Below are 144,179 nucleotides of genomic sequence, written 5' to 3' on the forward strand. Positions count from 1 at the left end.
ACATAAATATCTAAGGTAATAGAGCTGGGATTTGAACTAGGGGTAGGATTTGAACAAATATGAACAATGATAGTTTGGGTCCAGAGGTGGACACTTAGCTGCTGAATCATATTTCACACTTGCCAGCAGTGGCAACCAGCTTGTTGTTTCCCGTTTCCTATAACAGCTTTTCAAATTTGCTCACATAAGCAGAAAGAATCTGGTTACTTAAGTATACCTATTCACATTGGGCATTGGGGTGTTTTAATGATTCCATTTAGCTTCATGGGAGACAACACCTGAATTGCAGACTGGCCTTGCTGATTATCATGAAGACCAGCTGCCTGAATTTTGTTCGCTAATCATTGTTCAGTGCAGTTTATTATAAGATAAGCAAAACCTTGTGCTTGATGTTGCCAAGAAATAGAAGGTGAAAGTAATTCTGGCATTAAGATTTGAAAGAAGACTCATTCACTCCAGTTTGATAGTTATAACTTACTGTATAGTTTATTATATGCTGAGAAAAACGAACAGTGACACCAGTGTTCACTGTAGCTGACTGTGAGGAATGAAACAGGTGGGAGGAAGGTTTCTAATTTCTCTGTTATATGCTGGCATATCATTTGCAATTTTTATTCTAAGTATGCATTCTGGATGAGCTACTTTAAAAAGTTTTTAAACAGTGATTGAATTAACTATCCCTGCTTATGTTAAGGTTAGTCATTTTGCATTAATCACACATTGAAAAAACATGTACTGACTGTCTACTCAATGCCAGGTACTAGTACTGGAGATATATACAGGAATATATACAGGAATTAGTAGTCTATCTAGTGGGTCAGACAGACATATGAGTGAATAATTATGAAATGAGGTACGTACTCTAAAGTTGAAGGAACTTAGATTAGACCAGGGAAGAGTGCCCCAATTCTCCTTTTAGCTATGTGCCTTTGTTTAGTTGCTCAGTCATGTCCGACTTTTTGTGACCCCATGGATTGTAGCCCATCACGCTCCTCTGTCCATGGAATTTTCCAGGCAAGAATACTGGAGTGGATTGCCATTCCTACTCCAGGGATCTTTGTGACCCAGGGGTTGAACCTGCATCTCTTGTGTCTTCTGCAGAGGCAGATGGAATCTTTACCACTGAGCCACCTGGGAAGCCCCTATTAGTTACAGTAATCTACAGATTACTATATCATAGGTAGCGCTACATGACTTCCAGGTGGGGGTGGGCTGGGGAGTGCAAGGGAATGAGACATTTCTGAGTGACTTAGGATTCGACAGTCCTCTTATTTTATGAGTATTACTGGAAGCATACCCAGTACATGGAAGATATGGAGCTGATTCTGCATGTAAACATGACTTGCAAGACATCGTTTTTTTCCTAATCTTGGTTTCTCATACTAAAGTGGTTGGGGAATTCCCCGGTGGTCCAGTGGTTAGAACTCCATGCTTTCACTGCAGTGGACCTGGGTTCAATCCCTGATCAGGGAACTAAGATCCTGCAAGCCACAGGATATGGTCGAAAAAAGAAGAAAAAAAAGTGGTTGGCAGTTGCCAGAGAGCTAAATTGCAAGATTGTTATTTGAGTGCTTTTCTCTGTTCCATAGCTATGGAATGTATCCCTTATTTCAGTCGCTGTCTTCCTATTTTGTGAGAGGCAGAGTAAGTAGGGGAGCTGGTTTGAAAATTCTGCAAGCCAGCTTCAGCAATATGTGAACCGTGAACTTCCAGATGTTCAAGCAGGTTTTAGAAAAGGCAGAGGAACCAGAAATCAAATTGCCAACATCCGATGGATCATTGAAAAAGCAAGAGAGTTCCAGAAGGACATCTATTTCTACATTATTGACTATGCCAAAGCCTTTGACTGTGTGGATCACAATAAACTGTGGAAAATTCTGAAAGAGATGGGCATACCAGACCACCTGACCTGCCTCTTGAAAAACCTGTAAGCAGGTCAGTTAGAACTGGCCATGGAACAATAGACTGGTTCCAAATAGGAAAAGGAGTATGTCAAGGCTGTATATTGTCACCCTGCTTATTTAACTTATTTGCAGAGTACATCATGAGAAACACTGGGCTGGAGGAAGCACAAGCTGGAATCAAGATTGCCGGGAGAAATATCAATAACCTCAGATATGCAAATGACACCACCCTTATGGCAGAAAGTGAAGAAGAACTAAAGAGGCTATTGATGAAAGTTAAAGAGGAGAGTAAAAAAGGTGGCTTAAAACTCAACATTCAGAAAACTAAGATCATGGCATCTGGTCCCATCACTTCATGGCAAATAGGTGGGGAAACAGTGGAAACAGTGTCAGACTTTATTTTTTGGGGCTCCGAAATCACTGCAGATGCTGATTGCAGCCAGGAAATTAAAAGACGCTTACTCCTTGGAAGGAAAGTTATGACCAACCTAGATAGCATATATTTGTTTTTTTTCTCATGTGAAATTTGCTAAATTGTGTTTTAGGGAAAATAGTTTTTTGTTTTGAATAATCATTCTATTGATTTCTATGTCATAAGAAAAGATATAAAATTAAATATTATAGTAAATATAAATATAAAAAGCAGAGACATTACTTTGTCAACAAAGGTCCATCTAGTCAAGGCTATGGTTTTTCCAGTGGTCATGTATGGATGTGAGAGTTGAACTATAAAGAAAGCTGATCGCCAAAGAATTGATGCTTTTGAACTGTGTTGCTGGAGAAGACTCTTGAGAGTCCCTTGGACTGCAAGGAGATCCAATCAGTCCATCCTAAAAGAGATCAGTCCTGGGTGTTCATTGGAAGGACTGATGTTGAAGCTGAAACTCCAATACTTTGACCACCTGATGCAGAAAGCTGACACATTTGAAAAGACCCTGATCCTGGGAAAGATTGAGGGCAGGAGGAGAAGGGGACAACAGAGGATGAGATGGTTGGATGGCGTCCCTGACTCGATGGACGTGGGTTTGGGTGGACTCCAGGAGTTGGTGATGGTCAGGGAGACCTGGCGTGCTGCGGTTCATGGGGTCGCAAAGAGTCTGGGACATGAGTGAAAGACTAAACTGAACTATTGTTTACTTTCTAGAGTCTCTTGAAATAGAAATGCCAAGTGGCCCACTAATGACCAGGGTAGAAAGAACTCTCTCTATGTCTGGGGCAGTCACAGGGCCTTTGTCATATAAAGGAAAATACACTCATCATCATGAACGCCTTTTGTCTTTAGAGTCAGAAGAATGGACAATGGCACACTTTTCTTCCTGCTTTAGTTTAAATGAAAAGTTGTTTTTATTAACAGATTGTAAACCATGGCACAAGGGGTAAATAATCCACCTGCCAATACAGGAGATGCAAGAGATGCTTTACTCCCTGAGTTGGAAAGACCCCCTGGAGAAGGAAATGGCAACCCACTCCAGTATTCTTACTTGGAAAATTCCATGGACAGAGGAGCCTGGTGGGCTACAGTCCATGGGGTCGCAAGAGACACAACTGAGCACAAATGCATGCACACACGCACACACACACAGGTTGTAAAAAAGGTAAGGGTTTTTTTTTAGGACAATTAGCACCATATGGTGCACCTGTGCCAAGCACGTCTTCTTTAATCCTGTGCTCCTGCCTCTTTAAAATGTGAATGATTGCTTCTGCTTCCCCTGCTCCAGTACATTCATTGTAGTTTAATCCTTTCTGGAACACTGTTGTCCTTCAATACCTTCTTTATAATCATTCGTGATTTTGGAATTGTTCTGTAATTGGAAGTCAGCCTCACTGGGCATGTGCATGTCTTAAGCTCTTCACAATGGCCTACCAGCCTAATTAAACTACAGAAACATGAAAACAATTCGGAGAAGGCAATGGCACCCCACTCCAGTACTCTTGCCTGGGAAATCCTATGGACGGAGAAGCCTGGTAGGCTACAGTCCATGGGGTCGCTAGGAGTCGGACACGACTGAGCGAATTCACTTTCACTTTTCACTTTCATGCTTTGGAGAAGGAAATGGCAACCCACTCCAGTGTTCTTGCCTGGAGAATCCCAGGGACAGAGGAGCCTGGTGGGCTGCCGTCTATGGGATCACACAGAGTCGGACACGACTGACGCGACTTAGCAGCAGCAGCGTTTGCAAGATGAGTGCATGTTAGTAATCTGTGTAGTTACAGAGACCTCACTCAGACCTAACTGCTTGGATGTGCTGATTTTATCAATGGAAAGAAAAATCAAGGAAAAATTCCCATATTTCATGATTCCAATCTATTCTTAGCTGTGACCCTAAGGCTTCTGTGGTGTCAGAGAATTTGTTTGTAATCACAGCTTCTGGATTGGAGAGAGAAATGCCACTTCTGACCCCTTCTCTGTTTGCAAATCAATGGAAAATAATAAGGAGAATAAGAAGCAGTAAATGTCCCTCTTTATTGAGATTAGGAAACATTCATATCTGGACTCATAATACTGTATTTGAAAAAGGACTTTCAGGTTAATGAAAACTGTATCAGTGTGAAGATAGACTCAGAAAGAAGGGTGGAGACTTCGGATTCCAGGCACAGATAAGACAGAATGCAGAATTCCTCATTTCACAGCCTTGGCTTGAAACAAGGTCAGGGTGCACAGACTGACAGCAACATTCTGTGAGCACTGGGTGACCTTAGGTGACAGCCAAGGAAACACACAGGAAACACAGAGACACTCCATCTTTGCCATTTCCAAAGACTATGGTTGGGTGGAGGATATACTATGAGGAATAAATAGCCCTCTAGTATCTACGTTTGCCAAAGAAGAGTGAAGACATCACTGTCTACCAAAACCTTCAACAGAGTAGCTTTACTGGGAAGAGGGAAACTTCCACCTAGCCCAGAGCCACTCACAAAGTTCACAGAGTATTGATAAGATTTCTGGAGGCAGCAAGCCTCAAGTGCTCACCAGCTCATTTGTCTGATCCTTACCCCCTTAGTATCTATTCTCATCACATGACTCAGAAATAATATCTCCCTCCCTCAGTACTGGTCCATTCACAATAATTTCCGAGTGTGGTACTGGAAAGCGACTGGCATGAATAGGATGGAGAGAAAGGGGTATGTGTGTAATAGTGCCACTTTTTATTAAAAAATGAATATCAATTTTTGAATTTGAAAAGGGGAAAACTTTAACTCTCAGAAATAAAACAGAGCAGAAAAATGCAAAGAGTTAAAAAGAGAAAAAAGAGCGAGAGAGAAAAAATAGAGTAAACAGAGGAGAACCAACATATGAATAACTGGCATCCCTCACACACTGTGCCATAGGATTTTATGAAGGCTGACACTAGAACATAAAGAACAGAGGGAAAGGACATGTAAATACCACTGATATTCCCACTTCATCACCACCACACACACACACACACACACAACACATACAAATCAACTATTTACACATGGATTTAAAAAATTACTCATACATGGACACAAAGGAAAACACAAATAAATTACTTAAGGTATTCCAAAACCTTTCTCACATTCTTTCTTTTGGGTGAAGCCCCTTTAATCCAGTCATAAGTGTTGTGTTTCCTCATATAATGTGGTCTTTATGCCATTAAGATCACTGGTGATGAACATTTCACTAAAAAGCATCTTTGCATCATCTCCAGAATCTCCTTCTGAGGATCGGAAACATTTTTGGAGACAACATGTCACTTTGGGACACCAAAATGAGTAATTCTCAGTAGTGGGGAGGAGAAGAAAGGGGAGGAGGAAGATGCTATAGATCTGAAGCATTTACTCCTGTTTTCCTTCTGAAAACAGCTGAAACTCCATGACAGAAGTATCGATCTGTGGAAATAGCTTGTTTCTCCCCGCCTCTCCTCAAAGCAGAAAATTCAGCATCTGTACTTAGAGTTCTGTTGGAGGAGTGGCTGGACTCAAAGTACATTAGGAATCCAACTGCAGTTCAATGTTGGTGGATTCATCAAGTTGCAGCAGTTCTTCAAAGAATATAGGCTATGGTTTCCGGTTGGGATGACCTCACCAGGACCCTTGAGAACAGTGCTGGAGCAAAGGAGAATAAAACAGTTAGTTGAGACTTCAAAGACAGAAATAGAAGATGAACAGCCGATGACACGTGAGAAACAGCACAGGGTAGGAAGCTGATTTCTTCCCTCACATTCCAGTTAGTGTTCATCACTCAGCCATGTCTGACTCTGTAACCCTATGGACTGTGGCCCACCAGGCTCCTCTGTCTATGGAGTTCTGCAGGCAAGAATACTGGAGTGAATTGCAATGCCCTGTTCCAGGAAATCTTTCCAACCCAGGGATCGAACCTGGGTCTGCCATATTGCAAGCAGATTCTTTACTATTTGAGCCACCAGGGAAGCCTAACATTCTGGTTAAGGAGGGTTAAGGACAAAGTAGTTTTGACTCTTAAATCCTGTTTGGCCTGAAAGACTCCGCTTACTTCCTCCAGAGTAAACAAATAAAGGGTAGAATCAATCTTTATAAAACACTTGCTCATGGGGCTTCCCTGGTGGCTCAGTGGAAAGCAATCCTCCTGCCAATGCAGGAGACATAGGTTTGATCCCTGGGTTCGGAGAATCCTGCATGCTGTGGACCAACTAACCCCATACACCACAACTACTGAATCTGTGCTCTAGAGCCTGGGAGCCTCAACTACTGAAGCCCACGTGCCCTAGAGTTGATGCTCTGCAATAAGAGAGGCCACTGAAATGAGAAGCCCATGCACTGCAACTGGAAAGTCGCCCCTGCTCACTGCAACTAGAGAAAGGCCCAGCCACAGCCAAATTCCAGCACAGCCAAAAATAAATAAATAAAATTATATTTTTTAAAAAACCCAAAACTTACACCTTAAGAAGGGCAGATGGAGTGGTGATACTGACTTTGAAGATAGAAACTGTACAGGATCGGGGGGCTGGCATGAGTCACTGATGGCCCCTCATCCACCGAGGCTCATCACTATCATGCTGTCAGGGTAGCCTGCATTGCTCGATACTCTTGAAAGGGAGGCAGTACCTAGTAACTAGTACTAGGCTCTTAGATAAGGGTCTGGGCTCTGTGGGCAGAAAGACTCAAATTTTCTTGGCCCTTTCTATCTTACTCTGGCTTTCACTAATTTTGCTTCAGTAAGTGACATAGTTTCTCCAAGCCCTGATTTTATCTAATGCTTAAAAAAGCAATAGTGCCCAACTTATACACTGGTTGCAAGGTTTAACTGAGCTAATTCATACAAAGTACCTAATACACAGCTGGGGGCATATTAAAATGTTTGAGCAGCATTGGTTAGTGTTATGGTTTCTAGTCTTAGTTGAGAAAAGTCAAGATGAAAGGTGTTTTGGGATCCCCTGGTGGTCCAGTGGTTTAGAATCCACCTACCAATGTAAGGGACATGGGTTCGGTCCCTAGTCCAGGAAGATTCCACATGCTGTGGAGCAACTACGCTTGTATGCCACAACTACGGAGCCTGCACTCCAGAATCTAGTGTGTCTCAACTACAGAAACCTAGGTCCCTAAAGCCCATGATCCACAGTGAGAAGTCACTGCAGTGAGAAGCCCATGCACCACAATGCCACAACAGTAGCCCCTGCTGGCTTCACCTGGAGAAGCCCACACTCAGCAACAAAGAACCAGTATAGTCATAAATAAATAAAAAGATGAAAGGTGGCTAGAACTGCCACACAAGGTCTTATATTAAGAGTTATGAAGTTATAATTAGTGGATGGTCTTTTTTTATTGTTAATGATGACCTTAAAGAAGTTATCCTCAAAAGTACAATACCTGCTCAGTAGACCCTGGCAACAAGATACGACATTGGTTGCATTTCTGACTAAGCTGGAGTTGAAGGCACTCTCCAAAATGTGGTGGCAGTTGATGTCTACAGGAGTGTTGGTAAGTATGCCTAGAAGTGGAACAGAGTGCCATTTATTTAATTAATGATGTCACTGAACTCTTCTTCTATTCTTGACTTCTCCACCATGCTCCACACATGTCGCGTCACAGTATGCTTAAGAGCAGCTCTGCCTCTCAGCTCTCTACAGCAGCATATGCTGTGTATGTAGGTGGTGGGCACTGTCCCCCCCCAAGTTGCCATCCTGTGAGTGCAGGGAGATAGGACACAAACAACATAATATAATACCTGCGATGCAGGCCGTCAGGAAGCAGGCAATGGTCCCAGCAATCAGAGCTCTCATTGCTCCTGCGGTGATGTCACGCTTTCTTGAAGGAGCCATGGAAGCTGGGAATGTGCAAGAAAGTATGAAAGGTTAATGTTGAGGATATTGATTTAAATTCCAAATTCCCTGCCTCTGAGAGTTCCAGGGCTGGAGTCTCAGGTCAGCTGACTTTTCTTTTCCTTTTTTAACCTGAGTGGGAAAATTCAAGATTCAAGAGCTAAGTGATGAGCTCCACACCCAGAGAAGTTTCTCTGGTGTAGGAGACCTCACAGTGTGTTGAGGGGATGGCAAGGCAAATGGGTTGCAAGGAGGGATCCCAAATATCTGCAACTCATCTCTCACCATCCCCTTCTTTGCCTATGGTGGCACTGACTTAATTAATCACAGCATTTTCCCACTGAACTTCCACTGGCCCTCAGAATCCTTCTCCAGGTGGTCATTAAAAATCTATTGGAATTACCATGCAAAGTGAAATGTGTTTGTCATCTTTGAGTGGGGTAATAATATCTGTACATTTGAGCAAATTCTTCCTGATGTTAGCCAGGACGCACATAGGAAAACTACATTGCAGAGAGGGGGAAAAAATAGACCCCAAAGAATTTACTGCTGTTGCAGTATTCCTTTTATTACACAAATAATGTTACAGAGCAACATGGAGATCAGAAGCATGTTTACACTATATCTGTTGGTGAAGAATATTCTCACTTACTGAGTCCACCGATCACTATCCCCAGGGAACCAAAATTGGCAAAGCCACAGAGAGCATAAGTGGAGATTGCCTCAGAACGCATCTGGAAATAAGCATAAACACACAGGTGTATACATGATGTGACCTAGTTTAGTAAATCTGATATCCTAACTGGGCTTCCAATTCTGACTATGAAATCACTATTGACAGATAAATGTACAGTGTATGGTGTCAAACACCTGTTGTTTTTTCCATTTCCCTTTGAATTTTGAGGAAGGAAAAGGGGCTGTGTGGGTTCAGAGACTTCATGAAGTTCTTAGATTGGTAGTCTTGGCCTCTACAAATGCTATTTTCTGCTCAATGATAACTTTTATATTGTGTCAGGCAAAGTATTAGCTGCTGATGATATAAAATTGGTTCTAGAAAACACTCACATTACATTTATTTGACAGAGGACTTATTCAGAATGTATAAAGAAATGCTATAACTCATTAAGAAGACAAGCATCCAATAAAAAAACAGATAAAAAGATTTCATGAAAGATATGCAAGTGGCCAAAATAAGCACACGAGAAGATGTTTGACATCAGTTGTCACCAGGAAGATGAAAATTAAATGAAAACAATAAACTATCACTACGCATCCATTAAAATAGCAAAAAAAGATGGACAACACGAAGTGTTGGCAAGGATGTGGAGCAATTGGAATTCTTATACACTGTCAGTGGGAATGTAAAGTGACACAGCCTGTTCGTAAAGTATGAACATACCTAGCAGTTTTTTTTTGTAATCGAATTAACATAACAGCCTGTATGATCACTAATACCACTCCTAGGAATGTTCCCAAGAGAAATAAAAATGGATGCCTACAAGGAGATTGTACATGAGTATTTAAAGCAGCTTTATTCACAATAGCCCTGTGCTGGAAACAACTCAAATGTCCTTCAATAGCCAAATGGATAAATAATGTGTGGATATCCATAAATAGGATACTACTCTGCAATAGAAAGGAAAAAACTAACACATGCAACAACATGAATCCTGAATCCATTTATATGAAATTATAGAACAAGCAAAAACGATCTATAGTGAGAGAAAGATCACTGGTTTCCTAGGACTGGGTTGGGGTGGGATGAGGTGTTGTTGACAACTGGCCAAGGGAAGTTTTCTAGGTGTGGTGGAAATATTCATTATCTTGATTGTGGGTGTGGTTACAAAGGTGACAGATTTATCAAAATATAGGCCTTTTTTGGTATGTAAATTATACTTCAGTGAAAAGGAATTATCTGAGTAAAAAGGAAGTTCACAGATAGCAGAGAGGCTCCTTTCAGCTGTCTGTGGTGTGTGCTTGCCGTTTTTTCCTCAGCTCTGACCAGATCATAGGAATACTAGGTACCAGGAGAGTGAATAGTCTTTTCACAGGGAAGGATGAGAAGATGGCAGGCGGATTCTTGGAAGCATGAGCATGACCCTCCTCCTCTGTTCCAATGGACAAGACATGCTGCTCAGTCCAGATAATCTTCCTCGGGTTGAGGAGCTGACTGTGGGAGGCTTGGAAGATTCAGTGGGCTCAGTTGTTCGCCAGAGGCACAGCCAATCTGGCAAAGGCACCCACATGACCAAGGCAATAATTTTCTTTACCAAAATCCTGAAAAATTTATGATTTGGTTTGAAGAACAAACCAGGTTAATGCTTTATCAAAAGTAGCGGTGCCTTTTTTTTTCACTAACTGAATTTTTAAAAGCTCACATTCAAGGTTCAAGTGGTAATGTAAGTTTTTTTTTGTTGATTATAAAGCTCCTCTTCTCTTTCACAATTTCTGAGAACTCCTTTGTTGATATTCTCCATCATCATGCAGACAGGAAAAAAAAAATATTTCAAGTATTTGGGCAGTCCATTGTTTGTGGAAAAGCTCATTCTTGTCCCCTGCTCAGTCTGCTTTTTCATTTAGTTCAATTGGCTTTAAAAATAGGGAAGCTTGTTAAGAGACCATGGGGAAGGAGATGGCAAAAAGTGCTTAAGATTCCCTTCTCATTTCTGAGGATCTAGGGGAAGAAGGGACACAGATGTGGCCATGTCGGGTCTTATAATAAGAGGAAAAGGAGGCTGGGATGATTCCACTTAGTCTTTGCCCAAGGGTTATGTGATAGAAAGAGCTGCACTGTACTAGGAAATTAATAATACTTCTTTCAGCTCTCCTTGTACTGGATCAAAGATGCCACAGGTACAAAGAAAGTCATTGTAGCATTCCTTCTAATAGCTAAAAATTGTAATAGTGTTCATCAACAGGGACTGGTTAAAATAAGTTATGATGTGCTCATATTGTGTCACAGGCATCCAAGATACTTTACCAAGGGCAAAGAGCATTGCCAACAATAGACAGCACGATGTGAAATGTGGAGAGGAGCAGAATGGTAGAGAAATAGGGAGGATGACGTCCTTTTCTCTGTACACCTCGTGCACCTTTTGAGTTCTGTACCATGGTACGTTTTATGTGTAAACAAACAAACATGCAAAGTATTATCTTTATTCTAAGGAAAAGAAGACGGTGAAAATGATGGAGTAATAAAGAGCTCATTCTGGGGGTAACATGCTACATATGCATTCCTCTTTTTAAAAAAAAAACCTGAAGTATATTTGATTTACACTGTTTTGCTAGTTTCTCCTGCTCAGCAAAATGATTCAGATATATAGATATATATATTTATTATATACAGATATGTATTCTTTTCCATTATGGTTTATTACAGGGTATAAGTTTAGTTTGCTGGTCTGTACAGTAGGACCTTATTGTTTATCTACTTTATGTATAGTAGTTTTACCCTGCCAATATCAAACCTAATTTATCCCTTCTTTTCTCTTTCCCCTCTTGTAACTTTAAGTTTGTTTTCCATGTCTATGAGTCTGTGTCTGCTTCATAAATAATTTCATTTGTGTTATATTTTAGATTTCACTTAGATATAGGTGATATTATACGGTATTTGTCTTTCTCTTTCTGACTTTACTTAGTATGGGGGGCTTCTCTGGTAGCTCAGATGGTAAAAGCGTCTGCCTACAATGCAGGAGACCTGGGTTCAATCCCTGGGTCCGGAAGATCCCCTGGAGAAGGAAATGGCAACCCACTCCAGTACTCTTGCCTGGACAATCCCATGGACCAAGGAGCCTGGTAGGCTATAGTCCATGGGGTCGCAAAGAGTCGGACACGACCGAGCGACTTCACTTCACTTACTTAGTATGATAATATCTAGGTTCATCCATGTTGCTGCAAATGACATTATTTTATTATTTTTTATGGCTAAGTAGTATTCTGTTGTGTATATGTACCATATCTTCTTTACGCATTCATTCATTGATGGACATTTAGATTGCTTCCATGTCTTGGCTATTGTAAATAGTGCTGCTATGAACACTGGGGTGCATGTATCTTTTCATATTACACTTTTCCCTGAGTATATTCCCAGGAGTGGGATTTTAGGATCATATGGTCACTCTTGTTTTAGTTTTTTGAGGAAAAGTGAAAGTGAAAGTCTCTCAGTCATGTCTGACTCTTTATGACCCCATGGACTATACAGTCCATGGAATTCTCCAGGCCAGAATACTCGAGTGGGTAGCCTCTCCCTTCTCCAGAGGATTTTCCCAACCTAGGGATCGAACCCAGGTCTCCTGCATTGCAGGTGGATTCTTTATCAGCTGAGCCACAAGGGAAGCCCAAGAATACTGGAGTGGGTAACCTATCCCTTCTCCAGCAGATCTTCCTGATCCAGCAACCAAACTGGGGTCTCCTGCATTGCAGGTGGATTCTTTACCAACTGAGCTATTGAGGAACCTCTATACTATTTTCCATAGTGACTGTTACCAATTTACATTCCAGCCAATGGTGTAGGAGGGCTCCCTTTTCTCCATACCCTCTCCAGCACTTGTTATTTGTAGACGTTTTAATGATGGTCCTTCTGACTGGTGTGCGGTTATGATTTTCATTTCTCTATTAGTTAGTGATGGGCATCTTTCCATGTGTCAGTTGGCCATCTGTACACATGCACTCTGAACACTTAGATGAAGGTCATCAGTGTGTGTAATTCAATGGATAACACTGGGGTTTTGCCTTATGGAGCCAGGTTGAATGCATTAGTCACATTGTACCTTTTCCAGGAGATGGTGGGACACTCCCACCACTTGTTGGTTGGTAAACAGAAATTGTAAGAACTCGTCCCCATTTGGTTGACTGGAAATAAGACATTTGGAAAAACAAAATGCTTTCCCCTTTGTGACTCAGCAATAGCAAAAGCCATTGAGTTCCTATCTCCAAATATCCTCCTGTGAGTCTGCCCCTGATTGGGCTCACTCCCAACCCACATCAGCTCTATTGTTCTATTTCTATCCTCTTAATAACCTGTTCACAAACCTGCTTGTATAGCCAGAACTGAGAGCTCACTTTGCTTAATAACAAAACTACTTTTTCCAGGCAACCGGCAGTAGGGGATGGAAAACATTTCACTTAATTTAGCCTATTCTTTACTTTTGGCAGGGAAGCCAGCTAGTTTGTGGCAGCATCCAAATGATGAGGACTTTTGGCCAAGCTCCATTGCGTGGTCAGCTGAAGAATGAACATTTGAGAAACAGGAGACCTGCAGAGCTATTGTTCATCTCAGATGTGTGGGTCAAAATGCCCTGACCATAAATACAAATCAATACTCCCCTGGAGTATGCTGTTATATTTGTGTAACATGTGGGAGTAATCTGCGTGTTTGGTGTTTGGCAGGCTGGTAGAGATGGTCAGAGGTGGGCAGTCTCAGAACCTTTAACAGCATGCTTTTCCTTCCCTTCCCCTTTAAAGTCAAATATGTGCCTAGGACATTAATTCCAAGCAGATTGTTTTGATGAGTAATGGTGGTGGTAGGAAATGTTCGCCATTTCCCTCAGAGTTTCCATGTGTGACAATTCTGTTCTTCAGAAAAGTAGAGGCTAGAGACTCAGCTGCAAATATGGCTGAAATAACAGCCTCACCCACATTCCCTCATTCCATTCAAGGCCAAGTAGACATGAGCATCTCCTTGCAGGCTACGGACCTGAAATCGTGACATAATTATAGGGCCTGAGCTTTTTTTCTTCCCTCATTCACTTGGAGGATAGTTGTGTCTCACTGCCTCTTTAACATGTCCAGGCACTAGGCGGCACTTAGGCAGTTTCTCAGAGATCAAACAGTTTCTTAAACAGGAAGAAAGAGAACTTCAAGATCATTAGATGATGAGTCCCATGAGAACAGAGGCTTTATCACTCATTTAACACTGTGGCAGCCATTCATAGCACAGTGCTCAAAGAAGACATTTTATGAATACCTGATGTGAAAGTGAAGTGAAAGTGAAAGTCACTCAGTTGTGTCTGACTCTTTGAGACCCCATGGACTATATAATCTATGGAATTTTCCAGGCCAGAATACTGGAGTGGGTAGCCATTCCCTTTTCCCAGGGGATCTTCCAAGCCAGGGATCAAACTCAGGTCTCCTGCATTTCAGGCAGATTCTTTGCCAGCTGAGCCACCAGGGAAGTCCAAGAATACTGGAGTGGGTCACCTATCCCTTCTTCAGCAGATCTTCCCAACCCAGGAATCGAACCGGGGTCTCCTGCATTGCAGATGGATTCTTTACCAGTTGAGCTATTGCTTCTAATCCCAGCTCATGGATTTGTACTGTTAGTGGCTCAAAAGTAAATGATCACAGTGGTAAAGATTAGCTGTGTTTCTTTCTACACACAACCACATACACACATGTGCACAGGCATACCCTGTGATTAACTCAACATAACCCGATTGTGAAGTCAAAGATTTGGGGCCTGTTTTTTCCTCTGATGTACCCCAAATACCTGGCATGGTACCTGACACACAGAGGCACCAGCAGCTATTTGATGAATGTATGTACGTGTTGAAGTATATTGGGAAGGAAATGTACTCACCGACATATATTGCTGCACGCCATCCACAAATTTGGGTCCACCCACTTGCCTTAAATGGATCAATTTTGAGAGTTGCTGATAAGCCACAAATTCATTGAAGAATGTCTTATAACCTATGAGTTTGGCAACCATAAAGCTATCTTGCCAGTCTACTCCCATCATGAAGGCAAAGGGCATGAAGATGTAGGAGCATATTACCTACAAAAAAAAAAAAAAAGAAGACCTCATTAGAGCAGTGATTTGCTTCCAGTTCTTGGGCCTCATGCCTGTGACCAGACTGTTCCCATTCCCTCTGTGTACTTAGGCACAGAAATCCCTGTGCCTCCTCTAGCCTCTCTTTATTCTTTAGGAGTAAAGGTTCAAACTGGTCATTTGAAGTAAAGAAGGATTTGGGGGAAGGAATCAGGAATGAATGATTCTGTGTTGGGGGAAGGAGGAGAGAGGGGTGGGAAGTTGGGGGGTTCCTGGTAAGTCTGTACCAAGAAGAGTGCACTACAGCCAGTTATAGTATATTATAGACAGTTCATAAACCAGTTTTATTCTTAACAAAGATTGGCAGAAACGAAAAGGAGGAGGAATATGATAGAATTGTACCTCAAAACTCAGTTGTGGGTAGTCAAACATGTTTCCCAACCAGGACAGGGCTGAATTCATAAAAGATAGCAGGGCTAGGAAGGCAATCAAATTCACGGCGATGTTCGCCACCAGGGAAATGGATGAGGATGCTCCCTGTGTTGCAGCTTCTAGGAGATTCCTTGAATCACTTTATCAAAAAATAGCAATTCCAGAATTACTAAAGGATTGTCAGTGGATGGACATCATAGGTGCAGAAATGGCATAATTGGAGCTCATTCAAATGGAGAGACAAACTCTCAGACCCATGTCCTGGCTGAAATACTCACCTGAATTCCATGAAATCACGAAAGGATTTAGTTTTTGAGTGTAGGTAATGGGCATATGTGGAGAAGGCAATGGCAAGCCACTCCAGTACTCTTGCCTAGAAAATCCCATGGATGGAGGAGCCTGGTGGGCTGCAGTCCGTGGGGTCGCTAAGGGTTGGACACAACTGAGCGACTTCACTTTCACTTTTCACTTTCACATATTGGAGAAGGAAATGGCAACCCATTCCAGTGTTCTTGCCTGGAGAATCCCAGGGACGGGGGAGCCTGGTGGGCTTCCGTCTATGGGGTCACACAGAGTCGGACACGACTGAAGTGACTTAGCAGCAGCAGCAGCAGCAATGGGCATATGAGTGTCTAAGTGTTACACCACGCTTTTAATTTGGGTAAATAATTTATAATAAAAAATTGGGAAAGAGTAAAATATTATAGGTTTAAACAATTATATTTGATGGCTTCCAGAGAATATTTGTAAAATATTCACAGTATAAGAACTAACAATTCAAGGAAGGTCTGTGTATGCATCCATCATCTCATTTAAGAAATGGAATGTCACATCAGCTTTGAGCACTCCCTCGTTAATCACATCTTCTCTCTAATCTCAGAGGTACTTGGCCCACTAGGATTTGCTTAAGATTCCCTTTCCTTTTAATTTTCTTTACCCCTGAATAATATATTGTGTTAGTTGACACATTTGCTAGCTTTATAAGTGAAATCCACATATTCCATATATATACTTTGGCAACTTGCTTTTCCACTCATGGTTATGATTCTCTATATACAAACAATGAATGAATCTCAGAAACATATTGGTTGATAAATTCTATTATATAATGACATACTTTTGAATACCCTAAATTCCTTATTTTTTTCCACCCCTTTCTCTTTCTTTCAAAAAGAGCAAAAAGTAAATGAACCTAAGAGGGGTTAGGAACACTAATATCACATATCATCATCCCTATTATATAAGAAACTTCTGGAAATGGTGATCCTATGATTTTTCCAACAGTCTTAAATCATGGCCCAATGAAGCCTATGTGTGGATTCAGTTGCTCAGTTGTGTCTGACTCTTTGTGACCCTGTGAACTGCAGCCTGCCAGGCTCCTCTGTCCATGGGATTTTCCTGGCAAGAATACTGGGGTGGGTTGCCGTTTCTTTCTCCAGAGGATCTTCCTGACCCAGAGATCAAACCCATGTTTCCCGTGTCTCCTGCATTGTAGGTGGATTCTTTACCGCTGAGCTACCAGGGGAGTCACAATGAACTCTATATGATATTTAAAATTAACTATCTATTCACCTGAACCTAATATAATATCACAAACCAACTATACTTCAATCTAAAAAAAAGTTAATTAAATGAAATACCTACACTGAACAGTCAAGGAAATGTATTGACATTTAGGTACTGTTAGTTAGAAGAGATTTCCTTGAGTGTTGAAAGAAGATATTTTCGATGAAGTCTACATAGTTATGGGAAATTAAATTCACTTTAATTCACTGTGTTCTCTGATAATAAAATTTTTGCTGCACTTTGAATTTGGACTGGAGCAAAACTCTCCTCCCCCACCCCCAGCCTCCTACTTGGGTAGTAATTAACTATTAACTAGGTGAACTTGTCCCACTTACCCATTTTCCATTTTCATGGCATTCTTGAGGTTTACTTTAGGTGTTTCTGTCTCAGGCCAAAAAAGTTTAGAAATAGCCAATGCCGCAGGTGCAGACATAACTGAAGCAGTTAACAAGTGAGAGGATGAAACCTGTGATTTCAAGAGAAAGACCAGTTTAAGGTTTCGCTTTTCTGTTGTGTTTAGAATGAATGATCCAAATGCCTTACAAGGGAGGCGATGGGCAGGCATTGATTCTGTGCCAGAAATCAGTGTTTCTTTGGAGGCTTGGAAAAGCTCAATTAGTCATATCCTGGGCATCAACTTGAGAGAAGGGAGGATGTGGCATCAATTGACCACATCCTCTTGGAGAAGCACAAACCAAAATTTGACCATTTCAGAAGAGAATTAATCCTGTGTTTAGGAACGTTCAAAGAAGATAACTCTGCATCTCTGTTGTTTTTTCGAATGTTCAAATAACCCCTAAAGCTATTTCATTATGTCATCAATTTAGGTGATGGGTATCTGGGGTGAAGGCGGGTATACACCCCTCTCCATCTCCCTTTTGCTTTCCTGATGTCCTTTGTGCCTCTACATAATATCCGTTTATTCAGAGTCCCTTTAATCTGTAAGTTGTTTTTGTTTTCCTCACTGCAGTCCTGCTTCAATTCTTTCCCCTTCCCTCCCACAACCTCATGTTGTTTCTGGATTCTCTTCCCTGTGTTTCCCGAATTATAGAATCTGCTCCTCCCTCCCCACTCCCATTCCATCCAGCACGGTTTTGTAGGCAGAATTCCTACAGCGATCCATCTGGGGCATGAGTCAAACTGCTGTTCCTGAGGCCTCTGTCTCTGCCCTTTTTGTCTTTCCTCTTCCCACTGATTGGCTTTGTAAGATCTGGATGAAGTCCTGGATTGAAACTTGCCTATCTTATGAGAATTCTTCACCAGCTGGGCCATGCAACTGCTATGTTATTCTATTTCTCCACTGGAGGCTGTAAGCTCTGTGCTCGAGGCATGTGCACCAGTTACCAGAACATTCTTCAGCCCCATCACATAGACCAACTGCTCTCAAACTGGGCTATACAATGAAATCTGAGGACTGAAAAATAATATTGATGCCTGGGTCTCATCCCAAGAGATTCTGGATGAATTGTCAGGGGTATGGACTTGGGCATTATGGCTTTTAAAAGCTTTAAAAAAATCCCAGGTGATTCTAATGTGAAGTAGGTTTTGAGAACCTCTGCTGTAAGCCAGGAGTCAGAAAAAGCTTTTTGTAAAGGGTAAACAGTTTTGGCTTTTGGGGCCACAACTACAACTCTGTATCATAAAAGCTGCTTAGATAATGAACAGGAATAGCTGGCTTCCAATTAAACTGTAGTTATTAAAAAAATAAATAAAGTGATCTAAATTTGCCCCTGGGCCACAGTTTGCTAATCCCTGACCTAGATGGCCTTTAACTAGTGTCTGCAATAGTTAAATTTTTTTTAACATATTTAAATTTTCACCCGAAGTAACCTCATAATATGAGGTTATGATTGAAATATCAGATTTCATTCTGGTATGGTTGGATATAGTTCATGTTTAGGTGGCTGGGATATGAAAGTGAAACACCAAAGCTCCTTGGGGTCACTCTATTCAAATGCCAAAAGAACTGTGACCATCTATACAGCAAAAAGGGATACTCTTTTTGTCTCCTTATCTGGCAGCAGTAGTAAAGGAAAGAACTGAAATAACAATAGAAAAGAAAAAAAAGATTGAATTTTTTCATAACTTAAGCCCGAAACATTCTTACCCCAAAAGAGATGTATGCACCTAAGACACTTCCAGCAATGGTAGAGAACCCAGCGGTCATGATAGCGTGGAGTTCAGACTTGGTGACATATGGTAAATATGGTCGGACCAGCAGAGGAGACTCAGTCTGGAAATACAAAGTGACCAGATTAAACGTTCCCTGAGGAGGAGAGGCTACTACTCAAAATTCCATTCTCTACAGCAGTATTTCTAAGAGTGGACTTCAGGCCAGTTCCATCAGCTTGACCCAGGAACTTGTCAGACCCACAAATTCTCAGAATTACTTAACGGAAAACTCTAGGGCTGGGTCCAGTAGCAGTGTTTTAACAAACTTGCTGGTGGTTCTGATGAGTGTTCATGTTTAAGAACCTATCCTATCAATATCTGGGTCTTTTGGACTCTAGGGGTCTGTATATACAGAGTCATGTGTGAAGTTTGCAAGGCCAGTTTATGTAAGGCTCCTGCCTACCCTAGGATTGGACTCTGATGACTTGGCATTCTTTTCTAAGGTTGGACAACCATGGGCCAAGTAACTCTATCCAGTGGCCTGGCCTTGGGAACTATGATTTCCAAACCTCTGTGACTTCCTATCTCCCAGCTTCATCTCAACATACCCTAACCTCTTTGCTAATACCATATGTAAACAAAGACACAAGTATTAAAAAATACCAGCAACAACAAGGACAGGTGCCCATGGACCCTTTCCTAATTGAAAATCAGAGAACCACCCCTACTTGCATGGAAAGGCATTGATTATAGTTGTAAAGGCTTGAGTTCCATTAAGGAGGGCAGGTGACCTATGGTGTGCGACTCTCCATAAATAATAGCTGTACTTTTAGCATATTAAGCACATATTAAGTATCAAATTGAGCACCACAGGACCATGTGTGCAATTTTACAATTTTCCCCTCATTATTTCTAATTGTTCTATAAGATTGAGTGTGTTGAGCTTCGATTTATGGACTAAATAGAAACTCAGTACATGAGCCCTCTTACCCTGCAGGTAGGAGTAATCAACACAAGATGGTGCCCTAATTAGTCCTGAGGGATTTTATGGTTATAATTATAATAATTTCAACTACTAGGGAAAGAAGTATGAACTTAAAGACTCTGCTCTAGGCTAGTAAGCTAGGCTTACCAATCAGAAGGCTCAGTTGCCTGGAGCAATTGTAAGCCTTTTAATTTGGGGCCATGTGTTTTTTGGGGTGCCTTGATTTTTGCTTCAAATTCAGTTTCCTTGCACAGCCATGCTAGCAAGTATTCATACCTGGTTTCCTTGGTGTGTGATTCCATTCTACCTGAAGTTATGTATCCTAAGTGATGAGGATTTCTTACTTATATATCCCTTAGGAATGCTGCCATTTTGAGAGATGCCCTTTGGCACCATATTTCTTTCCTTAAATGGACTTCGGGCAAAAATGCGTGTGATGGATAAGGAAGGTGAAAATGCTTTTGCTTATCAGCATTTTTCTTTAGGCTCAGCAAAGAGACTGTTGGATGGTTCAGATAAATAGAGAATGAGCTTAAGTACTGATATGGCTGCATGATTCTTGGGGGAAAGCCTTTCATTGCCACAAGCTTTATATTAGTACTAGAGAATGTGAGGCTGCCTGTTACATATTTGCAGCTTCAAGACGAATGGTGAACTCCATCTGAGTAGATGAGCTGCTAGCCTTTGACGGGTGGGTCAGAAACCTCAACAACTCAGTTAATTCAGAAAAGATTTGTTGAGAATCTATATATGAGAATCCCTATGCTTTGATAAAACGATTCAGTTTTTCTTCCTCTCCATAAACTTCCAAGAACCCAAACTCCACACTAGGACATGGACTCTCTTAGAAGAGCTCTCTCTGTCTCTCTCTCTCTACCTTTGGAGTATGCACATAATTAATACTGAGGGTTCCTTATATTGATAGCTTCCTCCTACAGTAAAGGAAATAACACTGTTGTTTACAAATTTTTTTTTTTCTCTTTCTGGAAAGAGTATCCATTTTAGCAGATGTTTTGTTTTTTGATATTACAACTTACCTGTCCAATAAATATATTGCCAGAAGCAACTACAGATTCAACAGGAGATGTTCCCATAGTCACTAGCATTACCCATCCAACCTAAAAGGCAAAAAAGGATACAGACAGTAAAGAACTGTTTGTATACACAGAACTTCAAAGTAGGGATAAAAATCTTTAAAATGGAGGAAAATACTGAGGACTTCAACAATTGTACTAAACTTGAATATATATACCTTATTGATAGGGACAGAAGAAAGGGACAAAGTAGGTGATTAAATAGTAAATCACACTAAGGGATTGCAAATAGAAAAAAAAAAAATGGGAGACTCCTGTAAGTTAATGATTACTCAAGAAAGCAGATTTGCTTAAGCATAAAACCAAGCAAGCTTGCTTAGCAACAAACCCTGCAACAGAAGTCTAAGATATACCCCCAAACAATAAAACAATGGTGGCATGAGACCCACATCCTGCCCAGCAAGTTCAGTAACATGCTCTCTGCACACATATGAACAGTAATTTATGAAAAGGTGACACTTCAAAGTGAAAGACCCTAATTATACTGAGATCTGAAATAATTTTCCTTAGTGCCATGACAGACTTGGCTTGACCCTTTGCCAAGCATGGAGGAGGAGCTGATGATGGAAGCATGGTGTCTACTCAAGAATGAGGAAGAACATGGTCTTTTCCCTCTCCGCACTTTTCCTTTGCTTATAAGACTGTAGCCCACTAGTTTCTCAGGGTGTGGCGCCTTCTTGCCTGTCTGCTTGTAAAACTCATAAGCGTCCTATTCTAATAAATCATGCCTTTCATTGAATTCTTTCTGCACTGAAAAAGGACTGGAGCTCCTTGGAGTCCCTCAAAATGCCACCTAGCGTTTTCATTATATAGTGCATAAAGCAGGCTGATCAAATGTTATTTGAATGGTAAGTCTGAGTCAATATGCCAACAAATTTGAAAACTCAGCAGTGGCCACAGGACTGGAAAAGGTCAGTTTTCATTCCAATTCCAAAGAAAGGCAATGCCAAAGAATGTTCCAACTACTGCACAATTGCACTCATCTCACACTCTAGCAAAGTCATGTTCAAAATTCTCCAAACCAGGCTTCAATAGTACATGAACCGTGAACATCCAAATGCTCAAGCTGGATTTAGAAAAGGCAGAGAAACCAGAGATCAGATTGCCAACATCCATTGGATCATTGAAATAGCAAGAGAGTTCCAGAAGCATCTACTTCTGCTTTATTGACTACTCCATAGCCTTTGATTGTGTGGACCACAATAAACTGGAAAATTCTTCAAGAGATGGGAATACCAAACCTCCTGACCTGCCTCCTGAGAAATCTGTATGCAGGTCAAGAAGCAACAGTTAGAACTAGATATGGAACAACAGACTGGTTCCAAATTGGGAAAGGAGTATGTCAAGGCTGTATGTTGTCATCTTGCTTATTTAACTTATATCCAGAATACATCATGCGAAATACGAGGCTGGATGAAACACAAGCTGGAATCAAGATTGCTGGGAGAAATATCAATAACCTCAAATGTGCAGATGACACCACACTTATGGCAGAAAGCAAAGAACTAAAGAGCCTCTTGATGAAAGTGAAAGAGGAGAGTGAAAAAGTTGGCTTAAAACTCAATATTCAGAAAATTAAGATCATGGCATCCAGTCCCATCACTTCAAGGTAAATAGATGGGGAAACAATGGAAACAGTGACAGACTTTCTTTATTGGGCTCCAAAATCACTGTAGATTGGGACTGCAGCCATGAAATTACGAGACACTTGCTCCTTGGAAGGAAAGTTATGACCAACCTAGACAGCATATTAAAAAGAAGAGACATTACTTTGCCAACAAAATCCATCTAGACAAAGCTATGGTTTTTCCAGTATGGATGTGAAAGTTGGACCATAAAGAAAGCTGAGCACCAAAGAACTGATGTTTTTAAACTGTGGTGTTGGAGAAGATCCTTGAGAGTCCCTTGGACTGCAAGATCAAACCAGTCAATCCTAAAGGAAATTAGTCCTGAATATTCATTGGAAGGAGTGATGCTGAAGCTGAAACTCCAATACTTTGGCCACCTGATGTGAAGAACCAACTCATTGGAAAAGACCCTGACACTGGGAAAGATTGAAGGCAGGAGGAGAAGGGGTTGACAAAGGATGACATATTTGGATGGCATCACTGACTTGATGGACATGAGTTTGAGCAAGCTCCAGGAGTTGGTGATGGGCAGGGAGGCCTGGGGTGCTGCAGTCCATGGGGTCTCAAAGAGTTGGACAAGACTGAGCGACTGAACTGAACTGAACTGAAGTCTGAGTCATTGTATATTCTTTGAACACTGTACAATGAATGTCTCTTGAAATGTCTATTTTGTATAAGTAATGTCTTAATATTTTTTTCAAGTAATAAGTTATAATATTTTCTAACAGTCATGTCAGTCTTCACAGCATTCCAAGGACTATTTTAAGCCCTTTTTAATTTTATTTTTAATTAATTAATTTATTTTACTTTACAATATTGTATTGGTTTTGCCATACATTGACTTGAATCTGCCATGAGTGTACATGTGTTCCCCATCCTGAGCCCCCTTCCCACCTCCCTCCCCATCCCATCCCTCTGGGTCATCCCAGTGCACCAGCCCTGAGCACCCTCTATCATGCATCAAACCTGAGCCCTTGTTCTAGTGATGAATTTAATCCTTATAATAACCCTCTCAGGAAGGTCCTATAGTTAGACACATTTTACAGAAGAGGAAACCAAGGCACAGAACAGTGGAATTGTTCTGTCAGAGATTGCTTAGTTAATAAGTAATGGGATTTAGTCTCAAATATGGTTGACAGTCCCACTTTTGTAGTGGTTCTTCCAAGCAGAGACTGTAGTGCCCACCTGAGAATGGGGACTTTCTGTTGAATCGTTTCTCCTTCCTTCCTGCTTCGACATGAAACACAGGAATACTAAGTGTTTAAATTGACAGTCAGAAAATTATGCACTCTGGCACTCTTGCTGAAACCTTTAATCCTGCTGGTATTCTGGCTCTCTCTCCATTTTATTTATTTTCAGGGTTCAAAGGAGGGTTGTGGCTGTTCCCAAAACCTCTATACGCTGCCTTGTTCTCAAATGCATTTAAACTAACTTACAACTTACTGAGTTTTGTGATATAACATGATGTAGGACTGACAGTTGTTGGGGCAGCAGGACTGAGATGAACTTTTTAGACCTAAAAAAAACAGTTTTGCATGCTGACAAAACCCCTCCATGAGAGAAGAGCAGCTTTCCTTTCTTCCTTTGATTCTCTAGCAACTCCTAGACAAGGAGGATCCATTTGGGTTATCATCTGAGGGTAAGCAGTGACTCTGTGTAAGGCATGGGTGGATAGTCAAGATGAAAAGACAATCTGGTCCTGACTTCTTGAAGTCAATTCTTTGGCTAAAGGAGCAACTGCTGAGGTTTCATGAAGATGTCCAGGGAGTCGCAAGTCACAGCGTTATTAGAAGTGCTGGAGATAAAATTCCCTCTGTAGATCCATGGAGGATTTTTGGGTTTGAATCTAATACCCTGGGGTAGGAGTGGATCTTGGTATGAAGGGAAAGGCACTTTGTTAAAATCCAGATAAAAGACATTCAAGACTTTGTCCCTGAGAAAATCAGCTCTACCCCTGTCACCCACTTCCTTCTAGTCCCAGTACCTTTCTAATGATCCACTGCATCAGTCCGAGGTAGTACAACATGGACATCACAGTACTGAAGAAAATCACAATGGGCAGGACCTGGGGGTGGGTGGAGGACAAGAGTGGCCACAGGTTAACTCTGATCCCAGCAGTGCTAGGAGGTTTCAGATCAATCTCCTTCTTTCTACCTCCTTTCTCCCCTCTGAAATGTCATCAAAATACTGGAAACTTCTCTTGAATAAACAACACTTTTATCAGGCAACTTCCTCATCTACATACAGTCTCTGATGAGCTTTCCTTACTTTAGTTTCTATTTTTTTATATTTTTTAATTTTTTATTTTATTTTTTTTTATTGGAGGCTCATTACTTTACAATATTATTTTGGTTGGTTTTGCCATACACTGACATGAACCTGCCCTGGGTGTACATGTGTTTCCCTTCCTGAAACCCCCTCCCACCACCCTCCTCCTTACCCTTACTTTAGTTTCTAGAGAAGCAATGATATTTTGGGGAGGAAACTTATAATAATTAGATCAAGAAACTGAAAACCACTAGCAGATATCCTTGTCATTCTGACATTCAACAGACACAGGATTCACTACTTATTATCCGAGCAACCTGGATCAAGGTTAACTGCGAGCAACCTCAGGTCTTCATTCATAGTAGTGACAGAGTAGGTACTTAAATAATGCCTCCTATAGAGCAAGAATTCATGCATTTAGTTTTTAGAATAATGAATATTTTACTTATAGATTTTTGAGTCATTATGCAAAGATTAGACTTTAGAACTAGTCTACTGCTGTGTTAATGAAGGTTGTCTGTTTCTAGATCTTCTTTTCCTGATGCTCTTTGGATGCCTTCCATGCAGCTTGCATTTCTACAGGAAGCGTTTCTACCCTGCATGGACCACACTGGGTTGTGGTCTGGATCCCTCACCACCCCTACTCCATTGTTCCCTTTCCCTCTGTTCCCAGCTAAATGGCCAGGAACAAGCTGCCACCAGAGACACAGAATGACTGAGGACAATTTGTACAGGATCTAATTTAGAAAAATCTATTAATAATATATAGTAAAAGACTTTTTGTGCCATTATTCAGAATGCACTCATTTATGTACTTTTATTGGCTTTAATGGGCTGGCAGAGCCTTCCTGAAAGCTTCAAGGAGTTAAAGGGGCTCATCTCACTAATGTTCCCACAGGGAATCTATTTTGGCAGAAAGGATGCCCTGGGGGAGAGGACAGGTGTTGTTCTTGTTGGTGGTGGTGGTGGGGAGGTCTGAAGACAGTGGTGTGGCCTGAACAGCATGTTCCTCCTTCTTTGTGATTTTATTTTTTGTAATTCTGGATTCAATTTATGATAGGAACATATTTCTATCTCAATTTGTAAACGCTGGATCTTTCAGAGATGGCTTAGTGATTTCAGCACCAAATATCAAATACCAAGTAACAAATCAGTAGTTTAAAAAAAGATTCAGCATAGCAGTTGGCCAAGGTAATTTGGAGGTAAATGGAGTCCATGAGTGAGAAAACAATAAAAAAAGTGTAGGAACAATAGCATGCCATAAAAAAGAAATCTGAAGAAAAAGCCAAATCCTTTTTCTGACTCATCAACAAGGATTTGTAGGGACTTCCCAAAGGAAGGTGAGCTTCCTAGGGCTGTGGGAGGCCTGGGAGAGAATTGATTAGGCCTGACCTTGGGGCCAAGTCGCCAAATTGCCTTTCCCCTGTAAAATAACATCCTTCCTGTGGTTGGGAGAAGGGCCAGCCTGCAGGCCTGCCAAGGTGAAGGCAGTGCTGAAGGAAAGAGGTGAAAGGTTTAGCACAGGGATGGTTCTGTAAGAACAGAGGTTGATGTGGGTGACCAGCTGTCCCAGTTTGTCTGGGATTAAGAAGTTTCCTGAGTGTAGAGCTGTCACTGAACCTGGACCAGGAAGGCATTAGCAGCCATATGTCTATTCATTGCCAGGTACCTCATGTTCTTTCCCCTGAAATCTCAGATCCTATTACCCCATATGAGCTTTCATAAGTATATCAGCAAATGTTAGGCGACTCCCCAAAGTACAAGCATAGCTTGTTTTGTTGTGCTTCACTTTATTGTGCTTCTTGCATGTTGTGTTTTTCACAGATTGAAGGATTGTGGCACTCCTTCAGTGAGCAAGTTTATCGGCGCCATTTTTCCAACAGCATTTGCTCACTTTGTGTCTTTGGGTCACATGTTGGCAATGCTTACAATATTTCAAGCTTTTTCATTATTACTATGTTTGCTATGGTGATCAGTGATTTTTGATGTTACTGTTGTGATTGTTTTGGTATTTTTTAGCAATAAAGTGATTTTAAATTAAGGTATGTATTTTTTTAGACATACTGCTATGTCACACTGAATAGATGACAGTAGAATTGTAAACATAATTTTTATGTGCATCGGGAAACCAAAAAATTTGTGTGATTGCTTTATTGTGATATTCACTTTACTGTGGTGGTCTGGAACTGAACTTGCAACATCTCTGAGCTCTGCCTATGTTTTGATATTTCTTTTCCTCTATGTGTTCTCTTTAATGTTTAAAAAATTATTTATTTATTTGGCTGCATTGTGGCTTAGCTGTGGCAGGCAGGATATTTGATTTTCATTGTGGCAAGCATAATCTTAGTTGTGACATGGGGGATCTAGCTCTCTGACGATTGAACCCAGGCCCCCTGCATTTGGAGCTCAGTGTCTTAGCCATTGGACCACTAGGGAAGTCTTCCTTAATGTTATAATAACAAAATAATATGTTTTCAGCCCATTGACTTCAGGTAAATTGTAAAGGAGAAAGGTTGTACTATGTTGTGCCCCTGTGACATGCCTGGGTTCTGGTCAGTTAGGGTCTATCTGAATATCTGCAGATGGAGAAGTCACTGAAAAGAAAATGTCTACACAGAAAAAAAGTGTTTGGTTTTACCTTGAATGCAAAAAAGTGGTCTGTATATTTCTCACCAAAGACGAATGAAGCACCAGCATCAGTGTACCCCAGGAACGTCTGAATTACAAAAAGGAAAAGAGTGGATCATTACAAACACTGCAACAGTAGTTACCATCCACAAGACCAACCAGGCTCTGCAGAGGGTGAGGACCCAGAAAACTTGCGGAGAGACTTGGAGAGTTAATTTTCTTAACTTTCCCCCTCCAGTAAGTAGATGGCCAGGAAGTCTATTTTAGGACTGTAGCTGCATACAGGTTTCCTGGCATTTCTGACATTCACTCTGACTCTAGGGTGCTAAAGAATAAGCTGGGTGTGATAATTTGCTCCAGAAGACATAGATGGTACGTGGGAGGTACTAGTTACTACTGGATGCATAGAAGTTTCTTTCTCTGTTTGGGGAAGTATCTTAGAAGAGTGGCCCCTGGGACAGGATGCAGGGGTCAAATGAGATAGAGAAGTGATGTCATGGGTACTTAGTCACTCAGTTGTGTCCGACTCTTTGCGACCCCATGGACTATAGCCTGCCAGGCTCCTTTGTCTATGGGGATTCTCCAGACTAGAACACTGGAGTGGGTTGCCATGCTCTCCTCCAGGGCATCTTCCCAGCCCAGGATCGAACCCAGGTCTCCCATGGGCAGAGAAGCCCATGATATGGGTAAGGGAAAACCAAAATAATAATGAACTTGGCAGATTAACATATTCCACATAAACAAAATTATTTGTCTAACTCATGCTATGGAATTAAAATTTGAATCAACCAAATAGGAAAAGGAGTACGTCAAGGCTGTATATCGTCACCCTGTTTATTTAACTTATATGCAGAGTACATCATGAGAAATGCTGGAGGAACCACAAGCTGGAATCAAGATTGCCGGGAGAAATATCAATAACCTGAGATATGCAGATGACACCACCTTATGGCAGAAAGTGAAGAGGAACTGAAAAGCCTCTTGATGAAAGTGAAAGAGGAGAGTGAAAAAGTTGGCTTTAAGCTCAACATTCCAGAAAACTAAGATCATGGCATCTGGTCCCATCACTTCATGACAAATAGATGGGGAAACAGTGGCTGACTTTATCTTTTGGGGTTCCAAAATCACTACAAATGGTGACTGCAGCCATGAAATTAAAAGATGCTTACTGCTTGGAAGGAAAGTTATGACCAACGTAGACAGCATATTGAAAAGCAGAGACATTACTTTGCCAACAAAGGTCCATCTAGTCAAGGCTATGGTTTTTCCAGTAGTCATGTATGGATGTGAGAGTTTGACTATATAGAAAGCTGAACACTTTCACAATCAAGAATTGATGATTTTGAACTGTGATGTTGGAGAAGACTCTTGAGAGTCCCTTGGACTGCAAGGAGATCCAACCAGTCCGTCCTAAAGGAAATCAGTCCTGAGTGTTCATTGGAAGGACTGATGTTGAAGCAGAAACTCCAATACTTTGGCCACCTGATGCAAAGAGCTGACTCATTGGAAAAGACCTTGATGCTGGGAAAGATTGAAGGTAGGAGGAGAAGGGGATGACAAAGGATGAGAAGGTTGGATGGCATCACTGACTCAATGGACATGAGTTGGGTAAACTCCAGGAGTTGGTGACGGACAGGGAGGCCTGGCGTGCTGCAGTCCATGGGCTCGTAAAGAGTTGGACATGACTGAGTGACTGAACTGAACTGAATGCAGATAAATAAATTTATTTCTGACATAGCTTAAGGATTATATTCAAATGTTAAAAGCACTATAAAAAACAAGGTAGTTCTTTGAACCGAACTTACCTGAACTTGTTTGCCCAACCAATCAAAAGCCATAAATCCAGGTTCTGTCCTTAGTATCAAAAGGCCAAGAAGAAACTGTAACCCAATTCCCCAAAAGACAGGCCTCCAGTAAACCTATACAAAAAGAAGAGACATCTTATTAGAAAATGAATGCTAAACTCAGCATAAATTACCAGAGGATCACAATTTTCTTGGAAGCTTCTCAGATATGGCTTGTGACCCACCTTCTTTCAGAGGCCAAAGCAGCTGTGAGCAAAGAATCCCTTCTTAGAATTATACTAAAAATCTCAGAATTGTACTGCTTCTTCTTAAACCCGAGTTTAAGCCTTCAGTCCTGGAAACGTATGTAACCATTTTGTCATGATAAAATCACTTAGACATGAAGAGTAGTTTTAGTAGAGTCATTGAAGGATGAAGGATCTGGTCTTCTGGTCATGTGGTAAATATTAGATACATATAATTATTTTCCCATCTGGAAAATGGAAAGGCTGAACATGACTTCTTTGTGTGTCCAAGGTTTGTTGATCTGACAATTTGTAAGTGAATTAAGTGAAATTCCACCCTGTGGAGGGGCTTTCATTTCACTGTAATTGCACAATTAACTCTAATGCAGTCCAAGGGAGTGCAGCATGTAAATGGACAATCAAGTGCTTTCATTTTTGGTGCAGAGATGAGTGCTCTGCAAAGAACTATGGGATTGGAGGCACAGAAAACAGTGGAGATGTTCACCTTAACAGGGAAAGCAATTTGGATCTTATCAAGTTGCTTTGTTCTTTGATTAATGCTCTTTTTTTTTGATCAATCACTCAGCCAGTAAAGTCATCAGACTTTCAGCTAGTAAAGTTTGCTGTTATGAATCATATGTGAAAGTTTTAATATCTCAAAATTCTTGCCGATTTAGTGGGTTCCAGAGTAAACAAAACTGCTTAAGGACAAATTTTTGGAGTAAAATAGCCTCAATGGCAAATAGAAATTTGATAAACTGCAGAATCCAATGGTTCAGTTCAGTTCAGTTCAGTTCAGTCACTCAGTCGTGTCCGACTCTCCGCGACCCCATGAATCACAGCACACCAGTTCTCCCTGTCCATCACCAACTCCCGGAGTTCACTCAAACTCATGTCCACAGAGTCAGTGATGTCATCCAGCCATCTCATTCTCGGTCTTCCCCTTGTTCTCCCGCCCCCAGCCTTTCACAGCATCCAATGGTAGAATGTTGTTATTTACTGGTCTGAAGAAATTTGGATCAAAATGGATGAGTGTTCTTTGTATGTGTGTTTAATGAGGGGATGCGGTACAGAAATAGAAACCAGACTTGACAGAAGAGAATATCTCACTGGTTGAACAACTGGAAAATTACTGAGAATGAACAATGTAGAGTAATAAGAACTATTAACATTCAGGAAAAGGGCACCTTAGCCATTTAAAATATCATAGAAAGGCAAGAAAAATATGGAATAGCAGTTCAATTCTTTCGTACTCATTACTTTGAGCAATTTACACTTTGAGGGAAAAAAAGGAGAAAAAAATGATTGATTTCATACTTACTTTGGTTGGGTGCTTGGAAAATAGAAATGTCAGGGAAGTGTACATTATGAGTCCTCCAAAAGACACGAGCTGCTGTTGGCCCAGTTTGGCAGTGTCAAAGACCAGCCAGAGAATAACTCCCAGGATCAGGCAGCCCCATATCACCCTAAGAAAACCAGGAAGGCTGCTTTGGCATCATTTGTTGTGCTAACTTGGAAATCTTAATCAGGCTTAAATGTACAAACAAAACATATTGACTAACGCATCCTGGCACTTGGAAATTATGCTTCTGGAAATTGCAAGAGACTCTCTTTGGGTGTAGCTAGAAAGGCACATAGTCAAAAAATGAAGCAATGTATCCCCAATACTCCACAACTCTTGGACTCTTTGCTGGTACAGTATTCATAAGGGGGTCAGAGAGGAGAAAGGATGCCTGGAGAAGAAGTCTGGTGATTTCTTCCTGAGAGCTGCTGGGAATTCTCTCCTCCATTTAGGGAGATGGGTGAAGCATTACCTTCTTCCTTTCAAGGAAGAACTTGAAATGTGTCCACTACACTGGGGGGCCCACCCAAGCCTCGGAGAGCTAAGTCAGACTTTAGACCTGGTTCTGACTCCCTGGAGAACCCAGTGGGCACAACAGGAGTGATTCAGTAGATGGCAGAGCTGGAGAGGATGCTCTATTGGGATTGTACAATCCTGGTCACTAGGCCAAGAATGTGTGAACTTTCTTGATAGATCCCTTGTTGGCCATACTGGGGAGAATGGGTTCTGGGTCCTATCCTGTAGGGCCACTTGGAGACAGGGGGGCTCCTAAAGAGACAGGCTGAAAGAAAAGCCCTGAGAAGTCACCTGCAGGACAGTGATCCTATAAGAGAGAGTTGATTTTACTAATTCACAGACCTTTCCTCCAAAAGAAGCCAGCTTCATGCCCAGAGAGAAATTCACCCCTTCAAGTCAGAACCATCCCAACTTTTGGACAACATTTTATCATTTAGTGGCACTTGAAATGAAGACAGTTTGTAGGGGCATTTGAGCACATCTTGCATGAATCACTGCCTGATCTAGGCCTTCATGTCCTGCTTGTAAAATGAAGGTTTAAATTTTTTTTTTAAATGGATTATTCCCTAGGTTGTTTTTAGCTTCAGTATACCATCAATGAGGAAGCAATTTCAGACTGAATCTATGGAACAGTGTTGGAAAAGACTAACATCCCTCTCAACCACAATAAAAGAACTGAGTGCATTTACCACTTCAGCCAGAACCAATGGCTGTCCAGTAGCCTTTGGCCTGGAGACAGGAACCTGGCTATCTGAGACTCATATTTGGCCATGAAGTGATCCCAGACCACAAAGAAGATGGCAACCACGGTGATCACGAAAAGAGGAAGGGCTCTGTGAAAGTTCATCACACAGGCTGCAATCACCAGGGCCAGGTAACCTGTGCAGGACGCAAACACAGACAGTGAACATCACCAGTCAGCTGGAGACCAGCCTCCAGCACTGATGTGGCTCAGCCGAGGGCAGGGTCCACCAGGAAACCGTTGAACACAGGGGTTCTCTTGTCATAGCTATTGGCCCTTCTGATGATAAGGATTGTATTGTAGGGTAAATTTCTTTATTTTTAAAAAAAAATAGTCTCTCCAAGAATGCTAGGAGCACAGGGTGCCAGGTTTTTTCTTAAGGAAACTTCTGAATTCCTGAATCTTGTTGCTTGATCACTGGGGCTCTTGCTTCGTGCGTGCATATTAAGTCACTTTAGTGCTAAGTCTAACTCTGTGTGACGCTATAGATTATAGCTCCCCAGCTTTTCTGTCCATGAAATTCTCCAGGCAAGAATACTGGAGTGGGCTGCCATGCCCTTCTCCAGGGGATCTTCCCAACCTATTGATTGAGCCTGGGTCTTCTGCACTGCAGGCAGATTCTTTACCATCTGAGCCACTAGGGAAGCCTCTTGCTTAGTATTGACTACTTTTTCTGATACCCAGACTCAGCAGATGAGCTTCTATAGAGAAAGGCCAGGCACCAAAGCAACCACTGGCAAAAATTATTGAGTCTCCTGGTTTGTGGCCCAGATTTGGCCTAAACTTGAGTAGGAAAATCTCTGAATGCCACAACACCAACACGCTACAGAATCTCTAAAGGAAAGAGGTGGGTGATGACCAGGCTGATAGCTTTAGAAGAGGAGATTCTGGGATAAGAACACAAGGTTTTCCATTAAAAGTTGGCAAACATGGCTTTGTTTGTGAGTTAAATTTGGCCTGCCACTTGTTTTTTTAGGTGGTAAGTACAGTTGTGTTTGGATATTTGTATTTGTAGTCTACAAATAAAGTTGCCTTGGCACATGGCCACACCATCTGCTTACTTTGTACTACAATGGTATAGCTGTGTGGTTTTGAGTATGGTCTGCAAAATACTATTTGGGCTCGTAGAAAGCAAGCAAGCAAGCTTTCAACCCTGATGCTCCCTGTTCTGGCAGTGTGAGACCGGAAAACCACTGACCTCTTGGGGTCAGCCATCTTGGACTAACGTCCATGGACTTGAGTGGGAGGGCTCACATTTTACAGAAATGTTCTTTGAAATGGGCACTGGAGCCATTGTTTAGAGGGAGTCAAAGCAGGATACCTGCTCATCTGTGAAGACACCCTGGTCCTGCTTTCAGGTAGGAGGAGAGGGTTTCGTGACCCTGTGCGCCTCCTTGTTTTGTGTTCATATAAAGAATTAATTGATCGGTTATATCATTCCTTCAATTAGGTTGCTGCCTTGTGATTATCACCATTTTTCCAGTTACCTGAATTTGCATTACCCAACCCTCAAATCCATACCACAATAACAAAGACCATGGGAGTAGGTGATCTAAAAAGTCAGCTGCTGGCTGCATAAACAGGACATGGGGCTTTCCCCTGGTGGCTCAGTGGCAAAGAATCTGCCTGCAGTGCAAGAGATCTGGCTTCGATCCCTGGGTTGGGAAGATGCCCTGGAGGAGGGCATGGCAACCCCCTCCAGAATTCTTGCCTGGAGAATCCCATGGACAGAGGAGCCTGGCAGGCTATATATAGGGTCTCAAGAGTCAGACACAACTGAAGTGACTTAACATGCAGAACAGTTATCTACATGGGCATTTCAAGCTGAGACCCACCACTCAGGGTCTTTTTGGTGAAATTCTCTCCTCTCTGGATGACTCAGAGATGATTCAGGGAAGGGAAGACTTATTTGTTTTCTACAGAAAACTGATATTTGAGAGAACCTGGAAAAGAGACACTAGTATCCCATATTCCCTTTTGCTATTTACCTGCTATTAAAATGCCCCAGATGATGTACCGAAGGGTTGTTTTGTGTTCCCTACAAAAATCAGACATCCTCCCACACATCCTTTCCAGGCACCTGTAACAACACAAAGGCAAGAAGTAGGCAGATGTAAACACCACATACACGACATATCCTGGCACGCTAAAGCTATAGTAGATTAGGCTTTGTAAGTCATCAGGCAAACATATTCATGAGGTATGTGTCCTACAAAATAGAAATAAGAAACTCATTTCATTTTTGACCAAAATCAGCCATGGTTTGGCTCAACCTTTGCTGAATGGATGTGCCAAGCTCTGAGGGGTTATGGAGATGCGGAAAATGTGCTCCCAGAAATAAAGCAGGGGACAGGATAACCAACCAAAAGCTGAGAATGAATCATAGGATGAGACTGTTACTCACTAGGCTAGATCACCCCCTCTCTAGCGGAAGGGTGATTGTCTTCACAAGATGCTTGAAAAGTGAAGTAGGATTTTGAGGATTGGAGGGCTGTCAACCAATGGGTTGTGATATAGCTTTCTCAGAAGGTTCTGGAATTGTTGATGTCTTTGTTTCTGCCCAGAGCTTTGTTACAGGGTGATGTGGCGTGTGCAAGCCATGTGTGCATCCGATCACTTCTTCCAAGGAAGATGGTGTACACCAGTAAGGGAGTCCGGAGAGGTCACAGGGTGGTACCCACAACAACTGTCCTTTCTTCTCCCGGGTGTTCCCAGTCCCCCTGTGCTTGCTTTGAACCCTGGCTTCCCTGCATACACCTCTTTCCTCAGTGTGCCTCCCAACGCAGGCCTCTTCTTTCCTGCTGCTGCTGCTGCTAGGTTGCGTCCAACTCTGTGTGACCCCATAGACGGCAGCCCAACAGGCTCCTCTGTCCCTGGGATTCTCCAGGCAAGAATACTGGAGTGGGTTGCCATCTCCTTCTCTAATGCATGAAAGTGAAAAGTGAAAGAGAAGTCGCTTAGTCGTGTCCGACTCTTAGCGACCCCATGGACTGCAGCCTACCAGGCTCCTTCATCCATGGGATTCTCCAGGCAAGAGTATTGGAGTGGGTTGCCATTGCCTTCTCCAGTCTCCTTTCCTGCTGCTGCTGCTAAGTCACTTCAGTCGTGTCCGACTCTTGTGACCCCATAGACGGAAGCCCACCAGGCTCCCCCGTCCCTGGGATTCTCCAGGCAAGAACACTGGAGTGGGTTGCCATTTCCTTCTCCAATGTGTGAAAGTGAAAAGTGAAAGTGAAGTCGCTCGGTCGTGTCCGACCCTTAGCGACCCCACAGACTGCAGCCTACCAGGCTCCTCCTTTCCTACTTGAGGCTAAATGGAAGGAATTTACTTGCACATTTAATCATGACCACTTTCAGGCCATTGGACAGGATTTCTAAAATAACCCTTTCTCCCATATAGAAGATCCACAGTCTCCAGAATCTCAAAGGACTCAGCCCCCAGCTGGGACCTCCCATCCCCTTGGTAAACATTCTCCAGTTCCCCTCCCTCCAGCAGTCATGCCCACGTGTCCATGTCACAGTCCCCTTCATGGTTCAGGGCACTGCTCAAGCCCTTCGCTTCTGCAAAGCCTTCTTGCATTTCCTCAGACAGGTAGTTCTCTGAGACCTATTCCTACTATCTCCTTTGATTATGTTTTGTTATGAACTTTGACTCACTGTAACTTCATGGCGAATAGATGTCTGAGCCCAACATCAGCAGCTTGGACACTGAGTGCTTGACAGGCCTTTGTTGAATTCTTAGATAAATGAAATGGGAGTTCTTATTGCTTTTCTGGAACAACATTTTACAGCTGTGGGTTGGGACCCATTCATGAGTTGTGAAGTCTGTCATACAGTGTGTGATAACTGTCCTTAAACAAAAGAATAGGACATCTCAGAGTATATCACACATAGTGATGACAGCATTATTTCATGAAAATTTTGCCTTATGTATGCATATGAATTGGTGTACTGAGAATTAGTGACATTGTTCGAGAACATGTTGAGGGAATATAAGTACAATAAAGACTAAATTTTCCATGGTCTAATTTAGGACAGGATGCTGATACATTGTCCTCAGTTGTGGATACAGTGCTATTAAGCAGCAGCGTCAGACAGCAACTTTCAATAGAGCACCTCCATCTACTCTAGGTCAAATTTATCAGATTGTTTAATTGCAGGGAGTGTGTATACTCCATTACAGCAACCTGACACTGCAAAGAAAGGAAGTGGCTGGAAACAGTCGCTTTGGCCATTTGGTTATCTAGGCTGAATGACTCCAAATCTCCTGGCGGTTGTTTTTCCATCCATTAACGCTGATGAAACCTGAGTACCTCTGACCACCCAAGACAATCTCTTGGCCCCAAGCGTCAGAGATTCTTGAACTAAAATGAGGATGAAACCAAATTCAGGTTTCCAATGTGGTAAAAATTCTTTTTAAAAATAAAATTTGTATTGGAGTATAAGCTGCTTTACAATGTTGTGTTAGTTTCTGCTGTACAGGAAAGCTAATCACCTATATGTATACATATAACCACTCTTTTTTGGATTTCCTTCCCATTTAGGTCACCACAGCGCACTAGGAGAGCTCCCTGTGCTATACAGTAGGTTCTCATGGTGGTAAAAATTCTTTATGACGTGTATGTGACAAGAACTTTCAGTCTGAATTTTGACCAGCTCTATCTTCTGATACACAAAACGTTCCTCAGAGACTCAGGAATTAACACCAAATTTAAATAGGAATTTATAAAATTTACAAACACTTTAGTGTTATGATAGAGACAGTCTTGGACTAGAAATCAGGAGCTGAAATTTAAATTAGCTTTTTCCAGCTGACAAACCCTTGGCTAAGTCTGAGTTTCATTTTTCTGATCCAAAAAATAAAAATAATAATTTGCCTTTCCTGCTAATGAGTGATAAGCACTTGGAATATTTTCATGATACCATGAGGGAAGAGCAAGTTTGTTGGGACTTAAAGTGAATTGGGTTTTGAGAAATCAATTGCTCATTGATTGAACATTGAGAAGATGAATTAACTGCTTTTGCATGGACTGGAGCAATTAGTTGGCAATTTACAGCTTTAATTAGAAGATTGTCCTGGATATTGGGTTCTTAGGACATCAGCAATTTGGTTTACCACATTGATTATACTAGAGTTTCATTAATTTTTCTGAAAATGCTGTTAGGTAGGTAGTAGGGAGGGGAGATTGGTGGTGACTATCTCTGATAAATCATAATTAATGTTAAAAATTAGATGAGAATAAAAATGTGGCAAAACCACTTTGCTTAGGAGGTGCTGTGCTGTGCTTAGTCACTTACTCCATGGACGGTAACCTGCCAGGCTCCTCTGTTCCTGGGGATTTTCCAGGCAAGAATACTAGTGTGGGTTGCCATGCCCTCTTCCAGGGCATCTTCCCAACCCAGAGATTGAATCCAGGTCTCCCGAATTGCAGGTGGATTCTTTACTGTCTGAGCCACCAGGGAAGCCCAAGAATATTTCTATGGTTTGAACCTGTACCCTTTTCGATGTGTTTCTTGATCATCCTCCTCTTCTTCATCCTTTCTTAGAGAATCCTGCTCGACGGTGATGTGTTCTTCTACCTGGAAATCAAACATGGGGACAGAGATGGAATGATGAGAATGCCGAGCATAATGGACTCTGGTCTCTTTTGCTCAGAATTTTGGCAAGGAAATTTTTTCAAATTATTTAAATTACTTTAAAATTATTACGCAAGATGATGTCTCCAATTATCAACTACTCAGAGATTTCTCTCCTTGTCACAAAAAAATCTAGGTTCATTTATCTCTCCCTTTACTTATAAGGAGCCATTAGTATTTTCTCCATTTCTTCAGCCAATGGGCTAATATCTCTGCTTTTAGTTCCTATCTCTACTGTAATCATTCAATTCCCGCTCTGTTTTCAGACAAGTGCTAAATGAAGTTAACACCAGAGGCTACATAAATCTCCCTTTATATTCTGTCAGCCCCAGTTTCCAGAAAACTGAGACTAAGGTTGTTTTTATTTTCCTGGCAGCCCAAGGCTTGGTCTTCTTATATGAACAGTAGCCCAGCATCTTCCAAAGCTGTTAAACTATCCTTGGGAACTAGGGTTCTTCTATCAATTGGGTTAAGGGGAAATATTTCTTCACTCAACTAATCCTTGCTCTAATTACTGAGTAATGTATATGCCTGGGCTTCCCTGGTGGCTCAGACAGTAAAGAATCTGCCTGCAACGCAGGAGACCCGGATTCAATCCCCAGATCAGGAAGGTCCCCTGGAGAAGGGAATGGCTGTCCACTCTAGTATTCTTGTCTGGATATTTCCATGGATAGAGGCGCCAGGTGGGCTACAGTCCTTGGGTCACAAAGAGTCAGACACGACTGAGCAACTTTCACCTTTTCTTTTTCGTACTTGCGCTGTCTTTTTCTTTGGGTCGGAGGGAGGGGGGTTGCAGCATGTGGGATCTTAGTTTCCCAACTAGGGATGGAACCCATGCCCCCTGCATTGGAAGCATAGAACCTTAACCACTGGACAGTCCTGCTGGGAAGTTCCAATCGGGGCTGTCTTTTATGGACAATCATCGCAAGTTCTGTTGGAGCTGTTAAGCATCCATGACCTATTCTATTTTTGTGGTGGTGGGAAGGATTTTCTGCCTCCCATCATCCTGTGATAATGTCTCAAACAGGTCCAGCTATTGTAAGCAAAGGCAAAGGAAGGTTGGGAGGGAGCAGGCAGCTGTTAAGCAGTTTTGAACATGCTCAAGAGGTATAATGCCAAATCTCAGACTTAGTTTGTTGTCAGATCCCATGAGGCTTTCATTTCTCTTTAACAATAACAACAAAACCCAAGGAAATTAGTTATTAGCATGTCTCTGAAAGGATCCTCAAAGATTATCTTGTCCTTTGAGGCCAAACTCCCATTATGCTCCTGATTTAGGCTGCTTCTATGTCATGCGCTGGGTCTCAGGCACAAGGATGGTTGTAATAGAGACCAGCTGAGTCCAGGCTGCAGCTGCAAAGGTCAGGGGTTCAGAGAAGCCCTTCTCATTTCCCCCCACCTAACACCAAGCTTGGCCAAGAGAAAAAGTTTGGTAAAAGTTTCACTTAAATGATCTTCATCATTATTTTTTTTGAGTAAAATTGTCCCAAGTTACCTACCATATAGAACGTCTAGCATTTCTTTGTTTGCTCTTTTGGTTTTTCCAACCCCTCTTCATCTTCGAAACAAGACAAAACAAAACAAAGCAACAAAACATTCCTGACCCCAGAGTCAGGGGACATCTACCCTCCCTCCTTCCCTTCACAGTCAAACCACTTGAAAGAACTGTCCTTATGTTCAGAGACACTCCATATCCTGTTCACTTCTCAACCCACTGTGACCAAACTTCTACTGAGATGGCTTCTGCTAAGGTCACTGCCAAGGTCATCTAAGGACCACTGTGACCAAACCAGTAGCTACTCCTCAGTCTTCATATTTCTATTTATAATAATACTTAATTTTTGTTTTTGACTTTTTTTGTGAAACAGTTTTTAAATCAAGACTTTTAAGAGCATATTTATTTAGGTTCATAGCAGAATTGAGAGGAAGGTCCAGTTTTCTCATATATTTTTGCCCCCTACTTCATGCAGCCTTTCCCATTATTGACTTCTCCACCAAAGTGGTACATTTGTTACCACTGATGGACCCATGAAGTCTGTAGTTTACATCAGGGCCCACTCTTGATGTTGTACATTCTATAGGCTTGGTCAAATGTTTAATAACAGGTATCAACCATTATAATATCATATACAGTATTTTCACCATCCTAAGAATCCCCTGTGCCTATTTGTCCTTCCCTCCCTTACATCTTCCCTCCCATCTTGGCAGCCAGTGATCCATTTACTGTTCCCACAGTTTGCCTTTTCCAGAATGTCATACAGTTGGAACTACAGTATGGAGTCTTCTCAGATGGCTTCTGTTAGTGATACACATGTGATGGTCCGCCATTTCTTTTGATGTCTTGATAGCTAATTTGCTTTTAGTGCTGAATAATATTTCATTGTCTGGATGGACCACCATTCATTTATCTGTTCACCTTCTGAAGGATACTTTGGTTGCTTTTAGGTTTTGGCGATTATGAATCAAGCTTGTATAATCATCCATGTGCAGGCTTTTGTCTGAAAAGAAGAATTGTCTTCTCTCTCTCTTTTTTTTTTTTTGGTTGAAGAACACTTACCGATATGAACACTTTAGAATATATTAAGTGAAATAGAAAATTACCAAATAATATGAAAGCACAATCCCAATATACCTGACATGCACATGGATGTATATGTAACTTGGATTGAAACAAGCTATATTTCAATATGTTAGACACTGATTTTTTTTTCTGGAATTACAGTTCATTATTTATCTTCCAAATTTTGCTGCAATAATATTTCAAATTTTCTACTTCAAATAAGCTATTTATTTATCATGAGCAAACTCCCCCTAAGATATGGCTCCCAAACAAAATTACTTTTTAAAGGATGATATACATGGGTAATTTGCTCCCTTTTTAGCAGCAGGTTTTTTTCAAATGAGATCCTTACACCTGTAGCTTATATAATACTGTACATCAACTATACTTCATAAAAATTTAATTAAAAAATCTATAATCAGTGAAAACATCCTTCAAAAATGAAGACATAATACAGATATTTTCAGGCAAACAAAATCCTACCCAGAATTCAATATATAAAAGAAATAAGAGGTTTTGTCACAGAGCACCCCAACTTGCTGTGTACACTTAGATGTCATTGAGAAGCCCTAGGGAGTCACAAGTTTTAGAATCGTGTCTTAGAACCTTCCTCTTGTCTGCTTCATTTACTTTAAAATTGAGATGTTTTTGTTGAAGCCAGCGCTTTCTGTCTTGGGATGGAATTTGGAATGTGCTATCACGAAGTGTCAGAGCAAGCCTGGGTACTCTCTCCGTCAGATAGAACAGATGTATAAACACAAAATCTTTGTGCACATGTGTTTTCCTCATGACCCTGCCATACCCACTCTAATTACCATTAAACTTGTTCCTCTGAGTGCCAGACTTTCAGTCCCCATAGCCGTTGCACGGCAGTTGCCATGGTGACAGATTCACTCACTGTTTTCCAGTCATACCTGCTTGCCATTTCCGTGCTGTCTGTTTTGCACAGCTCTGTTCCTTAGTGAGTGGTCATTTCCTGATGTGTTCTGGTTTTCAAAGCCATCTTCATCATTCTAAGAAAAAGTACAGGATTGCAAAAAAAAATTTTCAGAGCCAAAAAACAAATGTTCTTTCAACGAATGATGCCCAAAGACTTTTGAGGGATGGGACAACAAAGACGAAGTGTTTAGATGAGTCAGCTGATTAAAGAAAGAAACAATGAATCATAGTACTTAAAGAAATAAAAATGACTATTAAAAAATTTGAAAATTTACTGTCTGTAAAAGCCACATATGGAAAAAGACTATCTCAATCTAGAAATGTAAATCCTTTTGTTTTCTTTCCTTTTTTTTTGGGCTGTGAAATCTTAGTTCCCTGACCAGAGATTGAACCCAAGCCCTTTGCAATGGAAGCACGGAGCCCTAATTACTGGACAGCCAGGGAGTTCTCTAAATCCTTTTGTTTTCTAATATAATCTAATGGTACATATGGCTGCTGGTACTAAAAATATGTTTTAGTTAAAAATTTAGATGACTTATATTTCACATTTTTTTTCCTGAAAGACATGAAGGCTCTAAGTACAAGACTAACAAAAGCTTAAATGTTTTGCATTTTCCCACTTCTTTGATTATACATATTCCTGATCAGTTTCTCTGCTTTTAATCTTTCTTTCCTTCAGATCTGTATATAAATTCCTCCTATGCTACTCTTTCTATATAATAAGATGAGACTCCTGGCCTCTGGAGTCAATTGCATGCTCCTCGGCACAGTTCAGGGTTGCTCGATCCTGTTCATTGCTCCCTTTGCAGGCACCATAACACTCAGCCAAACAGAACTATGTGCCCTTCTCCAGGCCCAGATTAAGTTCTCCTGCCTTGTGTTTTCTATCCTGCAAAACATCCTATAAAATATTAGCAGTTCCTTCTAAACAAGATTTAAAGATAAAGCATGGTTCAACTATAAAAGATGATGATCTGAAAAATGCATGTGTTGTACTGAAAGTCATTACTTATATTTGAAATATGCATGACTTTTGTTGGTGCTGTTGTGATGGAAGAGATCGGTGTGGTCCAACTTGAAGAAGACAGAAGGAAGAAGGTTGCTGGACTAGGCTATGTAGCCTTCCAACAAGCAGAGCTGAGATGAGAGTGGAGCTTTCCAACCTCCTTTTCAACACTTCACACAGACTTTCAAATTATAAAACGAAACAAAATATAGTTAACTGTGGGCTGGATAATTTTATTCTTAGACGTTGGATTTGTGAGATGTTAAAATGTGTTTTGTTTGGTTTAAACCATTCTCCGGTAGTAATGAGCATGATAAAAAAAATGCCTTCTTCTGCGAGACCAATTTGGCTTTAACTTTTTCTGATTTTTCTTTTACAAACTGAGTAGGGTTTGCTCTTGGAGGTGTGTCTTGAGCCCTAGCTGTTTTTCCCAAATATGACAAACACTTGGCTCATTTTTCCTTTACCATTTTGGGATGGGTCCAATCTTTCTCCCATCTCTTCCCCAACTAGCCTTTTTAGATGGCACTTCATTCCAAGTAAGGCCCCAGATAGATAAACAGTGTCAGATAGGTGCTTTTATCTTTTCAAGAAATGTTTCCTGCTAGCCCTGTCAGTTATTGATTTGAAAAAGAAACAAGTGTATGAGTTTGATTATTATTTTTAGCCTTGAAGGGCACCATGTAGGATCTTCCACCAGGGATGGAACCCGTGCCCCACTGCACCACCAGGCAATCCCTCTGTTAGTTTCATTTTAACTTTAGATCTCTGGCTGGCCCCACAGAATTAGGGAAAAAAAGTACAATTCCAACTTGTAATGTATGTTCCAAACATGCAATTCCTGCTTGGAAGGCAGATTCTTTGCCTCTGAGCCATCTGGGAATCCCCTGTTGAAACACAGGACTGTATAAATGTGAATAAAGAGTAACTTCCAGCACCACCTGATTTAAGCATAAAAGTCTTGTGGCCAAACTGCTTTTTTTGTGTGTGTTACAAATGCTTACACCTTACTTTAGCCCAGCTCCTTGCTTTCATGAGTGCAGAAAATTTGCTTAATAAAAAGCTAAAAATAAAACCCAACAGGAGTTGGAAAAACAGGACCTAGGTAACTGAGGGGGTTTGGTCCTTTGGGTCCCTAAATACACAGGTGACACCAGGCAGGTCACATCATTCTACCATTCTGTCTATCCATCTACACGACAGTTTCGACTTGGTGTTCTCATTGTCCCTTTCCAATTCCCATCATTTTCTGGCTCCAAGAGCTTCTGCTTCTAGGTGCTGATTACTCCTGCCACCTAGTGGCAGAATTGGAGATTTCCTTGAGCGGCTCGGTGCAGGATGAAGCTGACCTTTATAGGGTTAATGCAAGAGGAGGGGGTGGGGGTGGCGGTGTAGGGGTGGAGTGAGGGGTAGAGTGGGCACCTCTGGACCTGAAATGGGGTTGCTTTACCCCCACCATAGTACATGCTTTGGCTTTTCAGCGTTGTTCAGAAGAACAATATCTCCCGGTTGGGGATTTCCAAAAGAAACAAAGGAGGTATTTATGGGTGTTAATTGGTGCCTGAAAAATGACCCTTAAAATACCCGTTTATCTGCTTCTTTTTAAATTGGAGTCCTATGGGCTATAATAGGTGGCCCATAATTACTTCTTAGGCCATTGTTTTTTTTCCCCCATCTATTTAGCAACTGGGATTGAAAGATATCAGTACACTGGACTCCTACAAACATGACTGTATTCTGAGGGCATACCTGCTCCCTGAATGGGTAACAACACTGTGGGTGTGGTGTATGAGTACTTCTAAGCAATTTGCAGCGCAGCACTTTTAACTTCTCTACTTAACCTTAGTGGCTGTGTGTCCTAAGGGGATGATCTTGGATTGGGCCCACGCTGGAGGGCAGATCCTGAGCCAGGAGTACTGGTGTTTGGGCTGGTTCCCCTGCCTTGTCTTTTTAATCTTGCATTTCCATGTGGTTCAAGCAACTATAGATCCACAGTCGGTGTTCCAGGGAGTACAGACAGAAGCCTTTTAAGTTAATTTCTTCCTTTCATTCAGTTTCTAAACCACACAACTTCTAGAACATAGTCCTGAAAACTGAAATCACCCTCCTCCCCCCTGGCATCTATTTGTGGGCTGGAGGGGTCTCCTATAGAATTCTAGTTGAACACATCGCCACCCAAAATAAAGGCGACGATTGCAAGCTTCCCTTTGAACTAGATTCTGGTCAATGAAATGCAAATAGAAGTGGAGCCCTGAGTTGGGCAACTCGGGAATGCTCCTTAAGAGATGGCTGGCAGGTCCTCTTTATTCCTTCTAGCCTCTCCTCTGTCCCGCTGCCTGGTGGTGGATGGTTCCAACTGGGTCATGAACATAAAGGTCCTATCCTTGTGATGTTAAAGTGGTGAACTAGAGGGGCCTTGAGCCGCTGGAAACCTTGAACTCCCACTCTGCCTCTGCACGACCCACCTCCTGACTTACCTGCAGGAAACACACTTCTCCCTTGTTACTTTTGGTTTTTGCTTTTATGTACACCTGAGCTTACATAGTATTCAGTGGGTTCAAGACACTGCATGAAAGCTTTACAGCATTTTGCATTTGATCTATAGAGGCCTGTGAGATGACTATTGGGATCACCCTTTTTACAGATGAGGAAACTAAGGCAAAGAAAGATAAGCAAATTCCCTGACTCAGGTTGTACAACCAGAAGTACAGGAGATGGAATCTGAGTTAAGATTTTCCAACCTCAGGCCCTAATGTACTCACAGAGTTTAGCCAGTGGGCCAAGGCCTTTTGGCCTTGGGAATGTCTAAAGACATAGTAGTATACCTACAGATTGAATTCCCTTCAATAAAGAAAGCCTGATTTGGACTCTATCTCTTAACATTAGATTAGAGTAGAAATGACAGAGATACTTAAGATTCCAGAAAGGCTGGGGTCACTTTTAAACTTGTTTTAGGTTCTGGTGGTTATTTCTTATGCCAGCATGATGGCCTTCCTGCCTTAGACAGATTCTGAGTCAACTTTGCCCTTTAAATAACATGAGTGAGCACTCCTGCATTTGTGGGCAGGTCATGTCTCCATGGGGGGCTTCCCTGGTGGCTCAGATGCTAAAAAATCTGCCTGCGATGTGGGAGACTAAGATTCAATCCCCAGGTCAGGAAGATTCCCCTGGAGAAGGAAATGGCAACCCACTCCAGTATTCTTGCCTGGAGAACTCCATGGACAGAGGAGCCTGGCGGGCTACAGTCCTTGGGTTCGCAAAGAGTCGGACATGACTGAGTGACTAAGCACAGCATAGCACATGTCTCCATGATGAGTGTAATATTCTTTCTTCTTTTAACCATGCCTGCTCCACTCACTTGGTCTCTCTCTCCCACTGTGGCCCTGATTGAACCAACATGGCTTCATTTCTCAGCTGCAATGTCTCCATCGAGACTCAGTATCACTGTGCCAGGAGGGCCTTTCTTTCCACTTTCCTTATACAAACTGCTCTGGCCTCACGTGCTCTGTTTGGGGCACTGGCCTTGCTGAGAGGGCACAGCTTGACTTTGAGACCTGGAGCAAGAACGGAAATCTTCCTCCAAGAAGACTTTGATCCTAATCTTTGGCTGGATGTAGAGCATATAGGTTTATCAAAGATGAGATTTCCCAGCAGGCAAAGTGATGTTGACAAGGACCTCTAGGAGTTGCTGTGAAGTTCCTTAATTTGTTCTAGGGCTTGGCATTACATAGCAAGTTTTAGGAGGTATTTGATAATAGACCTTGGGTGGAGGGTTTTATACTGCCCAAACAGATTGGTGATCTAGGTTGCTTATTTTGTTTTCCATGTATTTAGTATGTATATAAGAGTGTGGTGGTAGTAGTGGTTTAGTCGCTAAGTTGTGTCTGACTCTTATAACCCCATGGACTGTAACCCACCAGGTTCCTGTCCATGGAAATTTCCCAGGCAAGGATACTGGAGTGGGCTGCCATTTCTTTCTCCAATATGTGTGTATCTATTTCCAAATCTCTGTCCACCTTTAATGCAAACTTCCTCAAAGTGTCATTCATGCTATGCAGCCCAGGCCCTAGGCATAGAAACTGGTTTTTAGCTGTACAGGCTAGTTGTATTTTCTCAATAGGATACCACAAAGGCCCACAGCAAAACCAGATAGTGGACAAAGTAGACTGAGGGTCACCGCTTTCCTTGCTTTGATTTAATCCCTGTGTTTCCATACCAACACCTGAGAGCCAAAGGACATTTGCCTAATTTATCTCTGTGTTTGTTTCCAAAGTACCTGATGTTTGGCAGAGATGCTCTGCAGCTGTGCTGGGGGAGATAAATGCTTGGAGAGATACACAGTGGTCAGCCACCCAGAGCTGGCTCTGACGTGACCACAGGAAGGCACCTGTGAAAATGAAACCTGGAGATATCCAAGGGTTGCCTTTGCTTCATCACCCAAAGTGGGGATTTGTACTCTGCTAGGTGCAATTGGTGGAGAAGGAAATGGCAACCCACTCCAGTGTTCTTGCCTGGAGAATCCCAGGGACAGGGGAGCCTGGTGGGCTTCCGTCTATGGGGTCACACAGAGTCAGACATGACTGAAGTGACTTAGCAGCAGCAGCAGCAGGTGCAATTGGTGGAGAAGGAAATGGCAACCCACTCCAGTGTTCTTGCCTGGAGAATCCCAGGGACAGGGGAGCCTGGTGGACTGCCGTCCATGGGGTCGCACTGAGTTGGACACGAGTGAAGCGACTTAGCAGCAGCAACATAAGGTGCAATTGGTGCCGTGTGCAAAGGAGCGTGGAAGACTGAGCATGCCCTGGTTGCCCCTGGAAATCTCCACCCCTTTCCTAGAGCCCGATGACCTGTCTGCCTCTTGGTCCTGGGAATTCCCTGACTGCTCTCCCTCCGGGAGGAAGGTACCTTTAGAATGTGAGCTCCCCTTCTCTATTCTCTGGCAGTTGAATAAAAGCCTGTCTTGCTTGCACCAAACTCAGTTTCATTATTGGCAGCATAAACCTGGGCAGCAAAGAACTCCTTGACCAAGCCAGGAGTGCTTCAGTTTGACTAAAGCCCCAAGAGGGGTGGCCTTGTGTCTAATTTGTAACAGAAGCAACAACGTGGTAGGGACACCTTAAATATTGCCATGGATGTTGAAGTCCCAATGCCTGCAATGAAAATGGGAATGTGATGTCATTTGGACTTGGGACTGGGTAAATCTGTATTTTACCCACTGGACTCTGAGCTGAGAAGCCAGATACTCTGTTCTTTGTTCTCTGATCAGTACCAAGTGCCCAGCACAGTGCCAGGCACAGAAGTGCTCAATGACTGTTTTAGAATCTTACACTAACAGATAAAACAATGTCTCTACGAGTGGTAACCCACTTGAAGCAACTCAGATGGTAAAGAATCTGCCTGCAATGCAGGAGACCGGAGTTTCATCCCAGGGTCAAGAAGAGCCCCTGGAGAAGGGCATGGCAACCCACTCCAGTATTCTTGCCTGGAGAATCCCATGGACAGAGGAGCCTGGTGGGCTACAGTCCATGGGTTTGCAAAGAATTGGACACAACTGAGCAACTAACACTACCAGTGGTGGGGGCTAGCACAAGACTGCTCTCTCTCCTTCCTTAAGAAGGTCATCTTGTGTTCTGATATTCTTAGCCTTAAGTGTTTAAGTGAAGGTGTCAGTAATACAGCTCCAATTTTGGCTGCTTTTCTGAGTTTCTTCAAGTGATCTAACCTTTCTGTATCCATTTCTCTGAAAATGGGTTAGGACTAGACTAGAGCAACTACCTCAAATAGTAACTTAAAATTTCAAAATGCAATACAAATAGATCATAGGCAATGACTCAGCATAAATCTCAGGCAACTGCTTCTTGGGATATTGATAAATTATCTATATGAATTGTGGCTGAATTATGATTAAAAAGCTTGAGTTCCATAGTCACACTTGGGTTCAAATCCAGCCTTAATTTCTTGAGGCCTCATACTCTATTACATGGGGACGCAGCATTCTTAACCTAACTAGGGGGGATGTGTGACCAGTCTGGTGCCACTCATAGTAAGTACTTATTAACTTTCTTTTTTTTTTTTCATGTTAATTTTATGGTTTGGTTTGCTACTTGTTTGCTTGTTCTGGGGCATTTAGTCACTTTGTCCTCTTATCAAAATTTGGCTTGTAAAATCAGCATCTGTTTTATGAATCTAATTTCTTCAAATTACCATTATTACCCCCAACCCTACCACTTATTCATCCATCTATCATCTGTTTAAAAAATCTACAAATGTCAACTATTTTAAGACTATTCCTGGGACTTCCCTGGTGGACCAGTGGTTAACACACTGCCTTCCAAGGCCAGGGACATGGGTTTGATCCTGGGTTGGAGAGCTAAGATCCCATATGCTTTGAGGTTCAGCCAAAATAAAATAAAATTTTAAAAAGGCCATTACTTTCTAATATTTTCTTCCAAGTTGCATGAGCATTGCCTTGGAATGGTTGCATTTTCAAAGGCAGTATTCCAGAAGCCTCTGAACATTACCTACTGCTCCTGACCCTCTTGACTCATGCAACCTCTGGCTCAAGTCTTGGATTGACGTAATCCTTAATGTGAGGTGATGGGCACTGGCTAGACCGCACCTCTGTGAAACGTCTCTGTTTTTCCTGCCAAGCCTGTGTGCGTTGACAGATTGGGTGCAATATCGTGGGAGGAAAGCACCTGACCAGCCTGGGGCTCATTGTCACACTGCTCTGGCACAATCCTCTGTTACCTCTGAACGCTCTAATGGGAGCTCTGAGTTGGGTGCAAGGTGTCAGGGCACAGAACACTGATGACATTCTCCCCTCATGATATTTGTGAACCAGAGGCAAGGGGAGCCTCTAAGGATAGAAATACAAGGAAAAGTAGAAAGACACAGAGTTCTATACCTGGAGGAGAAAAACTAGAGGAATGTTTCATTTGTTGGATTAAAAAGAATACATTTAAAATGCAAATACTCATGGACTATGACTTCTATGAACTTTCTAAGAATTTTTTTTTGATGTGAACAATTTTTAACGTCTGTATTGAATGTATTACAAAATTGCTTCTGCTTTATGTGGGTTTAAAAAAATTTTTTTTTTGCTTTTTTAAAAAATTAATTTATTTTAGTTGGAGGCTAATTACTTTACAATATTGCGGTGGTTTTTGCCATTCATTGACATGAATTAGTTTTTTGGCCATGAGATATGTGGGATCTTAACTCCCTAGCGAGGGGACGAACTTATACCCAGTGCATGGAAGGCGAAGTCTTAACCACTGGACCACCAGGGAAGTCCCTGGTGAGCTTTGTTGAGGAAACTTCTCGAGGAAAAAATAGCCAGATGGAGAAATTTTGGCAAAATAAGTGATAGTATGTTTTGAATCTTTTTTTAATGAATCAAAATCCAAAACAATTTAGGGATTAAGATTCCAGAACAAATTATAAACATTATAACCCCTACTAATGTAGAAAAAATGATCAGAGCACCACTTGAGGGAGGAGGAAATAAAAAGATCAAGGGTAGACTAAGGCGGCCTGTTCCCTCAACTTTTAATTTCTGGAACTGGAAGAGATTTTAAGTAGAAGTGTTTAAAGTAGAAAGGTAAATGCTAAAACATATATAGTCAGCTAAAATCAAGTGATGGAAGAGAAGGAAATAAAATAATGGAAAGTAGAAAATATACAAATTTTGTGATCATTCACAATTTTAAGTTGGTTATAAAAGGAACCATTAAAATAAACAAATACATCTTCAGAAGAAACCAAACAAAAATAAAACAAACCAAACAATGAAAAGATTTAAAAAAAAAAATTACAACCTGAAAAATGATGAGAGGAGCTTTTTTTTTTTTCTGAAAGTCGCTCTGTTGTGTCCGACTCTTTGTGACAGTATACAGTCCATGGAATTCTCCAGGCCAGAATGCTGGAGTGGATAGCCTTTCCCTTCTCCAGGGCATCTTCTCAACCCAGGGATTGAACCCAGGTCTCCCACATTGCTGGCAGATTCTTTACCAGCTGAACCACAAGGGAAAACCAAGTATACTGGAGTGGGTAGCCCATCCCTTCTCCAGTGGATCTTCTCACCCAGGAATTGAACTGGGGTCTCCTGCATTGCAGGAGGATTTTTTACCAACTGAGCTATCAGGGAGAGGAGCTATTGCTGCTGCTGCTAAGTCACTTCGTCGTGTCCGACTCTGTGCGACCCCATAGATGGAAGCCCACCAGGCTCCCCCGTCCCTGGGATTCTCCAGGCAAGAACACTGGAGTGGGTTGCCATTTCCTTCTCCAATGTGTGAAAGTGAAAAGTGAAAGTGAAGTCACTTAGTCGTGTCTGACCCTTAGCGACCCCATGGACTGCAGCCCACCAGGCTCCTCCATCCATGGGATTTTCTAGGCAAGAGTACTGGAGTGGCTTGCCATTGCCTTCTCCGGGGAGAGGAGCTAAGAGCAAGCAAATCAGTTTGAGTCAGATAGAATAACAGAACACAGTTCAGTTCAGTTCAGTCGCTCAGTCGTGTCTGACTCTGTGAGACCCCATGAATCACAGCACGCCAGGCCTCCCTGTCCATCACCAACTGCCGGAGTTCACTCAAACTCATGTCCACAGAGTCGGTGATGCCATCCAGCCATCTCATTCTCTGTCGTCCCCTTCTCCTCCCGCCCCCAACCTTTCCCAGCATCAGAGTCTTTTCCAGTGAGTCAACTCATCGCATGAGGTGGGTGGCCAAAGTATTGCAGTTTCAGCTTTAGCATCAGTCCTTCCAATGAACACCCAGGATTGATCTCCTTTAGAATGGACTGGTTGGATCTCCTTGCAGTACAAGGGACTCTCAAGAGTCTTCTCCAACACCACAGTTGAAAAGCATCAATTACACAACCATATACTGAAAATGACTTAGTGGTCATCATCTTAATAAATCCAGGCTGAATAGAGCACAAAAAATTCAATGACTATATCCAAAAAAATACCAGTGGTCAGGGTACACTCACACACTTTAATGTGTGGCCATCTGTATACAAGTGGCATGGATTAATAAGCGAAACAGCGAGAAAAATTTAGACATGTTTAGAAAGAGGTTGAGAGAACTCTTTCAGTCTATGACAAATCAAATGGGAAAGTAAGGATAGAGGAAAACCAAAATAACAACAAAGAATAGAAATCTAACATCTCTTGAATTTCAATAAAAAAATATATTGTGGCTGAGATGGCTAGTTGTCTCCAAAATCTATTCTTCCCCATTTCCTTTAGAAATACAGCTCTGAATTTTAGCAGAACCTATGATTACCCAGAAAAGGGCATGTTTCCTAACCTCCGAGCAGTTATGATGAAGTCTGCCTTTGTGGTTGAAGCTATGTGCAACTTCTGGGAGCTATTCTAGGGCAGGACAGTGGGTGGAGCTGACAGAGCCATTTCAGAATGTTTTTAAAAACATAAAATTAAATATATAGGATTAAAAGGAAGCCAATTATATTGAAATACCAGTTATTAAAATATTGAAATTAATTTGTGATAGGATAACATATATGCATCTCTATTAACACATTATAAAACAAGGAAAAAAACCCAACAAGGTCCAGTGGCAAGTTCCAATAACCACATTAATTTCAATGCCATGAATGCAAATTATGCAACAGATACAAATTATTTTTTCTACTTATATTTATTAACTCAATGTAGTGAGGCTCCTGTCACATACATTTCAAACATGAGGTTCGACCTCCCCTTGGTCTATGGAGTGGAATGTACTCCTTTCTCACCAGGCCCATTGGGAAGGTTTCCCTGCCCACTCTCCAGCTGATGTATCTCTTAGTTATGAAGCCACCATAAATGAATACATCTGGGAGAATAAGGACCTTTTTTTTTTAAATCTTATTTGTCACTGGAGGTCCTGTTTTTATGTCTGATTCTATTCACATTAACATCCAGTGAATCTACCAGTGAGATAAATCACATAATGCCCAGGAATAAAGAACTTTGCATTTGATTCTTATAGATTCTTGAAATAAGGAGAAAATGAGTGATGGTTAAGCTTCCTGCTTAATTGTCTGAGGCTGACATCATACAATTTTTCTAATTGACTTTTTTTCTATCAGAAATCAACAGAGCCCTGGGTTATATTTAAGAGATGAAATGCAGATTATTTTCCAGTGTAATTCTGGAACCCGACCAGACCAAGCTCAGGTAGACTGGAGAGTGGTTGTTGCATGCAATGTCCACTTGGTGGTGCCACTCCCCTAATGCTGCTAGACAGAGGTGCCACGAAGGCCAACTCAAGGGCCCCCTCTGATTCTGGCAGTCTGGAAGCTGGAACCTGGTAAAAACCATTACCGTGACCTCATTTTTATATACTCTGAATGCTTACTTAATTTCCTGTCTAGGGTGATTATATCTAATAAATAAATCCAATCATTGGTAAAAAGCATTCTGAGATCACTCACCAAATCTGGGACAAACTGAATACCAAAAAGTAAAAAATATGAATAAAGTCTATAACTTACGTCAAAAAATAAGGTGGAATGACAGATGGATAAAGGACAGAATAGATGAAGAAATATGTGATAAATTGCAGTAAAATATAGATTGTAGGTGATGTGTTCACTACGAAACTCTCAACTTTTCTGTATGTTTGAAAATTTCATAATATAATGTTGATAATTATAAAATGATGACTAAAAAGGAATATTAGTCCACAGTGATATTCAAAAAGAGAGAAACATAAAAAAAGGGAATTTAATTCTTTTCAAAAGAAAAGAATAGGGTAAGGAATATTGATAAAATGAAAGTCAACATTTTGTAACTTCTAAGGTAATAATTGATTGAGGAAAAGGTCATCAATGGATGCAAAAACCATGGGGGTGAAATGTACTGGGGACCTGAAGAATCACTGCTCAGATCACTTACTAATTAGAGAGAGAAAAATGTAACTTCATAATGGAATAGTCTGCCAGGTTATCCCAATAGTGGGGTTAAATTTCTCTAGCACACATATGTGTATGTTTTCCTTTTTTCACATATGGTTTCTAGATTCTGGAACTAGCTAAAAGTCATATACGTGTAGAATTGTACTTTCCTAGACATCACTGCCCTTCTGCTGAGCTTTCACTCTTATCTTAGTTTTTGATAACTGTACTTGATTATGTGTGATTATTTCAGCCTGGTTCCAATTTCCTGTTATTGTTTCTTTTGCCTTTCTTTGACTTAAGTTGATTGTTTAAATATTTGAGGACACTCCCACAAGGACTCCTAAGATACACTTGAGAGGGAGAGGTCTCAAGACACACACAGAGAAGCTAATCCTAAGAACGATGTTACGACAACTTCTGTACTTCTTATTCTGGGTCAGGAACAGGGCTCTATGCTTTCCCATGAACTGCCATGTGTAGTTTGCCCTTGATTTTCTAACATTTGCATCTTCATTAATTTTTTTGTTATGTGAAGTCAAGAATTCTTCTCCCATTAAAAACCAGTTTTCTATCTGTACTTATTGGTTGCTATGGTCTGAATGCTCGCGTCGCCTCAAAACTCATTATGTTGAAATTCTAACCCCCAAAGATGATAGTATTAGGAAGTGGGGCCTTCAAGAGTTGCCTGAGTCATGAGGGTGGAGCTCTAATGATTGGGAATAATTAGTGCCCTTGTGAAGGTAAGCCCACAGAGACCCCTACCCTTTCCACTACATGAGGACACAGGGATGTCAAGGGTTGCTGCTAAGTCACTTCAGTCACGTCCGACTCTGTGTGACCCCATAGACGGAAGCCCACCAGGCTCCCCCCTCCCTGGGATTCTCCAGGCAAGAACACTGGAGTGGTTGCCATCAAGGGTGCTGACTATAAAACAGGAAGAAGGCTCACACTAGAACCATGACAATGCTGACGCCTTGATCTTGGGCTTCCAGTCTCCAGATATAAATTTCTGTTATCTTTAAGCTACTGAGTCTGTGGTATTTTGTTACAGCAGCCTGATTAGATAAGATACTGGTTCTTATTTTTTGCCTCATATTCATTCTTTAACCCATGCTGAACTGGCTTTCATTCCTACCATGCTAGAAATCACCTTTGCTAAAGTAAATCAGTGGTTTCCAATTCCCTAAGTCCAGTTTTCATTGTACACAATGGACCAGGTACTCTTTGAAATGTTCTTGTCCCTGACTTCTGTGATCACATTTTGTTAGTTCTCCCCTACCATCAGGGCGTCTTCTCTTGTACTGTATAAGCCTTTTCACTCAACGCTTAACTGTTATGTACAGTTCCTTGGGGCTCCCTCCCAAGCACTCTCTTTCACTCCTTTAACAAATACTTACACTTGGCTGTGTCTGAAATTCCAAAGATTAAATCCTTTTAATCATAGGGGGAACCAGAAATGCTCTTATAAGCAAAACATCTCACATTTGAGAAAAAATTAATAAATAAGAATAAAATCCTTTTGAATTTCTCAGTTGAAATTAAGGTTCTTCTTACTCTCCTTTCCTTCTCTGAAGTGTTTACTAGGTAAATCTCTAGTCTGTCTGAAGGGATCAAAATTTAGGTGGCGAGGTGGTTGCAGATTGTGTTTTGTTTATAAAAATGCTTCTACCTTATGCCACGAGGCCGCTGGTGGTCTTTCTGTAGGGCTCCTGATTGTCAAAGATGAAAAGATTAAGAGATGTTGGCTGTCTATATTTTGTTGCAACTTTTAAATGTACCTTGAACTTCCAAACCACTTCATTCCAGCCTGGTAGGACAAATATTCTTGGATCTTTGATCAAAACCTGGAATGATAGTTTTCATAGAAGGCAAAAAAATAAAATCACTTTCTCCTTATCCCAACTGTAACAAGACTGTGACTCCATCAAGAGTTCCATCAATGTTGAAGCCCAAGTGGTTGGTTGGTTCTGGTATTAGAACCCAAGTTGGAATTACATAATTCTTTGAAATTTGGGGTCTGTGTTATTTATTGCACGTGACTTAAAAACACTGTGCTGTCTCTGTTAGTACCTGTCGCCCATACTCCTAGGGTTTGTTGTTGTTGTTGCTCTTGTTATTTTTGTTGTTAACCTGTCCTCTCAGAGTTCTGGACCTTCTTGGTTCTCTCTTCTCCCTATCTAGACAGTTACAATTTTAGAATGGTTCACATTCTAAGAGGTAATTTGTTATACATCTCCTATGCCTTATGGCATCCAAACACCAAACAAAAGGATAAACACCCCCTCCCCCCTTTTATAAACAGAACCCACACAGATATCCACGCATAATAAAGCCCCACATATTCCGAGCTGTGGCTATTAATAAGGTGGCATTTTCAGTTGGTGACAAAGCTGATGTAAGGAGTAAGAGTGTCTCATTTAGTAACGACATCAGAACCTCTTCGTAAAATTTCGGGCTGTGTAAAGTACATTTTAAAAGGGTGCATAAGTCAGTATAGTAGAGGGGTCCTGTTCAGTTCAGTTCAGTCGCTCAGTCATGTCTGACTCTTTGCGATCCCATGAACCACAGCACGCCAGGCCTCCCTGTCCATCACCAACTCCCGGAGTCCACCCAAACCCATGTCCATTGAGTTGGTAATGACATCCAACCATCTCATCCTCTGTTGTCCCCTTCTCCTCCTGCCCTCAATCTTTCCCAGCATCTGGGTCTTTTCAAATGAGTCAGCTCTTCACATCAGGTGGCCAAAGTATTGGAGTTTCAGCTTCAACATCAGTCCTTCCAATGAACACCCAGGACTGATCTCCTGTAGAATGGACTAGTTGGATCTCCTTGCAGTCTAAGGGGCTCTCAAGAGTCTTCTCCAACACCACAGTTCAAAAGCATCAATCCTTCCGTGCTCAGCTTTCTTTATAGTCCAACTCTCACATCCATATATAACCACTGGAAAAATGTAAAGGCATCTAAACTTGCTATGAACGCTAACTGCCACTTGAAGCCATGGGTAGACAGTGGCTCTGCTCTAAACCACATTTTAGCAATTGCGTTTTTTTCCTTATTATATTTTTAACGTACTTTGATGTTTACGCTGATGAGCTTTTAATGTACTTTTGGAGATATTTCAGTCTTGTGTACTCTTCTGACGTCAGAAAAGTACCCCTGGTTGCTTGTAGTCTTATCGTATAATCAGCCTACCACAGGCTTTCATGTGCAACAAAGTAACTAATACTGTGCAAGTGTAAAGTACTTCTGCTATGAGTTTGAAAAATGGGAAATTATTTAAAATGGTTACAGAGTACAAGTTAATTTCCTTTCCCCACTTAAGTCTGCTTTACCAGCAAAAGGATCACTTACTTGTCATTGTGAAATTCTTAGAAAATGTGTTTAATCCTCTAAAATACATTAAGTACTAAAAAAAATCTGTATTTCTTATTTTGGTAAGTATGGTAAGTTCTGTTGGGTACAGAGTACAAAGTGCAATCAAAGTATGGTGAGGACCTTTACCACTGTATCTCTTGAGCTGTTTGATTTTTTTTCTCCAATGTTTTGTTTTACACAGGTTTTGAATTTCTTAACTTTTATTGTGTGTACTAAATACTGCATATGTACTATTCTGATTGTTTACTATCAATAAGAGACCTGTTAATCACACACAGAGAAAAATTAAAATTAAGTATGGTCTAATACTTATACACGTGACTAATTGACTCACTGGAAAAGACTCTGATGCTGGGAGGGACTGGGGGCGGGAGGAGAAGGGGACAACAGAGAATTAGATGACTGGATGGCATCACCGACTTGATGAACATGAATTTGAGTGAACTCCCGGAGTTGGTGATGGACAGGGAGGCCTGGCGTGCTGTGATTAATGGGGTCGCAAAGAGTCGGACACGACTGAGCGACTGAACTGAACTGAACTCATGGTCATTTATTTCTAAATATTATCCTTACTTAGAACTGCAGTATTTTATGCTTGTAGATAGCATATCATTGTGTAGTGGGCATTTGAATTTGCTCACAACTGGAAAAATTTTGGTTTTTGGCTTCCCTGGTAGCTCAGCTGGTAAAGAATCTGCCTGCAGTGCAGGAGACCTAGGTTCATTCCCTGGGTTGGGAATATCCCCTAGAGAAGGGAATGGCTACCTACTCCAGTATTCTGGCCTGGAGAATTCCATGGACTGTATAGTCCATGCGGCTGCAAAGAGTTGAACATGACTGAGCGACTTTCACTTCTCTTCACTTCAAAATTACCTTAGCCATTAAGCACTTTTTTCTACTTCTTTCTACAGAGTGCTAATTAAGTGCTAGAAACTTACAGTATACAAAAAATTTTAAAAAGAAATTCATTTGACTAAATAGAACATGAATATTTTCTATTCATGAAAATAGATATTTCTATTTTCTATTTTTTCCAACCAAAATATCTGTAGTGCTTGCACATGCTCAGTCATGTCCAACTCTTTGGACCCCATGGATTGAAGGCCCCCAGGCTCCTCCTGTCCATGAAATTTTCCAGGCAAGAATACTGGAGTGGGTTGCTATTTCCTACTCCAGGGGGATCTTCCTGACCCAGGGATCAAACTTGTTTCTTCTGCAACTCCTGCATTGCAGGCAGATACTCTACTGCTGAGCCACTGGTGAAGCCCCAGAATAAACCAAAATATTTGTAAAGCACTTTTTAAAGTGCTGTGAAGAGCCCCAGGTATTGAGAGCTGAGCTCTCCCACTGGGGACCTCAGGGACATAAGATTTTATGTTCAGTTGACATGGTAACAATTCAGATCTGCTTGCTGGCATCTCTTATAGTTTTTCCATGAGTGGATTCCAAGATTTGCTATAAGAAGAGACTAGAGTTCAAAATTTGGTTTCACATGCACCAAAATAAATGGTTTAAATAATAGTTGCTTGAGCATTAGTAATAAATACTTGAGCATTTGTTAGGTACCAGTGCTTTACATTTGGAGAAGGTAATGGCAACCCATTCCAGTATTCTTGCCTAGAGAATCCCAGGGACAGAGGAGCCTGGTGGGCTGTTGTCCATAGGGTTGCACAGAGTTGGACACAACTGAAGCGACTTAGCATGCATGTATGCATTGGAGAAGGAAATGGCAACCCACTCCAGTATTCTTGCCTGGAGAATCCCAGGGACAGAGGAGCCTGGTGGGCTGCCATCTATGGGGTCGCACAGAATCAGACACCATTGAAGTGACTTAACAGCAGCAGCAGTGCTTTACATTAATTTCACAAAAGCCTTATGATGCAGGGTATCAGTAACTATTTTTGGATGAGAAAATAGGTATAGAAGTTATGTAACTTGGGAGTTCCTTACTGGTCCTGTGGTTAAGAATCTGACTTCCAATGCAGGGGATGCAGGTTCAGTCTGTGGTTGGGGAACTAAGATCTCACATGTTGTGGGGCAATTAAATCCATGCACCTCAACTACTGGGCCCATGCTCTAAAGCCTGTGAGTAGCAACTAGAGAAGACTGAACACTGCAGTGAAGACCCAGTGCACCAAAAAAAAAAGAAAGAAAGAAGAAGAAGTTAGGTGTGTGTGCCCAAATCACAGAACTAATAGTCTACTTCTGAAGTTTCAATCCAAGGGGTTCTTCCCTCCTCAGAATAATTTAATATGTAGCTTTCAACCTCAGTATCTGTGTCGTGTTATCCTCACTTTCCCCAACCCCCAAAAAAGTCTGGCTTTTTTCAAGAGTTCACCCCCTTTCTCTCTCCTACTTCTTCCTTAATGAGAGGCCCTTTGCCATCTCCAGCCAAGGTCAAGGTCACATACACTATGGACAGTGCTTGGAACATTGCAGACTATTTCTTACTCCCACCTGTGCTTTTCTAAATTCTTCCTTCCCTACTCTTTTCTTCCCTCTTCCCTGAACTAAAGACCTTGTGCTCTGCAAGGGAACAAGGAAGTGGCCTTGTGGAGCAACAGAAAACCACAAATATGCGGTCTCCTGGAAACGTACTTTGTTGACTCTGCTCCTCCTTGCTGGATCCAACATACCCTGTTTCTAGACCTTTGCTTCTCTCCTGCTTTGCTGGCCTGCATCTGCCCCTCAATTAAGCAAATGCTTTGTTTCAAACCTCCCTGGCTGCACAAGTCAGACCAGTACTCTCTAACCAACTTCCTTGTAAATGTTCCTGAACCTTTAGTCTTGAGTGGATAAGAAACTCAGAATGCAATAACTAGAATTAGAAAAATAAAGAATTTTTTTAAAAGCTAGCAAAGTTATAAAATAATATGGATGACAGGGTAGGATGATGAGTACATTTCCAAAGCTGAGCAGGTCAGCAAAGTAAGGTAACAGTGTGGTCTAGAAGGGGAGCTGTTAATGCCTGTTCTGGCCCCTTTTAGACTATGACTGACACTTTCTCATGATGCAAAGAGCCTTGTCTCATATCAATGGGTTACTTTCTGATCATGTTTCATGGAGAAATATACATATATATTTAACTGATGTATAGTTGATTTATAACACATGTTAGTTTCAGGAGTACAGCAAATTGACTCATATATATTATTACAAGATTTTGACTATAGTTTCCTATGCTATACAGTAGGTCTTTGCTGTTTATCTATTTTGTATATAGTACTGCTCAAAATTCTCCAAGCCAGGCTTCAGCATTACGTGAACTGTGAACTTCCAGATGTTCAAGCTGGTTTTAGAAAAAGCAGAGGAACAAGAGATCAAATTGCCAACATCCGCTGGATCATGGAAAAAGCAAGAGAGTTCCAGAAAAACATCTATTTCTGCTTTATTGACTATGCCAAAGCCTTTGACTGTGTGGATCACAATAAACTGTGGAAAATTCCTCTTGAGAAACCTATATGCAGATCAGGAAGCAACAGTTAGAACTGGACATGGAAAAACAGACTGGTTCCAAATAGGAAAAGGAGTACGTCAGGGTTGTATATTGTCACCCTGATTATTTAACTTACATGCAGAGTACATCATGAGGAACGCTGGGCTGGAGGAAGCACAAGCTGGAATCAAGACTGTTGGGGGAAATAACCTCAGATATGCAGCTGACACCACCCTTATGACAGAAAGTGAAGAGGAACTAAAAAGCCTCTTGATGAAAGTGAAAGAGTAGAGTGAAAAAGTTGGCTTAAAGCTCAACATTCAGAAAACTAAGATCATGGCATCTGGTCCCATCACTTCATGGGAAATAGATGGGGAAACAGTGAAAACAGTGTCAGACTTCATTTTTTTGGGCTCCAAAATCACTGCAGATGTTGATTGCAGCCATGCAATTAAAAGACGCTTACTCCTTGGAAGGAAAGTTACGACCAACCTAGACAGCATATTAAAAAGCAGAGACATTACTTTGCTAACAAAGGTCCATCTAGTCAAGGCTATGGTTTTTCCAGTTCATGTATGGATGTGAGAGTTGGACTGTGAAGAAAGCTGAGCACCAAAGATTGATGCTTTTGAACTGTGGTGCTGGAGAAGACTCTTGAGAGACCCTTGGACTGCAAGGAGATCCAACCGGTCCATTCTAAAGGAGATCAGTCCGGGTGTTCATTGGAAGGACTGATGCTAAAGCTGAAACTCCAGTACTTTGGCCACCTCATGCGAAAAATTGACTCATTTGAAAAGACTCTGATGCTGGGAGGGATTGGGGGCAGGAGGAGAAAGGGGTGACAGAGGGTGAGATGGCTGGATGGCATCACCGACTCTATGGACATGAGTTTGAGTGAACTCCGGGAGTTGGTGATGGACAGGAAGGCCTTGGTGTGCTGCGGTTCATGGGGTCGCAAAGGGTCGGACACTACTGAGCGACTGAACTGAACTGAATTGAGTGTGTATAGTGAAAGTGAAAGTCGCTCAGTCATGTCCGACTCTTTGCGACCTCATGGACTTTGTTCATGAAATTCTCCAGGCCAGAATACTGGAGTGGGTAGCCTTTTCCTTCTCCAGGGAATCTTCCCAACCCAGGGACTGAACCCAGGTTTTCCACATTGCAGGTGGTTTTTTTTACCAGCTGAACCACAAGGGAAGCCCAGTAGTGTGTATATGTAATCCTAATTTATCCCTCCCTCTCATGGAGGAATTTGTACCATGACTTTAGTTGCAACCGCTTATAATCTGGCTGGCTAACTTATTCTAGAATGTTCCTAAGTCCACAGGGTATAGAAATTCAGGTTTAAATGTAAATGTATTGGTTTTAGATTCTTGGGACCAAGATTTTGAAATTAGCAAAGAGCCATGAGGTAAATAAAGAACTGTCCTCTATTCCTGTATGCCTCTCTTTACCACCCTCCCCATCTTCCTGTTCATGTCTCTCATATCTTTGCATTCAGGGCCTTGACTTCTCCGTATAATGTCATATGAGAAAAATAGTTCTTGACATGGTGGCCTGTGGAATTATACCCTTTGGGCCCTAATGAGCATTTTCCTTCCACTCAGCTCAAAGGTATGTGTAGTCAAAACTATGGTTTTTCCAGTAGTCATGTATGGATGTGAGCATTGGGCCATAAAGAAGGGTGAGCACCAAAGAATTGATGCTTTTGAATTGTGGTGCTGGAGAAGATGTGTGAGAATTCCTTGGACTGCAAGGAAATCAAACCAGTCAATCCTAAAGGAAATCAACCCTGAATATTCACTGAAAGGACTGATGCTGAAGCTGAAGCTCCATATACTTTGGCCTCCTGATGCAAAGAGCCAACTCATTGGAAAAGACCCTGATGCTGGGAAAGACTGAAGGCAGTAGCAGAAGAGGGCAACAGAAGATGAGTTGCTTGGATAGCATCATCGACTCAATGGACATGAGTTTGAGCAAACTCTGGGGGATAGTGAAAGACAGAGAAGCCTGGTGTCCATGGGTTGCAAAGGGTCAAACCCAACATAGTGACTGAACAACAAATATCAACAGCTCAGAGTAGGTGCTCAAAAGATATTTGTAGAATGAGTTAGTAAAGGAATGAAAGCCTGTAGATACTCCTTTTGAACATTTAGGAAATTTTCTCCAACTCCCGTCTAGGGGAGATCACTTCCTTACATCATGAATAGCACTTTTTACATGTGTTGTGCTACTTTGCCATTGTTACCTAATTTAACCTAACAGAAGCTCCCTATTTTCAGCTCCTAGTAAAATGTCTGGCACGAGGTCAGAACTCAATAAATTTTTGTTGAATCAATAAATGTTATGCTTTATGTTGAAAGAGTTTTGGCTCTTGGACGGAATGAAACAGACAAAGGCTTGAATTTATAAAACCAGGAGATTGGAAGGAACACCAAGATGTCTTCAGGTATATTTCTTGACAATCATTCCCAGTAATCATCTCCTTTGTTCCTGAAAACCCATGAGTTTTCTTAACCTTGTGACTCCCAGGAATTTCATAAGAAACTTCTATTTACTGTCAAAGGATACAAGACATTTTTACCTTCTCTTTCTTTCTGATTTTCAAAGGAAAAATAAAGTATGACCAGGCATGCCAAGACTATAAATGGCTTCTGGGCCAAAGGTCTTAGCCCATGTGTGGAGCGAATTTAGATGCCTCCAACTCCAGAGCCTGCCTTTAAGTGAAAATCACGCTGTTCTACGTCTGCCTAAATCTGCAATATGAAGACAAAATTCCAAATTTCTGTGGCATGATAGAGATTTGGGGTTTTTGCTCCCAATAATCAGTTCTATATAAAATTTCAAATTCTCCCACCTTTGATATTTTTTGACAAATAACAGTTCAGTTAGCATCCGGGGCTTAGTTTGTCATCAACATCAACAGTGTCTAGATAAAATGGGTCTGCAGGCACCACTGTCTTCCTTTTAAATTAAGAGCTTATGGAGTGGAAGTTTTATAATCAGTAGTAAAACAGAGAGAGAGAGAGAGAGAGAGAGAAAGCCTGGTAACCAGTCTTGGATCTGTCTTAACTGAGGTAAGAACATTTTCTTGAAAACCTCAGCAGCCCATACTTTAGAGGTCTGGAGGTTGGGGCTGTGTTGGCAGCACACAATTCTCTGTGAGCCAGTTTCAGTTGCTGTTCCCATGGCTGATCAAGGGCTTTCAGTCATCACTGACATGACATCTGCATGATACTCAGGACCAGAGATAGATAACAAATCAGGTTTTACTCCATGCAATCAACATGTAGAACCTCAAAAGAAGCCTCTTAGAATCAGAAGGGATATTCATGGTAAGAAAATAAAGCATTTAATCTCCCTCTTCTCCTTTCCTTTTCCTGAGACCATTGGATGCCTGAATTCGTCCCTAGTTTAGGCAGCCATGATGGCTGTAAGCCTCAGAACCTTAGTCCTTGCTGTACTCATGACTGGTCATCCGGTGCATTCCTCCCAAAGCTACTCTCACTCTCCTGACGCCTCAGATGTGGCTAGAACCATTCTTCATTTAATCATACACATACTCCTTTATGACATGTCTAACTCCTATTTAAATCTCAGGTTATTGGGCTTCCCTGGTGGGTCAGTGGTAAAGAGTCTGCCTGCTCATACAGGAGACACCGGTTCGATCCCTGATCTGGGAAGATCTCTTACACCTTGGAGCAGCTAGCACTGTGTGCCTCAGCTACTCAGCCTATGCTCCAGAGTCAGGAAGCTGCAACTAGAGAGTAGTCCCTGCTTGGCACAACTGGAGAAAAGGCCCACGCAGAAAAGAAGACCCCCCAAAATAAAAAAAAGTATTAAAAAACCCCTAAGGTTATTGGTACCATTGGCAGGAAAGATGGAGTAAGAACATCTCAAATTCCTCACCTTCATAAAGGCAACAAGAACACTGGCAAAATTGTCAAAATCACTTTTTCGGAGCTCTGGAATTAACCAAAGGCTTATGACAATCCAGAAAGTATTTTTTCCAAATAAAATGACTGAATCTCAGAACTGCAGGCTCTGTGGTGTCTGAACTCTCTAGTCCTATTCCACTCTCCCCAGAGTCACGATGACCTTGGAAAACAACTGAAATAGCAGTGAAAACTAAGCAGCCTAGCATCCTAAGGAAGAGGCAAAATGGTAATGTCACTGTTCCAAAGTCCAGTTTCAAAATCACAGCCCTTATTTGACCTGTCTTGCAGTTCCTTGGCAATTCCCACTCACAAGGCTTGTCTTTATTTAATCTGAGTCTGCGTTCGTGTATGTGTATGCATGCAAAGTCACTTCAGTCGTGTCCAACTCTTTGTGACCCTATGGACTGTAGCCCACCAGGCTCCTCTGTCCATGGGATTCTCCAGGCAAGAAAACTGGAGTGGGTTGCCATGCACTCCTCCAGCAGATCTTCCAACCCAGGGATCAAACCTGTGTCTCCTGAGTTCACCCAATACTATGTCCCTGAGGGCCATGCCTTAACATCGGAGGCAGCTGCCTGAGATGGTGATGACAGTTGGAGAAAACAGCAAGATAAACAAAAATTTAAGGGAAAAGAGAATGAGATATCCATATGGGAAACTAGAAGCCCAGGGATATGCTTGAGAAAGACCTGAGAAAAATAAAAATTCTCATCTCTGGCTGATGTGGAAACTCAACAGAAGCAGGGAGTCAAGTAAACATGGAATTAATTGGAGCTGGCCTGCTGGAGGACTGCGGATAATCTCCCCAGCAGTCACAGAGCCCCTAGCATGGACAGGGAGATTGATTGGTTTTAGGCACTTGGGAATTTATGTCAGATCCATAACTAATTATTAAACTCACTGAACAGAGCCTTTAGTGGATACACATGACAATAAATGCAGACTCCATAGAATTAGCTCAGTTAATTCAATGAACAAACCAATAGGAACAATGATGGCAACAGCAACAACCAGCAACAACAACAAACCCCGGAAAAGGGGGAGGTACTTGTTTTTCAGAATTACTACATTATTTTATTTTCTTAATTCGAAGTATAGTTGATTTACATAATGTTTTGGTAGTTTCAGGTGTACAGCAAAGTGATTCAATTCTGTCTATATATACTTTTCCAGATTATTTCATTGTAGGTTATTTCCAGATGTTGACTTAGAGTTCCCTATTTTATTTTGCTATCCTGAGGGAGGGAGGCAGTTGAACAGAATGTGCAGGATGGGACTGTCCGAGCTGAGGGATGACAATGTCCTGTTCCTTGACCTGTTTGGTATTTTTTAATACCTTGACCATCTGGTTTTATGTGTTTTTCTGCATGTTACATTTTACAATTATTGGAAAAACCCTGCCTACCACTCTGATCTTGCCTCTTCAGAGCCCACCTCTCTCCCCTTTGCCAGAGGAATGTCTTTTCTATCCTCATTTTCTCCAGGCACTTAACGCCTACTTACAACACAAATTGTCCCCGATCCCCACCCTGCCCCCAGTGACCAGTGATATCCAAGTTAGCAAATTAAATGAACTTGTCTCCTCCATGGAGGAGTCTTTGCCTTTGACCTTGCAGTTCTTTTTCCCTCAGCTTCCCCAGACCCTTCCCCCTCACCTGGTTCTGTCCTCTCTTCCTGTGACTTCCCAGTTCCTGAAACACTGGCGCTCCCCAGGTTCCCTTCCCATGGTCTCATCCATGTCCTTGCCCACCTCTCTGCTAACAGCCCCCTAAAGTATAGTGTCCCTTCTCTGGTGCAGGTGTGCATGAAGCAGGTTCATCTCCATCTTGATCTGAATGTTCGGTATCTGAATTTCAAACAACAGGCCTCAAAACGAAGTCATTCTCTTCCTTGCTCCAACCTGATTCCTAGATTTCCTATCTCTGTAAAGGGAATCGCTTCCAAGTTGACATCTCAAGCTAGAAATGTGGATGTGTCGTTCTCTTTAACCTGAGTAACAAGAGCTACTATTATTATGTTCACATTGTGCTAGGTACTTGCTATTTTATGCCTTGCTCCCCTTCCAGATTCCTGTTTTGAAAATATCATGCCCTGAGTGGTATGTTAGGAGATGGAAACTTTGGGAGGGGATTAACTCAAGGGGGCAGAGCCTTTGTGAATGGGATTAGTGTCTTTATAAAAAAAGACCTCAGAGAGCTCCCTGGTATTTTTGTCTTTGTGAGGATGAGTGCCTCACCAGATATTGAATCTGCTGATGCCTTTATCTTGGACCTCCTAGCCTCCAGAACTGTAAGAAATACATTTCTGTTTATAAGCCACCCAGTTTGAGATATGGGTTGGCCAAAAAGTTTGTTCGGAACTTTGTCAACAAAGGTGACATAGTCAAAGCTATGGTTTTTCCAGTAGTCATGAATGGATGTGAGAGTTTGACCATAAAGAAGGCTAAGCATAGAAGAAATGATGCTTTTGAACTGTGGTGCTGGAGAAGCCTCTTGAGAATCCTTTGGACTGCAAGGAAATCAAACCAGTCAATCCTAAAGGAAATCAACCCTGAATATTCATGGAAGGACCAAAGCTGAAGCTCCAATACTTTGGCCACCTGATGCAAAGAGCTGACTCACTGGAAAAGATCTTGATGCTGGGAGGGATTGAAGGCAGGGGAAGGGGGCAACAGAGGAGGAGTTGCTTGGATAGCATCATCGACTCAATGGAAATGAGTTTGAGCAAACTCCAGAAGATGGTGAAGGACAGGGAAGCCTGGCATGCTGCAGTCCATAGGGTTGCAAAAAATCAGACATGACTTAGCAGCTGAACAATAACAAGCCATCTAGTCCGAGATACTGGGTTGGCCAAAAAGTTTGTTTGAGTTTTCCTGTAAGATTTTATGGGAAAAGCCTGAATGAACTTTTTGGCCAACACAATATTTTGTTACAGCAGCCTGAGTGAATTAAGACAGTTTTTAAAGAAATGTATAGTACATACATCGTTTACATATATTACAGAGGAAGTCATGGAAATATTCACAGGCAGGGCAGCTCTTACTCCTCTCCCTTACTCCTGCCAATCCCACTGCAGGGGGGTCTCTAATTAGTATTAATACTGTCACCCAGCATCAGTTTCCATTGCCTATAACCTGGTTCTGAACATCAGACTAACTTAACTGGTATCTCAACCACACACAAATCTCTTCCAATTTCTGTTCACCTTTAAGTAATGCTGGAGTACTTTAATACTTTGATCATGTAAATTTTAATCATTTCCTTCTCAAACATCTGATGAGCACACGTGGAGGCCACATGGTCTAACACCAGTCTTCCCACTCCCTTCATCCCCCCCGCCCAGCTCTACATCCTTTCTACCCAGAGCACACAGGCACTTTCAGGTCCTGGGCCAGGGCACAGGCAGTTCTCTTTGTTTGAGATGCTCTGTTCACACCCTTCCCTGTTTATCTGGGAAATCCTTGCCTACCTTTAAGTGACACCTGATGTTCTCTGAACATCTATGACACAGAATAGTGTGTTATTCCCTCTTGAATTGGCTCCTCCCTAGTGGTGGCCATATCTAGGGGGCAGTTAACAACCGTGCTGAGTAAACAGATATCTCTGGAAATTCTTATTGAAGGTCTAGCACCGGACAGATAACCTGGTTAGTGCTTGAACAATCTGTATCACTGGAGGCAGAGATGGTGAGGAGACATCTCACAGGTATCTCAATCTTATCTTCCAGTAGTTACTGCCACATAGTTACTAGTCACTTCCCCATAATTTATTGACCCTAAAAGCCCAATCCCTCTTTCCTTTGTCTATTCACTTCTCCACAATTTATCATCCTTTTAAAAAAGGTATATCAGCCTCTGAGTCTTACTGCTTCATTGGGATTTTTACTTTCTTTCTGTGAAATTTATGTGTACAGAACACTAAAAATACTAATAAAATTTGTATGCCTTTCTCTTATTTAATCTCCCACTTGTCAGTTTAATTCACAGACTTCAGGAGCTGAATCTAAGACAGTAGAGGGAAAGATTTTCTCTCCCCTACACTTATAACCTGTGAGATGAGCATGACTGTAATAAATACACAGACGATTAAACTGAGGATCAGGGAGGTTATGAAAACTTGTGGAAGACTCAGGACAACTCAGGGTTGAGTCAAACCCTTTTACCTTCCTTGTTCCTTTCTTTGCTATTGCTTAAGCATTTGTTTTGTTTGTGTATTGAAGCTGAAGTCTAGGGGATTTCTGACATCTGTTCACATGGGCTTCCCAGGCTGAGTGTCAGCTTAGGGAAGGAAGCATACTTGGGAAGAGCCCTGAAAAATCCCTGTCCCAGACCCAGTCAGAAAGCCTGGTATTTTCTGGTGACAGTCTCCTGTGGCATATAGACCTGGGCCAAGCAGCATTACTCACTCAATGAGTTTTGGTTGATGACATAAGACAGTTTGCAAAACCCAGCTGTGTGGGGCAGGTACCCAGGCCTGATCTGACAGAGGATTTAATACCTGGTTTGAGAAAAAGGAACTCTGATCTGAATAGACATTTCTTCAAAGAGGACATACAGATGACCAACAGACACACAAAAAAGATGTTCAACACCGCTAGTTATTAGAGAAATGCCAATCAAAACTATGATGAGAAATCACCTCACACCAGTCATAATGGCGATCAGCAAAAAATCCACAAACAGCAAGTGCTGGAGGGGGTGTCGAGAGAAGGGAACCCTCCTACAGTGTTGGTGGAAATGTTTATTGGTACAGCCACTATGGAGAACAGTATGGAGGTTCTTTAAAAAACAAAAAATAGAGATACCATATGACCCTGCAGTCTCATTCCTGGGCATACATATTCACAAAAAAACATGATCCGAAAGTATCTATGCACCCCAGTGTTCATTGCAGCACTATTTATAATAGCCAAGAAATGGAAGCAACCTAAATGTCCATTGACAGAGGGATGGATAAAGAAGATGTTGTATATATACACAATGGAATAATACTTAGCCATTAAAAAGAATGAAATAATGCCATTTGCAGCAATAGAGATGAAACTAGAGAGTGCCATTCTGAGTGAAGTTAAGTCAGGCAGAGAAGGAGAAATATTGTATGACATCCCTTATATGTGGAATCTAAAAAGAAATGATACAAATGAACTTAGTTACAAAACAAAGAGACTCACAGACTTATAAAATGAGCTCATAGTTGCTGGGGGAAGGTATAGTTAGGGAGTTGGGGAAGGTCAAGTATACACTGCTATATTTAAAATGGATAAACACCAAGAACTGGAACTCTGCTCAATGTTATATGCCAGCTTGGGTGGGAGAAGGGGTTGAGGGAGAATGGATACATGTATATGTAAGGCTGAGTCCCTTTGCTGTTCACCTGAAACTACCACAACCTGGTTAATTTGCTACATCCCAATACAAAATAAAAAGTTTGAAGTTTGGTGGGGAAAAAAGAATACACATGTATACTTAAAGAAAGAGAGAGAGGAAGGGACTCTGAGGTGCTGACTACCTTCAGGATCTGGATTCTTCCCCCATTCTTCCCCACTCACCAGTTCTTTGGGAAACTGTCTGTAGGTAAATACTATATCCATGTCGTATGAGCCCTAAACACAAGCAGGAGAGGACAGTCTTGTTTTCAAGTGACAGGGCAGGTCAGGGATCAAAACAGGTTCAGTTAAGAGACTTTTCAGGTTTGTCAACCCAAGAAAGAAAGAATAATAGGCTTAAAGAGAATCGTTAAGAACCTTATTGCATTACAATAATCCCTCTGCTTTAGTGAAGAAGCTTGCCAGAAAGGCCAGGAAAGAACATTACTTACTTGGTCTTAAACATAAAACAAAAGACCTGCTTACCTGAAAGCCATTGTTGCTGCAACCCTGGTCTGGGAGGGCCGCCACCCTCTGCAGCTCCACAGAGTTTTTGCTGCTCATGGACTTGGGCTCCGGAGTCTTTTCAGATGTCTGGGCTGGAGATCCGCTGTATCTGTGAAATCAAACACAGCCTCTGCTGAAGTCAGAATGCCACCTGCTATCATAGGCACCAGGCCATCAATTCAGTTTGGGAACTTTGATCTAAATCTCCTGGTTGGGGTGGGGCAGGAGTGGTGAGGGGCGGGGTGGACGCTTTCAGGTCAGGTCCACCTACCTCATTAATCCTTCTCATTATCCCCATTCCTGCCGGTCCATTTTCACTCAGGGAAGAAGACTCCTGTGCCGCTCAAAACAGAAAAGGACATTTTCTCTACAGTCTTGAGTGAAAGAATCTAATTCCTGTGCTAGTGTTGGGCAATGGGAGTGGTGAGTGGCAGGAAACATAAAGGCTGGCTGTTACCTGTGCTAGGTCTGTGTTCCAGACATTACATATGGTGGTCTTGATTTATCTTGAAACAACGGAAAACTGAGGTGTCCATGAACATCACCTCAGTTAATCTCAGAGTAACAAAAGTTAATGGTTTGCTCAGGGCCACCTGGCTAATGAATGGACAGTGAAAAGTCAAATCTAGGTGGATTCCAAAGCCTTCTTACTCTATCCCTGCCAACAAACAGGGTTGCTTCAAAAAATCCAACTCCTAGAGGGACTTCCCTGGTGGTCTAGTGTTTAAGACTTCTAAGAGTTTAAAAATGGTCCAGATCAAAATATCTTAAAAATAAACCCAACTCCTAGAAATGCAAAGATGTAGCAGCTAAATGAAAAGTGACCAACTTAAAAGATTCTTTCCTCTATGAAAATTTTAGCTGTGGGATTTTTTTTTTTTCAAAACAGCAATTTCCCCTAGTACATTGAAAATGAACTATTGTGCATCTATTAATTATTATAATTGTGAGGCCTGTGTGGAAATGTGAAAAGTGTTTGTTAAGTGAAAAACTCAAATGTATAAATTGAATGCTGTGTACAGTATAGGAAGAATGGAAGAAGATATCAAATACTACTAGCGGTTATTTCTGGGTTTTTTTTTTTTTATCCTTTGTATACTTTATTTTATTTATTTATTGGGATTGCACTGGGTCTACATGGCTGCTTTCGGATTTTCTCTAATTGTGGTGAATGGGGGCTACTCTTCTTTGCTGAGCGTGGGCCTCTCATTGCAGTGGCTTCTCTTGTTGCAGAGCACAGGTTCTTGGGTGCGTGGGCTTCAGTAATTGCAGCATGTGGGCTCAGCAGTTGTGGCTCCCAGGCTCTAGAGCTGTCTCAGTAGTTATGGTGTATGGGCTTAGTTGTTCCATGGCACGTGGGATCTTCCTGGACAAGGGATCAAACATGTGACTCCTACATTGGCAGGCAGATTCTTATCCACTGTACCACCTCTACCAGGGGAGGCTTGGGTTATGGTTTTATGGGTGGTTGCTATTTTCTCTTTCATCCTTTGCTAAATTTTCTATAAAGAGTGTGGTTTCCTATCATTATCATCATATTGAATATATGTATACACACATATGTGTATATATGAACACATATACAGTATGATGATATGAACATATATATACACACATGTGTGTGTCTGTATGTTAAGAGCTCATTGGACCTATTTTGCCTGGGTTCAAATCCTGGCTCTGCTACTCACTACAGTGAACTACAACTTAGCTCAAGATCTAAACCCAGCCTTCTGCCTGTCCTTAGGTAGCCCCAGAGCTAAGAATGGTTTCTAGATCTTAAAACAGTTGAAAAAATTGAAAGGATGAATATTTCATGACATATATAAACTACATGAAATTCAAATTTCAGTGTTCATAAATAAAATTTTGTTTGCACACAAACATGCCCATTCACTTATGTATTGTCTATGACTGCTCAAGACTCAATCTAGTTTATAGTTGGAAAAGATCCTTATTCCCCAAAGAAAAAGAAAAACCTTCATTCTTCTGTTTATGGTTGTAATTGCAGAAATGTGATTAAAATGTCTTGACATTCTTGCAGGTATTGTTATATGAACCTTTTTAAAAGGCAACAACCCAGTATTTTATCTGCCCCTAGGCTGTAGACAGCATGCTTGAAAAGATACAAGCATATTTGAGAGCAGGTCACAGTACAAGCAAGATCACACTACAGTGTTGATTGAAAGGCACGATGACCTGCTCATTTCATTCTAAGGCAATACCAGCTAAAAGGAAAATTTGATAGCTACTTAAGGCAAATTGCATGTACAAGTAGTATGCTAAAATGCAAAAATAGATAGTCATTTCCAGAGAATTTTTAACTTTAAGTGCTGTCTATCTGAAACTTTTGGTTAAGAGCTTTTAGAAGTGATGAAAATTCTGACTTTCTTATTGCAGCACAAGAATTAACTTGGGACTATTCAGGGGACTATCACTTGATGGTACCTTGGTAGAAGCTATGGCTCATTTTAAACAATTTGGAGATAGACATTGCCATCAGAAAATGAGGTGAAAGACCCTTTCAACTTTCCAAGACTGCATATTAAATCATTCCCCAGTTACGCAGAATCATTATTTGTAAGGAATAATTTGTGCCAAGGCCTGGAAACTTAACTGTCTCTTAACTCCACTGCATCAGCTATTTTCATTACAGGGTTCCTCAAACTCAATATTAAACTTTGAAACCACTGTATAGAAATCAAATTACTAGACTTTTTAATCAAGGGATCTATGTTCTATTCCATTTCATAAAAGTTGGCTTTTAGACCAAAAACCATGGACTGTGTATACAAACTCAAATAATAAAGAAAAACAAAAAACCTCCCAACCCCCTTCAAATTTATTAAAAATATGCAAGTAAAAAATTATAAACACATGACAGTAGATCTTGCTTCATGTATGTAGTTCTATAGTAAGGTCATTCTTTTCCTTTTGGTGACATATTTCCAAAAAGAGTAAGATGAATAAAAAAAAAATTGTCCACAACATTTCTCCCATGTTGAGAACAATGTATTACATGCTTCAGCATGATTTTTATCTGCTCCTGCTGTCATCCTTGGAAGGACATTTCACGTACTACAGATTAAGATTTTTTTAAATACATCTTGAAGTAGCTTAGTAAACTAAAAATGTGATGGCTACACATCTTAATCTAACCAACTTGAATTTTTGAGTTGGTTAGTTAGATTAAGAGAGAATCTAAGAGTGAGGGAAAAAAAAGCAATAATGTGTGTTTGAAATAGAAAATACTTTGGGATGTTTCTCCAACAAAATCACCTTTGAAGTTAAATTTTGCTTTTCAACATCCCCGCTATAGAGCTGGTACTAGGAAAGGCCAGGTGTGGAATCTGGAATCTGCTGCCTGGATAATGCCCACCCATGATTTACTATTTCTTGGCCTTCTGGATCACTTTAGTTGTAATCCTTAGACAGATGATCTTGGTACCAGTGTGGACCAGAAAAGCAAAAGGGAAGAGAACTAGCATCTGTTGATCATTGCCATGCACCTTTTAGGTACTTATAGTGTTTCCATTTATCTTTGCAACAACCCTACAAGTGAGGTGTTAATAGCCCCATTTCACAGATGAAACACTTGAGGCTCAGGGGACGAAGTGACTTTTCCAAGAACATAACTAGTAAGTGGCAACATTGTGATTTGAGCCCAAGTGTATGAGACCTAGACCTGTCAAGAGCTAAGTTCTGGAAGGAAATAAAGCCCAAAGAGAAGCACAACTGAGTTAATACCCAAAAGTGTTCAGTCTATTAGTGGGAAAAGCAAACTACAACCAAGATGAATGGAAAAAGCGTAATAAAATTGAAAAACGAAGAGGTTGTCAGGACAGCAAAGTTTAATCCATCTGCGTACTTCAAAATCCCCAAAAGATGTGCCAGTGCTTCACTGAGGTAATTCCTAAGTAGCCCCAAGAGTTGACCTGTCATATCTGATTCCACTGGAAGTGAATGCTTGGACCTGCAAGTGACAGGAGGGCAGAGATGGTACCCACCTTAGTCTCTGTATTTAGCATCACTTGAAAAGACTCTGATGCTGGGAGGGATTGGGGGCAGGAGGAGATGGGGACGACAGAGAATGAGATGGCTGGATGGCATCACTGACTCGATGGACATGAGTTTGAGTGAACTCCGGGAGTTGGTGATGGACAGGGAGGCCTGGCGTGCTGTGATTCATGGGGTCGCAAAGAGTCGGACACGACTGAGCGACTGAACTGAACTGACAGCAGAGCAGGCTCAGGGCTGAATAGCTTGTCTATTGACCAAAGGAGGAAACTGGAACCCCTGCATTCCCATTGTCCCAGGAATCTGTGTGAACTGTATAATGAACTGTGAAGGAGGTGAGCGCCCATGGCTGGCCCTGCCCAAGAACCAGTGCCGGGAGGACGGTGGAGTAAGCAGAATCTAGGCTGCACGTTTTAAGGGGCCACTCACTCTCAGTGAGTACAGGGTCAGGACCTGAGAGTGGGTTCTTCTTAAATTTTGTGCCCCAGACCCCTTGCCCAGCTTACCCTACTCCTGGTCCTGCCACGAACAAACCCTGAGTCTGTTTTGGATCAGTGTAAGGTAGCAGTTAAGCATGTAGGCTCTGGGCTCAGTCTAGCTACCAACCCAGGCTCTGCCTCTTACTAACGCTAACTAGCTGGAACCTCAGGCAGGTTACTCACCAGAAACCTCTCTAAACATCTGTTGTTACTTGCAAAACAAGGGTCGGAGTTGTGCCTACCTTCTAACAGGTCTACTGGGAGAGTTTGACGGGGTACCACATGGAAAGTATCTTGTGCATTGTAGGAAGAAGGCACACACTCAAGATTCCAGGGCAAATCTGCCAGCAGCTGCCCTGAAAGGCAACCCAGGGGAAACATTCTTTGTTCCTTGTCAATGCACGAGAAAACAAGACACAGTTTGCGAGGCCATGGTAGGTGGTTTTGGATGGTCAGCTAAATAAGGCTGCTACTAGAAGAAAATATTGCAATCTGTGGAGAAGAGACCACTCAAATGTGTTTTCTTCACCATTTTGCAACTGTGATGGCAAGAATTATGAATGGATGCTAAAGTTAGTGGCTGGCAGAATTTGATGAGAAGGACATTTATGTGCTTCTTAGTGTCTCCCCACAAAGTACGTATTAATCAAAGAAGAAGTAAGAGAAACTTTACAATGGGGAAACCTGGAGGACACACCTTACCAAATAGTCACCAGAAATGGGGGAAAGTGACATTCTGTGCCTCCTGATATGAGCACTGAGCAGGACACCACATCACTTTTGTGGAATTATTGCCCCAAATGTATAACCTGAGTCTAATTGGGGCCAATTGGGGGATGTTTTACAAAATAACTGGACTATATTTCTCAAAATTGTCATGTTTGTAGAAGACAAAGAAGACAGAGAGTCCATCCCAGATTACAGAATACCAAAGATATTTGACAGATAAAAGCAGAACATCATCCTGGAGTGAGCCCTGTACCAAGGGGAAGGTTTGTTATAAAGACCAACATAGGGACAATTGAGCACATTTGAATTTTGGTCATAGTAAGGTATAGTCTTAAATTCCCTCATATTGATAATGATACTGTGGTTATGTTAGAGAATGACCTTAGGAAATAGACTTTGGAATATGGAGGAATAAAGGAGTATATGATGTCTATAATTTATTCCTAAGTGGTTCAGAGCAAAACAACATGCAAATGTATATGAGAGCTATTGAGGTGTTATATAAAGCTAATGAGGTGTTGCTGCTGCTGCTGCTAAGTCACTTCAGTCGTGTCCGACTCTGTGTGACCCCATAGACGGAAGCCCACCAGGCTCCCCCGTCCCTGGTATTCTCCAGGCAAGAACACTGGAGTGGGTTGCCATTTCCTTCTCCAATGAGGTGTTACAAAATAAAAAGACACAAAAAGATGTTTTGTGAATTATCCATATATGCTAATTATAAATTTAACCTCTGTCATGGATGGGGACAGGGAAATTAATTTGTATATACATGTTTCCCTTTTACTTTTTTATTTTGTACAATAAAAACAACAACAATCAATAACATACTGCTTTTTTTCACATCCATATGATTTTAAGAAATTGCTTTTTCTTCTGGAGAGATAGTTTATAGATGAAACAAATAGTGTCAAATGGTGAAATCTGTGAACCTCAGAAGTCCATAGCGTGAAACCTACTCGCAAGGGCAGGGAAGAAAACAAGAGTCATGAGAGAAGAGGCGGGCACGCATTAAGGACGGCAAGCTGGGGAAATGAACATTTCCAATGCCACTGACTCAGAACACAACAGTAGTCACACTTTTCCTCCTTCACTTTAAAGGGTGATTTTTGGTCTGTAGTCTGAAGAATGACTTCAAATGACACAGGAGTTGCTTTGAGGAGACATACAACAAGAAAGTTTCAAGAACACTTAAGAATCACTCTAAAGGCCTAGGTCCCAGAAAGAACCCACAGGGAAAAGCAAAGTCAGAGAGCTGATGTCTGGCTGCTTCAGCCAACCACCTCCACTGGACCCATGAAGGAGTCTCAACAGCATTTGAGGGAGAGTTCAAATCAGCATATATATGGTGTCCTTACAAACCCTGTAGGGTTACTTTCCTGACCAGATGGTGACAGCTTATGCCCTGAAGAAGCACAGACAGAGATTTCCAAAGTTAAATAAGGTGGAAAGTGAATTGGTTTCATAGCTTCCGTTTCTTCTAGTCTAACAACAGCTTTCCCCTCCTGGCTCCCCACTCTCTGTTCCTTCAGGTACTTATTGCCTTATGCTTAAGGCAGTGAAGAGGTGAACTTTGAAGTTCAAGGACCAGGCAGTCCTGAGGACAGGACATCTGGAGGCCCAGGAGCCACATACACTGTGTTCTCATAACGGCTGGGCCTGCCTTTAGTCCTGAGAACCTATCCCTGAGGTCAGTAAAGCTCCTTTGTAAGCCTGGTGACCACTCGCTGTTCCACGGGGATAGCACGACATGAAAATCTGAGGTTTTCAGTGTTGCATAGGTCTGAAATATCCATGAGTTTAGAAAACAAAACCACAGTTGTTCCTGGCTGGGCTGGTGCCCCAATCCAGTCCTAGCAGGACAATGCTGTGGCTGTGGGCTCCCGCTGAGCTCTGAGACCCTGAGAAGGGTCAGCACTGGCACCAGCATGGAGCTAGGGCACATGCAGTGGGAGCCCTGCATGACAGGGCTCAGTGGTGGGTGAGATGGCCATGAATGAAGAATTGACTGCCTCCCCTCTGCAGGAGGGAGCTGGGGAGTGGCTTGGAAGGCAGGATCTCAGAGCCATAGTGCAGGAGCTGGCCTGGGAGACCGAAGAGGAGGAGGTCACTCCTTTTCTTCTTGATGGGATTGAGGGCCTCCTTCAGGCAGAACTGCTTGGTCTTTGTGAGGTTAACCTTGCCGATGGTGGGTGAATGGAGGAACCCAGTTTCATGGTGGACCAGGGCCTTTCCTTCCTTTCCCTGACATTCTATGAAGCCTATGGCTTCTTGAAAGTGGGAGCTTATGTCAGACTTGGGACTGTCTTCTGCAGGGACCCCTTTGTAGTATAGATGGGCTGGGCAGGCCTCGGAGATTTGTAGGGGACTTTCAGTGGGGCTGTGAAATGCAGATTGGTGAGGATCACACACTTGGATGCATGGTAGGCATTTCCAAGGTTGAGGAATAGAAGGACTGTAACAGAGCTGCCTTGTTCAACAGCTGGCTGATAGCTGATGTGAGCACTGGTTCCCACTCTGTCTACTGAGGACTCTCTTAGCTTCAACCTTGTCTTTTGAAATCAGTATTCTGTCCATGCAATGCTCAGGATATTCCAGTTAAAAGGTCTCATATCCCCCTTTGAGGAAGTAGACCTGTGGGGCTGGGGCCAGCAGACAGCCAGGTGTCACCAGAACATAACAGTGCAACCCCCTCCCCCCAACCCCACACCCTGGCCTGGCTGCTCCCTGCCCCAGAAACTCATGTTTATTTGGCTGTGCCACACAGCTTTGCAGGATCTTACTTAGTTCCTTGATCAGGGATTGAACCTGCATCCTCAGCAGTGAAAGCATGGAGTCCTAATAACTGGACATCCAGAGAACTCCTCAGAAACCCTAATTTATATTTTTTACATCTGTTACTCCATGTATTTCCCCCCATGTGGTTAAATACAGATTCCATACATATTTTACTATTTATGTTCAGAGTTGGGATGGACTTATTTACAACAGCAAAAATTCTGCTACTTAAAAAGTTTAAGGTTTTTGGAATAAGGGTTTTCTCTTACATAATATATCTTTAAACCAGTAAAACTTGTCATTTCTAGGTCAATTTATGTGACTTAGAATAATAGAGATGCCCCAAGTAATTGTCAGTGATATTGAATTTTAAAAATTTAAGGATGTACCCCCAAAGTTGTAAGTGGCCCTTAAAAGTTGCTCTAATTCTAAAACTAAATGTTTAAAACACACCTTGAACTCTTATTTTCAGCCTCATCTATCATTACCCGGTTATTTCACATTTTGGAGGAAGCCTGAGATAGTGTCAGGGCTCTTAGAGCAGTTGGTAGAACATTTGGAAGTTGCAGCATTATTTGGGAACACAGGGAAATATTGGTATTTAAGTCTGTTCAATCTACTGTGCAGGAAAGGACAATGTCCTACATAAGTAGTGTAACAATCACAAACACAGAAAACTATGTAAAAGTAAGTAAGAAAACGTCTGTTTCTGAGTTTTTCTGTTAACTTTAGTTTCTTACTTCAGTTCAGTTCAGTTCAGTTCAGTCGCTCAGTCGTGTCCGACTCTCTGCGACCCCATGAATCACAGCACGCCAGGCCTCCCTGTCCATCACCAACTCCTGGAGTACACTCAAACTCATGTCCACAGAGTCGGTGATGCCATCCAGCAATCTCATTCTCCGTCGTCCCCTTCTCCTCCCGCCCCCAACATTTCCCAGCATCAGAGTCTTTTCCAGTGAGTCAACTCGTCGCATGAGGTGGCCAAAGTATTGCAGTTTCAGCTTTAGCATCAGTCCCTCCAATGAACATCCAGGATTGATCTCCTTTAGAATGGCCTGGTTGGATCTCCTTGCAGTATAAGGGACTCTCAAGAGTCTTCTCCAACACCACAGTTCAAAAGCATCGATTCTTCGGCGATCAGCCTTCTTCACAGTCCAACTCTCACATCCATACATGACCACGGGAAAAACCATTGCCTTGACTAGACGGACCTTGGTTGGCAAAGTAATGTCTCTGCTTTTTAATATACTATCAAGGTTGGTCATAACTTTCCTTCCAAGGAGCAAGCGTCTTTTAATTTCATGGCTGCAATCAGCATCTGCAGTGATTTTGGAGCCCAAAAAAACAAAGTCTGACACTGTTTCCACTGTTTTTCCATCTATTTCCCATGAAGTGATGGGACCAGATGCCATGATCTTTGTTTTCTGAATGTTGAGCTTCAAACCAACCTTTTCACTCTCCTCTTTCACTTTCATCAAGAGGCTTTTGAGTTCCTCTTCACTTTCTGCCATAAGGGTGGTGTCATCTGCATATCTGAGGTTATTGATATTTCTCCCAGCAATCTTGATTCCAGCGTGTGCTTCTTCCAGCCCAGCGTTCCTCATGATGTACTCTGCATATAAGTTAAATAAGCAAGGTGACAATATACAACCTTGACGTACTCCTTTTCCTATTTGGAACCAGTCTGTTGTTCCATGTCCAGTTCTAACTGTTGCTTCCTGACCTGCATACAGGTTTCTCAAGAGGCAGGTCAGGTGGTCTGGGATTCCCATCTCTTTCAGAATGTTCCACAGTTTATTGTGATCCACACAGTCAAAGGCTTTGGCATAGTTTCTTACTTACCAATTGCTTTATTAGCATTCATTAGCCTGATTTAACAGAGAAGGCAATGGCAACCCACTCCAGTGCTCTTGCCTGGACAATCCCATGGACATAGGGGTCTGGAAGGCTGCAGTTCATGGGGTCGCGAAGAGTTGGACACGACTGAGCGACTTCACTTTCACTTTTCACTTTCATGCGTTGGAGAAGGAAATGGCAACCCACTTCAGTATTCTTGCCTGGAGAATCCCGGGGACGGGGGAGCCTGGTGGACTTCCGTCTATGGGGTCGCACAGAGTTGGACACGACTGGAGTGACTTAGCAGCAGCAGCAGCCTTATTTAACAGTCATCAAAACCAGTCATTCTGGGTAACTTTCACTCATTCACTCAATACAAATTTTAATTATGAAAAGAAAAAAAAGAAATCCTATTCTCAGTGTCTCTAGTGAGAATTGCAGGTACTGAGATACTGTTCATCACTGTTCTGCCAGGAACCTGGGAGAATGCCTGGCCCTCGTCTGCCTCATTTTGTTCTACTCTCTTCCTTGCTCACAAATCTTCCAGGGCCTTGTGGCTGTGTTCTGGCTTTGGAGCATTTTTCACTTGAACTTGGAGCAGTCCCTGGACTGCTTCACTCTCACAGTTTGACTCTCAGCTCCTCAGGCGAGCTGCCTGGGACCATCCAATCTTCTTGAAGGTTCTGACTGTCTCAGGTATTACAGGACACAGGGCCTGGCCTGGAGGGAGTGCAGAGGCAGCACAGCTGTATAGGGGCTATGAAGGCTTCTAAACAGCATCCTCCTGAAAAGAACCAGACAGGTGCACCTATGACTTCTAGAAACAAGGACATTTTTAAACCTGAGGTTACATCTAAACGTGATCTGAAAAGGGCTTCAAAAGTAATCAAAGTTAAGACAATTTTAACATCCAAAAGGACAATGTTTACTACAGTGGAACCATATTAAGTCTACAAAAATTCATGAGTCCATAACCATTCTTAAAAAGAAAACTCTAGAAAAATCCCCTCTTGCTTGTCACCACTTAAGCAAATTTATTTCCTTACTGTGAAAGTTATGGAGAAAAGTAAGCATTTATATCATCCAATAGGAACAGCATTACAAGGTAACAAAATAGCCCCAGTTGATGAGAAGTTACATTTTATAAAATGCAAGTATAAAAGGAATGACAGGATTTGAAAAGCCTTATTTGGAGGCCTCTTGATGCTAAAGCTGAAACTCCAATACTTTGGCCACCTCATGAGAAGAGTTGACTCACTGGAAAAGACTCTGATGCTGGGAGGGATTGGGGGCAGGAGGAGAAGGGGACAACAGAGAATAAGATGGCTGGATGGCATCACTGACTCGATGGACATGAGTTTGAGTGAACTCCAGGAGTTGGTGATGGACAGGGAGGCCTGGCATGCTGTGATTCATGGGGTCGCAAAGAGTTGGACACGACTGAGCGACTGAACTGAACTGAACTGAGCAAAGATGATAAGTTGGTTTTAAATAAGTGAGTGGACAGCAGGTGGGATGCTGGATACTCTATGGAGCCAAGTTCGTGGGACACAGGTGACACACTGGCATGGGGCACAGTGAAACAGCAGAGTAAAGAGATCAGGCCACAAAGAACTAAACAGACATTTCTCCAAAGAAGACATACAGATGGCTAGCAAACACATGAAAAGATGCTCAACATCACTCATTATCAGAGAAATGCAAATCAAAACCACAATGAGGTATCACTTCATGCCAGTCAGAATGGCTGCTATCCAAAAGTCTACAAGCAACAAATGCTGGAGAGGGTGTGGAGAAAAGGGAACCCTCTTACACTGTTGGTGGGAATGCAAACTAGTACAGCCACTATGGAGAACAGTGTGGAGATCCCTTAAAAACCTGGAAATAGAACTGCCATATGACCCAGCAATCCCACTGCTGGGCATACACACTGAGGAAACCAGAATTGAAAGAGACATGTGTACCCCAAATGCTCATCGCAGCACTGTTTATAAAAGCCAAGACATGGAAGCAACCTAGATGTCCGTCAGCAGACAAATGGGTAAGAAAGCTGTGGTACATATACACAATGGAGTATTACTCAGCCATTAAAAAGAATACATTTGAATCAGTTCTAATGAGGCGGATGAAACTGGAGCCTATCATACAGAGTGAAGTAAGTCAGAAAGAAAAACACCAATACGGTATACTAACACATATATATGGAATTTAGAAAGATGGTAACAATAACCCTATATGCGAGACAGCAAAAGAGGCACAGATGTATAGAACAGTCTTTTGGACTCTGTGGGAGAAGGCGAGGGTGGGATGATCTGAGAGAATAGCATTGAAACATGTCTATTATCATATGTGAAACAGATCGCCAGTCCAGGTGTGATGCATGAGACAGGTGCTCAGGGCTGGGGCACTGGGATGACCCAGAGGGATGGGATTGGGAGGGAGGTGAGAGGGGGGTTCAGGATGGGGAACACATGTACACCCATGGCTGATTCATATCAATGTATGGCATAACCACTACAGTATTTTAAAGTAATTAGCCTCCAAGATTCATGGGGTCTCAAAGAATCGACACGACTGAGCGACTGAACTGAACTGAACTGAACTGAAAATAAATAAATTAAAAAAAAATTTTTTTGAAAAAAAAAAAAAGATCAGGCCAATCTCAGTCCAAACGGACAATTTGTTTTAAGTGGGTCCACCAGATATTATGAGCTTCTAAATTGGGACAATGTGAAGTACACAACATTTCTGTTTTTGCATATGGATACCTTGGTATCTTTTTTCTTAAAAGCTCTAAAGTTAGATTGTTGTTTAGTTGCTAAAACAGAAGCCGCCTCTTTTGCCACCCCATGGACTATAGCCTGCCAGACTCCTCTGTCCATGGGATTTCTCAGGCAAGAATACTGCAGTGGGTTGCCATTCCCTACTCCAGGGGATCTTCCTGACCCAGGGATCGAAACTGTGTCTCCTGCATTGGGAGGCAGATTCTTTACCACTGAGTCACCTGGGAAGCCCTAAAGTTAGATTACCTGATTCTAACCCAAATTTCCCTCTTCAAGGCTGAGTTCTTGAGCAGGGTAGGCTATCTCTCAGAAACTCAGTTTCCTAGACCTCTTAGGGTTTTTTGAGGACCTAATAATAATATTTGTGAAATTGTTGGACCAGAGCCTGACACTTTCGAGACTCAATAAATTAGCTATTATTGTTGCATTTTCTTTATATGTCTGTGTATAATCTCTCCTCTCCTGCCCTCATCTCAGTCCAGCCCATGAGATTCTATACTTCCAGTTGGGTAAGTTTAGAACCCATTAAAGTGTCAGGACCGAAGTTCCAGACTCTTCCATTAATAGTCTCCTTGTAGAACCTGAGTGAGTCAGTTGCTCAGAGACTCTGACCCTCAATTTCCTCACCATGAGCCTGGGAAGAGAGGTGGACAGGGTGAAGGGGACCTTAAATGTGTGCCATGTAGGGAAAAAAGATGACACAAAACAGGGTATTAAGATGTTGCTTGGCATGATTGGGTTTTAAAGCCTGGGACACATGCATGTAAGAGAAAAGTGATGTTTCCCAGTCACAGGGCAGGACACTGGTCTTATTTCTCTTAACATCTTCTAAAATAAAACTGAGGGCTGCCCTGATTCTACTCTTTTCAGGATTTAGTGAACAAATATTTGTTTACTAAATCTTTTAAATCTGTTATGATCATAATTCTTGTTCCAGAATAAAAATTTCATGGCATTGTCACTTAACAAAACAGTAAAATGTACTTATTGACCACACCAATCACCTGCTTGCCTGATAGACCATAAGCTCTGTTACGGCGGAGACCTTTGTTTTTGTTCATTGATGTAACTCCAGGACCTACAACAGTGCCTCAGATATAGTAAACATTTGATAAATATTAGTTTAATTGTTCAAAAATCCTTACAAAGTTATCAGCTTGGATAGTGAATGTTTCTGTAAAACATGGGGCTCAGGTCCTGTGAAAAGGCTACATTTACTTGTCTCCATTCAAGGTTGATTTGAGTCAGGGAAACGTCAAAGTTGAGTAAGGACTTTGTAAACATGTGCAGTGTGTGTCACTCGCCATAGCAGACTGGGTTTTCCCCATAACTCTCCCTTTGCAGTTTAGTCACAGGAAGTAAGTAGGAATTCAGATTCCAATCCCTGCCTCTCTTTGTTCCTCCTAAATGAGGGCAGCTGATTACAAAGGAGCCTGTCAGTGCTGAGGTCTCCATGTTCCAGAGCTGGGTGAGGAGGTGATCAGGGAGTGGAGACTGAGTACAGCCTTGGCAGACAGCAGGGACAGGGCGATGGGTGCCCCAAGCAGAATTGTTTTGTCCCCACAGAGGACCATGGTGGAACACCTTCCCTGTCCAGGCCTATAGAATCACAAGGACCTCAGAAGTTAAACACCATGCCCCAGGTCACAGAGCTAGAATCTGCTGGAACCAGACAACCCAATCTATGCTGTCTGCCTTGAAGACTTGAGTTTTCCCCACTGTTCCTCTTCTGCTTTTGGCATCTCCAGTTCCTAAACATTTATTGAGAGCCTGTCATGAACCAGACACTATTCTAGACACTTAGGTGTTATCAGTGAACAAAACAAAGGTCTGTGTCTTAATCTGTGGGGCATGAAAGCAAGAGAAGGACCCAGAGACCAAGCCAAGAATTTTGCCTTGAGCTCTTGCTTTAGGGGCAGAGACAGAAGTCAACTTCTGTAAAGGGGCTCTTTGCTTCTCCTCTATCCAGTCTGAATATTCTGCACATAATCTGGATGTGAAAGTTGGACTGGAAAGAAGACTGAGCACTGGAAGAATTGATACTTTTGAATTGCGGTGTTGGAGAAGACTCTTGAGAGTCCCTTGAACTGCAAGGAGATCAAACCAGTCAATCCTAAAAGAAATCAGTCCTGAATATGCATTAAGATGACTGTTGCTGAAGCTGAAGCTCCAATACTTTGGCCACCTGACGTGAAGAGCCGACTGACCGGAAAAGAGGGCAAGAGGAGCAGCAGGCAACAGAGGATGAGATGGTTAGATGGCATCATCAACCCAATGAACATGAGTTTGAGCAAACTCTGGGAGACAGTGAAGGACATGGATGCCTGGCGTGCTGCAGCTCACAGGATTGAAGAGTCAGACACGACTTAGGGACTGAACAATGAAACGTCTCCGAATGGAGCCTCATTAGTCCTTATAGCTCTGTGTAGGTTTATCTCAATCCCTGGTTCAAGAATGGTAATTTAAGCAACAGTAAACATCTCATGCGACGAGTTGACTCACTGGAAAAGACTCTGATGCTGGGAAAGGTTGGGGGCAGGAGAAGAAGGGGACGACAGAGAATGAGATGGCTGGATGGCATCACCGACTCTGTGGACATGAGTTTGAGTGAACTCCGGGAGTTGGTGATGGATAGGGAGGCCTGGCGTGCTGTGATTCATGGGGTCGCGGAGAGTCGGACACGACTGAGTGACTGAACTGAACTGAACTGAACTGAAACAAGTGTAGGGATTTTTGGTGGGGAAGAGTCTAGAGTTCCTTCAACAGGTAGCAAACAGGTAATAATAGAGGGCACTGGTTTACTTGAAAGTGCCTGTGGCATCACTATAGATCAGTTGGGAAGAATTGCAATTAAATTTATGACAGTGATTGTCTCAGAGCAAGACAAGGAAGGCTGGGTCAGTGGCCGTGGGGTCCCTTGACTACAGAGCTGGCTATCTGTGTGCATTATTTGGGTTCTTTAACAAAGAAATGTTATAAAGCAAATTGAATTGGAAATTGTCAGTTTTGCCTGGTGGGAACATGGTTGTTTTTTATTCTACTCTTGCACTTTCTGGGTGGTGAGTATATAGGTTAGAACAAGGTGGTCGTGGTTAACAAGATTATCTGGGCTCATTTCTAGCTCTGTCACTTATCGACTTAGCCTGTCTTTCTTTATTCATATGTTATAAAGATTGAGTGAATTTGTATGGAAAGCATTTCAACTAATGGTTGGTACATTATCAGAACTATCGTAGAAGTATTAACAGTACTGTTCTTATAGCTAAGAATATAGATATAAATAATTATAAATTGATCAACAAAAATGATACATAGGATTTTCTAAGTGCACAGCAAGTTTGCAATCTTGATCAAAGAAGTTCTGCTAAGGCCCCAAGACTCCTATGAAGTGAGCCTGATAATATGGAACGGATCAGGAGACCCAGATCATGAGTAAGAAGTGGAGACAAACTCTGAAGTGTGGGCACTCAGTGACATCCAGTAAAAAAGGGCCTTTCCATGTAGTTCCAAGAATTAGTAATTCACAAACAGGAAGCATTAATTCCAAGAAGCAAGGCACAAGGCTGTTTTTTCATACTCTTCTGTACAATAAGGTTTTTTTCTTTTCTTTTTTAATTTTCCTGTTGCTCTTTCATCCATTTTCCAATTATAACCTCCATGTGCAGTGGATTAGCCTCACTGCAGATGTGGGTCATTTAAATGCATGTATATTTTTAAAGCTGAGTAATAATTTTTTTATCCTTTAATTAGCTTATAAACCAAACACTCTTCTGCTCTCTTTGCTGACAGGAAACTGTCATATCTTATGTGTCTATTGTCTCTAAGTGAAATGACTTTACACAACAAGTTTATTAATTTCTGATTTCACGTGTAAAATAGAAAATAACTCAAATTTTAGTCTCTAAAGGAAAAATAATTGTGAACCCATGTGTGGCTGTTAGTGTAATGGACACCATCTTGGGCCCATCCAGCTCTCCCTATCTTTCTGCTGACCCTACCCAGGAATGTGCTGTGCAGTGAATCACTTCTCTGTTGTCAATGGCTTTGCAGATAATAGATATTGTTTATTAATCATCAGGACCAGGTGGCTTTTATGCTCTGTTAGTCCCCTAACAATGATGGAGACCTTTGAGAACGTATTCCTGGCACCCGTGAGACTAGTTACCCATTCAGTCATCTTGACTCAAGAACACACACCCCGTTTCCAAGCCCTTACCCCCATTGTTGTTTTTAGTCACTAAATCATGTCTGACCCTTTTATGACCCCACAGACTATAGCATGCTTCTCTGTACATGGGATTTCCCAGGCAAGAATACTGGAGCAAGTTGCCATTTCCTCCTCCTCTGGGGTTATCTTCCTGACCCAAGGATTGAACCCATGTCTCCTGCATCTCCTGCATTGGCAGGTAGATTCTTTACCACTGAACCACCAGGGAAGCCCACTTACCCCCATACCTGAGGCTAACTATAAAATTGTCTCAATGGCCCCTGGGGGTGTGGAGTGCATCTGTGAATGCTTCTAGGTCATGGTCCACCCAATCCCACCCTGGGGGTTATTCTGTAATAAACTTACCACTGATTATTGGTTTCAGGATACCTTTCCAGTTGGGTGGACTCTTTTCATTCCCTCCATCCTCCAACAATCCACATAGACCAACTCACAATTCTCTTTGTTCATTTTATTTTTCTTCTCTACTCACTGCCCTCTCAGATCTCCTCACTCTTTCTTCAAAGTGTTTTATTCTTAAGCCTGACTTTCATTTCTCAAGAGACTTGAACTGTCTAAATAAATGTCTAGGCTACTGGTTGTTTGTCACTGGTAGAAGCTTTTCAGATGTGCAGGGCACTCAGTATCAATCTGTGGATAATGACCTCAGATCTGAACAGACCCTTAATGGAAGAAATGGTTACACTCCTTAAATCCACTTCCTCTGCAGGAAGTGATCACACTTGAGCCTGATCACACTATAGGAGCCTCATCCAGAGGTCACCAGTGACTCCTCCTCACTGCAAATCCATAAGCCCTGGGCAATCCTTATTGTGATGCTGAATCTTGGCCCGCTTTGGTTGCAGTTACCCTGCACTTCCGCTGCCCGTTCCTGGGACTCCTGTTCCCTTGGCCACTCCCTCTTAGTTGCCTTTGTCACTCCCCTTCCTCCACCCACCTGTGGGGAATTAGGGTCCCCAGGGCTTCTGCCAAAGATGTATGATTTACTGATTACAGACTTTCTCTGAATGGAATCTCTAGAAGTCATCCAAGCATTCTGCATGCAAGTTGTGATATGGTGACTTACAGTAACACATTCATATTTGGTCTTCCTTCCCCTTTCTGAGCACAGAGCTCCTGAAACTCTTGTAAATTCCTAAACATGAAGAGCATCTTTTGTTCTACAGAGGCAACTCTGGGTGGACTCCTGGATGACTCCAGGATGGAGGCTGGTCACCAGAAAAATCAAGCCATGGAGACCCTTGGGATTTTTCTAATTAATCCAACCTGATAAAAGTGCCATGGGAACCTGTAGTGATCAGAAGCACAGGTGACATCATGGACTCATGATTGACATCTGAAATGGGAGGGTGGGAGGTCTTGAAGGACTGAGCCCTTAACCTGTGGGATTTGATGCTGTCTCCAGGTAGACAGTATCAGAGTTGAGTTAGACTGTAGGGCACCCAACTGGTGTCAGAAGTGTTATGAGAATGGCCCTTGTGTGAGAATCAGGGAAAAACACAGGAGGATTTTGGTTATGCACACATCCACACATGCAGTTCTGCAGAAAGCATCTTGAGCTTTCAGTATCGTCCAGTTTCTTTAGATCCATATCCCATAAGAACTAGTGGAGAGACAGAGAAGGAGGATATGAAGAACCTGCATCTCTTATGTCTCTTGCTTTCAGGAAGGTTCATTACCATTAGTACCACCTGTGAAGCCCCCAAAGGAAGCAAAGGAGTCCAAATTTGCAGAAGGCAGATGCTCCGCACCCATATTTGGAATCATCTCCACTTGGCTGTCTCATAGGCACTACCAACTCAGTGTGACCAACCCTGAAACCAACCACCCAAACAGGTTCCCATTCCTGTCTCCTTTCATCTATCTGTATGTGGCACTGCCATTCACCCTGCTTCCCAAGTCAGAACTTTGGGGGAAAGTTTATTCTCACATCTTACACTCAATCACCTTTAGTACCTGCCCAGTTCAGACAATCACCTCCTCTCATCTAAAGTATGGCCATAACTTTTTGCCAGCTTCTTGTCTCTAGTTCTTTTCTGCTGCTGCTGCTGCCAAGTCACTTCAGTCGTGTCCGACTCTGTGTGACCCCATAGACGGAAGCTACAATAGTTTATCTTCATGTGACTGCCCAAGAAGTATTTCACGTGTGACATTTCATCCAGTATTCCACAATGGCTCCCCATTGTTCACAGGGGAAATAAAACACCTAAACCAAATAGGTTAAGTCTTGGTCCTTGCCTGACCCCACAAGAAGGCATTATCTTTCATCCCTCGACAACAATGTGATTAGCCAGGCTGAACTCCTTGAGGTCATGCTACAGATCCCTTGAGTTCATGCTTTGCACATGTGATTTCTCTGTATGGAACATCACCCCTGCACCCTCACTTCTTCCTTTACTGTCCAGTTGTAATTCACCAGGCAAAACTCACCCCACACTTCAAGCCTCTCCCCCTCGAGGGCTTCCTCCTTTGTGATACTTTTTGGCTTCTCCAGGTGACATGGGCAAGGCTTGTGGGATCCACCTACTCACAGGTACACCTACCTAGTTATCCACCTCTAACTTTCACACCCCTCTTATACCGCGCTTTCATTTTATACTGCATTGAGTTTCGGCATTGTTAATTGTGCACAAGGCAGCGTACTTGCTCTATGTATAGAGAACCAAAGCAAGATCAATGCAAGGAAGATAAGTTTAGATGCAGAGACCTGGGCAACCAATCATTCTAAGCAAAAGGGGAGTAAAAGGTGGTCCAGTGGTTAAGAATTCACCTGCCAGTGCAGTGGACCCAGGTTCAGTCCCTGGTCAGGGAACTAAGATCCTGCATGCTATAGAGCAAGTAAGCCCACAGGCCACAACTGGAGAGTCATGTGCTGCAATGAAAGATCCCATATGACACAACAAAGATCCTGCCTGCCACAATTTAAGACCTGACACAGCCAAATATTTTTTAACATGAAAAAAGGAGTGAAGGGGCTACATGGAGAATTTGAAAACTCACATGTGGAGTTTGCTTAATTTCATTTGTACCACTGATTCCTGTTACATATTAAGATTTATTTGAGGCTGTGAGGATTAAACAAGATTAGCAAAGTGGTATTGTATCCAGAGCTAAATGCACTTTGCAGTGATTATCTACTTTTCTTAAATCTTTTGCTAGTCTCTGAAATCCTTGGATGCTAAGGCTGTCTTTTCACATGTTTCTCCTCTGAGCCTAGCAGCAGGCAGAGAACACAAGTTCTCCATCACTGGGAGGTGGGACTGCCTCTTACTGCTAAGAATTGAGCAAGTTTTTTGAATGAATGTGCAAAATAATGAACCAGAAAGGATACATTTTCTAACAATTCTTATAGAGATCATTCCTCATGCCTTTAGTAAGCAGGGTGCCTAGCAGGCACTAAATACAAGCAGTGAGCCAATTAGGGGCTCCAGGTCAACCTGGCTCACAGGTCTGCTGGAGGCTGTGAAGGTGGCCCAGACAGGGCATGTCCTGCTGGGTGTGGTCTGTGTAGCAGGCTGGGTGGGTGGTACCTGGGAGTTAAGTGAGTTTTTTGGACACCCCATAAGCCCTTAGAAGGGGAAGACTTGCAGACTCAACACGTTTGAAAGTCAGATCCTTGGAAGTGATTCAGGAGAGACATGCAGTTTCCTGTGGTGCGGGAGGCAGGGGAACATGGCAGTGTAGAAAACAGGCTTCAGCCCCTCACCAGCTGTGTGACCTGGCTCCTCACCCTCTGTCTTGGGTGGGTTAGAGGGCTTTAAAAGAACATAGGCAATAAGTGGTTCTTGTTTCTGTGTTGAAATCTAGAACATATCATTGATAAGTATCCAACCAAACCACTCTACGAAAAAAAAAAAAAACCCTCCTGGCCAAACCCAAGAGTCTTTCCATAAGTCTCATTGTCCTTAATTTCTCTGGCCCCTGGCTCTGTTGATGGTGCTACACTTTCCTTGACCTTCTCTCCAGCCTGATTTTCTTCATTCCAATTGCTACTGTCCCCCTGCTTCCCCTGGGGTGTGAGTGATTGTTTCTTTAGATGTCATCTTTCTCTAGATTCCCAGTTCCCCCTTGCCCCTACCTTTGTGACACTTTCTAAATCAGTATCTCTAACCTGTGCTCTCATCCGAACCCTGTTCTGATCTCCATGAGTCACGTTTCTGTTCCAAGATTCCTCCTCTGTTATAAAGTATACTGGACTCCATGCCCTCTAATACTTCTTCCAACTCTAGACTTTGGTTTGGGGCAGCCAAACAAAACAGATAAACATTTTAAAAACACACATTTCATATGATCCAACATTACATATATAAGAATCTGTCTTACAGAAAAACACAAATCTTGAAGGACAGATGGTCAAATATATTCATGATGACTTATTAAGAGAAAAATATTAGAATGGTTTATGGGAGAAATGGTGAATTATGGTATTTCATACCATGAAAGAATAAGTAGAAGTTAGAATAAGGCATGTGTATAAGGACTTATGATATAAAAGGATTCTGCAGAAAAAAAAAAAAGTGAGTTGCAGAGCTTTATGTTTGTACTATTATCCCACTTGTGAATGTGTTTGGGAGGAAGCATGCATATGAGAATAACCTCATGTGAAGAGTTGACTCACTGGAAAAGACTCTGATGCTGGGAAGGATTGGGGGCAGGAGGAGAAGGGGACGACAGAGGATGAGATGACTTGATGGCATCACCAACCTGATGGACATGGGTTTAGGTAGACTCCGGGAGATGGTGATAGACAGGGAGGCCTGGCGTGCTGTGATTCATGGGGTCGCAAAGAGTCGGACACGACTGAGCTACTAAACTGAACTGAACTAAACCAGAGTCCTCAAATTAAAATGTCTTTATTTGTTTTTTATTTTTTGGGGGGACCTTTGTAAAAGCTTTTATATTTTATTTTTTTTAAACCCAATTTCTATTTTGCATTGGAGTATAGCCAATTACCAATGTTGTGATAGTTTCAGGTAGACACCAAAGGAACTCAGCCATACATGTAAATGTATCCATTCTCCCCTAAACTCTCCTCCCATTCAGTTCAGTCCAGTCGCTCAGTCATGTCCGACTCTTTGCGACCCCATGAATCACAGCACGCCAGGCCTCCCTGTCCATCACCAACTCCCGGAGTTCACTCAAACTCATGTCCACAGAGTCGGTGATGCCATCCAGCCATCTCACTCTCTGTCGTCACCGTCTCCTCCCGCCCCCAATCCTTCTCAGCATCAGAGTCTTTTCCAGTGAGTCAACTCGTCGCATGAGGTGGCCAAAGGATTGGAGTTTCAGCTTTAGCATCAGTCCTTCCAATGAACACCCAGGATTGATCTCTTTTAGAATGGACTGGTTGGATCTCCTTGCAGTACAAGGGACTCTCAAGAGTCTGCCACATAACATTGAGCAGAGTTCCCTCCACTGTACAGCAGGTCCTTGTTGGTTACCAATTTCAAATATAGCAGTGTATACGTCGATCCCAAACTCCCTATCCCTTCCCATAATCCTTCACCCTGGCAACCAAAAGTTAATTCTCTTAAGTCTGTCAGTCTGCTTATATTTTGTATATAAGTTCATTTGCATAATTTCTTTTTAGATTCCACAAATAAGGGACGTCATACTAAAATGTCTTTGAGACTAAGGTATGATATATATTAGACATATATATATGTCTAAGCTATGGCATATATTTGAGCCTAGGAATGAATGTTAAGGCCTCATTTTAAAGTATTAAACTGCAAAAATCTAGACTAATCTCATGTTAAATCTCTATGGGGCTGGAGGTGATAAAGTTCCTGGATTGGAAAGGAATCTAGAACTTCAAGGTCTTTGAGGCTAGAACAGGAGAAAACAAAGCAAAAGTCTTGTAAGTGTCCCCTTTAGGCATCTGTATTCTAGTTTAAGAACCACAGAAGCCACTGGGAGAGTTTCATTAAAGAAGAAGGTATGGGGAGTGGCAATTTGAATAAAAAAGATACAGAGCCTTGAAGTTGATTTTACTGTCATTTACTGAGATAGACCATATTAGAGTTTAATGGTTGAGGTGAGGTGGGATGGGCAGGATGGTCTTGGAAATATTTGAGATTTTCCATGGGTCATATGGATGTGGAAAGTGGAGAAAAGTTTGAGTTCTGATAGTGGCCCTCAGAAGTCAAGCTGGAGATATAAATGTGAGTTGACTACATACAGAAATGTAGAGTGCAGAGGATGAAAGTGGATCAAGGGTAATCCCAAGAACTCTGACATTTCATTATGAGGATTAAATGAATGACACACTTAAAACCCCCAATACGATGGCTGGAACAGAGTAGGCACTCAGTAAATGTTAGTTTCCTTCCTCTCAAGAAACACTTTTTGTTTTTATTATTTATTTAGTTTTGCTTTTAATATTTTTTTCTTTTTTTTTCTCAAGAAACAGTGTTTTGGGGGCCACTTTGCACCACTTGCAGATCTTCCCGGGGCAAGGGATCGAATTGGGGCCCACGGCAATGAGACACCACCAGGCAATTTCCAAGAAACACTTTTTAAATGAGCTGATTGTCAACAATTAATCCCAAACAAACTGACCTTTTAGGACTTTCCTGGTTGGGCTTTCCAGGTGGTATTAGTGGTAAAGAATCTGCCTGGTAAAGCAGGAGATATGAGGTGTGTGTTCGATCCCTGGGTTGGGAGGATCCCCTGGAGAAAGTCATGTCAACCCACTCCAGCATTCCTGCCTGGAGAATCCCACGGACACAGGAGCTTGGCGGGCTATAGTCCATAGGGTCACAAAGCATCGGACACAATTGAAGCGACTAGCAGACATGCACAGTGGATAGAAATCCGCCTGCCAAGGCAGGGAATATGAGTTAGATCTCTGATCTGGGAAGATTCCATTATGCCTTGGGCAACTCAACCCTGTGGGCCACAACTACTTAAACCTGCGAGCCCTAGAGCCTGCATGCGGTAGCTTCTGAGCTGGTGTGTTGGAGCTACCAAAGCCCATGCACCTAGAGCCTGTGCTCTGCAACAGGAGAAGCCTTGCACCACAATGAGAGTAGCCCCCTCTCACTGCAATTAGAGAAAGCCTGAGTGGAGCAACCAAGACACAGTGTAACCAAAAATAGATAAATAACAATTATTATCTTTTAAAAAACAGATTGACCTCTAAGAATAAACCTTCAAATAGGGTCACAGGGCTAATTCAGAGCAACAGACATTGCACAGTTGTTGAGTTATACAAATATAAGCATTTCAAGAAAGGAAAAGGAAATTGTGATCTCTGTACCTACCATGGGAACCACAGATGATCTCTGGTGCTTCTTCCCCCAGTGGAGGGCCAGACGCCAAGTTCTCTCCCCAGCTCACCTAGGAGAGCGCCTTAATGACTCCTGCTGACTGGGCGTGGATAAACCCATTTTAAAGAATCTGTTTCCACTCTGCCCCACCTTGATCTGTCCCACCCTAGGTCCTAGGGTAGATCTCAAAAGGACAGACAATAGGAGATTTTCAATTCTGGAAAAAAAACATCATTTGTAGTAACTACTAGGGGAAATTTCTGTTTTTGAAATTTGCTGAAGAAGTTCATCCTAGCTATTCAGTCCTATAATGCCCCTTTCTTCGATTATAAGAATCCATTTGCTTTTCTTGCCTTCCCTGGTGACTCAGATGGTAAAGAATCTGCCTGCAATGAGGGAGACCTGGGTTTGATCCCAGGTTTGGGAAGATCCCCTGGAGGAGGGCATGGCAACCCACTCCAGTATTCTTGCCTGGAGAATCCCCATGGACAGAGGAGCTTGGTGGGTTGCAGTCCATGGGGCTGCAGAGTTAGACGTGACTGACTAAGCATGCAAGCATTTGCTTTTTTCCGGGGGAGATCTGGCTTATCACCGTTTTGTGTTCTTGTTTTTCAGTTGCTCAGTTGTGTCCGACTCTTTGTGACAACAGGGACTGCAGCATACCCGGCTTCCCTGTCCTTCACCATCTCCCAGAGTTTGCTCAAACTCATGTCCATTGAGTTGGTGATTCCATCCAAACATCTTGTCCTCTGTCCCCTTATTTTGTTACTAAAGCTTATTGATTAGAAAATTTCAGATATTCTGAAGATAAGTGAAGGCAGAGTATACTAACTTGGTGTTAGAATTTGGGCTTTAGGGGAAATCCCTGGTGGTCCAGTGGTTAGGACTAGGTGCTTTCACTGCTGGAGCAGGGGTTGAATCCCTGGTGGGGAATTAAGATTCTGCAAGCTATACAGCAGCCAAAAAAATAAATGAATAAAATAAAATGGGGCTTTAACAACTGGGAGGATATGGGAAGAGCTCTGAGGCGGGGGAGAGGAGCAAGTGTGAAGCCCCAGAACACAGCCCCAAAGCTGTGTCTGTATTGTTCATATTGAGATGCCTACTAGATACCCACGTGGAAGAGTCATGGAAGCAACTGAATTTACAAGGTTGGAGCTAGGGCAGAGTCAGAGCTGAAGACAGAAATTTAGGACTTACCTTCATTTAAATCAGGTGTGGTTAACTTTCTGCCGAGCGCCCCTCTGACAGTCTGGTGAAATTACTAGGGTCATTTTGTATGTTCCTGTACTATAATATATTAAATAACACATCTAGTTGGTAAATCTGTTAATCATTTGAGACGTGAGAAATTAGCAACCATGACCTCCAAGTAATAGAAAAGGAATCAATATCTTTAGATGTCTGGAACAATTGTAATATGAACATGTTTGTGGCTTCTGTTGATGACAAAGCCACAGGTACTGCAATATTATTGTACTCACATCCCTTTATTCATGAATGAGATATCCAACCTTTTCCAGCTGCCTCTCTGTGATTTGTAGTGCTTGTCTAGCCCTTGGCTGTGCAGTCTATGGGCCCTCTGCAGTCTGTGTGAATCTTCGGACTCAAAGATGACTGCCATGGTCCAGGTGTGCTGCTCATGAGGCAACAACCTCATCAAGGTGAACGGGAGACGGCTGGAGATGATCGAACTGAGCATGTTGCAATGCAAGCTACTGGAACCTGTTCTGCTTCTGGGCAGGATCCTATTTCTCTGCCCCCTTTTCAGCTCAGCTTTTCCCCCAAATCTGTTTGTTGTCACCTTGCTTCCTCTGTCTCCCTCATTCTCCTCCTCACTGCATGCCAAGCACATGCTGATGTTCTCACTTATCCAAAGCTGCTCTTGTCAAAATTCCCACAATCTTCACATTGCCAGTGGCTACTTCTCTGCATCTCTGCTTTATCTCTCAATCTCCACTTTACTTTTTGAAGGACTTCCTTCTGGCTTCTATGACTCATCACTTTCCTGGATTCCCTCCTACCTTACTACTCTTTCTCAGTCACCTACACCTCATATAAGAATCCTCAAGTTTTGCGCTAGAGAACTGTGTGTTTTGTTAAGAATTAAAAAAAAAAAAAGAAGAATGGGCCTCACCCCAGACATTCTGAGTCAGAATGGGTGGTCAGGGTACTCATGTCCCACTGTGTTTTAAAATAAATGGCACGAGTGGGAATTCCCTGGCAGTCCAGTAGTTAGGACCCCACACTTTCACTATTGACAGCACAGATTGTGGAACTAAGATCCCTCAAACTGTTTGGTGTGGGCAAAAATAAATAAATAAACAAACAGCACAAGTCCTGGCACAGATCAAAATTTGAAACCTAGCACCATCCGGGATTTAAAAAATTACTTTTTCATAGCCTAATTTTATAATATGTATAATAATAAAATCAATACAATGTTTCTTTTATATTTTGTATATCACCATAATCCCATTTATAAATGTCATAATTGGATGTTATGATAATCTCATTTTAGATTTCTATGATTTCAGTTGAGTTATCAAGAATGCAAGAGAGTATCCATTCCAAAAAACCAATCATAAATTCCCTTGTTTCCATCCTCTGCCTAAAAATAAAAGCAGCAACAACCCCGGATCTGGGGTCAGAAGACCCAGTTCATTTTACAGATGTGATATTCCTGTTCTGGACATGTCATTTAAACTTTTTTAGATCTCAGTTTTGTCTCATCCACATTATGAGGATTGTTATAATTCCTGTTTAGACATGATTCACTGTTCTATTGACCTACTTCCATCTCTGCTTGACACTATTTGCTGTTTCAAGGTTCCAGGACAACTGTTAGAAACGGACCCGTTCATCAGTTTCTATCTCTGGAGGAGTTAGACTCCAGACTGTATCCAAGACACGTTTTGATACTTATGATAGTCTGACATAATTATTTGAATATATTATTGAAAGATTATTTTGATAAAAGGTGAGAGGCTAGATCATAGTTTCATTGTTTTGGAGTGCAGACTTTTTGCAAGACTAGATAAAACAGAGTTTAGAGTCATCTAAGAAAAAGGTCTGACAGATCTCAGAAAAGTCCATGTTCATCCTTTTTTTTTGGTCCCATTTGTGTGTTGTGTGCATGTGTGTGTGTAAGAAACAACCTGCAGGATTCTGATTACAGTGTGGGAAGTGACTGGATGAACAAGTGCAAAAACTGTAAGCCCATTTCTTAAAGAAAACTGCTCTGAACAGATCTGGTTGAAGTTTTGTTTGTTTCTCTCTTCTTCTCAATCTATAAAATGAGCAGTCATTAGCAAGCTGCTGTAAACACAGTTTGTACAACTTGTCTTGACATCTTTATGAAGTCCCAGTTCTCTCCTTTTAGATGATTTGACCACCATCTTCCATGAAGAGTGTGCTCAAGGCAGGTATGACAATATTACGGAGCTTTGCTGTCCAATGTGGTAGCCTTTAGTTACCTAAAGGCTGTTTAGATTTAAACTTAATGAAAGTGAAATACAATTAAAAATTCACTTCCTTGGTCAGGTTAACCATACTTTAAGGGTCAATAAAGCACAGATGGCTAGTGGCTAGAAAAAGCATGTAGTCAAGCATCAAATGATTACTGCTAATTACAAAAACCAGACATCTCAGGTTAATCATTCTTGTGTTTTTCGGTGTATGGGAAGATGCAAGAAATTGGAGTCTTTTGAAAATTTCCCTTGATATGCATCTTAACTGTCTAGGGGCCAGTATATTTAAAGAAGAGATTGCTTCCTGATTTGTTTTGTCTTTTTTCTCATCCTGAATTCCTCTCAGGGCACACTGTCCTGGGCAGCTGCAGTAGCGAAAGGATTGATCCTTTTAGACTGGAATGGCAGGTAACTTTTTATTTTTCCCAATACTAATTTCATCCTTCTTGGTCTTCTTTTGTCCTCTGCTGCCTTTGCAGGCTGTTCTCAGAAAACAGAGCATACCCTTCAGGCACCTTGGAATTACCCTAACTGGCCTGTCTGGTCCCCAAATTGTAGCTTTTATCTGGATTTTAAGTCTCCAATTTTGTGAAAACTATTTGTTCTCAAAGGCCCAAGATGTAATGAATGGTCCATTCAGCAGACTCCTATAGCTCTTCGAAACAAGAACGGTTCCTGTACCTGGTGCCCTTTGTGTACCAGGCAACATAGCATACTCTCTATGTGCTGCTGCTGCTGCTGCTAAGTCACTTCAGTCGTGTCCGACTCTGTGTGACCCCATAGACGGAAGCCCACCAGGCTCCCCCATCCCTGGGATTCTCCAGGCAAGAACACTGGAGTGGGTTGCCATTGTGCATATTTTATTTATTTCTCTCATTAGGAGAAATGCTCTCATATTTACATGAGGTTGATATGGATTTTTCTCTGTTTTCCAGATGAGAAAAGGGAGACCCAGAAAAACTGAGTTACATGCTAAAGTTGATGTAGAAATATTTTCCAGCCAAGCCCCTTGCCCTTGCCAGAGTGGTTTTGATCATGTTATGACTTGTACTGTGGCTGTTTGTTTATCCAGTGGGCTGCAATCTTCAGGAATGGGATAATATCGCATTTGTCTTTATATTCTTTATAGTTCCTGGCGCAGCCCCTTTTACACAGTAGGGGTGCGCTAACTGGGTGATGGAACAGTTAGAAAGCCTAACAGTTAGAAAGCCTAACCGTCACACTTAGAATTCTCAAGGTTTTTCATATCCTTCAACAGAGAAGAGCATTTTAATAAGATTTGTGGGAGAAGTGAACTGAAAGCAAAATTTGCCAAGGAAATCTGAAAAAGGTTTATTTTTTTTTTCAGATTGGCTCTTGAGGTTAAGGAATAAGGAAACACTCCTGTGGGTGGAGGTGCCTAAGGAAGGCATCCTCTCACATTGGGTTCAAAGCCTAGTTCTTTGCTCCATGAAGTCCTGCTTTCATGGGGTTGAGACAAAAACCCCATTTACAGATGAAATTGTTGCTCATGCTGGCAAACGGAAGCAAATTGACTGCCTGGAGATGATGTGCTTTGTTAATTCAGCATCAAGCTGTTGTCCTGGAGGGGGAAATCTCTCTCTCTACCTCTTTCTGGTCATCTCGTGGCTGAACTAATAATAAAACTGGCACAAGACAGAGTAACAGGAGGAAAACAAATTTTAATTAATTTGTGTGGAACTCTGGTGGAAAATGAACCTAAGAAGTGGTCAAGGCAGGCAACTTTTGTGCTTTTTAGACAAAGAACCAATACATTTGTGAGGAATTGATGGAACAAGACATTTTGACTTTGGGTTCTTAGTGAAGAAACTAAACAAGAGTTTGGGCTTGAGATAGTAAATTAAAGATGTAGCCAGGTTTGCTTAAAAAAGCCTCCCCCATCTCTGAAGATAAAGGTGTCCTCTATTTCTAGACGTAGGGAGGGCACCTTTCACATGGAGATTTATTTCCTGTTTTCAAGGAACAGAGAGGACGGTCAAAATGTCTTTCTAGCATCAACTGTTTGTTCAGTAGCTATTTTTAAATGAAGTTTTAAAAGGCTACTTTGCATTTACAGTTATTACAAAATATTGGCTGTGTTTCCTGTGTTGTACAGTACATCCCTGAGCCTGTCTTATACTCGATAGTTTGTACCTCCCACTCTGCCCATCCCATGTTGCCTCGCTCCCCTTCTCCACTGGTTACCATTACTTTGGTCTCTATATCTGTGAGTCTGCTTTTTTGTTATATTTACTAGTTTGTTGTATTTTTTTGATTCTACATATAAGTGATATCACATAGTATGGGTCTTTCTCTGTCTGGTTTATTTCCCTTAGAGTGTGTGTGTGCATGTGTGTTAGTCACTCAAGTTATGTCTGACTCTTTGCGACCCCATGGACTGTAGTCTACCAGACTCCCCTGTCCACGGGATTCTTCAGGCAAGAATACTGGAGTGAGCAGCCATTCCTTTCTCCAGGGTATCTTCCTTACCCAGAGATCAGAACCCGGATTTCCTGCATTGCAGGCAGATTCCCACCAGGGAAGACCTTCACTTAGCATAGCACACTCCAAGTCCATCCATGCTGCTGTGAATGGCAAACTTTCATTCGTTTTTTTATGGTCGAGCAGTATTTTATATATATATCTCACATCTTTTAAGTAACTTTCAGTTCAGTCGTGTCTGACTCTTTGTGACTCTATGGACTGCAGCACGCCAGGCTTCCCTGTCCATCACCAACTCCTGGACCTTGCTGAAACTCATGTCTATCGAGTTGATGATGCCATTCAACCATCTCATCCTCTGTTGTCCCCTTCTCCTTCAAAACAATGAATATGCCTTGAGTCATATTTGGGGGTGGTCTGCCCTGGGCTCCAACACTGTGCTGGGCATTATTGAAACGCAACTGGGAAGGGTTTTCTGATGTTCATGGGCCATCTTTAGGTGGATTTTGCATTTACATTCCAAACACTTCTAACTAGCTGTCTTAGCTAGTCAAAACCAGTTGTCTTAGCAAAGCCATTAAGGAGCTAATTTAGAATAAAGTGGGCAGATTATTTATTTTTTTATTTTTTGCTTTGTCTTCCAAAGCTACAGGTTATCTTTGACCACAGATGAGAAAGAATGGATTCATCAAACCTGGATACAAATAAGAATTTATTATACAAAAAAGATGGCATATCACCAAATCAATGGGGGAAAATTCTGTTTATTTAGTGAATAGCGCTGGATAAACACATAACCTTGCCTGAAACAATCCCCTCTTTGCTAGTAGCTTCATTGTCCTGTCCCCTTCTGCCTATAAAACTTTTATTTTCTAAGTTATTCAAAGCTCCTTTCTGTCTGCTAGATGAGATGCTGCTGATTCATGAACCAGTGAATAAAGCCAATAAGATCTTTAAAATGTACTCAGTCAAATTTTATTTTTTAACAATCATCGGTTTCTTGGACTTCCTTGGTGGTTCAGTGGCTAAGACTCCTTGCTCCCAATGCAGGGGGCCCAAGTTTGATCTCTGATCTGGGAACTTGAGTATGTTTTGGTGCCCAAGTGCAAGAATGCTTACTGTATATATATTTAAGAAACAGACTGATGTGTGCTCAATTTGTCAAGATAGTGCATCTTTTTATATGCTTATTGGCTTCCCTTGTGGCTCAGCTGGTAAAGAATCCACCTGCCATGCAGGAGTCTTGGGTTCGATCAGTGGGTTGGGAAGATCCCCTGGAGAAGGGAAAGGCTAACCATTCCAGTATTCTGGCCTAGAGAATTTCATGGACTGTATAGTCCATGGGGTCGCAAAGAAACAGACACAACTGGGCGACTTTCACTGCGTACGCTTGTACGCAGTGAAAAATGTCTGTTCATGACTCTTACCCCTTTTTCGGTTGGGTTGATAGAATTTTATTAATAGTAGGAATTCTATATTAGGTGTAGCCAGCTGCCAAAATCTTATTGCACTTTTGGAACTTTTTGCATTGTAAGAATATTAACTATTAAAATAACCAAAAATAGCTTACTAGCAGTTTTGTTTTAAATGTTGGTGTGCTTGAGAATTATGAAGGAGGAAAAAGTTTTTCTCAGCCTTCTTAGGGTTCCTTGCTGGGTCTGAAAATTAAACTGACAAAGACAGATTAACAGGAGAAAAGCATGCACATTTTTTTGAATTTTTACAAGTTCATTAAAGAATGAAGATGTGAAGAAATGACCAGAGCAGGAAAGTTTTATATCTTTTAGACAAGGGAACTATAAACCTGTGAAGAATTGACAAGCAAATGGGTTTGGGGTCGGGAGTAATCCAGCTAGTGCTAGTTAGTCCTTCTTTTCCTTAACTCAGAAGATAAAAGTTAGCAAGGTTTGTTGCAGATCCTTCTGGTTGGTGTCTGGGCTGATAAGTGTTTTTCTCCAGTCAAAGAAGAATTTATTTCTTGCTTTTAGGCAGAAAAGGGCAAGCCTTTCTGCATTTACTACTTGATATGCTATCAGCTTGATATGCTATCAGCTCAAAATAATTTCTGTCAAAGATGGTGACATATTTTAGGGTGACATATTCTGATTTCCTCAGAACTACCTGGAATGTTAAAAATGCATATTCCCAGACCTCAACTCTGGAGAGTCTATCAGGTTGAGGTGGGACACAGCAATGTGTATTTCGAACAACTGATCAACTTGAGATTGGCTATTCCTGGAGAAGTATTGTCTCAGACTGTGTATAGGGGAGAACTGGGGAGTAGTTTTTCACTGTGCAAGAGTGGAAGAGGAGGAAGTGGGCTAATTCAGAGAAATTATGCAGTGAAAAAGAGAAGTTTGGGGAGCTATGGCTAGACAGCATCTCCTTTACAATCTAATAAGAGGACAGTTGAATGTTGAACGTGATCAAGTCTTGATTACAAGTATGAGAAGGGAAAGGTTGTAAATCAATGCCAGGAGGGATTATTCAGGAAGTGACTATGTGAGAAATAAAAGTTGGCTCAATAAGAACCTTAATTGAGAAGCATTATATTCATTCATTGTATAAATATGTGTTGAATACATGCTGGGTTTAGATACTGAGCAAGATGTTGGGCATGCAAAGAAAATAAGAAAATGATTCCTATGCCATAAAAGAATGGGAAAGGCTGATTCACAAAGAGGTAACCCAATAAGGTATACTATATGCGATAATATGAAGAAGGCTGATCGCCGAAGAATTGATGCTTTTGAACTGTGGTACTGGAGAAGACTCTTGAGAGTCCCTTGTACTGCAAGGAGATCCAACCAGTCCATTCTAGAGGAGATCAATCCTGGGTGTTCATTGGAGGGACTGATGCTAAAGCTGAAACTGCAATACTTTGGCCACCTCATGCAACGAGTTGACTCACTGGAAAAGACTCTGATGCTGGAAAAGGTTGGGGGTGGGAGGAGAAGGGGATGACAGAGAATGAGATGGCTGGATGGCATCACCGACTCTATGGACGAGTTTGAGTGAACTCCGGGAGTCGGTGATGGACAGGGAGGCCTGGTGTGCTGTGATTCATGGGGTTGCAGAGAGTTGGACACGACTGAGTGACTGAACTGAACTGATGCTATAACAGCAGTTAAAAGTACTACGGTGGCACAGGGAACGCTGCTCAATATTCTGTAATAATTTGTAGTGGGACAAGAATCTGAAAACGAATAGATATATGTATAGCCAAATAACTTTGTTGAAACTAACATAACATTGTAAATCAGTTGCTAAGTAATGTTGTACTCTTTGCAACCCCATGAACTGCAGCAGGCCAGGCCTCCCTGTCCCTCACTATCTCTTGGAGTTTGCCCAAGTTCATATCCATTGAGTCAGTGATGCTTCAGAGGGGGAGGGTAGATTGCAATGAAGTTGGAAAGGAAATTAGCCAGATCCTAATGCTGGCCTAAGGAATTTTATCTTATTCAATGTGACAGGAAAACTACTAGAGGATTTTTAGGTGGGGAGTGGATGAGATTTGATTTAAATCAGAGAATGAATTGGGGCTGCAGGCAGGAAATATGCTGCGAGCCCACTGTAAGGAGTCCAGGATTAGGGACCGAGAAGCCAACATGGCAGTAGGAGCCATAGAGATGAGAGAGGCGAAGAGTCTGGTTACCCTGGTGGAGAAGGTAAGACCTGCTATTGGAGCAGACGTGGACGGTGAAGGGAAGGTAAGAATCAAGGCCAGGGCTCTCCCCCACCGTCTCTGCTCCTATCTCTCACCTTGGGCGGCTATCAGACATAGTCTGATCACTTCCCTGGGGCCTCAAGCCTGCCCTCTCCTCCTCCATCCCTAATTGGATTGCTGACTAAATGAAATTTTAGATCAGTGATACTTCTAAACAAAGCTAATCACATCACTCTCCTCCTTAAAATTCTTAGGTGAGACCCTAATTGTCCTCAGATCAAAGCCCAAACTCCTTAGGGAGACGGAAAGGAATTGCAAGTACAGGTTTTCTACACTGATTCCTCATTTAATCCCTCCCAGAATTCCATAAGGAAGTGATTATCCCCATTTAATGGGTAATACACTAAAACCAGAGGTGAAAGAATTTGCCCAAGATTACCGGGTCACAGAGCCATTAAATGGCAGACGCTTGTTCACAAGAAGCCAGTGGTTTCCAAATAAGGTTGTAAGAGGAGTAATTGTTGAGGGATGAGGGAACCCCCAGGGCAACAATTTCTGAATATCCTGGGGGAGGAGGTGACTTTTTTAAAAAATAGATTTTATTTTTTAGAACAGTATTACATTGATATCAAAATTGAGTGGAAGTATGGAGATTTCCCATACACACTTGTGTCCCAACATATGCACAGCCTTCCCCATTATCAACATTTCCCAACAGAGTGGTGCATTTGTTACAACTGATGAACCTACACTGGCACCTCATTATCACCAAGAGTCCACAGTTTACAGCAGAGTTCACTCTTGATGATGCATGTTCTATGAGCTTGGACAAATGTATCCACCATGATAGTATCCTACAGAGCAGTCTCATGGCCCTAAAATTCCTCTGTGCTCTGTCTGTTCATTCCTTCCTCCCTGCCCACCCCTGGCAACCACTCATCTTTTCTGTCTCCATAGTTTTGCCTTTTCTAGAATTCATATAATTGTATTCATTTATACAACCTTTTGTATAATCACATCACTAATCAATCACTTTTCAGATTGTCTTCTTTCACTTGCTCAGTCGCTTTAGTCATGTCCGACTCTTTGAGACCCTGTGGACTGTAGCCCACCAGGCTCCTCTGACCATCAAATTCGCCAGGCAAGAATACTGGAGTGAGTTGCCAGGCCCTCCTCCAGGGGATCCTCCCGACCCAGGGATCGAACCTGTGTCTCCTACATGGAGGCAGATTCTTTACCCACTGAACCACCTGGGGAGCTCTCTTTCACTTAGTAATATGCATTTAAGATTCATTCATGTCTTTTCGTGGCTTGATATCTTTTTAATGCTGAATAATATTCCATTTTCTGAATGTACTAAAATTTATTTATTTGTTCACCTAGTAAAGTACATCTTGGCTACATCCACGTTTTGGTAATTAAGAATAAAACTGCAATAAACATCCATGTGCAGGTTTTTATGTTGATGCGTTTTTAAACCCCTTTGAGTCAATACCAAGGAATGTGATTACTTGATCATTTGGTATGAATATGTTCAGTTTCGTAAGAAATTGTCGAAGTGGCTGTATCATTTTGCATTTCCTCTTGCTCTACATCTGACCAATATTTGATGCTTTCAGTGTTCTGAAATTTTACCATCTTGCCTAGAAAATCCCATGGATGGAGGAGCCTGGTAGGCTGCAGTCCATGGGGTCGCTAAGGGTCGGACACGACTGAGTGACTTCACTTTCCCTTTTCACTTTCACACATTGGAGAAGGAAATGGCAACCCACTCCAGTGTTCTTGCCTGGAGAATCCCAGGGATGGGGGAGCCTGGTGGGCTCCCATCTATGGGGTCACACAGAGTTGGACACGACTGAAATGACTTAGCAGCAGCAGCAGAGGTATCTCCAGAGAAGGCAATGGCACCCCACTCCAGTACTCTTACCTGGAAAATCCCATGGGTGGAGGAGCCTGGTAGGCTGCAGCCCATGGGGTTGCAAAGAGTCGGACACGACTGAGCGACTTCACTTTCCCTTTTCCCTTTCTTGCATTGGAGAAGGAAATAGCAACCCACTCCATTGTTCTTGCCTGGAGAATCCCAGGGATGGGGGAACCTGGTGGGCTGCTGTCTATGGGGTTGCACAGAGTAGGACATGACTGAAGCGACTTAGCAGCAGCAGCAGAGGTATCTCATTCTTTTAATATGCATTTCTCTGTGACCTGTGATATAGAGCATCATTTCATGTGCTTATCTGCCATCTATAGATCCTTTTAAGTGAGATGTCTGTTAAGGTCTTTGACCCATTTTTTAAATCAGTTATTTGTCTTCTTATTTTTGAGTTTTAAGCATATTTTGAATATTTTAGATAATATTCCTTTATCAGATATGTCTTTTGCAAATATTACCTCCCAGTCTGTGGCTTATCTTTCATTCTTTTCACAGAGTCTGTCACAGTGCAGGAAAATTTAATGAAGTCCAGCTTATCAATTCTTTTGTTTCATGGATCATACCTTTGGTGTCGTATCTAAAAAGTCATTGCCAAACCCAAGGTCATCTTGCAGGAGTTTTGTAGTGTTGTGTTTTACATTTAGGTCTGGGATCTGCTTTGAATTAATTTCGGTGAAGCTTTGTGTATAGATTCCTTTTTTATTGAGTGGATGTCCAGTTGTTCAAGTATGATATGCTGGGCATGTTGTTCGTGGTTTTGACCGCACTCGGGCACAGCTATAACTATGACAAAAAGATCAGTCATGGCTTCCATCTTTGTCATGGTTTCTTGAAGGAGTGTGCGGTCTTAACGCAGACTGTTTGTCCACTCAAGCACTTCTAGCTCTCCTGAAGAGATAATACAGCAGAGAGTCAGGAGAGTACCTGCCCAGGGAGGAAGCTTAAGGGGCTTTGCAGTCGTGGAAATGCTTGGTCTCTTCGTCTGGATGGTGGTGACATGTAAAAATTTGTGTGTTATATGGATGTTATGTTGCAATTACAAAACAAACAAAGGGGCAATAAGTGTACAGGTTAAGAGACCGGGCTCTGGGCTTGGGTAAATCTGGGTCTGAATTCCCGCTCTTGACTTGGACAGGTCACTGTCTCCAGACCTGTTTTCTCACTTGTAAAATGGGTATTATACCTTCTGCCCTCATGGTTATATGTGTGTGTGTGTTGTTACTTTAATCATGTACAATTCTTTGCAACCCCATGGACTGCAACCCACCAGGCTCCTCTGTCCATGGGATTCTCCAGGCAAGAATACTGGAGTGGATTGCCATGCCCTTCTCCAGGGGATCTTCCCCACCCAAGGATCGAAACTTCATCTCTTAAGTCTCCTTTATTAGCAGGCAGGTTCTTTATCACTGGACTCAGACGGCAAATAATCTGGCTGCAATGTGGGAAACCTGGGTTTGATTCTCGGGTTGGGAAGATCCCTTGGAGAAGGGAAAAGCTACCCACTCCGGTATTCTGACCTGGAGAATTCCATGGACAAAGGAGCCTGGCAAGCTACAGTCCATGGGTCACAAAGAGTCTGACACTACTGAGCGACTTTCTTTACCACTAACACCACCTGGGAAGCCCTTGGTCATATTATACATATTTGGCTTAGCAAATCTTAAGTTTAAGAGTTTAACAACTTGTAAAAGGACTAATTCTTCTTTGCCTATATTATCACTGAAGACAAGACAAGAATACATTTTATCAGGAACATTTGTTCAGTTCAGTTCAGTTCAGTTCAGTCCCTCAGTCCTGTCCGACTCTTTGTGACTCCATGAACTGCAGCGCGACAGGCTTCCCTGTCCATCACCAGCTCCCGGAGGTGCTCAAACTCATGTCCATTGAGTCGGTGATGCCATCCAACCACCTCATCCTCTGTCGTCCCCTTGTCCTTGTTAGATAACAGCTTATTAGATACCAGGCAAAAATGTTAGATACCAGCAAAAATGTTTACCAGCTTGTTAGATACCAGGAAAAATGTTTTTGTTGGTGAAAAGGTGGTACAATTCTTTCTGGCATGTCTGAGATTCTCTTAGTTTACATTCCTGGAACGCTGTCTGTCTCAGCCAGCAAGGAGAGAAGGACCCCTGCTCTCCTGCCACACTAACCACATGACCTCGGGGCAACGCACTGAAACTTTCCTTTTCTGTAAAGCAAGGACAATGCTCTATGCAGCTGCTATTGGTGAGATGATCAGTACAAAATAAACAATGGAAAGCATGATTCAGGATTGTGATTTGTTGTTGGTTGCCATTTCCTTCCCCAGAGGTCGGTCTTTCGGAGGGGAATTAGAGAATCCTTTTGGCGCCCTCTAGCGGGTGCTCTGTTATTACACCTTCCCAGGGAATTGACAGCGTCGTACCTCGTGGAGGGACAGGGGAATCTCTTCTTCCTTCTAAATATACAAGATTCTCTCTGTTTTCACTGCCTGGACTGGAAGAGCTCCTATGAGGGCGAGACGATTTCACACACCCTGGGTGTCAGATGTCTTCCTCATGAGGGATCGCCTGATGGGTTTATGCGCGTCGCTGAAGAAGCGAGTAATGTCCAAGAGAACAAACTGTGTCCTTTGTTGTTGCTCACTGTGGGGAGAAAGGGACAGTGTTCCTTGGAAGCTGGTTAAAAAAACAGTTCAGGACAGAGTTTTAGAGCACTGGCAATTCTGGTAAGGTCCTGAGAAACAGCAGGATTAGGGAGTAGAAAAGAGGCAATCAGCGGAAAAGAACTCTGGACTTTAAATGCCTCATTAGGTGTGCTTGTTATGCTTTCTCCAAAGTCAGAAAGTGTAAGTGTGATGGAGTGAGAATCTGCTAATCACAGTTTAAAGCTGTTCCAGCTGCCAACCCTCAGCGACTGCTAATTATTTATCAGATAAAGTTGTCCCACGTAAAAAGTTCCACTGAGGTTGAAGGTCTGTGGACTTGGTATGACTTGACCAAATCTACAAAGTGTTTCTGGTTTTAGGTTTTAGAAATAGCTTAATCAGATCTTACATAAGAAAAAAATCATGCAGCTGAAACATAGATTAAGCTTTGTCGGGGTTTCAAGAAGCCAATAATGTTATGGATCATGGGACTCTTGGAGTTGGCAGGAAATCCCAGGTCATGACCAGGACACGATGCAAAGCAGTCCCTTTATGCCCACATCCCTGGATCTCAACACCAAGGCAATTCAGTCATCCACAGTAACTGTGCTTTAAGAGAAACCAGACTTTCTCAACCCCAGCACTAGTGACTTTCGGGCTGGATAATTCTGTGGTGTGGGGTCTATCCTGTGCCTTGGAGAATGCTGGCAGCATCCCTGGCCTCTCCCCTCTAGATGCCAGTGGCACCTCCCCTTCCCCACCTTGAGACAATCAGAAATGTCTCCAGACATTGCCAAATGTCTCCTTAGAGGCAAAATCCCTTGGCTGAGAATCACTGCAGTAAGACTCAAGATAGAATATCATCTTATGAAATTTTGTTTTTAATTTTGTTATTGGGAAGACTATTTTAGCTGGAGCATCTCAGGGAGACTGGGGTAAAAGGAGGAAAAAAGTCATCCTAAACCAGGCTGGACTGCAGCATTAGTATTCTGACTTGGTCCTTGGAGATCATTGGTTAAACCTCTGCTTTACAGATGAGGAAACTTCAACTTACAGGGAGGTATATAATTTGTCCAAGCAGAGCTTGTGATGTGGAAAACACTGGAGAACTCCCATGGAACATTTTCTTTTTCCCTTATCCAAAGTGAAATCCACTTGAAGAATTAAAGAGGAAATCCTTTTTTTAAAGGCACTGTTTTCTCTTTCATGGTGTTGGCAATGAAGCTTACAGCTCTGAAAAATGTCAAGAAAGTACTGTTTCATGCATGGCTTTCTGTGTGATTATGATGGGAAACTCAGTATAATATTCGCTGATCACTGAGGACTGTTGAACATGCCAGCATGGAACTAAGGGCTTTAAACTTAGTGTATCATTTAACTGTTGCTTAACTGGGTAGGGTAACTACTGTTACCATCCCTATTTTAAAGATAAGGAAACTAAGGCTTAGTGAGGTTGGGTTGCCAAAGGCCAAGCCTTATAAATGATGGGCCTGGAGTACAAATTCAAATTGAGATTAATATTTTAATAGGAAGTGTAAAGCAGACTGCCCACCCCTCATCACCCACTGACAGAGTCGCCTTTCTGACCCTGGCACTCCAGGCCTGACACACGGCCCCACTCCTGCTCTCAGTCCTCCCCATTCCTGCTCCTCTCACCCTGTGTCCTCTGAGCTGAAACCACTGCCTCTGCTCCCCTTTCCTTTCCTGCTTCTGGCTTCTCCTCACTGGGATGGTCTTTTCCCTGTGAGTCTATATAGAAATCTGTGCTGGATGGGCCTTCCTACATGAAGGCTTTTCTTGCTTTCTCCGCTTTGGGAGAAACACTAATACATCCTTCCTGGGAATGGATCAGGATGCTGGGTGTACTTTAGAAGCAGGGATTTAGTTCTCCTGGATGACAGAGGAAGTAGGGCCAAGGAGGGTGGATTGGCTGGAAGGGACACAGATAAGCAGGTTAAAACATTTCACTAGGAGAGAGTAGAAGGCATAAAGAGTTGAGGGCTGGAGGAGGCAGGGTTCTGCTTCATGTCATTGTGCCGGGTTTATTAACCCAGGGCCCTAAGGGGTCTGTGTGGGGCACCAATATTGTCCATCATTGATCTGACCACCCTGTGCTTTAATCAGAATTGTCCAGCAGTGCAATTAGAAGACTATAACTGGGACCAAACCTGCAAATTCTTCAGATTATAAGCTTCTTGAGGGCAGAAGTTGGTCGGCTTTGTTGAATGTGCCTGGCACATTGTAGAGACTCCATATGTGTATGTTGGATGAATGAACTAGAGACACAGACAGCATCGTTTTCACATGCTATACATCCAGGAGAGTTTTTAAGAGTTCAAAAAGCATGGGTAAAACTCTGTGGATTTTTTCTGGAGTCCTGAAAACTTCAAATATTGGATATTTCTTGCCAGGTAGAACTTCTCTCCAGGAACTGTAGGTGTCTGAGCAGCAGGGTTTTCTTGGGGATCCTCCACCTCCCCTCAGCCTCCACCTGTATCTTTCTTCTTATGTTGAAAACATGACCTTTTATGTGGTCACGCACTGGAGAAGGAAATGGCAACCCACTCCAGTGTTCTTGCCTGGAGAATCCCAGGGACAGGGGAGCCTGGTGGGCTTCCGTCTATGGGATCACACAGAGTCGGACACGACTGAAGTGACTTAGCAGTAGCAGCAGTATGTGGTCACGCACAGGGATTAGATTATTTTTTGGTAGATTATGGTAGCCAACAGTAGGTGGAGGTGGATAATAATATATGGATTCAGATCAAATTCTGCCCAACATCGAATGTATTAAATACTTGTTGATTAGAAAACAGGCTCAGGTCAGTTCATACAACATAGCTGTGTACTCAGTGAAGTCCCAGCTCTCTGACTCAGGGTTGGGAGGCACAGATGCAGTAATAGCAGGGAAGACAGATTTGGCTAACTTTATATGCATCACGTAAATAGAGTCCTCTCAGTGGCTGGATATAGGACCATTCATGGAACAAGCCTCAGGTACGATTCCCAAAGACAAAGGGCCAGTGGAGACCCTCAACTGGTTCAGGCAGCAGGTGGCATTTGTACTGCAGTGAATCCACTTCTGTTGAATATGAAGGTTGGACATGATCAGATTTGTGCTTTAGAAAATCTGGTTCCAGCTGCTGTATGTGGAAGGAACTGGGGACCAGAGTGCATGGATGGACTAGTTGGGAGACAGCTGTAGGTTTCTTTTTGAAAATTTGTGTTGCATTTATTAATACTGCAGCTTAACAGATCTTTGGTATTACTTCCCTTTTAAATCAAAAGCACATTTTTGAGCATCTAGAATGTGCCGGGTATGGGGATACGTATTTTCACATGTACTATTTCATTTCACCTTCACTGTGACTCTGTGAGGTAAACAGAACATGTATTTTTATTTATTATTTGACTTCCAAAGAGGCTGCTGCAGTTTTCCAAGCAAGAGATGTTGGCAGCTTTGACCAGGGCAGTGGAGGTGGATGAACTTGAGAGTTACCATCAATAGACTGTGGGGGAGTGAGGCCAGAGATCTCCATCTAGCTCTGCATGTCTAGCCACCTCCTGTGCAGATCTCACAGTCCTCCAGGGGACATCTCACCACAGCAGGAAGTCCTGTTGGAGGAGCAGAGGATGGAAAATGTAGAAGTATAAACCTTGAGTTCAAGTCCTCTATGACCACCTGCATTTGTGGCCTGGTCCCCAGGCCACAGTACCCTCCCCTGGGCTCCGTCTCGTGCATTTAATTTTGAGAGCAAGGCAGTCACCCCTCACGGAAAGAGGTGATGACGTGGTCCACTGGGGGAGGCCCTGGGTGCTGTAACGCTTCCCCAGGTCAGAGCTGTGCACCATGCACTGCCCCCCGAGGCCCTTGTCCTGTCTTTGCAGGAAGGGCGGGGAGCCACCCTCTTAGCCTGCACTGCCTGCAAGGGACAGCTGGTGCTGTGTTCAGAATAAGGTCGCCACATGGCCTGTGGGGAGGACAGAACCGGGCCCGTGCGGTCTCTGTGTGGTAATTTTGGGAGAAAGTGTCTCTTCCTGGTTGGTCGTCACATTGAAAATGGGCGACTGCAGCCTGGGATGTGCAGGTCTGGAGCAGAAGTCTCTTTTGTGAGAAAACAGTCGCTGCCTCCCAGGAAGGCACCCTCTCCTGGCCTGGAGCAGAACCTCACGGTCTAGGTTTCTCCCGTTTGTTTTCCACTTCCTGGTTGGTCATCCCACTCCTCCGGGCTAGTTTTGGGGCACCCGGGATCTGCTCCCCGATTGGGCGGGATCTCGGGTGCCCTCAGGTGCTATTCTGGTCCCGTGGGAAGGACTTAGTACTTGAAGTTCCTGTTCCTCCGGGGAAAGAGGGAGCCTTGGCTAACCCTGGCTCTGGCGGCACAAAGTGGGCCCCTCCTGGGGTGTGCTGTGCTTCAGCTCTGTCAGTTGCTTCCCCACACCTGTGCATGTCCCACAGGCCCTGGTTAGAAGGAGCTGGTGGATAAGGCTCTCAACTATTCACTGGCCCTGCAAGCACACCGCCAGGAGAGGGCGCCAGTGGTCAAAACTGGGAGGCACGTGGGGAGGCGGAGGTGGGGTGGGGGAAGGGAAGGAACAAGCTCTCTTTCAGAGGTAACTGGAGGTGTTCCCCTACACCTAGGAGGCCAGAAGCTGGTAAAACATCCTTTTGCTCTGATCTGGGAGCTTACCAGGGACCCATGTCACAGCCAGACTGGCCTAGGCAGAGGGTGAACTTCCCCCAAGTGTCTATAGCTGTCACTGTGGAAAGATGACCCTCACTTAGTGGGAGCCAGGAGGTGCCCAGAGGTTCCCTTCACCTTTGAGTTCGTTCGTGGGCGGTGAACAGGCAGCATTGGCTCCGCCTCCCTCACCCCTTTTGATGGAGGTACCTATCATTTATCTGATGGAGTATTCACTCTACTTCACTGTCTGGGCTTCTGAATGTATTTCCAGATATCTCCAGAAGCAAATTACTTGGGAAGGATGTCGAGGACTTAGCCCGGTGCCGAGGACTTTACCCTTAACCACCAACCCCGATCTGCTGGTAGGAAGGCAGCCTGGGGTCAGGCACAGCTGCAGAGGAAATTACATTGCAGCTGCAGCCCGACTGATGAGAAACACAGAGAGCGTGGTGGACTAGAGGGTCCCTGCTGAAAATGAATGCTGCGAGGCTGTGACTAGTTTCTGTCAGTGTGTCAGATAGTGCTGCAAATATGTGTGTGCTGATTCCTGTGTATTTAATGCTTAGTTTTAAGAGCGTGGGAGGGCTTTGGGGGGAAACTGTTACACCATCTGAGTTAAATTAGCCCATTCCAGTCCATTTGAGGTCACTGATTCCTAAAATGTCGATGTTCACTCTTGTCATCTCCTGTGTGACCACTTCCAATTTACCTTGATTCATGGACCTAACATTCCAGGTTTCTATGCAATATTGTTCTTTACAGCATTGGACTTTACTTACATCACCAGTCACATCCACAACTGGGCCGTGTTTTTTCTCTGGGCTCGTCTCTTCATTCTTTCTGGAGTTATTTCTCCACTCTTCTGCAGTAGCATATTGGGTACCTTCCGACTCGGGGTTCATCTTTCAGTGTCCTATCTTTTTGCCTTTTCATACTGTTCATAGGGTTCTCAAGGCAAGAATATTGAAGTGGTTTGTCATTCCCTTCTCTAGTGGACAATGTTTTGTCAGAACACTCCACCATGACTTGACTGTCTTGGGTGGCCCTACACAGCATGGCTCATAGTGTCATTGAGTTAGACAAGGCTGTGGAATGGGTGAATTTAACTCAGATGACCATTATATCTATTACTGTGGGCAAGAATCCCTTAGAAGAAATGGAGTAGCCATCATGGTCAACAAAAGAGTCCGAAATGCAGGACTTGGGTGCAATCTCAAAAATAACAGAATGATCTCTGTTTGTTTCCAAGGCAAACCATTCAATATCACAGTAATCCAAGTCTATGTCCCAACCAGTAATGCTGAAGAAGCTGAAGTTGAACGGTTCTATGAAGACCTACAAGACCTTCTGGAACTAACACCCAAACAAGATGTCCTTTTCTTGGGGATTGGAATGCAAAAGTAAGAAGTCAAGAGATACCTGGAGTAACAGGCAAATTTGGCCTTGGAGTACAAAATGAAGCAGGCCAAAGGCTAATAGAGTTTTCTCCAGAGAATGCATTGGTCATAGCAAACACCCTCTTCCAACAACAAAAGAGAAGACTCTACTCATGGACATTATCAGATGGTCAATACCAAAGTCAGATTGATTATATTCTTTGCAGCCAAAGATGGAGAAGCTCTATACAGTCAGCAAAAACAAGACTGGGAGCTGACTGTGGCTCAGATCATGAACTCCTTATTGCCAGATTCAGACTTACATTGAAGAAAGTAGGGAAAAAAAAACTAGACCATTCAGGTATGACATAAATCACTTGATTATACAGTGGAAGTGAGAAATAGATTCAAGGGATTAGATTTGATAGACAGAGTGCCTGAAGAACTATGAATGGAGGTTTGTGACATTAAACAGGAGGCGGTGATCAAGACCATCACCAAGAAAAAGAAATGCAAAAAGGTAAAATGATTGTCTGAGGAGGTCTTACAAATAGCTGAGAAAAGAAGAGAAGTGAAAGGTAAAGGAGAAAAGGAAAGATAAACCCATTTGAATGCAGAGTTCCAAAGAATAACAACGAGAGATAAGAAAGCCTTCCTCAGCAATCATTGCAAAGAAATAGAGGAAAGCAATAGAATGGGAAAGACTAGAGATCTCTTTAAGAAAATTAGAGATACCAAGGGAACATTTCATGCAAAGATGGGCACAATAAAGAACAGAAATGGTATGGACCTAACAGAAGCAGAAGATATTAAGAAGAGGTGGCAAGAATACACAGAACTATACAAAAAAGATCTTCATGACCCAGATAACCACGATGGTGTGATCACTCACCTAAAGCCAGACTTCCTGGAATGTGAAGTCAAGTGGGCCTTAGGAAGCATCACTATAAACAAAGCTAGTGGAGGTGATGGAATTCCAGCTGAGCTATTGCAAATCCTAAAAGATGATGCTGTAAAAGTGCTGCATTCAATATGCCAGCAAATTTGGAAAACTCAGCAGTGGCCACAGGACTGGAAAAGGTCAGTTTTCATTCCAATCCCAAAGAAAGACAATGCCAAAGAATGCTCCAACTACCGCACAATTGCACTCATCTCACATGCGAGCGAAGTAATGCTCCAAATCCTCCAGGCCAGGCTTCAACACTATGTGAACCAGATGTTCAAGCTGGATTTAGAAAAGCCAGAGGAACCAGAGATCAAATTGCCAACATCTGTTGGATCATCATAAATGGAAGAGAGTTCCCCCAAAAAAATCTACTTCTGCTTTATTGACTACTCCAAAGCTTTTGATTGTGTGTATCACAACAAACTATGGAAAATTCTTCAAGAGATGGGAATACCAGACCACTTGACCTGCTGCTACTGCTGCTGCTGCTAAGTCACTTCAGTCGAGTCCGACTCTGTGTGACCCCATAGACGGCAGCCCACCAGGCTCCCTGGCCCAGGGATTCTCCAGGCAAGAACACTGGAGTGGGTTGCCATTTCCTTCTCCACTTGACCTACATCCTGAGCAATCTGTATGCAGGTCAAGAAAACAGTTAGAACTGGACATGGAACAACAGACTGGTTCCAAATTGGGAAAGGAATATGTCAAGGCTGTATATTGCACCCTGCTAACTGCAATACTTTGGCCACCTCATGCGACGAGTTGACTCACTGGAAAAGTCTCTGATGCTGGGAAAGTTTGGGGGCGGGAGGAGAAGGGGACGACGGAGAATGAGATGGCTGGATGGCATCACCGACTCTGTGGACATGAGTTTGAGTGTACTCCGGGAGTTGGTGATGCACAGGGAGGCCTGGCGTGCTGTGCTTCATGGGGTCGCGGAGAGTCGGACACGACTGAGCGACTGAACTGAACTGAACTGAATTTAAATTCTATGCAGAGTACATCATGTGAAATGCCAGGCTGGATGAAGCACAAGCTGGAATCAAGATTGCCAGGAGAAATATCAATAACCTCAGATACACAGATGGCACCACTCTTATGGCAGAAAGTGAAGAGGAACTGAAGAGTTTCTTGATGAAAGTGAAAGAGGAGAGTGAAAAAGTTGGCTTAAAACTCAACATTCAGAAAACTAAGATCATGGCATCTGGTTCCATCACTTCATGGCAAATAAATGCAGAAACAATGGAAACAGTGAGAGACTTTATTTTGGGGGGCTCCAAAATCACTGCAAATGGTGATTGCAGCCATGAAATTAAAAGATGCTTGCTCCTTGGAAGAAAAGCTGTGAACAACCTATTAAAAAGCAGGGACATTATTTTGCCAACAACGATCCGTCTAGTCAAAGCTATGGTTTTCCAGCAGTCATGTATGGATGTGAGAGTTGGACTATAACGAAAGCTGAGCACCGAAGAATGGATGCTTCTGAACTGTGGTTTTGGAGAAGACTCTTGAGAGTCCCTTGGACGGCAAGGAGATCCAACCAGTCAATCTTAAAAGAAATCAGTCCTGAATATTCACTGGAAGGACTGATGTTGAAGCTGAAATTCTAATACTTTGGCCACCTGATGTGAAGAACCGACTCATTGGAAAAGACCCTGATGCTGGGAAAGATTGAAGGTGGAAGGAGAAGGGGACGACAGAGGATGAGATGGTTGGATGGCATCACCGACTCAATGGACATGAATTTGAGTAAACTCTGGGAGTTGGTGATGAACAGGGAGGTCTGGTGTGCTGCAGTCCATGGGGTCACAAAGAGTCAAACCCGACTGCGCGACTGAACTGAAGTGAAAAGCAGTATAAAGTGTGACGCATCTCATTCACCTAAATATGTATATTATCCATACATTTTATGGGTTGCGAAGTTGCCCTGGAGGAGGATATGGCAATCCACTCCAGTACTCTTGCCTGGAAAATCCCATGGACAGAGGATTCTGGTAGGCTGCAGTCCATGGGGTTGCAAAGAGTCAGACACGACTGAGCAACTTTGCTTTCACGTTTCACTTTCATGCATTGGAGAAGCAAATGACTCCAGTGTTCTTGCCTGGAGAATCCCAGGGACGGGGGAACCTGGAGGGCTGCCATCTATGGGGTCGCACAGAGTCGGACACGACTGAAGCGACTTAGCAGCAGCAGCAGGAAGGTCAGTGCTGAGCACTTGGGAGCAGGGCCGCTTTAGACCATCCAACCATCTCATTCCTGCTTTAGGACGGGGGGCAGGAGGCAAAGCTGCCCAGCCTGCAGACATGGGGTCGCAAAGAGTCGGACACGGTTGAGCGACTGAACTGACTGACCGGGTCTAAAGATGGGGGGCGGGATTGCCTTTCCATTATAGAGATTTTGTACCTTATGGATTTTGTACCTTATGCATACACGTGAGTGTATTTTTATTAATATACACGAAATAGTTTTTAAAAAGAAGGGAGGTGCTGTGAGAACCTACCTGCTCTTTCCTTCTTTCTTTTCTTCTGGGTTTAGTATTTAATCATTAAGTCCTCAGTCAAGCTAGATTCCTGTCTCACTCCCGTGGAGGAGGTGCTGGGGAAGCCGGAGCAACCTGTGATGACCCAGAGCGACCGCGTGGTGGCAGTGTTTCACTTTGATTGGCCCGAGGTAACCCGTCCCCGTTTTAATGAACTCCCTACTGCGCACTGGAGGAGGACTGGGGGTGGGGAGTCCCTCTAGGTTCAATTTATGGGCTTCAAGTGAAGATGCTAAATAAGATCCTGAGTGGAAAATAATGGCTGTAACAGATATCTTCTGGCTCCTCCCTGCCTTCTTTCCTGTTAGAACGGCTCCTGGCTAAGAGCCCCTTGGCCGCAGGCAAGGGGGAACGCATTGCACCAAAGAATCAAGGGAGAAACTGGGCTGGTTTAGGCAGACCGGGACCTGAGGGTGAAGAGGCAAAGAGCAAGGCTTTCACAGTCTGGTAACGCTGGGTCGGGGCTAGGCGAGACCCCAGAATTCAGGAAAGGAACTGGCTGTGATGGAGGCCTTGTGGTTTTCTTTCATTTGCCAGCTGGAACCCCCAGGGCCTTTTTTTCTAAGGGTCTGGGGAGGTAGGGAGCTTCTTCCAGGTGAGAACTTGCAGAGGGCGAGACTGAAAAGTGAGGGGAAGCTGCAGCGTTTAGGTGTGTGGACAATTCCAGGCCCCTCCTAGGCCAAGTTCTTCTTCGGTGAGATGACTGTACTAATCCACTTTTGAGGTTCCAGGCTCCCCAGATCATGGCTATCTGGGGATCACTAAGGGAATTAATTAAATAACCAGATTCTGGGGCCCTGCCGATGCTTTGTCTGTTCTGGGAGTGAATTGATAAGAAACTGTCTTCCCACTGCACCCCCTACCCACCCCCACCCCCACCCCCAATTCCCCCTCCCCCATCTCCCACCCCCAATTCCCCCTCCCCCATCTCCCACCCCCTCACCAGGCTATATTGAGATACAATCGACAAATAACACTATGAAAGTCTGAGGTGTACACGTGATGATTTAGTATATGTATGTATTGTGAAACAATTACCACGATGTTTAGTTAACATACATCACCTCACAGTTATACTTTTTCTTGTTATGGTGAGAACTTTTAAGGTCTGCTCTCTGAGATATCAAACACAGTATTGTTAACTATAGTCACTGTTCAACCCTTCCACCATTTCTCTGTTCTCCGCTTCCACCCCCCTGTCAACCACCTACATACTCTCTTCTGTGATTTTGACTTTTTTAGATTCCACAACTGAGTGATATCATACAGTATTTCTTCCTCTGTCTTGACATTTCATTTAGGATAAGATATGTATGTCATGTTTTCTTTATCCATTCATCCATCAATGGACACATGAAGGTTCTGTGTTTTGACTATTGCAGATAATAAGGCAGTGGACTTGGGATATAGATATCTCTTTGAGATAATGATTTCATTTCCCTTGAGTGTATATCTAGGAGTGGAATTGCTGGATTCTAGTAGTAAAAACTGGGTTTTGAATTAGGTGTAGAGGAGACAGATATAACAGTGTGGGAAAACACTGGAAAAAAGTCTCCAGTTTAGGTTGCTTCTTTCAGTTCTGTTCAGTCACTCAGTCACGTCCGACTCTTTGTAACCCCATGGGATGCAGCACACCAGGCTTCCCTGTCCATCACCAACTCCCGGAGCCTACTTAAACTCAAATCCATTGCTTTGGTGATGCCATCCAACCAGCTTATCCTCTGTCATTCACTTCTCCCACCTTCAATCTTTCCCAGCATTAGGGTCTTTTCCAATGAGTCGGTTCTTCACATCGGGTGGCCAAAGTATTGGAGTTTCACCTTCAGCATCAGTCCTTCCAATGAATATTCAGGACTGATTTCCTTTAGGATGAACTGGTTGTATTTCCTTGCAGTCCAAGGGACTCTCAAGAGTCTTCTCCAACACCACAGTTCAAAAGCATCAATTCTTCGGTGCTCAGCTTTCATTATAGTCCAACTCTCACATCCATACATGACTACTGGAAAAACCATAGCTTTGACTAGATAAACCTTTGTTGGTAAAGTAATATTTCTGCTTTTTAATATTCTGTCTAGGTTGATCATAGCTTTTCTTCCAAGAAGCGTCTTTTAATTTCATGGCTGCAAGTCACCATCTGCAGTGATTTTGGAGCCCAAGAAAATAGTCTGTCACTGTTTCCATTGTTTCCCCATCTCTTTGCCATGAAGTGTTGGGACCAGATGCCATGATCTTAGTTTTCTGAATGTTGAGCTTTAAGCCAACTTTTTCACTCTCCTCTTTCACTTTCATCAAGAGGCTCTTTAGTTCTTCTTCACTTTTTGCCATAAGGGTGGTGTCATCTGCATATCTGAGGTTATTGATATTTCTCCCAGCAATCTTGATTCCAGTTTCTGCTTCCTCCAGCCCAGCGTTTGTCACGATGTACTCTGCATATAAGTTGAATAAGCAGGGTGACAACATACAGCCTTGACTTACTCCTTTTCCTATTTGGAACCAGTCTGTTTTTCCATGTCCAGTTCTAACTGTTGCTTCCTGACCTGCATATAGGTTTCTCAAGAGGCAGGTCAGGTGGTCTGGTATTCCCATCTCTTTCAGAATTTTCCACACTTTATTGTGATCCACACAGTCAAAAGCTTTGGCATAGTCAACAAAGCAGAAATAGATGTTTTTCTGGAACTCTCTTGCTTTTTCGATGACCCAGCAGATGTTTGCAATTTGATCTCTGGTTCCTCTGCCTTTTCTAAAACCAGCTTGGACATCTGGAAGTTCACAGTTCACATATTGCTGAAGCTTGGCTTGGAGAGTTTTAAGCATCATTTTACTAGCATGTGAGATGAGTGCAATTGTGCAGTAGTTGGAGCATTCTTTGGCATTGCCTTTCTTTGGGATTGGAATGAAAACTGACCTTTTCCAGTCCTGTGGCCACTGCTGAGTTTTCCAAATTTGCTGGCATACTGAGTGCAGCACTTTTACAGCATCATCTTTTAGGATTTGAAATAGCTCAGCTGGAATTCTATCACCTCCACTAGCTTTGTTCATCATGATGCTTCCTAAGGCCCACTTGACTTTGCATTCCAGAATGCCTGGTTCTAGGTGAGTGATCACGCCATCATGGTTATCTGGGTCATGAAGGTCTTTTTTGTACAGTTCTTCTGTGTATTCTTGCTACCTCTTCTTAATATCTTCTGCTTCTGTTAGGTCCATACCATTTCTGTCCTTTATTGTGCCCATCTTTGCATGAAATGTTCCCTTGGGATCGCTCATTTTCTTGAAGAGATCTCTAGTCTTTCCCATTCTATTGTTTTCCTCTATTTCTTTGCATTGACCACTGAGGAAGGCTTTCTTATCTCTCCTTGCTGTTCTTTGGAACTCTGCATTCAAATGGATATATGTTTCCTTTTCTCCTCTGCCTTTAGCTTCTCTTCTTAAGGCAGTTGAAATTCTTGCTCCACTTTTAAGAAATGGAAACTGGAAATCATGATCACCCACATAGAGGTGGAATTTATGAGAGAAAGACTGTATCCTATCAGAATGGTCTGTGGGTCAACACCAAGGAGATTGAGAGAACATTCATATGTATCCAGTTGAAATTGAATATTTGAAGTATGCATGTATCTATGATCTTTTACACTTCCCTGCTGTAACTATTTATTTCCTTTAACCACCTACCTGTTTTTGGTAGTTTTGAATATAAAGATTCTGTATCAATAATAAATGCTTCAGTTCAGTTCAGTTCAGTTGCTCAGTCGTGTCCAACTCTCTGCGACCCCATGAATCACAGCACGCCAGGCCTCCCTATCCATCACCAACTCCCGGAGTTCATCCAAACTCATGTCCATAGAGTCGGTGATGCCATCCAGCCATCTCATTCTCTGTCGTCCCCTTCTACTCCCACCCCCAACCTTTCCCAGCATCAGACTTTTTTCCAGTGAGTCAACTCTTCACATGAGGTGGCCAGAGTATTGCAGTTTCAGCTTTAGCATCAGTCCCTCCAATGAACACCCAGGATTGATCTCCTCTAGAATGGACTGGTTGGATCTCCTTGCAGTAGAAGGGACTCTCAAAAGCTTACCTCAGATGATAGATGTGAGGAATAAGTGAGATCACGTAAATTTTCTAGACCAGTGCCCAATACACAGCATATACTCAATAAATACAAATTCCCATTCTCTGTTTCCTTCCAGTAATAGGGAACTACAACTTCCCAAGACAGCTGATTCCGTTTCCAAACAACTTTAGATTCTGAGAAGCTCTTCGAAAGCCTTGTAACTTCTGTTAGCCTGAGTTTTGTCCATTGGATGTACACAGAACCAAAGGCAGTCCTGCTGCTAAGTCACTTCAGTCGTGTCCAACTCTGTGCGACCCCATAGACGGAAGCCCACCAGGCTCCCCCATCCCTGGGATTCTCCAGGCAAGAACACTGGAGTGGGTTGCCATTTCCTTCTCCAATGTGTGAAAGTGAAAAGTGAAAGTGAAGTCTCTCAGTCGTGTCCGACTCTTAGCGACCCCACAGACCGCAGCCCACCAGGCTCCTCCATCCACGGGGTTTTCTAGGCAAGAGTACTGGAGTGGCTTGCCATTGCCTTCTCCACTGGTATTGAAAGACCCAGTCTTGTGTCTCATAGGAAAAGTGAGCCTTTTCCTCATCATTTTATGCATTTGTCCCTGGAGCCACCTCACTCTTCCTGCATGATACCCCAGATGAATGTGACATCCTATATGTGACAGCATAGAGCTAATCCACCACGTCCCCATTATTCCGGGCCCTCCCCTCCAATGAGGCCATCTGTCATGGATGCATGTTGTGACAGTGTTAAATGCTGCTAATACAGCCTTGTTGCACAAGTCCTTTCCTTGGAGACAGCCGCTAAGCCAGGCATTCTCTGTCCTGAAATTGCGTTAATACATTTTAGTTTTTCAGCCTGTATGTGAAAATTTGTATGAATTACATTTCATCTTGTTGGTTTCTGCCTAGTTTTCTAGCTTGAGTACTTTCCCCAGTATTTTAATGAAGTCATTCAGCATAGTGACTATTTCTTCCAGCTTAATGTTGTCAGCTAATTTGGTAAGAGGGCCTTTCAGGTCTTTTTCCAAGTTGCTGGTAAATATAATGGACAGTAAAGGGATTGGGACACGGTTGTGTTACACTTGCAAACGATCTTGCCCTTCCCTCCCATTCATTTAACATTCAGTTCAACAATACCTGTTAATCTGTACATGTCAGGCATTGTTCTTAATACTGGGGATTCAGCAGTGGACGAAATGGGAGAAAAATTCTATCTCTATGAAGCTTATATTTTAGTGGAAGTAGATTTCACTAAGTCCTACCTCCAGCATATACATTTATGCCTTTATCATTTAATTTAACTCACATTTATTGATATGAAGAATTTGTTCAGTGCTTGTTATATAATGAACGCTGTTTCTAGTGTTGCAAGCATGTGATAAATAGGTGGGAGCTGATGCAGAGCATATTGGCCAGGTGTCCAGCCCCTAGAGTGGCAAAATGCTCATTATCATACTCTTGGGATTCCTTGTCCTTTCTGAATCATCCATAAACTTCTTGAAACATTTGTAGTCTGAGAAGAAATAACTCCAAACTGGTTTTTCAGCAGGGGAAAATCTGTTGGCTAGCTCTCCGTAGTAGCTATTTCTTGACACTTGGGGGTGCTGCTGAACACAGATTGCCCCCATCCATTTGACCATGTGGCCCTGGGCCATCACCCAGTGAGGTTGGCGCCCTTCGAGGAAGGTGGATTTTCCCCACTGGGCCTCACAGGGTGGGTTCTCTGGAGCGGTTCTTAGTCCTCAGTACTTCTCCTCTAGGTCTGACACCATGAATGACACCCTTGGGACCTTCTGTGAGGATCTGAAACCCTGTGTCTCTGTTTTGAGAATATTTTGAGTAGGTGGTTGAAAAGATTGAGGAGCCCTGGTGTTGAGGTGGTTTTCCTTTGCAGTCCTCAAAATCTAAAAAATATATTCGTTTCTCTTGGTAAGATAATGTTAATTGATCAAAACCTTCCTGATCGTCTTTTGTTTAAAGTGAAAAAAACAAAACAAAACTGAGTTCCTTCCTAAGGAAGCGGGTAGGCGATGAGTCACTACGTTGGGAGTGCTGCTGAACACTGATTGCCCCTACCCTATCCATGTAGCAGTGGTGATAATGGTAATTGTGCAAGGGGGATGGTGCAAATGAGCTGGTGGGGAAGAAATTTCAAAACAATGTTTGAAGTGCAATTTCTCAGAGATCTCTGAGCATCTTTAAATATTGGTAAGAAAAAAGCCTTCAGTGGGTTACCCCAAACATATACATTATCTCTTTTGATCCCCAAAATACCATGCAAGTGTATTTTGGCCATTTTGGTTATTTCACAGATATAGAAGCAGGTTCAGAGAAGTGAAGTGACAGGATCTCTCTGTACAGGGTCTTGGAATGTGGGCCTGTTGGGCTCTGAAATCTGACTTGGTTCACCATGCTGTGTTTGCAGGCTCCCTCCCTCTGTGCCTACCTGGATCCCATGCACCCCCATTCAAGCATGGAGAAGAATGCTGGAGGGCCTGAAGGCCCAGTGAATTTCTCATAGGCCAAGAATTTCAAAAGGACTTTTTCTTTGCAAAGATCTGCTGATTTGATCCCCTGAATAACTGCATCTCTTTAAGCCAACAAACATAATGGGATCATCATCATTAAATTGCTCAGTCACGTCCGACTTTTTGCAACCTCATGGACTGTAGCCCATCAGACTCCTTTGCCCATGGGATTTCCCAGGCAAGAATACTGGAGTAGGTTGCCATTTCCTTCTCCAGGGGATCTTCCTGACCCAGGGATTGAACCCATGTCTCCAGCATTGCAGGCAGATTCTCTACCATGTGAACCACAGGATAAGCCCACATAATGGGATAGAAGAGTCATAATGTGTTAGAGCTAAAAGAGACATTGGTGATCATGAAACTTATGTTACTGAGTTGACAACTGAAGTTCAGGGAGTTTAATTGACAACTAGGCAGTGAAGGAACTGGTAAAGTGACTTGGTCTTCTCACTTACAACCCAGGGCTTTAAAAAACTGGTTATTCTAAAATACAAACATACAAAAAAATCCAACCAACCAAACAAAAAAATGGTTATTCTGTTATATATGAAATAGATAACCAAAAAGGACCTACTGAATAGCACAGGGAATTATGCTCAGTATTTTGTAATGTCCTATAAGGGGAAAGAATCTGAAAAAAATAGATATGTGTGTATGTGTAACTGAATCACTTTGCTACATACCTGAAACTAACACAACATTGTAAATCAACCATACTTCAATTAAAAAAGAAACCTGATTGTTGATGACTTTACCTTGGAGGTCTTTACTGTTCTTATAACAATGAAAGTTATTGACATATTAACAACACTTGGGCGCTTTCCAGTTGGCTCAATAGTAAAAAAATCCACCTGCCAATACAGGAGATGCAGGAGACATGGGTTTGATCCCTGCGTTGGGAAGATCCCTTGGAGAAGGAAATGGCAACTCACTCTAGTATCCTTGCCTGGAGAATCTCAGGGATAGAGGGGTCTGGCAGGTTACAGTCCATGGTTACAAGCAATCAGATACAACTTAGTGACTTAGCACGTGTGAGCATGCACACAATGTACATTGAACTTCTAGTTCTTGCCAAGACAGAAAAATAGGTTTACTTTTCTGCTATTAGCAGCTATAAAACTGGGCAAAATATATGAGCAGCTATTCTCAGCCATTGGACAGTGGGGGTAACAGGGATGCAGTTCTTGAAAGAAGGGAAGTACACAAGGTGAAATTCACTTTCTTGCTGACTTTTTGCCTGAGACATTTCCCACATGATAGGGAGTTTGGCTGAGGGAAGGACACAGAGTCAATAGGTCAGAATTGCTAAGGCTGTGGAGCTTGCAGATTTGGGCACCGGAGAGAAGGCAGCTGAAGAGAAATAATCTCAGAAATCTGTGTAGGGCCTTCCTTTAAGCTCTTTGTCAAATCTTTAGCTACATATCCATTGAATGAGACTCTGAAAAAATCAACTGAGAACATCTGGTAGAGGACTGAAAAGTGAACAGTGATTTTAGAAATTGCACACGTTAGGGAGATTTTGGCATTCTGATCCAGCCAAAGTGGAATTGGCCCCTTATTTGAGACCCCAGAAAGTCTCCTCTCTGGAGGAAAGACTGTGTCCTAAGAATAAGGGACACACCATAGCATTAAGAGCAAAGATGAAATAGACCTGCCTTAACAAGGCCAAGACCCAAGACTCAACAGAATCAAGATGATCTGTTAGTATTTAACTGCTTGTCAGACAAATTGTCAAACTTCTTAGAGGAGTACAACACAATTCGTTGTCTCTATAACATTCACAATGTTCGGCACACAAGAAAAGATGTAAAGAATAAAGTTAAATATGTAGACCTTCCTTATGCTTTGAAACCTGAAGCGTTTTCTCTCAGTTGGCTCTTTTCCTTTCAGAATGTTTTGTGCTTAGTCGCTCAGTCGTGTCTGACTCTGCGACTCCACGGATTGTAGCCCGCCAGGCTCCTCTGTCCATGGGGATTCTCCAGGCAAGAATACTGGAATGGGTTTCCATGCCCTTTTCCAGGGGATCTTCCCAAGCCAGGGATTGAAGGCAGGTCTCCTGCAGATTCTTTACCATCTGAGCCACCAGGGAAGCTCTTGGGAATGTTTTAATTTGACATAAATGATTAATGGACCGTGGAATGTCTGGGATTTAGCAATGGAATTGAATTTCTCTAATTTTTTTTTAAATTGCGGTATAATTGACATGTAACATTATATTAGTTTCAAGTGTACAACACGATGATTCTATATTTGTATACATTGTGAAATGATGACCATAGTAAGTCTAGTTAATGGTCATCTTACATAGCCACAGATTTTTTTTCTTGTGATGATGACTTTTAAGATCTACTCTCCTAGCAACTTTCAAATATCAAATACATTATTATTAACTGTAGTCACAGGGCTGTACATTGCATCCCCAGGACTTATTTATCTCATGACTAGAAATCTGTACCTTTTGACCCCCTTCTCCCATTTCTGTCATCCCCAGGATTGGATTTCTGCTCTACAGTGACAAGCTGTTCTTGAATTACTCTTAATGTCTTGGTGGAGAAATTGTCCTGCCCATTTGGGGAGAAGTGTACCTCTATAAATAGGCTGGCCTCCCCAACTGAACTTCAGCATTGCTGTGGTTCAGTTGGAGAATGACATTTTGAAACGTATCTGAGTTCCCTCTCTTTCTTCTTTAAAATGATTATCTTGTTGGTCTGTGTGTTTTTATTTTCATTAGGGGACTTTGTGGATGGGGGTGGGGTAGTGGGCCACGCAGGGCAGAGTATTTGACGTTTTTTGTGTTGGGGAAAGTATCCTAGATTTCATTGAACATCTGGATGACTGATAATAAGATAGGGAGGAACTGTAAAATCTAAAAAAAAAGTGTAAAATATCCAGAAGAAATATCTTCTAGCAGCTCTTTGTTTCATGACAAGAATTTATAAGCATTTTTCTTAGACAATTTCAACTTGTGTGTATGCCCAATTAATTCAATTTTTACCTATAAAAACTGATTTGGAAACTTTCTAATTGTGTAAGAAAACTGAAAATGTATGAAGAAAAATTTTCGCAGTTTCTATTTTTAGATGTAGTTAATCGATCAGGTAGCCTTTCTAGGAAAAATGATCCTTAAAGTAGACTTTTTTCCTGCCTTAAAAAAATAAAGTTGCTTTCTAATCAAGAAGGAAGCAGAAGGTTTCTGTTGGAGACCTTTTTGTTCTGGTTGCTGTGGGGGAGATTGACTGTTCTTGGAATATGAACATTTATTCAAGGAGGCAATAAAATCAACATTATTAATTGTTTTAAAACAGAAAACATCTTGAATCATGAAACCTGTAATTCATAGGTCTTACTCTTTCACTTTGTTTCCAGTGGTTGATAGCTCATCCTGCAAATTTATGCCTCTGTGCCCTTGGAATGCTCTGCAGTTAATTAATAATTTATGCTGGGTGAAATGATATGTAGAATGGGGACAAGTGTGCATCCCACGCTGGGACTGCTTTGGCTGCTGAAATCGTCAGGGAGGCTTTCCTGGTGGAAAAGCTCTGTGGAGAGGGTGGCCCAGAGTCTGAAGGGTGAAGCGTAAAGTGATGGACATGTGGGCTGTCATTTCTTCTCTCAGCTGTCAGTTTGATGAGGTCTCTCTCTCACAAGTGGATCAGATGATATTCACAGACTCTGACCATCCTCCTGTGGACCGTGTGCATTTTGAAACATTTTAAATAGAATCTTTGAGAAAATGCCCTGGGGTAAATTAGCATGCTGTTGAGAAAGAGACTTCAACACATGAGCAGGATTGATTAGCTTTCCTTCTTGATTCTTGGGCCACTTCCATTTTGGTTTCAGTAAATGAATTTGTTAATGAGTTATGTGATATTTGCTGAAGGCTGTGATTTTGGCAAATGCTAAATAGAAAAAAAAAAATTTCTCTTCCACTGCCTTCCCCTTCCCGTCTTATTATTTGGACAGTATTCTCAAATTGTTGGCCAAAACCAGTGACACCACTGAAACTGCACTGCTCAGAGGGGATTTGAATCCAACCTAGACTCTGATTTGGAGAAGGAAATGGCAACCCACTCCAGTAGTCTTGCCTGGAGAATCCCATGGACAGAGGACCCTGGTAGGCTTTCCCTAGGCTCTGATTGGGACTTGAACCCATGGACTGGGGCTTGAACTCCCTGTCTCTTAATTGAAATTGCCCACCCTGTCTCAGGGCTTAACAAAGCTCAGGTTCTGTATGTCTATCGTCATCATAGAAAGAATTCAGTGAGACAAAGTGATAGGTAAGAAGTGGATTTATTTAGAGAGATACATGTTCCATAGGCAGAAAGTGGTGCATCTTAAAAAATGAGAGTGACTCTGAGATATACATGAGGTGGTTAGTTTTTATGGACTGGTTAATTTCATAAGCTACTAGGTGGGAGGGTTATTTCTACTCTTTTGGAAAAAGGGTGGAGATTTCCCTCTGGAGAAGGAAACGGTAACCCACTCCAGTATTCTTGCCTGGAGAATCCCATGGACAGAGAAGCCTGGTAGGCTACAGTCCATGGGGTCGCATAGAGTCGGACACAACTGAGCGACAGAACGGAACGGAACGGAATATATTACAGTGAGTATATAATGAAGCTCAAAGTTCACTGGAGGTTGAATCTTCTGTCATCTTGGACCTGGTCAGTTCTAACCAGTTTTTGTCATGTCATATGGCTATGCCATTCTTTTAAATGTTGTTTTCTGATTCCCTCCCTCCTGTTTCACAACTACCTTCTTCAGATGAGCAACTGACAGCCTGGCCCAGATTCCCACAGTTGACAGCCAGCCCTGTGTTTAGGCTTCTCTGTGGAAACCAGCCTATCAGATGGAAGGGCATGAAGCTCCAGATGAGCCAGAAGGTCACTTAGCCTAAATCTCACCCTGAAGTGAAGGGTGGTGTTATTTTTTTTTTTTAAATACAAAAGTAGCTTCTTTACTTTAGTAAAAATTACAGTGCTTGTTAAGAATTTTTTTTTTTTTTTACAATGCTTGTTAAGAATTCTATGTAAGAATGATGAGAAGAGCACTGGGGGTGACCAGGTAGGAGGGAGTGGGGATGGTGGAGGCTGGGTGACTGGATGATTGAGGGACTGCTGGGGGAGGGGGAGCTGTTTGGGTGCCAGGAGAGGTGTGTTTGCTTGGTGGTAGTGAGAGGGAGGGATCCTTGGGGATCTGAGGATCCATTGGGGAAGCCCCTGAGATTTCCCTTACACTTGGCCCCAGAGAGCCTCCTGGGGGCCTGGGCTTGGCTCTCCACCCTTGGGGACCCCTTTGCCCACTGGAGCCCTCTCCACCCTCCCAGCTCATCCCTCTGCCCTCCACTCTTCATGGCTCCCTCCGCGCAGGTGGGTCCTGTGGGTGTGAGAGGGAGAGGGAAGGACAAAAGCCTGGTCAGCAAGGGAAGTTCCTTTGGGGTTTGAGCAGCAGGGAACCACTTGGTGTTCCCCTGCCCACTCAGCCCTGAGGAGCCTTGTGAGGCCCCTGACTGGTCCCTCTGTTCTCTGGGACCCATTCTTCAGTCTAGGCCCCCTTGGTCTTCCAAGGCCATCTCTGTCCTTTAGGGCTCATCTGGCTGGTGTGGGTCCTGTGGACATAAGGTGCGGGGTTGAGGGGGAGGAAAGGTGGGTCTGTTGTAGGAGGTTCCTGCAGGATTCCAGGAGCAGGGAACTGCCTGGTGTTCCCCCAGGCACAGGGAATATTCTCCTGGACAGATCACATCTTGGGTCACAACAAGCCTTGATAAATTTAAGAAAATTGAAATCATGTCAAGCACCTTTTCTGACCACAACACTATGAGATTAGATATCAATTACAGGGAAAACAAACAAACAAACAAACAACTGTAAAAAACACAAATGCATAGGGGCTAAATAACACGCTTCTAAATAACAAAGAGGTCACTGAAAAAATCAAAAGGAAATAAAAAAAGTACTTAGAAACAAATGACAATTAAAACACAATGACTGAAAACCTATGGGATGCAGCAAAAGTAGTTCTAAGAGGGAAGTTTATAGTAATAAAAGCCTACCTCAAGACACGAGAAAAACATCAAATAAAAAGCGTAACCTCATACCTAAAGCAACTAGGAAAAGAAGAACAAACAAACAAAAAAATCCCCAAAGTTAATAGGAGGAAAGAAATAACAAAGATCAGATCAGAAATAAATGATAAGGAAATGAAGGAAACAATAGCAAAGATAAATGCAACTAAAAGCTGATTTTTTGAGAAGATAAACAAAATTGACAAACCATTAGCCAGACTCATCAAGAAAGAAAGGGAGAAGACAAATCAATAAAATTATCAATGAAAAAGGAGAAGTTACAACAGACAATGCAGAAATATAAAGGATCATAAGAGAATACTATGAGCAACTATATGCTGATAAAATGGAAAACTTGGAAGAAATGGACAAATTCTTAGAAAAGTGATGTTGGTGTTTTTGTCACTAAGTCATGTCTGACTCTTGTGACCCAATGAACTGCAGCCTGCCAGGGTCCTTTGTCCCCAGGATTTTCCAGGCAAGAATACTGGAGTTGGTTTCCATTTCCTTCTCCAGGAGATCTTCCCAATGCAGGGATTAAACCCAGGTCTCCTGCATTGCAGGCAGATTCTTTACTGACTGAGCCACAAGGGAAGCCCTCTTGGAAAAGTACAACCTTCCAAAACTGAACCAGGAAGATATAGAAATCATGAACAGAAAATCACAAGCACTGAAATTGAAAACTGATAAAAAAATCTTTTAACAAACAAAAACCCAGGGCCAGATGGTTTCACAGGTGAATTCTATCAAATATTTAGAGAAGAAATAACACCTATTCTGCTTAAACTGTTCCCAAAAATTGTGGAGGAAGGAACACTCCCAAACTCACTCTATGAGGTAACCATCATCCTGATAGCAAAACCAGACAAAGATATCACAAAAAAAGAAAGTTACAGGCCAACATCACTGATGAACACAGATGCAAAAATCCTGAACAAAATAGTAACAAACGAATTCAAAAACACATGAAAAGGATCATACACCATGATCAAGTAAGGTTTATCCCAAGGATGCAAGGATTCTTCAATATATGGAAGTCAATCAATGTGATACACTATATAAACAAATGGAAAGATAAAAACCATATGATCATCTTACTAGATACATAAAATTTTTTGACAATATTCAACACCTATTTATGATAAAAGCTTTCCAGAAAATGGTCATAAAGGGAATGTACCTCGTTGTAATAAAAGCCATATGTGACAAATCCACAGAAAATATTATTTTCAATGGTGAAAAACTGAAAGCATTTCCTCTAAGATCATGAACAAGACAAGGGTGCTCACTCTGAACACAAGTCCTAGTCATAGCAATCAGAGAATAAAAAGAAATAAAAGGAATCTGGATGGAAAAGATGAAGTAAAACTCACTATTTGCAGATGACACAATACTACATAGAAAATCCTAAAGATGCCACCAGAAAATTACTAGAGCTAATCTATGAATTTAGTAAAGTGGCAGGATACAAAATGAATATACAGAAATCTTTTGCATTCCTATACATTAACTGTGAAAAATCAGAAAGAGAAATGAAAGAAATAATCCCATTCACCATTACAACAAAAAGAATAAAATACCTAAGAATAAACCTACCTAAGGAGACAAAAGACATATATACAGAAAACTATAAAACACCGATGAAAGAAATCAAAGACGACACAGATGGAGAGGTATATTATGCTCTTGGATTGGAGACTTAATACTGTGAAAATGACTATACTACCCAATGGAGTTTACAGATTCAATGCAATCCCTATCAAATTACCACTAGCATTTTTTTCTTTTTTTTTTGCAGAGCTAGAACAAAAAAATTCACAATTTGTATGGACACACAGAAGACCCTGAATTGCCAAAGCAATCATGAGAAAGAAGAATGGAGCTGGAAGAATCAACTTTCCTGACTTAAGACTATGCTACAAAACTGCGGTAATCAAGACAGTATGGTATTGGCACAAGAACAAAAATATAGATCAATAGAACAAGATTGAAAGCGCAGAAATAAACCCATGCACCTACAGCAGTTTATTTTTGACAAAGAAGGCAAGAATATACAGCTGAAAAAAGACAGCCTCTTCAATAAGTGGGGCTGGGAAAATTGGATAGCTATATGTAAAAGAATGAAATTAGAACACTTCCTAACACCATACACAAAAATAAACTCAAAATGGATTAAAGACCTAAATGTAAGGCCAAAAACTATAAAACTCTTAGAGGAAAACATAAGCAAAACATTCTTTGACATAAATCATAGCAATAACCTCTTTGGGGGGCTACCCAGGTGATTCTAATGGTAAAGAACCCACCTTCCAATGCCAGAGACATAATGTCAAACATTTTGACATTTGACCAAGATTTGATCCCTGGATCAGGAAGATCCCTTGGAGGAGGGCATGGTAATCCAATCCATTATTCTTGCCTCTAAAATTACATGGACAGAGAACCCTGGCAGGCTACAGTGCTTGGGGTCACAAAGAGTTGGACACGACTGAAGTGACTTAGCACACACATATCCTCTTTGACCCACCTTCTAGAGTAATGCAAATAAAAACAAAAATAACCAAGTAGGACCTAATTAAACTTAAAAGATTTTGCACAGCAAAGGAAACTATAAACAGGATGGAAAGACAACCCTAAGAATGGGAGAAAATAGTTGGAAATGAAACAACTGACAAAAGATTAATCTCCAAAATAAACAAGAAGCTCATGCAGCTCAATACCAAAAAAACAAACAACCCAATCAAAAAGTGGGTAAAAGACCTAAACGGTCATTTCTACAAAGAAGACATACAGATGAACAACAAACTCAGGAAAAGATGCTCAACATTGCTCATTATTCAGTTCAGTCCAGTTCAGTCTCTCAGTCGTGTCCAACTCTTTGTGACCCTGTGGACTGCAGCATGCCAGGCTTCCCTGTCTATCACCAATTCCCGGAGTTAACCCAAACTCATATCCATTGAGTTGGTGATGCCATTAAACCATCTCATCCTCTGTCGTCCCCTTCTCTTTCCACCTTCAATCTTTCCCAGCCTCAGGGTCTTTTATAATGAGTCAGCTCTTTGCATCAAGTGGCAAAAGTATTGGAACTTCAGCTTCAGCATCAGTCCTTTCAATGAATATTCAGGACTGATTTCCTTTAGGATTGACCAGTTGGATCTCCTTGCCGTCCAAGGACTCTCAAGAGTCTTCTCCAACACCACAGTTCAAAAGCATCAATTCTTAGGCTCTCAGCTTTCCTTATGGTCCAACTCTCACATCCATTCTTGACTACTGGAAAATCCATAGCTTTGAGTAGATGGACCTTTGTCAGTAAAGTAATGTCTCTGCATTTTAATATGCTGTCTATTTTGGTCATAGATTTTCTTCCAAGGAGCAAGCATCTTTTAATTTCATGACTGCAATCACCATCTGCAGTGATTTTGGAGCCCAGAAAAATAGTCTGTTACTGTTTCCCCATCTATTTGCCATGAAGTGATGGGACTGGATGCCATGACCTTAGTTTTTTGAATGTTGAGTTTTAAGCCAGTTTTTTCACTTTCCTCTTTCACTTTAATCAAGAAACTCTTCAGTTCCTCTTCATTTTCTGCCATAAGTATGGTATCATCTGCATATTTGAGGTTATTGACATTTCTCCTAGCAATCTTAATTCCAGCTTGTGCTTCATCCAGCCTGGCATTTTGCGTGATGTACTTGGGTTGAGGGCGGGAGGAGAAGGGGACAACTGAGAATTAGATGGCTGGATGGCATCACCGACTCTGTGGACATGGGTTTGAGTGAACTCCAGGAGTTGGTTATGGACAGGGAGGCCTGGCGTGCGGTGATTCATGGGGTCGCGGAGAGTCGGACACGACTGAGCGACTGAACTGAACTCTGCATACAAGTTAAATAAGCAGGGTGACAATATACAGCCTTGACGTACTCTTTTCCCTATTTGGAACCAGTCTGTTGTTCCGTGTCTGGTTCTAACTGTTGCTTCTTGACCTGCATACAGATTTCTCAGGAGGTAGGTCAGGTGGACTGGTATTCCCATCTCTTGAAGAATTTTCCACAGTTTGTTGTGATCCACACTGTCAAAGGCTTTGGGATAGTCCCTAAAGCAGAAGTAGATGTTTTTCTGGAACTCTCTTGCTTTGTTTATGATCAAACGGATGTTGGCAATTTGATCTCTGGTTCCTTTGTATTTCTAAATCCAACTTGAACATATGGAAGTTCATGGTTCATGCACTGTTGAATCCTTGCTTGGAGAATTTTGAGCATTATGTTGCTAGTTTGTGAGTTGAGTGCACTTGTGAGGTAGTTTGAACATTCTTTGGCATTGCCTTTCTTTGGGATTGGAATTAAAACTGACCTTTTCCAGTCCTGTGGCCACTGCTGAGTTTTCCAAATTTTCTAGCATATTGAGTGAAGCACTTTCACAGCGTCATCTTTTAGGATTTGAAATAGCTCAGCTGGAATTCCATCACCTCCTCTTTGTTTGTAGTGATGCTTCCTAAGGCCCACTTGACTTTGCTCTCCAGGATGTCTGGCTCTAGGTGAGTGATCACACCATCATAGTCATCTGGGATCAGAATGGGCATCATCAAACAATCTACAAACAATAAATGCCGGAGAGGATATGGAGAAAAGCAAACCCTTTTGTACTGTTGGTGGGAATGTAAATTGATAAAACCACTATGGAGAACAGTATGGAAATTGCTTAAAAAATTAGGAATGAAACTGCCATATGACCCAACAATCCCACTACTGGGCATGTACTCTGAGAAGACCATAATTGAAAAGTACATCTCAGCACTATTTACAACAGCTGGGATATGAAAGCAATCTCGATGTCCATCAATAGAGGAATGGATGAAAAAGTTGTAGTACATATACAATGGAATATTACTCAGCAAAAAAAAGGAACATGTTTGAGTCAGTTTTAGTTAGGTGGTTGAACCTAGAGCCTTTTATACAGAGTGAAGTAAATCAGAAACAGAAAAAGAAATATCATATATTAATGCATATATATGGAATCTAGAAAAATGGTACTGATGAACATGTTTGTAGTGCAGCAATAAATATGCAGGCATAGAGAACAGACTTGTGGACACAGTGGAGGAAGGAGAGGGTGGGACTAACTGAAAAAGTGACATTAAAACCTACATTCAGTTCAGTTCAGTTCAGTCTCTCAGTCATGTCCGACTCTTTGGGACCCCATGAATCACAGCATGCCAGGCCTCGCTGTCTATCACCAACTCCCGGAGTTTACCCAAACTCATGTCCATCGAGTCAGTGATGCCATCCAACCATCTCATCCTCTGTCATCCCCTTCTCCTCCTACCCCCAATCCCTCCCAGCATCAGGGTCTTTTCCAATGAGTCAACTCTTTGCATGAGGTGGCCAAAGTATTGGAGTTTCAGCATTAGCATCAGTCCTTCCAATGAACACCCAGGACTGATCTTCTTTAGAATGGCCTGGTTGGATCTCTTTGTAGTCCAAGGGACTCTCAAGAGTCTTCTCTAACACCACAGTTCAAAAGCATCAATTCTTCAGCGATTGACTTTCTTCACAGTCCAACTCTTGCATCCATACACGACCACGGGAAAAATCACATCCTTGACTAGACGGACCTTTGTTGGCAAAGAAATGTCTCTGCTTTCTAATATGCTATCTAGGTTGGTCATAACTTTCCTTCCAAGGAGTAAGTGTCTTTTAATTTCATGGCTGCAATCACCATCTGCAGTGATTTTGGAGCCCCCCAAAATAAAGTCTGACACTGTTTCCACTGTTTCTCCATCTGTTTCCCATGAAGTGATGGGACCAGATGCCATGACCCTAGTTTTCTGAATGTTGAGCTTTAAGTCACCTTTTTCACTCTCCTCTTTCACTTTCATCAAGAGGCTTTTGAGTTCCTCTTCTTTCTGCCATAAGGGTGGTGTCATCTGCATATCTCAGGTTATTGATATTTCTCCTGGCAATCTTGATTCCAACTTTTGTTTCTCTAGCCCAGCGTTTCTCATGATGAACTCTGCATATAAGTTAAATAAGCAGGGTGACAATATACAGCTTTGACATACTCCTTTTCCTATTTGGAACCAGTCTGTTGTTCCATGTCCAGTTCTAACTGCTTTAGAAAAGGCAGAGGAACCAGAGATCAAATTGCCAACATCCGCCAGATCATCAAAAAAGCAAGAGAGTTCCAGAAAAATATCTATTTCTGCTTTATTGACTATGCCAAAGCCTTTGACTACGTGGATCACAATAAACTGTGGAAAATTCTGAAAGAGATGGGCATACCAGACCACCTGACCTGCCTCTTGAGAAACCTACATTATCATATGCAAAATAGATTGCTAATAGGAAGTTGCTGTATAACACTGGGAGCTCAGCAGAGTACTCTGTGACAACCTAGAGGGCTGGGATGGGGTGATAGGTAGAGGGGAGGTTCAAGAGGAAGAAGGTATATATATACTTATGGTTGATTCACGCTGTCATATGGCAGAAGCAAACACAATATTGTAAAGCAAATATCCTCCAACTAAAAATAAATTTTTAAAAATTCTATGCAATACAACAAATAACAAAAAAGAAAGGAAAAATCAAAACCCAAACACTCCACTCCCCCAATTACCACCCTCTATATGTGGGACCCACCAAACTTTTGGCAAATGGCTAGACAGTAAATATTTCCACCTTAGGAGGCCCAGTGGTCCCTGTTATTACAACTGAATTCTGTCCTTGTAGCAGGAGGGTAACATGTAAATGAAGAGGTATGCCTGTGTTCCAATAAAACTTTATTTAGGACCAGATTTGGCCTTGCAAGCTGTAGTTTGTTAATCCTTAATCTAAAATAACCCTCATTTGTATTAGGTACACATCACTTCCCAAGTCTTCTTTTTTTTTTTTTCTTTTCATATGTGCCTTTGTGAACACATTCATAGAGGAAAAAGGAGAGAATCCATTTTATATAAATGAAAGCACTTTCATAAAAATGAAATCTATATTTAAAACATATTCTGTTCAATTTTACTTGAATTTAACAGAAGAAATGAAGGGAAAATGTGGAGACTGCTGAACCTCAGACACACATTTCTTTGCCACGTGTGATAATAGTTTCTAAAATAGTGCCTTTGAAATTAAGAGGGAAAAGTTGATGAAAAGGTTGGGGATCCTTTTGCTTTTTCAAATTCCAGTTTTTCAATTTTGGATGGAGCAGTAGACTTCCTACTGTGATGAACAAGGAAATGTGCATTCTTCTAGTTCTTCTGTTCCTCTGAGTTCTCATTACTCATTTGATTATTTTTAAGTTGTCAAAGCTGATGATTTACATCCTATTCTCTAACCACTGTTGCCTTCATCCTTAGTCTTCAATGTTTAAATAGATGGGCTAATGCTTACCACTAGTTTTTTTTAAATCAAGATTTCTCCATGTCTGTGTCTTTTTAAAAATTTTTTGATTCTTCTTTTATTGAGTTAGATTTATTTCCTAGTAACACTTTTCAAGAAGACTTATAGGAATTTTATTCCCTAATTCACCCTTTAGCATCATACTCAAAGGGCAAATTGTCTAGCTGGAAAATTCGTGAGTTACTTTTTCTATCAAGTGCTGTATAATTTTAAGGTCACAGCTTTTCTTCATTCTTTTGGCTGGTTGTATTTTGTGGTCAAGAATCCCACCTTCTCCTCCCCAAAGTGCTGTTTGTGTGCTACATTTCTTTTGTTATTTCCCATTGGAAAATGCTTATCTCTGTATTCATGCTGGAGGATTATTTGGCTGTGTCTGTCACACTTGGGGTTATCTCTCCTGGTCTAAGAATACTATAAGCATTGCTCCTGGGCTTCTGGCATTAGATATTGTTTTTTTGGAAGCCTGAGCACAGCTTTGTTTAATCCCTTAGGACAGTGGTTCCCAACTTTTTGGCACTAGGGATTGGTTTTGTGGAAGACTATTTTTCCATAGTGGAGAAGGAAATGGCAGCCCACTCCAGTGTTCTTGCCTGGGGAATCCCAGGGACGGGGAGCCTGGTGGGCTGCCGTCTATGGGGTCGCACAGAGTCGGACACGAGTGAAGCGACTTAGCAGCATCATTTTTCCATAGACGGGAGTGGGGAAGATGGTTTGGGGATGATTTAAGGGGAATTACATTTACTATGCTGCTGCTGCTCTGACAGGGGAGCTCGGACAGTAATGTGAGTGATGGGGAGCAACTGTAAATAGAGATGAAGCTTTGCCTGCTGCTAGTTGTGAGGAGCCCAGCTGTCAATGCAGGAAACATAAGGATATGGGTTCAATCCCTGGGTCAGGAAGATCCCCTGGGGGAGGATATGGGAACCCACTCCAGTATTCTTGCCTGGAGAATCCCATGGACAGAGGAGCCTGGTGGGCTATAGTCCATAGGGTTGCAAAGAGTTGGACACGACTGAAGCGACTGAGTATGCATGCATGCAAACTAACCTTTATCTTTCTAGTTAAGAAAGAGAAGTACTAGCTAGCCCTAGTTGAACTACCTCTAGCTAAAATCCCTTGTCTTGTCAATTCTTCGCAAATTTATTGTTTCTTGGTCAAGAAGGTGTAAAATCTTTTCCCTTTTGTTCATGTCTCTGGTCTCTTTTGAAATCTTTTGTGTATATGTAAAAATTCAATAAAATTTGTATGCTTTTCCCTTGTTAATATTTCATTGTCAGTTTAAATTTCAGACCCAGCCAAGGACCTAAGTGGGTTGAGGAAAACTGTCTTCCCTTCTGCACCGTGATCAACCCAAGCCTCTATTCTTTGTCAGTAATTTGTTGGTCTATGCCAATAACTCTGTGTCAGTCACCATTTCTGCTTATTATTTCTATAATGATGTATTTTTGATCCCTATTTTGTTTCTTTAGTTCCATAATTTCCCTTTCATTTCACTCCATTACTTCATTTTCACTTTGAATTATTGTTTTACTTAATTCATGCTTTTCTTAAATTCTTTTGTAGAAGAAGCATGCACAGGGAATTTGTCTTGTCTTTCTTAGATCATATTCTTTTTCCTTTTTTTCTGATTAAACCCTTTATCTGCCTCTCTTCTCCCTTTCTTACTTCCTCCTCTGCTCTGTCCCTCTCTCTTTCTTTTTCTTATGTTTCAGTATTTGCTTGACTGCTACACCATTTCTTTTGATCTTGATCCAGCTTGCACAGCTCTGCCCACTTTCTAGTCAACATAATGTACTCTACATGAATTCTCCCAAAATTTCATCTTTATCTAAGACTGATTTGTCTTCCTGACTTGCAGTCTGAAGACTATATATTGTTTTCCATGTACACTTGTTACTTTGACATAACCAGGACATGAAGGTGTGTCAACTGGGAAAAAAATGCACAACCTGTAAGTTGAGAATTATTATTACTTAAAATATTTATTTGGCCACATTATGTCTTACTTGTGGCACACAGGCTCTCTAGTTGTGGTGCTAGGGCTTGGTTCCCCTGCTGGCTGTGGGATATTCGTTCCCCAAAAGGGATTGAACCCTTGTCCTCTGCATCGGCAGGTGGATTCTTAACCACTGGGCCACCAGGGAAGTCCTGAGATTTTATTAGTGGACTTCCTGAGGACTTAAGCCCAAGGAGGGGGGCAGGGGTGGGCAGCCTTTCAGCTCTGAGGGACTGCCCTGAAGGGATAGGAAAGGAGGCTAAGATATGTAGGAGTTTTTGCAACGAAAGCCAGGTAATTGGAACATCAAAAGATTACTGTTAATTAAAGAAAACCAGACATCTAATTAATGAATTTAGTGCTGTTCTATGTATGGGGAGATCCAGGAGGCTAGACTCATTGAAATCATTCCTTCCATATGTACCTTAATTGTCTACAGCCAGTATTCTGTTATTTCCCATCCTGAATCCCCTCAGGATGAACTCTTGGGGGTGACTACAGTGGCTGATGGTGGGCAGCCTGTCTCCAACTTGAGTTCTCTCAGGGTTCACTCACTGGGCAGCTGTAGTGGCTGATGACTCGATGGCTGCTTTGTTTGCTGATATAGCGGGTGGCATTCTCTGTCCACAGGAGTGTGGTTGGGGCTGTGGAGGAATGTTCTGCTGGGGCTGTGAATCCTTTCTGAGCTTGTTCTATACCAGGATCTACTCTGCCTGCTGCTGCTGCTAAGTCACTTCAGTCATGTCCGACTCTGTGTGACCCCATAGACGGCAGCCCACCAGGCTCCCCTGTCCCTGGGATTCTCCAGGCAAGAACACTGGAGTGGGTTGCCATTTCCTTCTCCAATGTGTGAAAGTGAAAAGTGAAAGTGAAGTCACTCAGTCATGTCTGACTCGTAGTGACCCCATGGACTGCAGCCTACCAGGCTCCTCCATCCATGGGATTTTCTAGGCAAGAGTACTGGAGTTAGGTTGCCTTTGCCTTCTCCGCCTGACCTCTTTACTGGCAGGTAAAATCTTCTGCTCTGGAGGATTTCTTTCCTGCATTTTCCTGGGCTGCCTGAACATCTACTCAGTATGCTTTTCTATAAATTAGTGGGTATGAGTACACATTTGAGAATTTTGTCTACTCATCTTCATCCCTTAGGATTGTTTCTAATAGAGAGGGATTGAGTTAGAAGCCTATAATAGCCCTTTCTCGTGCAATAAACAACTTCAAAATCTCAGTGCCTTACAAAACAAATATTTACTTTCATGCTCAGGAGTCTCTAAGTAAGCTCTGGCTTGTCTGAGCTAAACTGGGTTTGGTTGCACTTGACTGGACTTCAGGCTTCCTGTCTGCTTCAGAGATGTTCCGTATCTCCATTTTGAGGACCAAGATGGAAAACAGCTACTGTGTGGTACGGTCACAGCCTAAAAAGCTAAGTTGAGTCATACAAGTTCATTTAAAGCCTCTGTTTGTGTCATGACTGCTAATATATCTTATGGCAAAATCCAGCCCCAGTGGGTGGTCAGTGACATCACATGGCAAAGGAATCTTTTTCCAGTCTATCTGAGAAACCTCCCTCTCCCACCAAGTCTTTTGAGAATCTCCCATTTCTTTCATTTGCCACCACTTTTGCAGTTTGGGGCAACAAGTTATGTCACCTTTTCTTGACTAGAATTTGGATAATTTTTTTAAAATTTAAAAATTTCTTTATTAAATTTGTCTATTTAATTTTCTTAAGAACTAGAGGAGAACATATCTTTGATCCAGCCTCAAATCTTTATCCAGAAATCCCCTTTCAGTCTCTGTAGGGGTTACTGAGCTTCTTTAGAAAGTAAACTCTGATTTTTAATGATAATAACCTTTATTGCAAAGCTGATTTTCTCCTGCTCTAATTGGATTTCCAGTTCTGTGCTTCTCTCTGGGGGTGTTTGACCCACAATAAATCAATTTGAATTTGGCTTCTCTGCTTTCCTCTAGACATCTTCTCTGTTTGGCTACAGTCTTTATGTTTTAAAACTAACACTGGGCATCTGCAGGGTATAAATAAATTAGATTGCATTTAAATAAATTAGATTGCATTTAAAGGGGAAATAAAGTGAGAGTAATGACTTAAATTTTTTTTTTTATTTAACAGTGAATCACTAGAAAGTTAATTAAAATTTTGTGCACAGAGTTGACCTACCAATACTGGTGATCGGGTCCCAAACTAGAATTTTCCACCTGTGGGTTCTAAAGTTCTGGAGTCAGAGTTGTTGACGGGCTTGGCATAAGGGAGCTGGAAATATACGGTACACATATATTTAATATCAGTGGTAAAGAATCTGCCTGCCAATGCAGGAGGTGTGGGTTCGATCCCTGGTTCAGGAAGATCCCTGAGAGGGAAATGGCAACCCACTCCAATATTCTTGCCTGGAAAATCCCATGGACAGAGGAGCCTGGTAGGCTATAGTCCATGGGCTTGTAAAAGAGTTGGGCATTACTGAGTGACTAAACAGCAAGAACAACAATATCAAAGAAGGATATAGCATGTCCTCTGAGAGTCTGGAGGGTATAGTTCAAAATCTCCACCGAACAATCCCCTGGTGAACTGCTAGTGTGGATGGTGGTACCCTGATTGAATTGAATGGAGGCTCTGGAAGCTTCTTATTTAGGTTTAACCCATTTCCCTGTTTTCAGATCCATGATCCATTGGGTCTGTAGCCAGGCTCTCCCAGGCATACATTTCTGTTGCTTTTTGGAGTCTTCCTCTCTAAGCATTTGGTCTTCATCTTTTTCAGCTACAGTAACTCCTCATCTACTTCCTATTTTGCAAAAATGTTGGTCCTGTGACTTTATAGTGAAAAAAAATTCCTTGAATTCCTTAATTTTTTTGCATTTCTGTGGCACTTCAGAAAAGAGCAGAGGGTAAATGCATTTATTCAGGCTACCATGTTTTAAGCAAGTCATTTCTTTTATATTCCTCCTTCCTGTACTCCCCTTTAGAATGTCTTTGATTCTATTCTGCATTTTAATTGCCTCATAACTGTCCTTCACAGTCCAGTTGAAATCTTCCTTTTTCCTCTCTTTATTTTCAGAAAGTTTGATTAAGCACTGACTATGGTGAGATGGTGGAGAAGGCGATGGCACCCCACTCTAGTACTCTTGCCTGGAAAATCCCATGGATGGAGAAGCCTGGTAGGCTGCAGTCCGTGGGGTCGCACAGAGTCGGACACGACTGAAGTGACTTAGCAACTTAGCAGCATCATGGTGAGATGGCTGGATGGCATCACCGACTCAATGGACATGAGTTTGAGTGAACTCTAGGAGTTGGTGATGGACAGGGAGGTCTGGCGTGCTGTGATTCATGGGGTCGCAAAGAGTCGGACACGACTGAGAGACTGAACTGAACTGAACTGAACTGATGGGTAAGCTGGGGCTTCCCTGGTGTCTCAGATGTTAAAGAATCTGCCTGCAGTGCAGAAGGTCTGGACTTGGTCCCTGGACCAGGAAGATCCCCTGGAGAAGGGAATGGCCACCCACTCCAGTATTCTTGCCTGTAGAATTCCAACTCCTCTGGATAGAGGAGCCTGGTGGGGAGGGGGCTACAGTCCCTGGAGTCACAAAGAGTCAGACAGGACTGAGTGACTAACACTTTTCTTTTCTTATGAGTGAGCTGATGTGTTGGACATTGAGGTCACACAGATAAAGATACACAGCTCCTATTCTTGAGTGTAATTTTTTGTTTAATAAGGGGACCATCCGGTGACTAAGCATTTTTTAGACAGAGGAGAATGGGATTCATTGAGGTAAGTGCATGAGAGCCTAAGGGGAGTTCTTAAGTTTGCCTGGAAGAGGCATAGAGGTTTCCAGAAGGATGTAGCATTTGGTGCACCTTAAGAAGATATTTTATTCTTTCAGAGGGACCAGCATGAATTAACAATCGGACAGTGAGAGAAAGCAAGAATACTGGGGTATTTGACTAGCTCAGTGTTATGGAATGTGAAAGTAATTTCCTTCCTTTGCACTTCCACTGTCATTTTAAAATTTATTACTTTACCATTTTTATGTGTGAAACCCAAATGTTGCCAAGTCTTCTGGTCTCTGTTTCTTTCATATTCAGGTACAATCCTCCAAATACAGTTTCCAAGATTTACATATCCTAGAGGAAAAAGTGCTCTGTCTGTCTTGCTGATCTGAAGCCTCGACCCAGTCCCTTTCTTTTTTTTCGTCCCTAAGAGCTCAATAAAAGACTGTTGTGTGTTATAGACTTCTCCTGGAGGCATAAGAAAAATAACTGGGGAAGAAGCTCAGTCTATGAACCCAGAATAAGTCTTTTCTTTCCCCAGGGGTCTCTGCCTGCTGCTATGTTGCTGGGGTCATTCTCCCTTCTGGGTCACTTCTATCTATATTTTTCTTCCCTTAACCCCAAGT

At 42.2% G+C, this 144,179-nt stretch overlaps 1 protein-coding gene and 1 pseudogene across 2 annotated transcripts; both read right to left on the reverse strand.

The window, feature by feature from the left end:
- Positions 1–3,225: 3,225 nt before the first annotated feature.
- On the reverse strand, positions 3,226–95,799 carry SLC28A3 (solute carrier family 28 member 3). Of its 2 annotated transcripts, none has more exons than XM_055427392.2 (19): positions 95,575–95,799; positions 69,925–70,054; positions 41,390–41,488; positions 37,770–37,858; positions 34,267–34,358; positions 32,226–32,415; positions 31,000–31,144; positions 29,455–29,568; positions 27,660–27,737; positions 24,738–24,818; positions 21,069–21,149; positions 19,042–19,167; positions 17,270–17,400; positions 15,339–15,507; positions 14,745–14,942; positions 8,820–8,901; positions 8,074–8,172; positions 7,716–7,836; positions 3,226–5,975 (listed from the first exon to the last, which is right to left on the reverse strand). In XM_055427392.2, exons 1-19 carry the CDS (start codon positions 95,760–95,762, stop codon positions 5,849–5,851), a joined length of 2,340 nt encoding a protein of 779 aa, XP_055283367.2. In that variant the 5' UTR covers positions 95,763–95,799; the 3' UTR covers positions 3,226–5,848. The 2 variants fall into 2 exon arrangements, with proteins under 2 accessions (XP_055283367.2, XP_055283368.2); XM_055427393.2 differs by having other exon boundaries at positions 37,776–37,858; positions 95,575–95,798.
- On the reverse strand, positions 77,018–79,806 carry LOC148777391 (dual specificity protein phosphatase 5 pseudogene; annotated as a pseudogene).
- Positions 95,800–144,179: the final 48,380 nt, after the last annotated feature.

This window comes from Moschus berezovskii, chromosome 7, assembly GCF_049115385.1.
Source record: "Moschus berezovskii isolate FMDL1 chromosome 7, NW_MosBer_1.0, whole genome shotgun sequence".
NCBI lineage: Eukaryota > Metazoa > Chordata > Mammalia > Artiodactyla > Moschidae > Moschus > Moschus berezovskii.

What these genes read in the sequence shown, in the direction of transcription:
- SLC28A3 (XM_055427392.2), bottom strand. Translation starts at nt 95,762, where the DNA reads ATGCTCAGTTCGATCATCTCCAGCCGTCTCCCGTTCACCTTGATGAGG. An exon ending in ACACATCGAAAAGGGTACAG is followed by an intron (nt 34,359 to 37,769) that starts GTTCAAACCATA and finishes GTGTTGTTACAG; the next exon opens with GTGCCTGGAAAGGATGTGTG. An exon ending in TGCAGTGGATCATTAGAAAG is followed by an intron (nt 21,150 to 24,737) that starts GTACTGGGACTA and finishes TTTGCCTTTTAG; the next exon opens with GTTGGATGGGTAATGCTAGT.